Raw genomic sequence first — 144,179 nt, forward strand, 5'->3', positions numbered from 1 at the left:
TGAGCACTATGGGACTTAACTTCTGCGAACTTAGAACTACTTAAACCTAACTAACCTAAGGACATCACACACATCCATGCCCGAGGCAGGATTCGAACCTGCGACCGTGGCGGTCACGTGGTTCCAGACTGTAGCGCCTAGAACCCCTCGATCACCCAGGCCGGCAGACCTTATCAATGTTCGTAAATTCATTTATTATGTCAGAATCGCCTCATACTATAAATATTCGCATTATCGGTTTCATCATATATCACTATCTTCAGATGTGGTAATTAATTCACAAACCGTTTCGTCATGCTATTTATACTTCAGTTGTACACACACTGAACATAATGAAAATCGTATAAAATATGACAGTAATATACCCCACCATGTGGCGTTTCACCAAGAGACACGATGAGGCATATTTCATATTTATACCATTTTCGTGATGTTCAGTATGTGTATAAATAAAGTTTAAACACCATAACGAAACGGTTTGTCAATTAATTATCACATCTGAAAACGGCAATAGTACTCTGAAACTGGTTTAGTAATGAGATGGTATTGACTTTCAGAATTACTGTATTAATTAGAAAATTGTGCATGTTTATATATTACGCTAAAGGCAACAAAATAAGGCTGAAATCCCACATCACATAAAACACGAAAAACGCACTTAAGAACGGGAATCATTTCTCGAAACGCATCGTGCAAGAAATAAATAAAAAAGAGTTTTGACTCGCAGCAGCAAAAATTATTTTATAAGGAACCAAACCAGAATCTAAATAAATATATTCAGTGACGATCTAAATTACAAAGAACGGAAACTGATTTTTCGTCATTACTGACATTTTATACTTTGAATACAATTTTGTTCAGTCACAACAGAATTATGCACATTACATGAAATAAGGAATACAGCCGTTAGTAAATACAAAATAAAGGTTGACACCATCATTACAAAGGTACAGCTACATCACGCCTTATACAACTTACAACGTTGTGTTATATGTCCACACTTTTAACTAGCAAGCACAGTCAGAGTTATTGCACTGCTAAGCTTCAATATTCCTTAAGCTATCCACTCCTTCACAGAACTGTAGGTGTAGCGATTGGCACATTCTGTAGGCACAGAATACCGAAAGAATACTTTTCACCGAAAAATTGGTTTGTTTCGATTGCTTGATGACTATTTAAATGAAATGTTGTAGTTCTGTTTCATTATGAGAAGGGCAGTTGAGACATTTCTGACAATTGCTCTCAGAGAAACATCAAATATACAGTATTTTGTTACGTATGGCTGCTTCTGTAGATTCCAGAATAATCATTTGTAGGTGAACGCTTTAATTTCCTCTGTTCGCCAAATGCCACATGCTGTGTTATCCTCATTGGAGGTGGCTGAAGCGACAAAGAAACTGGAATAGGCATGCGTATTCAAATACAGATATGTAAACAGGCACAATACGGCGCTGTGGTCGGCGACGCCCACATAAGACAACAAGTGTCTGGCGCAGTTGTTAGATCGGTTACCGCTGCTACAACTGCAGGTTATCAAGATTTAAGTGAGTTTCAACGTGGTGTTATAGTCGACACACGGGCGATAGGACGCAACATCTCCGAGGTAGCGATAAAGTGGTGGTTTTCCCGTACGACCAGGAATCCGATGAAATATCTAACCTCCGACATCGCTGTGGTCGGAAACAGATCCTGCAAGAACGGGACCAACGACGACTGAAGAGAGCCATTCAACGGGACAGGATTATAACCCTTCCTCAAATTGCTGTAGATTTCAGTTCTGGGCCATCAACAAGTGTCAGTGTGCGAACGATTCACCAAAACATCATCGATATGGGCTTTCGGAGCCGAAGGCCTACTAGTGTAACCTTGACGACTGCACGACACAAAGCCTTACGCCTCTCCTGGTCCCAACAACACCGGCATTGGGCTGTTGATGACTGGAAACGAGTCTCGGTTCGAACTGTATCGAGCGGTTGGACGTGTACGGCTATGGAGACAACCTCATGAATCCCTGGATCCCCATATCAGCAGGGAACTGTTGAAGCTGGTGGAGGCTCTGTAATGGGGTGTGTGCTGTTGGTGTGATATGGGAACCCCGATACGTCTAGATACGACTCTGAGAGGTGACACTGTAAGTAGGCTGTTTAGGTTTTTATATTGGTAACGCTCTATGAAAGTAGGCTGTTTAGGTTTTCGTATTGGTAACGCCACGTAGCGCACTGTATTCTGTGGCTGGGTGGCATTATTGTAATATTCGCTATTGTAATGTTGCACAGTTGTCTGTTAACAGCGCGTAGCGTTGCGCAATTGGAGGTGAGACGCCAGCAGTGGTGGATGTGGGGAAGTGAGATGGCGGCTTTTTGAGAATGGATAATCTGGAGGTGTGTCCATCAGAAACAGTACATTTGTAAGAATGGATGTCATGAACTGCTATATATATTATGACTATTAAAGTAAATACATTGTTTGTTCTCTATTAAAATCTGTCATTTGCTAACTGTGCCTATCAGTAGTTAGTGCCCTCCGTAGTTTGAATCTTTTATTTAGCTGGAAGTAGTGGCGCTCGCTGTATTGCAGTAGTTCGAGTAACGAAGATTTCTGTGAGGTAAGTGATTTGTGAAAGGTATAGGTTAATGTTAGTCAGGGCCATTCTTTTGTAGGGATTATTGAAAGTCAGACTGCGTTGCACTAAAAAAATATTGTGTGTCAGTTTAAGCACAGTCATGTATAATTTTTCTAAGGGAACGTTTCAACACGTATGTAATCATCCTGTCTTATCACCTGCATCCATTCATGTCCATTGTGCATTCCGACGGACTTGGGCAATTCGAGCAGGACAATGCAATACCTCACACGTCCAGAATTGCTACAGAGTGGCTCCGGGAACACTCTCCTGAGTTTAAACACTTATGCTGGCCACCAGACTCCCCAGACATGAACATTATTGAGCATGTCTTGTATGCCTTGCAGCGTGCTGTTCAGAATAGATCTCCACCACTTCGTACCCTCACAGATTTACGGACGGCCGTGCAGGATTCATGGTGTTAGTTCCCTTCAGTACTGCTTCAGACATTAGTCGAGTCCATTCCACATCGTGTTGCGGCACTTTTGCGTTCTCGCGTGGGCCCTACACGATATTAGGCAAGTGTACCAGCTTTTTTGGCTCTTCAGTGTATTTTACGCTCAGAATATCACACTATCTCAATGTATACGTACCACCGATGCCTCTTCTGGAGTACACAAAATGAATCACGTTCTATGAAACAAAGGAAGTATAGATCAGTCACAAACAGTCGCAAGTTAGCGAGCTTTCATTGTCAAATTTTTCCGAAGGCTGCCCTCACTCCATGTGAGCATACTTAAATGTAGTTTCATATCAATAAGCTGTTATTTTTCGTGATCTTATACATCATAATACTTATTTTATAGCAGCACTTATTACTTCCTTGAAGCATTTGATATGCGTGCCTGTAACAAGTTCAACATCATAGAAACTGAAGAATACACAAAAGCTCACAGTCAAAGAGCTACAGATGTTGCTACTATGAGTAAGGCAAGAAAAGAAAGAAGCCTCAAATAAAGCGAGACAACTATTACGTAGAGAATCAAGCAAACGATAATATTATTATGATGTCATGTGGTGCATTAACCAAAGCTAATAAATTCTTGGGAAGGATGTGAGCAGATACAATGACAATTTGGTAGGACAAATATCCGATAATCATAAGAGAATGAAGAAACAAGGCATTGAAAATAATACTCGGTAGACATCACATTTCATCTGTTACGTCGGCAGCAGCAGAGAGTAAACTGAACCACCGTCCCGAGTTTCTTATATGTTTGTGGAGCACAGGAGATGAGACAGAAACACAGAAGGAAAACAATATAAATAATGCGATTGCCATAAGAAATACCAAACGAGGTGTATAATGCAATCAGAGATATCAAGATGGGAATGGCACTTTGATATGGCCTTTCACTACAAAATTAATGAAAAAAGTGCTTGCAAAATTGTTTACAGTGTTCCATAGAGCTAGACAATTCCCCAAAATTGTAAAAAGCCAGTAATTTTTCAAATTTGTGATAAAGAGGTAGATACCACGTAAAAACACCTGTAAACAAAACAGTTTACTTTAATTAGCTTAACTTTTTATCATTAAATGCAAAGAAAAAACATTGGATTTGAACATCAAAGAAACCACCTGACCATACAAGTGGGCGTGGCACAACTGGCCACATCCGAGTCAAGGACGAAATTACAGAACGGACGTATGAGTATTATTAGTCTGTCTGGGATTCATATATTTCGGGAAAGATTTGAATTCACTTGCAGCAAAATCTGTTTCAACCGTTTATGACAATCAAGACATACAGACAGCCTATGTTTCCATAGGGGGGTGAGTGTTGTATCTCGTAACTCTTTTCAGACTTTCGCCTCTAGTCAGCCGCATACGGGAAGGTTAATACATTCTGACATACTCCATTTTGAAACGATAGCATTGATGTGTACTGGAGTCTTTTTCTTAAATTACAAAATTTTCTCCAGAAAGGTAAAGTTCTTTCAGATGTGAGAAACGTTCAAGGTACACCATGATCATGTACCAAGAAACAAATAGTCTGTTCAAATTTGTAAGAGTTACAGTCAACTCTTGCCAGTACCATATTTAATAGTCTGTGCGTAACATTATTCATCTATTACACACAAAGAATCAGTAAGTGAAATCAAGTTAAAGAAATGTGTTATCAAGAACCAATTACGAGTTAAGAACATTTTGAAATAAAACATATAGGCAAGTAGAGCAGATTTCCATTTTAGAGACAGAGAAAACGGTTAAGACATTAAAGAAGCTCAGTTCAATTGCAAATATTATGTGTTCCATGGTAGAAGACCTCCATCCGTTTCAAGGTATGAGTTACGCACGACCGACAAAATATGGCTTAATTATCCACACGCTGTATACCTAGCATAAAAATACAGCTTTACTCACCATGAAACACTCTAACTGAAGAATTAACAGTATCCTCCAAATATCTGTAATATGTTACACAGCTCTTAATATGTAGAACTCGTAATATTTACAAACGCTGCTCAAAACTCAACCACATCTTTCACAACAACAAAACTAGTAGGACACCCCGTAAGTGCGGATTCCTTCGTCTTCTAAAATCAGTCACTAGATTCCAACATCGACCAGGAAACACCATGTCTTCCTAGCTACAATATTCTCGAGGTATAAAACTCTCCCCTAAGGGAAAATGAATATGTCATTTTCAAGAATGAGCGTCGTACAGTTGCACACGATATCAGTTAAGTTAACTGCAGGATAGGTGTGCCAGTACAAGCCCAATACCGCTTATAACCGTTTTATTACTCTTCATAAGAAACCGACATCCGGTATCAGTTTACACATGTCGTTGACTTATATTCAAGGTCACCCCACGCCCACTCCCCCAGGGAACCACCGGGAATTGCCCACACAATTGTGTAGCTTGAATTCAAAAACTTTATGTAACTCAATATTCGCCATAAAAATGACGGCAACCCTGTCTTTCTCCCCCCTCCCCTCCCCTCCTCTTTCCTATGGACCAATAAGGATCAAGCACCCCCTCCACTCCATCTTTTGTAACTGAGGCACTTGAGTGAGTGGGATCATTCTGCAGTTGGGCAGCACAGGGAGAGGATCAGTCTGCATTTATTTGTTTATAACAAATTACGTTAAGCCACGTCACTTGAATTCTGTTTGTTAATACCAATATTCCGTCACTCAAGGCACCAGCAGAGACCACGTTCAGGTATATACATAAGTACTCTCATTTTTTATGTATTTATCCATATTTTTCGTATTTTCCCCAATATTATGTATTATCACCAATTTTACCACGTTTTTCACAACTTTAGGTATTTTATACAATTACGCAAAATCCACTCCACTATTTATGACATGTCATGATGCTCTCAGGCAATCACAATGCAGCATGTGTCCAAATTAGTTATCACTTGTATTTAAGAACAGCCTCAGACCTCAATCATTTATAACTGAGACGCCGTGGAGCTGTCAGCAAAGGAAGAGGTTGTAGGCCGTGTCTACTTTTTAACAACAAATTACGTCGTTCGAGGCCTATTTATTAACAACAAATTAATATTTCATCATTCGAGACACCAACATAGGCCTCACCCAGACAAATATGTACGAGGGGTGATCAAGTAATGCAATACATTTTTTCTGACAACATGTTGGTTTTATTCAGTATTCCGATACACCATATTATTGCCCGCTCTTCTGGCTACTGTGTCCTGTGTTTGAACACAATCTCTGTTCAGTGCGACGGCCTTACGCCACCTTAGTGGGAAAGCCTGTATGTCCCCATGACACCACTCTACTCGTCGACGTCGGAGCCAAGAGCCAATGTCATGCTGCATCAATAAGTTCCCCATCATCCATGTACTGCTTCCCGCAGGGTACATCCTTCACAGAGCCAAGTAGACAGAGATAGGGGAAGTCTGAGATCCGGGCTGTAGGGTGGATGAGGAAGAACATTCCAATAGAATTTTGTAATCTCCTCTCGAATGAGCAGACTTGCATGAGGCCTTTTGTTGTCGTGGAGAACAAGTTAGTTTCTATTCTTGTGGCGATGAACAAGCTGAAGTCGTTTACTGAGTTTACTGAGGGTAGCACAATTCACCTCAAGTTGATCGTTATATCATGAAGGAGCCATCAAATACACTCCTGGAAATTGAAATAAGAACACCGTGAATTCATTGTCTCAGGAAGGGGAAACTTTATTGACACATTCCTGGGGTCAGATACATCACATGATCACACTGACAGAACCACAGGCACATAGACACAGGCAACAGAGCATGCACAATGTCAGCATTAGTACAGTGTATATCCACCTTTCGCAGCAATGCAGGCTGATATTCTCCCATGGAGACGATCGTAGAGATGCTGGATGTAGTCCTGTGGAACGGCTTGCCATGCCATTTCCACCTGGCGCCTCAGTTGGACCAGCGTTCGTGCTGGACGTGCAGACCGCGTGAGACGACGCTTCATCCAGTCCCAAACATGCTCAATGGGGGACAGATCCGGAGATCTTGGTGGCCAGGGTAGTTGACTTACACCTTCTAGAGCACGTTGGATGGCACGGGATACATGCGGACGTGCATTGTCCTGTTGGAACAGCAAGTTCCCTTGCCGGTCTAGGAATGGTAGAACAATGGGTTAGATGACGGTTTGGATGTACCGTGCACTATTCAGTGTCCCCTCGACGTTCACCAGAGGTGTACGGCCAGTGTGGAAGATCGCTCCCCACACCATGATGCCGGGTGTTGGCCCTGTGTGCCTCGGTCGTATGCAGTCCTGATTGTGGCGCTCACCTGCACGGCGCCAAAAACGCATACGACCATCATTGGCACCAAGGCAGAAGCGACTCTCTTCGCTGAAGACGACACGTCTCCATTCGTCCCTCCATTCACGCCTGTCGCGACACCACTGGAGGCGGGCTGCACGATGTTGGGGCGTGAGCGGAAGACGGCCTAACGGTGTGCGGGACCGTAGCCCAGCTTCATGGAGACGGTTGCGAATGGTCCTCGCCGATACCCCAGGAGCAACAGTGTCCCTAATTTGTTGGGAAGTTGCGGTGCGGTCCCCTACGGCACTGCGTAGGATCCTACCTTCTTGGCGGGCATCCGTGCGTCGCTCCGGTCCGGTCCCAGGTCGACGGGCACGTGCACCTTCCGCCGACCACTGGCGACAATATCGATGTACTGTGGAGACCTCACGCCCCACGTGTTGAGCAATTCGGCGGTACGTCCACCCGGCCTCCCGCATGCCCACTATACGCCCTCGCTCAAAGTCCGTCAACTGCACATACGGTTCACGTCCACGCTGTCGCGGCATGCTACCAGGGTTAAAGACTGCGATGGAGCTCCGTATGCCACGGCAAACTGGCTGACACTGACGGCGGCGGTGCACAAATGCTGCGCAGCTAGCGCCATTCGACGGCCAACACCGCGGTTCCTGGTGTGTCCGCTGTGCCGTGTGTGTGATCATTGCTTGTACAGCCCTCTCGCAGTGTCTGGAGCAAGTATGGTGGGTCTGACACACCTGTGTCAATGTGTCCTTTTTTCCATTTCCAGGAGTGTAGAATAACCCCTTCAGGCCTAGAAGGCCCTCGCCTTGATTTTACCGGCTTTTAACTTTTTTTTGGGTGGAGAAGTGGTGTGGTACCATTCCATGGACTGCCATTTTATATCCGGTTCGAAGTAATGAACCCAAGTTTCATCGCCTCTGACGGTGTTCGACAAGAAATTTTCACGATCAGCCTCATAATGCACAAGCAATTGCGTACAGATGGTCCTTCGGTGCTGTTTACGGTCTTCTGTTAGGTTGCAATGAACCCAGTGGACACACGCCTTTGAGTACCCCAACTGGTGGACGAGTGTATCAGCACTAACAATAAAGACGTCTAGGTGTGAAGCGACGTGTTTGATTAGGGTCCGCCGATCGCCTCAAATACGAGTGTTCGCACGTTCCAACACTGCACGAATCACAGCTGTGTGCGGTCGGCCGGCTCGCGAGAGATCAGTTTTGCGCGACCTTGTTGCGACGCTCCACCCAACGACTCACCGTGCTTTTGTTCACTTCTGGGTCGGCATAGACATTCCGCAAGCGCCTACGAATATCTACAATGCTCTGATTTTCTTCCAAAAGGAACTCAAGGACAGATCTCCTCTTGGAACATACCTCCGTTACAATCGCCGTATTGAAGGCCACGTATACCACCAACACTTATCGGAATTTCATGAAACAATAGGGGCTGAAGCGAGAATAGTCCACGATGTCCCACAACAAATTCTGCATTTTGTTCAACCGAAACTGACCGGGTAAAAAACGTGAGCGTTATTTATTGAACACTCCTCGTAATTAGTCTATAACTCATTCTTTCTACCAATGTGCTCGTTTCTAACACTATGAAGTGACACATACATTAGCAATGGTGTGGTAGCTTAGCAATGATACATAAATTGGGACAATGCTGCATTGTTATTGGTTGAGAGCATAATGACCCGACGCGATGCGACGTTGACGCGACGTCATAATGTGACACGACGTCTGTTGACGTTGACACATAACTCGCGTGCCCGCATCTCGTGGTCGTGCGGTAGCGTTCTCGCTTCCCACGCCCGGGTTGACGGGTTCGATTCCCGGCGGGGTCAGGGATTTTCTCTGCCTCGTGATAGCTGGATGTTGTGTGATGTCCTTAGGTTAGTTAGGTTTAAGTAGTTCTAAGTTCTAGGGGACTGATGTCCATAGCTGTTAAGTCCCATAGTGCTCAGAGCCATTTGAACCATAACTCGCGTAATTGGGTAAAATGTGTAAAATGCTGAAAAATATGGAAACAATTAGAGTAATTATTTAACTGTATGAGTGAGGCCACCCCTGGTATCTCGAATAACTAAATATTAATTTCTTGTTAATTAATAGGCCTCGAAAGAAGTAATTTGTTGTTAACAAATAGACACAGCCTACAACCTCTTCCTTTGCTCCCCAACTCCAGAGCGTCTCAGTGATAAACGACTGAGTTCAGCCGGCCGTTGTGGGCGAGCGGTTCTACGTGCTTCAATCCGGAACCGTGCTGCTGCTACGGTAGCAGGTTTGAATCCTGTATCGGGCATGGATGTGTGTGATGTCTTTAGGTTAGTTAGGTTTAAGTAATTCTAAGTCTCGCTGACGGCTGACCTCAGATGTTAAGTCTCATAGTGCTTAGAGCCATTTGAACCATTTGTTTGAGTTCTGAGGATGTTCTTCAGTATCAGCGATAACTAATTTGGCCACATGCTGCCTTGTGATTGCCTGAGAGCATCATGCCATGTCGGGAACCGTGGGGTGGATCAAGCGTGTTTGTCTAAAGTACGTAAAATTGTGGAAAACGCGATAAAAATAGGAAAATGGGTGAAAATACATAAGGCTGAGGAAAATATGAAAAATATGCATAAATACATTAAAATGAGAATACTTAACTATCTGCCTGGGTGTGGTCTGTGCAGGTGCCTTGAATGGGGTAATATTGGTATTATCACGCACAAGAAGGTGTAATTAGATGAATGACGAACACTAACTTCGATGAACGAAGGTTTATTCATCCCTTGCACACACAAGAGCGCAGAGCGAACTGCCTCCGGCCAGAACACAAACGATATATATACAGTTATAGAATATTCCAGTAAATGATTCTTGACATTTGTGGATACTTCTAGAATGTACTCGAACCGAATATGGAAATTAAAATTTTACAGTAGAGGTGAGTGCTGAAGTCACAACCCTCGATGCAACAGCCTAGTACCATAACCACAACACCACAGCTATTTCTGCAACGTTGCTGCCTCCTTAAGAGAATAGTTTGTCGATGTTAGGTCCTCCTAGTCCGGGAACGAGTCATTGGCCCTACATACTCCGACTCCCGATGACTGATGTTAGCCCTGGCGGTGATCTTCTTACAACTTCCTTTGCCGCTGCGCTCTACGTCACCTTTCCGCTTGTTGCCTGTCGCTGGAGATTCGAATTTACCCTGCGTTGTAGGATCCTTATAGGGCTTCAATCGAAGGAAGTGGACCGTATCTCTGATGTTTCGTCATCTTGTGTCGGGGTCGAAATTTCAACTTCATAAGTAACATCTGACAACTGTTTTACAACCCTATAAGGTCCAAAGTAGCGCCTGAGGAGCTTCTCAGAGATACCAAACTTCCGAACACGAGTGAAAGTTCAGACGAGGTCACCACGCTGGTAGATAACACGGCGGTGGCTCGTGTCATACCTTCGGTGATGGTTTTCTTGAGCCTGCAGCGTGCGGTGTCGAGCTAACTGCCGAGCTTCCTCAGCTCTGTTTAGGATGTAACAGAAACGCAGCGTCCAAGGTCGTCGCCGCCTCACGCCCATGCACCAGGAAAAATGGCGTAAATCCTGTGGTGTCTTGTTTGGCGGTGTTGTAGGCAAACGTCACCAACGGTAGCACCTCATCCCAGTTGCTCTGCTCAACATTGGCGAACATTGATAGAATGTCGGCCAAGGTCTTATTATGGCGTTCAGTAAGCCCGTTAGTTTGCGGATGGTAGGCAGTCGTCGTGTGATGAGTAATGTTGCACTGACAGTTTAACTCTGTCACAAGATTCGATTGAAAAACTTTCCCTCGATCCGTAATTAACGACTTTGGGCACCGTGTTTTAATACAATGTCTTCCACGATGAATTTCGCTACCTCGAATGCTTCTGCTCTTTTCACGGCTTTTGTAATGGCATAGCGTGTCAGATAATCAGTGAAAACAATAATCCATCTATTGCCACTATCAGACGTTGGAAATCGTCCGAGGAGGTCAATACCAACACGGGATTCGAAAGGCGTTTCCGCTGGTGGAATTGGTATGAGTCGGCCAGGTGGTTTCTGAAGAACTGCCTTTATCCTCTGGCACTCTCGACAGTGTGACACATAGTGATGGACACTCCTAATTTGACCTGGCCAGAAAAATCTCTTACGGACCCTATCGTATGTCTTAATAAATCCTAAATGTCTGGCCTCAGGTGTTTCATGGAATTTCTGTAGAACATGTAAGCGAATGTGTTTAGGAATCACTGGTAGCCACCTCATTCCTAAGGAATCAAAGTTTTTCTTTCAAAGTAATCAATTAACTTTTGTGTTAGCAGAAGAGCCAACACCATGTTACGAGTGGAGGCCAAAATGCACGCGTTTTAGCTTACGCAGGCTGACGTGAGGAGGGAAGAACTGTCGTGAGGTCTGGAATATGACAAGGAATGAGAATTCAGAAAGCGGACGTAATTTCTTTGATACTTAACTTTAATCCATTAATGATGAATTCACAATATTATCTGTTCAGAATACATTCTTGAAGATAGTAATTATTGTAACCGAATATGGCGCCTTGCTAGGTCGTAGCAAATGACGTAGCTGAAGGCTATGCTAAACTGTCGTCTCTGCAAATGAGAGGGTATGTAGACAGTGAACCATCGTTAGCAAAGTCGGCTGTATAACTGGGGCGAGTGCTAGGGAGTCTCTCTAGACCTGCCGTGTGGCGGTGCTCAGTCTGCAGTCACTGGTAGTGGCGACACGCGGGTCCGACGTATACTAACGGACCGCGGCCGATTTATAGGTTACCACCTGGCAAGTGTGGTGTCTGGCGGTGACACCACATTAACTACCTTAAATTGTCCTTTCACATCCTCTGACCGATTTAAGGCAAGCATAATTTGAGATACCTTGGCGTCCTTCTTATGCTCAGCAGAGAGATCTTGGAGTGCAGCGAGAGAGTCACTATCTTCATAAAAGTCTTTTTTTTCTTTTTTTTTCTTTTTTTTAGGAATATTCTTGACAGGATGGAAGACTACGAAAATCAAGAAGCTACATTCTTTATTCAATATTCATCTATTTAAAACGTCACAGCAGTGCTCCCCATTCACAAATGTTTGAATTTTGAAATATTGCCACTGTACAGATCTTCAAGAGAGTAGTTTGCAAACCATTCCCTTTTTAATGCAACCTGATTCGAATAATTACTGCTGTTAATGTTAATAATTATTCCTGTTAATAACTATTGGTGTTAATGAAAAAACGTTATCACCAACTAAAACCGCATCTTATAGCATGCCGAGTGTTCTTGATTCTCATGTATGCAACGTGATATGTAATTTCAGTTCTGGAGACAGTTTTTCATGCATTACAATATCTTTATTCCTTATCGCATGATTAACTCTATTCAGAAGTAACGTTAACAGTTCTGGTAACATTCTAAGAGAATGTAAAAGACTTCTTGGATCTTCCGTTACGAATTATTTCAGCAAGGATGCTGAGCAACCGAGCTGAAGTCTTTTCTTCATCCAGTCACGAATCCAAACTCGTTTCTTATTTTTTTCTTATGCAGCGATTCCACGCAACAAGCTTTTAACTCCATCACAACTCGTGCGATGAGCAGCTGCCAAAATTTTCATTTCAGACACAACTCAGGAACCCATAAAACGACGAAACTGAAGTATACACTGGTTTCGCCATGTCTACAGTCAAATATGAAACCATTTGCGTGCAACTCATTCCACGCAACGAGTGGCGCAGCACAATGTCGTCGTGTAAACTAGGCTTAAGAATTGCGCTAGTAATGAGTATGAGTAAGCACATCACGTTTGTCGTTAAATATACGGCGCAGCTGTCGTAAGCGCTACTTACCTTTGAGACTGGAAGTGGTGAGTTGAAAATGCCTTTAATGTGCCGAAGACGCCATTGTCAGCACTTCACTGAGTTTGAACGACGTCGTGTAATAGGGCTGTGAGGAGCTGGATGTTTCTTCTGCGACAATGCAGAAAGACTTCGCAGGAATGTAGCCACTATACATGAGTGCTGGCAGAGGTGGTCAGAAGAATGTACGGTAGCACTAAGGCCGGGCTCCGAACCGGACTGCCATGTCTCACTACCGAGAGGGAAGACTACCGTGTTGGGCGTATGGCTCCGGCACATCGTGCTACATCTGCAGCAGCAATATGAGCAGCAGCTGGCACCACAGCCACACAACGAACTGTTGCAGATCGGTTACTTCAAGGACAGCTCAGAGTCAGACACTCTAACCACAAACTACAGCCATTTGCGACTTCAATGGTTTCAAGGGAAAGCTCAGTGGAAGGCAGGGTAAAGATCTTTTGTGTTTTCTGATGAAATCTGGTTCTGCCTCGGTGCCAGTGATGGCTGTGTGTTGGTTAGGAGGAGGTCAGTTCAGGGCCTGCAACCAACCTGTCTGCGTGCTAGACGCACAGGACCTGTACGTGGTGTTATCCCTGCGGTGCGTCTCCGTATGACGGCAAGAGGACTCTTGTGGTTACACCACACACCTTGACTGTAAATTTATACTTCAATCTGGCGATTCTACCTGTTGTGCTGGCATTAACGAACGGCATTCCGGGGGTTCTGTTCCAACAGGATAACGCTCGCCCACATACCGCTCTTGTAACCCACCGTGCTCTACAGAGTGTCAATATGTTGCCTTGGCCTGTTCCATCACCAGATCTGTCTCCAATCGAGAATGCACGCGACATTGTTGGACGACAAGTTTAGTGTCATCTTCAAACCGCATTAACCGTCCCTGTATTGACCGACCAACTGCAAAAGGCATGGAACTTCATCCCTCAAACTGACGTTGGGCACCTGTAAGACATAATGCACGCACGTTTTCATGCTTGCATTCAACATTTTGGCGGCTACTCTGCATATTAATGTACCACCAATCCAGATCTGCAGTGCCTTTTTCGCACTTATATTAATTTGTGATATTAATCACTTAAATATGTTACCTAGTCAACTGCATTCCCGAAATTTTATTACTCTATATAAATTACTTTCGGTGTTACGATTTTTCTCTGTCAGTGTACATACCAAATTTATCATCCTGCATTATTGTTGTGTGACACCAGCTTAAAGGTTGTCTTAGAGGAGTATGACACTATAGGATTATAGTAGAGATGTAAATTACGATGGATGTGTGTACACATACACGCATTGCTGATTACACACTTCAAACAGCAACCCACCCCACAACAGGCAGAGGATAGGAATAATAGAGAAACGCACAATATTAAAACAAACTACAAAAATTATATGAGCAGGTTCGCATGAGTATCCAAACACCCGGCTCAGTGTCCACTGCCCCGCTGCTGCCCCGTATATATAGCCTCTATCGTTAACACCGTCTGGCCTGTGGAACCATTGCTACACGCCACCCACCCTTGACCGAAATCGGCATGACTTTACGCCTTAGCTGCCAGCAACAGGTGGAAACGTCCAACACACCTGCACACCTGGCGGCAGAGAGAGAGAGAGAGAGAGAGAGAGAGAGAGAGAGAGAGAGAGAGGGAGGGAGATGCCTCTCTCTTTGTCGCGCAATGGTAGTGAACAGTGATTAACTGACTACCTGGCGGTGTGTGTCTATGTATTTATTCCAAATATATTAGTCCATCTCCTCCTACCCCGTCTCTCTGACCATTTCCTCTGCCCTCCTCTCCGTCCATCTCCTTCCTCCTTTCCCTCTCGCTGTCTGTCACCTCCTCCCCATCTCTTTGTGCATCTCCTCCACCCTCTACTCTTGTCCATTTCCTCCCCCCTTCTTTCTCTCTCTGACTCTTCCAACCTGCGTCTCTTTCCATCTCCTTTTGTTTCCTTTCTCTGTCTGTCTGCTCATCCCCCTACGTTCAACTCCCCCTCTGTCCTCCATCAGCACTTCATTTTCTATACATCCATCGCCTCCTCCCCCTCTCTCTGTATATCTCCTTCTCCCCCCCCCCCCCTCGCAGTCCATCTCGTCCTTTCCCCTCTCAATGCTATCTCCTCCTAATTCTTTCCTCTGTCCTCTTCCCCCTCACCCTCTCTCTGTCCATTTCCTCCCACATCTTATCTCTGTCCATGTCCTCTTTCCCCCACTCTGTCGCTTCATCTCTTTCTCCTCTTCTCTATCCAAGTTATCGTCCCCATCCCAACTGGAGGTTGCTGGTTCTTATCCCCATAGTATTTCTTTCCATACAGTGAATAACATTGTACCAAGTTTGGTTGAAATCGATCCAGATACTTAGGAGGAGTTTTTCACCTGTAGCTTTTGCGACATACACACGTGTCACATGTATTTAATATATTTTACGCTTAACTGTACACATATTTAACCTGTTTCTCTAGCGAATTTCACCCTGCAGTTTCAATTTCTCGCAACTTAATGTTTATTACATCATATCACCTAAACAATGAAGTAAGAAATTAAAACGTAGTGCTTCACGCGGCGGTTTTACTGCACGATTAGCGAAAATGTAGTAACTGATATTTTTTTCCCTTTCGTCATTTTGTGAGAGATTGTCAGCGAGAAAAAGTTTCATAAAGGTCTGATGTCATGTGATAAGTTTATTCCTAGTCGCTAAGTTCTCTCATTCTCGAATACTGGATGAATAAATTATGGATATTCGCTGGTCGTGAGCTGCACTGCTTTTTCACACTAACTCCCGCCTCTTTGATAGATAGGTGGCCCCTATACTCACAGCGATTCTTAACAGACAGTAAGTGGTATGTCTACCAAGTTTGGTTGAAATCGACCAAGTGGTTTAGGAAGAGATGTGGAACGTGCATACATACACACGTACGAACATCTGTACATCCATTTTTATGATATGCATGGATAATATTTGTCATCCCTTAATGCACATTAATCCGTAAGGTCAGTACGCACATAGCAGGATTATAGGGGTGGTGGATGCTGAGTCATCATCAATGCCCACGGTAATCATGTTACCATAGAAATGGAAATGCCGTGTGGCTAGGGTCCCCCCGTCGGGTGGACCGTTCGCCTGGTGCAAGTCTTTCGAGTTGACGCCACTTCAGCGACTTGTGTGTTGATGGAGATGAAATGATGATGATAGGGAAAACACAACACCAAGTCCCTGAGCGGAGAAGATCTCCGACCCAGCCGGGAATCGAATCCGGGCCGTTAGGTATGAGCACTCAGCTCCCGGGCATGTTACCATAATACTTATAGACCCCCCCCCCCCCCCCAAGACATTGTGAAAATCTCAGACATACGGTAATTGACGTTTACAAGGAAGCAGTGGGGGCAACTACGAGCAATGATAAAACATAGCTCTTGTGGTTCAGTGAAAGAGCATCTCCCACACTATATTCTATTACCAAATACGTGGAAATGGAAGTGTTGGGTGTCAAACTAAGGGAAAAAATATAAACGACCTAACTGACGTCAGCTCCAAAGACATGGGTAAAAGAGTGAGAGGTGCATTGATAGCGAATAGTACAAGGGAATTGAATATAATCCAAACTACTGAACCCATCAACACACTGGCGCTGTCCAAAATGTGGTATATTTCAGCTAGGATAAGGCGAACATTCATTGTCTAACTTTATCCACCACCAACAAGAAATCTAACCCTATTCATGAGCCCACAGGTAAAACTTGCAAACCACAGGGGCCTGGTTGACAAAGCCATAACCTGAACAGTACATTGCTACAAAACTACGGGTCTGTGGAGATGGATAAAGTTTAAATGAACGAACGTCAACGAAATAAACACGTAGAAATTAATGTTTTTGACGGCAAAGCGTTTCGTTCATTCGCATGGTTTATACATTTGTCCCTCAGAAGGGTTGAGAATCAGTAGCGATTCTTCGCTATGATGCGGAATTATAGGAAGCCACCAGTTTCGTATTTGTGAATTGAGTTTAACTTACTTGCTTTACTTTACGCGACCAGGCCCAATGGACCGCGAGCAGCTTTGAGAGCTTGCCTCCACTTCAGCCTGTCTTTCGCTGCTTTCTGCCATCCTTCCAGCAGTTCCACTCTCTGAAGGGCTTTGGATACGCAGTCACTCCATCGGGTTCTAAGCCTTCCTACGGGTCTTCTGCCAGTTGGCTTGGTGTTGAGTACAGTTTTCGTCCATCGGTTGTCCTGCATTCGAGCATCATGCCCTGCCCATTGGAGTCGTCGTGTCGTCATTATAGCCACGATGTTCGGCTCTTTGTAAATATCATACAAATCTCTATTGTGACGACTCCTCCATTTTTCACTCTCATTATCGTAAACGGGTCCAAAAATCTTCCGACGAACTTTCCTTTCAAATATCATCTGTCGTTCAGATCTTCCTTGGTTATACTCCAGGTGGCAAATCCATATAGTACTACTGCCTGTAGGAGTGTTTTGTAGATGTTATTTTGAAATTTCTTGACAAACTTCTGGTTTTTAGGAGAGCATTAAGGCCGTGGCAACAGCGATTACCAGCCTGTAGTCTTGCCTGTATTTCCATTTTACTGGATGGTTCATCTCTTAATGCCAGCGGCCTCGCCGCAATGCTAGCCACGGTTCCCGTCAGATCAGCGAAGTTAAGCGCTCTCGGGCTGGTCTAGCACTTGGATGGGTGACCACCCGATCTGTCCAGCGCTGTTGGCAAGGGGGTGCACTCAGCCCTTGTGAGGCAAACTGAGGAGCTACTTGACTGAGAAGTACTGGGTCCGATCCCGGAAACTGACATACGGCCGGGAGAGCGGTATGCTGACCACATGCTCCTCCATATCCGCATCCATTGACGTCTATGGGCTGAGGATGACACGGCGGCCTGTCGGTACCGTTGGGCCTTCATGGCCTGTTCTGGAGGAGTTTAGTTTTAGTTTAGGTTCATCTCTGGATACTGCGCCCAGTCTCTTCGGACTCTCCCTGACTTGACGATAAGAACCTTCAGTTGTCTGTAACGGTGTAAGTGGTTCTAGAGTTTCATTATGTCTACGGCGTAGAATCATGTTTTCCGTCTTGACACGATTGATTTGAAGTCCAATTTTCCTCACTGTTGTCTCCAAAATGTCAGCCATTTCCCCTATTCTTCTTGTGACCAAGATAGTAGCACCATATCATCGGCATATCCGAGGTACTTTATGTTCACATCCCCGGTCTGAACTCCTATGAGTTCATTGGATGACATCTCTCGCATTACCTTCTCTAATGTGAGATTGAAAAGAACAGGTGGTAGTCCATCGCCCTGCCGTAGCCCAGTTTTTATTTTGAACGCTTCAGTCACCTTATTTCCAATTTATACGTTTGCTGTAGTATCCATCAGGCTTACTTGTTTCTTGGCTAAACCGAACTTTTCCAGACACCTCAGCATACTTTGCCGATGAACGCAGTCACATGCTTTTTCTGAAGTCGACAAACATCATGTGTAGTTCTCGGCCAAACTTCCACCTTTTTTCTACGATCTGGCGTAGGACAAAGATTTGGTCGATAGTAGATCTCCAGTGACGAATTCCTCCTTGATATTCTCCAATAATTGTGTCTACCAAGGGTTGGATTCGATCTAGGAGAAAGTTTGAGAAGATCTTATAATAAATATTGAGCAGAGTTATACCACGGTAGTTTTCACATGCCATTTGGTTATTCTTCTTGTGTATGGGACAGATTAGTGCATTCCTCCAGTCTTCTGGAACGTTTTCAGTGTTCCAAACAGTCTCTATTGAATTGTGAATCCTTGCAACAAGGTATTCACCCCCTTCCTGAATTATTTCAGCAAGTATGCTATCTTCTCCTGGGCTTTTGTCCTTTTTAAGCCGTTTTATCTCCTTCCTGATCTCTTCTACAGTTGACGGCAGGTATTCAGGGTTTGCTGTCTGTGGTAGGGGGAAGTTAAAGAGTGTCGTTGGGTCCTCACAATTCAACAAGTCACTGAAATATTCTTCCTATCTCTTTGCAATTTGATGTTCATTTGTCAGCATCTCTCCTTTGGGATTTTTTATGAATTTCTCCGTGAGTTTATAGATTTTCCTCGGATAGTTTACCTTTCTGAACATGTTCCTCATCCTCCTTCCCTGGAAGTCTTCTTCTGCTTCTGTAATAACCCCACTCGCGAACTTCCTCTTTTCTCTCCGCCACACTGCTTGTGTTTCTCTTCGAACTCTGTCAAATTCTGCCTTAGTGCTCTGATCAGTTGCTGACTTTATCCACTTGTCACGGGCTTCTTTTCTCCTGTTGACCTCCTCTTCACAGGCGCTCTGCATCGCGGTGTAGCTTGCTCGCCAGGTTTCGAGAGGGTGCGTTTCTGGATGAGGTATCAAATATATTGCTTCCCCCTGCTTATACCTCCCGAGGAGATCACGAATGTAAAATTAGAGCGCGCACGGAGGCTTTTAGACAGTCGTTCTTCCCGCGAACCATACGCGACTGGAACAGAAAAGGGAGGTAATGACAGTGGCACGCAAAGTGCCCTCCGTCACACACCGTTGAATGGCTTGCGGAGTATAAATGTAGATGTAGATGTAGAACCATTTCTTTTTCCTCGCTACTCTTTTTCCAATGACTGATCCTGCAGCCTTTGTAACCACATTTCTAATTTCTTCCCATTGTTGATTTACATCTGAGTCCTCTGTTTCCGGCAACACTGTAAACGACTGCTGATCTCAACGTGAAGTTCATTTCTGGTTTCTTCCTGTGCTACTTTTTCTATTTCTAAACGTGCCACTTTCTTTAGTTTACTTCTTTGGTCTGGTTTCAGGGTGGCTCTGAGTTGACTTTTATCCAAGAGATGGTCGGAACCACACTCAGCCCCACGGGAATATTTTACATGCACAATTCAATTCCTTGTTTCTGCGTTGATTGGTATGTGGTCTATTTGGTTGACTGTTTTTCCATCTGGGGATACCCATGTTCCTTTGTGCAGATGTCTATGTGGGTAGTTAGTGCTACTGATAAACATTTCCTTGAACGTAGCAAAGCTAGTTAGCCTTATTCCGTTTCTTTGCTATTTTCATGCAGACTATGAAGGCCTATTGTGAGAGTAAAGCTGGTCTCCTTTCCAATCGTGGCATTATAATCGCCGATGAGAATTCTGCAGCTGTTTTTAGGGATGGAATCCATAACAACTTCCAGCTCTGCATAGAATATATCTTTTACTTGATCTTCGCTTTCTTTTGTTGGTGCATGACAGTTCACAAAGGTAAGTTGGTGGTTTTTCACTGATAAGGTTGGAACTGAGATTCTTGAGTTCACTGCCGTAAAATTCTTTACCATCGGTACAATGTCTTTGTTAACACAGAAACCAGTTCCAAAATTGTGCTTGACTGCTTCCCCATAGAATATTGTGTAATTTTCTACGTCTGTTGTCCCTGTACCTTCCCATCGAACTTCCTGCAAGGCCACCGCCGACATTTTCTGCTTTTCCAATTCCCTAACTAAAGTTATCGTCGCCCCAGGTTTGTACAGAGACTGTACATTCCATGTTCCAAATCGTAGTCCTTTTCTATGCTTAGTTCGTTGTACTGGGTGTCTGTTCTGTATCCAGGACTTCTTTCTAGCTTTAGTAACACGACTGGTTTTACGAGGTGGATTTGTTAGCCCCACGCCCAACAGGTTGAGTTTAACACTATAGGAAAATAATGAAGAATTAATACACTGATGGAAGATTCCTCATTTGTGATTTAATGATTGTAATAACTACTCATTACTGGAACTTTTCTCAGGGGTTAGAGGCAGGTGTGAAAAACAGTAGATAGTTTTTTTTAAGACGAGTTACATTTTAGCGAGTTGCAGCTTATTGAAACTTGGCCCGCAGTCTCCAGCATGTGTTTTGTCTCGTGATCAAAGTGTCTCTGCCAACTACTTCCTGCTGGCCGCTATGTTGCCGAATTTTTGACAGTTTTTGCCTTGGGTTGCAGAGGTAGAGGTCATTCCCTTATCACTTGCTCTCTCTGCACCGTGTGTGCATTATTCTATCGCCATTACTCATATCAGATACGTGCCCCATTGTGCGACAAAGAGAGAGGCATTTCCCTGCTTCATTCTCTCTCTCTCTCTCGCCAGGTTTGTCGGATATTTCCACCTGTTGCTGGCAGCTAACGCGTGTGACGGCTGCACGTGAAGTCATGCCGACTTCGGTCAAGGGTTGGCGGCGTGTGGCAGTGCTTCCACAAGCCAGGCGGTGTTTACAACATAAGCTACATACACAGGGCAGCAACGATGCAGTGGGCAGTGAGCGACATATCTGGATATTTGCATGGTATATCTCATCGGATTGTTTAGAGAGTTTTAAAGTCTGTGCATTTTTTTTTCAATCATAGCCTATTCTTGTTGTGGGCTGAAGTAGTTGCTTAAAGCGTAAATTGAGCGATGCGTGTATATGCTCAAATTTTTCGATCATTATTTACAAGTCTACTAAACTGATAAGCCAAAGAAACTGGTACATCTGCCTAATATCGTGTAGGGCCCCCCCCCCCCCCCCCCGCCAACACTCAGAAGTGCCGCAACACGACATGGCATGGACTCAACTAATGTCTGAAGTAGTTCTGGAGGGAACTGACACCATGAATCCTGCACGGCTGTCCATAAATCCGTAAGTGTTCGAGGGGGTAGAGATCTCTTCTGAACAGTACGTTGCACCAGTTCATTGCTACTTCGGAGATGCTGTGTCCCATAACTCGTGCGCCACCTTCAAACTCGCTTAAATCTTGATAACCTGCCATTGCAGCAGCAGTAACCGATCTAACAACTGCGCCAGACACTTGTCGTCTTATACAGGCGTTGCCGACCGCAGCGCAGTATTCTACGGGTTTACATATCTCTGTATTTGAATTCGCATCAATTTCTTTGGCGCTTCATTGTATTAGTACAATACGTAGTTCTCGTAAAGTCTATTAGAAAAGTTTCGATAGTTATTTGTCCGGAAACCAATACCATTTGCGAAATAGGCCGTTCGTCTTGTGACGAGTAATATGTAGTATTTACACATGAGGCAGGATGAAAGGGATGGAACCGTAAATTCCCACAATATGCATGTACGGCCAGATGAAAATCCTCGAGAAATTAAGGAAGTGAGGCACCAGGATCGCTTCATTATAGACGACTAAGGTTTATATACGACAGGACACCACCCCGAATTACACAGAACGTGCGACAGTACCCCACCACACGTTTCATAGATGATGATTTAGTCGACGAGCATGGCCTCCTTCGTCACTGTGAAGAAGTGCTGGAGGATGTATCAGAATGCGTGGGGACCACGTTCAGCACTACCTGTAGCGTCTACTTCTACTTAACACAGAGGTGGGAATGTAAGCACAGATTGGCCCATATCTCAACAGGGACTGGTTTGCCGACATATCATTATACAAACTTTTCTTCTAGTGTTGAAAAATTTTATTTCCTGTAACAATATGTGACTCACCTCTGCAACAGGGGTACTAACGCACGCCATCGCGGCGGCGATAGACCCGGGAGAATGCTTGTAGTGGATGGAACTTTCACTTCCAGTATATGACCGGTAATGGGATGAGAGGTGGCGGCATAAAGTTTCTGATCGCTCGCCTTTGCGCCAATCTCCTGGATTAAATTTCTAACCTCTCGGCAGCGTCTCACGCAGTGAGGCCATGCAGCGCTATTGAAGGTGATCCGTCCGTTGTGAGGCTGGGCTTTACGAGAGGCAAACGCTATGTGCCAGCGCCGGATTTCACCCTCTACATTCCCTTCATCGAGAACAACACAAACTCAACAGTACACTGCATGAACACTCATCAGAGTCGTCCACACGACACAGGACCACTAGAACCTTACCAAGAGTGGTGGTCTAGGATTCTTGCATATGCTCCCTCTACGCTCTTTCCCTGGGTAAGGGACTATTTATTATTATAGGAATATGTGACACGGATATTTAGAGTGCTTGTGAAATGTTATTCTTGAACTACTGGCTGACAAAATTTCGACGATTACGTCAGATGATTATTTTTTATTTCTAATCTGACTTTTAAGATATAGGTAATTGATTATGAAAGTGGACAGCAAAACTTTTGGTCCTAGGAAAACGAGTAAGGGCTCAGCACAAGTATCAGTTTTACCGTGTAATATACGCTCCTGGAAATGGAAAAAAGAACACATTGACACCGGTGTGTCAGACCCACCATACTTGCTCCGGACACTGCGAGAGGGCTGTACAAGCAATGATCACACGCACGGCAAAGCGGACACACCAGGAACCGCGGTGTTGGCCGTCGAATGGCGCTAGCTGCGCAGCATTTGTGCACCGCCGCCGTCAGTGTCAGCCAGTTTACGGAGCTCCATCGCAGTCTTTAACACTGGTAGCATGCCGCGACAGCGTGGACGTGAACCGTATGTGCAGTTGACGGACTTTGAGCGAGGGCGTATAGTGGGCATGAGGGAGGCCGGGTGGACGTACCGCCGAATTGCTCAACACGTGGGGCCTGAGGTCTCCACAGTACATCGATGTTGTCGCCAGTGGTCGGCGGAAGGTGCACGTGCCCGTCGACCTGGGACCGGACCGCAGCGACACACGGATGCACACCAAGACCGTAGGATCCTGCGCAGTGCCGTAGGGGACCGCACCGCCACTTCCCAGCAAATTAGGGACACTGTTGCTCCTGGGGTATCGGCGAGGACCATTCGCAACCGTCTCCATGAATCTGGGCTACGGTCCCGCACACGGTTAGGCCGTCTTCCGCTCACGCCCCAACATCGTGCAGCCCGCCTCCAGTGGTGTCGCGACAGGCGTGAATGGAGGGACAAATGGAGACGTGTCGTCTTCAGCGATGAGAGTCGCTTCTGCCTTGGTGCCAATGATGGTCGTATGCGTGTTTGGCGCCGTGCAGGTGAGCACCACAATTAGGACTGCATACGACCGAGGCACACAGGGCCAACACCCGGCATCATGGTGTGGGGAGCGATCTCCTACACTGGCCGTACACCTCTGGTGATCGTCGAGGGGACACTGAATAGTGCACGGTACATCCAAACCGTCATCGAACCCATCGTTCTACAATTCCTAGACCGGCAAGGGAACTTGCTGTTCCAACAGGACAATGCACGTCCGCATGTATCCCGTGCCACCCAACGTGCTCTAGAACGTGTAAGTCAACTACCCTGGCCAGCAAGATCTCCGGATCTGTCCCCCATTGAGCATGTTTGGGATTGGATGAAGCGTCGTCTCACGCGGTCTGCACGTCCAGCACGAACGCTGGTCCAACTGAGGCACCAGGTGGAAATGGCATGGCAAGCCGTTCCACAGGACTACATCCAGCATCTCTACGATCGTCCCCATGGGAGAATAGCAGCCTGCATTGCTGCGAAAGGTGGATATACACTGTACTAGTGCCGACATTGTGCATGCTCTGTTGCCTGTGTCTATGTGCCTGTGGTTCTGTCAGTGTGATCATGTGATGTATCTGACCCCAGGAATGTGTCAATAAAGTTTCCCCTTCCTGGGACAACGAATTCACGGTGTTCTTATTTCAATTTCCAGGAGTGTATTTACAGCAAAAAAAAATGGTTCAAATGGCTCTAAGCATTATGGGACTTAACATCTGAGGTCATCAGTCCCCTAAACTTAGAGCTACTTAAACCTAACTAACCTAAGGACATCACACACATCCATACCCTTGCAGGATTCGAACCTGCGACCGTAGTAGCAGTGCAATTTCGGACTGAAGCGCCTAGAACCGCTCGGTCATAGAGGCCGGCTATTTACAGCAACATGTACGAAGTGATTCTACCCAAATTCAAGATTCTCCAGTATGCGAACGACCTCTACGCATTGCAGTTTAGCGCTGTTCAGTTCTCTGATCTTCTCGTGAGTCTAACATCACCTGCAGGCACTCGATCTGTATCTAATCGATTGATTCAGACAGAAGGCAATTTGTCCCTCATAACCTAAATTTTCGTGCGGTAAAATTTAGTTTTGACGCAACGTGAGGGACAATTTCGGCTACAACATAAAATTGCGCGAAATTATACTTTTCTTTTCATAGCAATCATTTCGTTTGTTCCTAGGAAAACTAAAAGTTCTGAGCTTCCACAGCTTTCATGCTGTTTTCAAGTTTTTTGATTTGGTTTCCTATTTAAATATTTAGCCGCAACATTCCTACAATTTAGTGGAAGTTAGAACCACCTCGTCTCCATAGTGACATTGTAGGTTTTTGGGAGATAACTTCCATGAGTTAAGCCCTACGAAGCCAGTTACAGGAGCACGCTCATCTTACTTTTTGACATTTCCTTTAAAAAGTATTCTAAAGCATTTGACATGTCAGTCGAAGAACGAGTTCAGAAACCTCGGTGAACGTAACTTCCTTCGTCTAAAAGACGATGTAATTACTATTAAGTAAGGAAGAAACGATAAAACTTACAGATAATTTTTTATCATATTGATTGGTATCCGTAGAAACACTGGAAGACGTGAGGCAATACTGACCTTACGACTTATCTTAGAAGAAAGGTTAAGGAAAGGCAAACCTACGTTTCCAGCATTTGTAGACTTAGAGAAAGCTTTTGACAATGTTGACTGGAATACTCTCTCTTTCAAATTCTAAAGGTGGCAGGGGTAAAATACAGGGAGCGAAAGGCTATTTTCAGTTTGTACAGAAACCAGATGGCAATTATAAAAGTCGAGGGACATGAAAGGGAAGCAGTGGTTGTGAAGGTAGTGAGACAGGGTTGTAGCCTCTCCCCAATGTTGTTCAATCTGTATCTTGAGCAAGCAGTAAAGGAAACAAAAGAAAAATTCGGAGTAGGTATTAAAATCCATGGAGAAGAAATAAAAACTTTAAATTTCGCCGATGACATTGTAATTCTGTCAGAGACAGCAAAGGACTTGCAAGAGCAGTTGAACGGAATGGATAGTGTCTTGAAAGGAGGATATAAGATGAACAACAACAAAAGCAAAACAAGGATAATGGAATGTAGTCGAATTAATTCGGGTGATGCTGAGGGAGTTACATTAGAAAATGAGACACTTAAAGCAGTAAAGGAGTTCTGCTATTTGGGGAGCAAAGTAACTGATGATGTTCGAAGTAGGGAGGATATAAAATGTAGACTGGCAATGGCAAGGAAAGCATTTCTGAAGAAGAGAAATTTGTTAACATCGAGTATAGATTTAAGTGTGAGGAAGTCGTTTCTGAAAGTATTTGTGTGGAGTGGAGCCATGTATGGAAGTGAAACATGGACGATAAATAGTTTGGACAAGAAGAGAATAGAAGCTTTCGAAATGTGGTGCTACAGAAGAATGCTGAAGATTAGATGGGTAGATCACATAACTAATGAGGAAGTATTGAATCCGATTGGGAAGAAGAGAAGTTTGTGGCACAACTTGACCAGAAGAAGGGATCGGTTGGTAGGACATGTTCTGAGGCATCAAGGGATCACCAATTTAGCATTGGAGGGCAGCGTGGAGGGTAAAAATCTTAGAGGGAGACCAAGAAATGAGTACAATAAGCAGATTCAGAAGGATGTAGGTTGCAGTAGGTACTGGGAGATGAAGAAGCTTGCACAGGATAGAGTAGCATTGAGAGCTGCATCAAACCAGTCTCAGGACTGAAGACCACAACAACAATATTGATTGGTAATCGACCGTCATTGTTTCAAAAATATGAAAATATTTCTCAGAGGCCGCTACCGGTCACAAAATTTGTTGATTAACTTAAATTATTTATGAAAGCAACATGTTCAGAGTACGAACCTCATCTTCACGCTAAAATGGCAATACGAAAACATTTAACAAAAAATTAAGTAGATATTAAAGTTGTTCTTTACAGTCTTACCATGTGCTGTGGCCATCCTGCGGAATATGAAAGTAGGTAACCTAATACGAGGGAATATTCATGTAGTTTTTTGTTCTGCTGTTCACAGAAAAACAGGAAAAAATTACATTTTTCGTATGAAATGGCGGTCTTCTTGCGGTGTGTTCAGTTAATTTCATTCCTGTGTCTCGTTGGATCTTGTTAACCACTGTTCGGTCTTGCAAAGGACACTGAAAAGTAACTGCCTTTTGTTGTACTCGGACTCGACAATGGTGGGTGTGCAAGCTGTCTACCACATTTACATACTCAACGTAGAAACGATATACAAGCTTTTGTGTACGCTTTGTATAACACTAAACCAATAAACTGATAGTTACAGTAATTGAAATTCTCTGTGATCTCAACACTAGTAAATACAAATGAAAACAACTCTCGTTAATCATTAGTAATGCAAATGAAGTACATTTCCTACCGCATATATTTAGTGTTCCAAGTAGGGGCGCCTGTTTTACAAAGGAACGCCACCACAGGGAGGCCACAACTCAGTTATGTAAAGAGAAACTGGTCATATTTATTTTTTATTTAACATCACCTCGTTGCGAAGAGAAAAAAATACAATCCTTGGATTGAACTTCTTAATTTATTTCCTCTTGTTTATGTCACAATTAGGTAATTTTACAAGTAAGTGTTGGTACAAAAAGTTAATATCAGTCCACGAAATTACGTCTGAAATGATTGCTTACTTGAAGCACAAAGAAAAATATATTTCCTTAAAATGAAATTCTAAAATTTTCTCATATTGGAGATGGCAAAACGATGGTGAGAGTGTGGTAATATGACGTTAAAAGCGACATTATAAAAGAATCTTAAAGAAAAACGAAGATATTGCTTCTGAAAAATAAATTTATTTATGTTCTTAAATTTTGCGGATTTCCTACACTTCCAAAAATTTTCTGTATTGTTTCACTTTTCCATGTCGTTAACTTTGCAGATCATTTTACTTGATAAAATCCGATTCCAGGTCTGTATTCTACCAATTAAAGTAAACATTTTGCTTGTTTCGTATCTCGGCAGTTTTTTGGTGATTTTAGTTTCTGATTGTTTTTAACCCTTCCATCCCCATGTTAGCCTGGTCCAATCAGTACATCATAAAGGTGCTTTACGTACGAACAAAACCAGCGATATCTGGGGCCCTTCAAAGTGTATTTTTACGCATAGGCATGCGGAAAATTGGTCTTCAATGTCATTTGAATTAAATTATTTGTGTAATTTTAATAGGTAATTCGTAATTCTGACGTTGAACTTGCCTGACGCGATTAGGATGATGTCAGAAACCATCATTATAAGAGTAGCTGTTTCAGTTTTGGATGGCATGACTAATAAAATAGTGACAAAACTGACGACGGCCATACGTAAGTGGAGCTATGTGTTTTCTTTTCTGCTGAAAAATAACAAACAAACATAACTTAAGTTATTCTTTGTCATTAACCATTTCAAATCAGCTCAGGTATCATATGAAGCCGAGGACAAAGCGATACAAACATGTAAGTCCTCGAGAGTTGTAGGTATAAAAAACTAACTTGCTCAACATTGACAGTGAGGTGCAGCTAATTGATTAGGTCCACAGGACAGCTAGGTACACTACCTGACCAAGAGAATCCGACACCACAAAGTAATGCGGAACTGACAATTACATGTCACGAGAAGCGGACCCGCCATTATAAATGGATACATGAAAAGTATTCCCAGTACGATAACTTAGAATCCTCAGCTGTATGATAGAATGACAATGAAATTTTGAAATTTTGTGCCGTAGCGGGAGCGTGTGCAGTGTTGTGAAGAAATCGTCCGCCAATCTGAAGTGGATGAAGACGGCCTTCTTGCAGGATATGTGACAATGAACGAAATGTGGGTTCACCACTTTAATCCTGAGACAATAACATTCACAACAATGGAAACATCCTTCATCACCTACCCCCCCAAAAAAAAAAAAAAATCCGGGAGCAAAAATCTGCCGGTAAGGTGATGGGATCGGTCTTCTGGATTACTTGAAAAAGGGCGTAACTATCAATGCATCATACTATTGCAACCTCCTAGGCGGTTTGAGAGAAGAGCTGAAGAAAAATGGCGCTGAAAATTGGCGCGGAGGCCTTTTGCATCAGGACAATGCACCGGCGCACAAAGCCCTCGCAACACTGGAAAAACTGCACGATTGCGCGTTCGAATTGTTACGTCATCCGCCATATTCTCCAGATTTGGCTCCATCAGACTTTTTCCTTTTCGCAGACTTAAAAAAGACCTCAGAGGACGACGATTTGACAATGATGATGCAGTGAATAATGCTGTGAGCACTTGGTTGGACACGAAATCGAAGATCTTTTATTTGAATGGTTTGCAGAGAATATCTGAGCATGCTCGCAAGTGTTTTAGTGTACACGAGTATTATACTGAAAAATAAATTGGTATTGTGAAATCTCTGTCATTCTTTATTTGTTAGGTTAGATACTTTTCGACCCCCCCCCCCCCCTCTCGTAGTTGGCTGGACAGATCACAGCGGCCAAGAAAATCGAAGATCTTTTATTTGAATGGTTTGCAGAGGTTATCTGAGCATGCTCGCAAGTGTTTTAGTGTACACGAGTATTATACTGAAAAATAAATTGGTATTGTGAAATCTCTGTCATTCTTTATTTCTTAGGTTAGAAACTTTTCGACCCCCCCCCCCCTCTCGTAGTTGGCTGGACAGATCACAGCGGCCAAGAAAATCCTCGAACTAAACCTTCAGAGCTTATATAGTACCATACTTGGTTGGTACCACGGAACGTTCCTATGAAGAGAGTGCCAGAATACCTGGTTCTTCCGATGTTCTTTGTCTTCGTATATACCTCGGCTTTGTTGTAGAGCTGACACTGAAGCTGAGGCGCGGTGCTTGTTCACTCTGCAGTTCCTGGTTGGATGCAACGCCGCTTTCTCTGATTTCTCGTCACAAGTGCACTCCCACTCACTCCTACTGAAGCTCCTCTGACAGTGCAAGGCGGCGAGGTCGCTACCACAGTCGACTCCCATTTGTTCCCCGTGATTTTCCTCTACATTATTTCACACAACTGTTGGAATGGTTACCCTCAAAAGGACAAGGCCGCTTCGTACACTAAAATGAAACTCTTCTAGTCTAATGGCAGCCGACCGAGGCCCTACTAAAAGGAGAGGATATCGGCCAACAGTCTGGATGACAGCTTTCAACAATGTTTGCGACATATCACTAAACTGATATGAGGTTCAATATTTGATTTTTGTACAGCTGCTCAAGCTCTTTGCTGGAAGATATGGGTTTCGCTTGCTGCTGCGACCTATGAGTTACTGCCGATTAGTGCTTGGTTGATCACACAGTGTGAGAGATCAGAACTGTTAACATAATAAATTTTCGAAACCACTAATTACAGAAACCACAATTTCGACATGTAGGACGATACTGCGCAGAAAGAGGGTGTCAAGCCCTGTCAAGGCTCGTAATTTTATTTATCTTCTAAGGTCTTTCATCAACTGGTTCTTTTCTGATCTCCAGAAAAGGCTAGTAACGTGGCTTGAGGTTTTAGTATTTTGCAGCGAATCTATACGCAAAAATAGCAGATATACCGCTGGAACTTCAGCTTGGTGAGGACACTCGCTCCCCCTCTGGCGAAAAGATTTATTGTAAACTATAACAAAAACCATATTACTACACAGCCCTTTGCAAGTGTCCTCAAACGCCGTTAAGAAAATTATAATACGTAATACCTCCTTCATGCATTGCATAAATCCTTGCGTATTGTAGAAGTTAAAAAAAAAAAAAACCTTTGTGTTCTGCATTACGGCAGGTCTTGTAATTTGGGAAGCCTCGTCAGCGAGGTCCACCGCATGATCGTCTAGGGAAGTGATTCCAGTGATGGTTTGTCGTTGGCTTCCACCGGAAATGATGAAATGATAATGAGAACAACACAACACCGTGTCCCTGAGCGGATAAAATCTCCGATCCAGCCGCGAATCGATCCCGGGCCCCTTGGCGTGAAGGACCGCCGCGCTAACCACTCAAATATCGGGGCGGACACTGTAGAAGTAACGCTGTCCTAAACACTATGGTTGTTTTGAAAACTGAAGGGCTCTATTGGAGGTCGTTTGCCGTTGGCCATCCTCGGACCTCCGAACTGAATTACTAATCCAGTTATGGGGAAATCTACAGTTTAAAGCAAACTCCAAACAACAGCCCAGCTTGAGATTTTTCACATTAACGAAACCACTGCCAGAGGTGAAAAAGCGAAATTGTGACAGAAAAAAATCCCAGAACCGACATAGGATTGAGATGAGGCACTGAGATTTGCAGTCTGCTACCTTCAAACCTATTTTTTCTTTTTACAAACAATTATTTTACAAATTATAAAATTTCACATAAATTCATCAAAATAACAGAAAACAAGCTCTGTTTCTAAATAATTTTATAAATTGTAGCACATTCACATTCCACTCTTCGATGTACAAATCTTTAGAGTTCACCTAGTTTTTATGCAGCTAGTTGTCTTCTTTGGGATTGGGACCTACAAAAAAGGATACTTCCTAGCATATGTATGTTCATTTCATTCGTCTCGTCGTGGCTGTTGCTGCATAATAACATTAATATGAAAAATCTTCTGAAATCTTATATATCAAAAGTTTCTGCATTTCATCATGTTTCGTAGTACTTAGCACCAGTAATCCTCCATCAACTGAGCTACCGGGCTATACTGAGCCAAAACATTACGACCACTCGTTAATTACTTGTTACTCCACATTTGAAATGCAGTGCAGTAGCGATTCTGCGTGGCATGAATTCGACAAGTCTTTGGTCGGTTTCTGGAGCTGTATCAGGTGTCTCTGCACACGTCAGACAGTTTCCGTCAGTTATCGGCAGGTGCTTTGTAAGCGCAGAGTTGGCGCACTATTGAGTCCCAGATGTGGCAAATTTGGTGGCCAAGACATCAAAAAGAGTTTACTGTCTTGTTCCTGAAACAATGGCAGCTGGATTCTGGCCTCGTGACACAGACAGTTATCATGCTGAAAGATGCCATCAGCGTAAGGGAAGATACCAAGCATGAAGGGATGCAGCTGGTCCGCAATAACGTTGACGTGGTCCACAGCTGTCATGTCGTGTTCGATTACTACGATAGATACCATGGATGCCCAGTTGGATGCTCCCCATAGAGTTTTATACGACACCGTATCGGTGTCAGAGACGAAGCACACAGTACATGCGGCACCCGACCTCAGATCACCATTCCGTCTACAGCAGTTATACAACCGAGTCACTCGATGTAAAACTCAGGTATGCCCACTCACTAACTGAGGACTTTCATAGAGCCGGTGCCCTGCGAAAAAATCTGAGAGGTCTACGAATAGGCAAATCCAAATTTGTAGCTGAAATTTGTAGCACGATATAAATGACTATTTCATCACGCCAACATTTTCACTTGACTAACTCAAAGATTGCAAACACTGGTTGGTACAAACAATAAATTTTTTTCTGGAACCAGTATGCCATAACATGGTCAGGAAGTTCATTGCACGAATTCGCATGGCAGCTGGGTTACACGATAATGTAACAGTTCAAATTATCAGTTTTCTCTTCTATACAGTTCTGCCCAAAATAACGGGCATTTTTAGCCATTCTCTGACCTCCAGCATTTTTCCAATAACCTGGAAACAGGCACTCATAAAATCATTAACCAAGAAGGAATCTGTCGAACAGACTTCCTAATACAGGACCATTGGCATTCTACCAGCATTACCCAAGGCTTTAGAATACATAGTCCACGAACAGCTTACTAATTAGTTAACATCAAATAACCTTTTAGATGAATGCCAGTCTGGTTTCCGGCAAAATTTCACCACGACAACTGCTCTTAGAAAATTGGCTAACGAACTAAAATAAGCTATGAACAAACAACAGGCGACTGTGCTTTCTGGATCTCAGAAAATCTTTCGACGCTATTGACGCTATTGACTTTGATATACTACACGCTAACCTCACAAGTCAAAATTTTTATTCAGGTGCTGTACGCTCAAATATTACATCCCGCCAACAGTGTGTGATGATTGAAAGGAGGGATGTAGAATCAGGTGTTCCACAAGGATCAGCATATGGATAATTACTTTTCTCATTGTTTGTTAACGATGTGTCAACTATTCTCTCCCATTGCAAATATCACCTGTTCAGTGACGACCTTCAGTTATATGTAAGTCCGATAAACCTGTGCGTAGCTCTCCAGCATGTGAGTACTGATTTACTTGCCTTATCAGAACATAGGTTTGAAACTTAACACTTCTGAAACGCAATCAATCTTAGTCACTCGCAAAAGACTTATTACCACGCAGTTCAGAGATTCTCTTCCGCTCTTCATCCTAAACGGCGCAGAAATAGCCTTTCCTTATTCAGCAAAGAACTTGTGGATAATTATGGACCATCACTCAGACTGAAAGGAACACACAACTGCAGTCTTTAAGGAACTGTCAGCGCCTTTTCACTCTCTACAGAAATGTAAAAAAGTATTTCCTCTCGAGGCTAAAACGAAGTTCGTAGAGTCACTAATACACCACATACTTGACTATGGTGATGTTATTCTCCAAGGACATCCGTTCCAAAGCTCACGAAGGCTAGAACTGGCGATGAATGTGTGTGTACGATACATCTGTGACGTACACTATTTCGACCATATCTACATCTACATTATACTCGGCAAGCCACCTAACGGTGGGTAGCGCAAGGCAATTCTGGTACAACTAATTGTTCGCCCATTCCCTGTTACACTCGCGAATGGTGCGTGGGAAGAAATACTGTCAGTAAGCCTCTGTATTAGGTCTAATTTCTCGAATTTTCTCATCGTCGTCATTTCGTCAGATGTATGTGGGAGGAAGTAATACGTTGTCCGACTCTTCCCAGAAAGTGTTCTCTCGAAATTTCAATAGTAAGCCCCTCTGTGATGCACAACACCTCTCTCGTAACATTTGCTAACAGAGTTTGTTCAACATGTCTGTAACGCTCTCGCATTGACCAAACGTTCCCGTGACGAAACGTGCAGTTCTTCGTTGGACTTTTTCTATCTCTTTCATCAGTCCTAACTGTTAATGATGCTATACTGATGAACAGTACTCAAGAATCGGTGGACCAAGCACCTTACAAGGCATTTTCTTGGGTTATGAGATACATTGTCTTAAGATTCTTCCTATGAATCAGTCTAGCACCTGCTTTCCCTACTATTAGTATTATGTGCTCATTCCAACTAAGGTCATTCTGCATTGTTATTCCTAGATATTTTGCGCTACATACTGTTTCCATCAATAGTGTACTTGTACGGTAGTGGATTTCTTTTCCAATGCATCCACCAATGTGTTACACTTTTTCATAAAATGGTTCAAATGGCTCTGAGCACTATGGGATTTAACATCTGAGTTCATCAGTCCCCATGAATTAGAACTACTTAAACCTAACTAACCTAAGGACATCACACATATTCATGCCCGAGGCAGGATTCGAACCTGCGACCATAGCAGCAGCGTGGTTCCGGACTGAAGCGCCTAGAAGCGCTCGGCTACATCGGTCGGCTACACTTATTCACGTTCAGGGTCAACTGGCACAGCCGCACCATTCATCTGTCCTCTTCATGTCATTCTGCAGATCGATACTGTCTTCTGGTGTTACTAATTTCCCCACATCACTCTTGGCTCTGAGCACTATGCGACTTAACTGCTGAGGCCATCAGTCCCCTAGAACTCAGAACTACTTAAACCTAACTAACCTAAGGACATCACACACATCCATGCCCGAGGCAGGATTCGAACCTGCGACCGTAGCGGTCGCTCGGTTCCAGACTGCAGCACCTAGAACCGCTCGGCCACTCCGGCCGGCCCACATCACTCTTGACTATGAACAATTATCACGACTACATGACAATAAGCGCAGAAGCTATCATACTCTACGTTTGCTCTACCGTCTTCTCAATCATTGCACTTCTGCACTCCTCCTTATTTATCTTCAACTCTTGCACTACTATATGAACAGCATAGTAGAACTAATTGTTATCACCAAAGTAAAACCCTCTCTGTACCACCACATAACACTGTCATGATCTCTAAATCATTTCCTGTATAAGGAATCCGACTTTCGAACAATCTTCCTCAGCAGATCAGACAACTTAAACTCCTTCCAAATTTCAGAAGACAGTTAGTATCTCACAAAAATACACATCCAAGTAGGAAAATCAAACTACATTATTTGATATTTAGGAAAATGCTATCCTCCGTCTACCCTCCCGCAGTGCAATGTCAGGCTACATTTAGCGTTACCCAGGAACAACGACGTGGACGCAGCAGTAATGTGTTCCCTTCGAGCGCTTGATTACTGTGAGTCTACATCAACATAGATACTCTGCAAATCACATTTCAGTGCCTGGCAGAGGGTTCATCGAACCACCTTCACAATTCTCTACTATTGCAATCTCGTATAGCGCGCGAAAAGAACGAACGCCTATATCTTTCCACAAAAGCTCTGATTTCCCTTATTTTACCGTGGTGATCGTTTCTCCCTATGTAGGACGGTCTCAACAAAATATTTTCGCATTCGGAGGAGCAAACTGGTGATTGGAATTTCTCGTATAGCGCGCGAAAAGAACGAACGCCTATATCTTTCCACACAAGTTCTGATTTCCCTTATTTTATCGTGGTGATCGTTTCTCCCTATGTAGGACGGTCTCAACAAAATATTTTCGCATTCGGAGGAGAAAACTGGTGATTGGAATTTCATGAGAAGATTCCGTCGCAACGAAAAACGCCTTTCTTTTAATGACGTCCAGCCCAAATCCTGTATCATTTCAGTGACACTCTCTCCCATATTTCGCGATAATACAAAATGTGCTGCCCTTGTTTGAACTTTTTCTATATGCTCCGTCAGTCCTATCTGGTAAGGATCCTACACCGCGCAGCAGTATTCTAGAAGAGGACGGACAAGCGTAGTGTAGGCACTCTCCTTAGTAAATATGCTACATTTTCTTAATGTTCTGCCAATAAAACGCAGTCTTTGGTTAGCCTTCCCCATAACATTTTCTGTGTGTTTCTTCCAATTTAAGTTGTTCGTATTTCTAATTCCTAGGCATTTAGTTGAATTTACGGTCTTTAGATTTGACTGATTTATCGTGTAACAGACGTTTAACGAATTCCTTTTAGCATTCATGTGGATGACCTCACACTTTTCGTTATTTAGGGTCAACTGCCAATTTTCGCACCATTCAGTTAGCTTTTCTAAATCGTTTTGCAATTTGTTTTGATCTTCTGATGACTTTATTAGTCGATAAACGACAGCGTCATCTGCAGACAACCTAAGACGGCTGTTCAGATCGTCTCCCAAATCGTTTATAAAGATAAGGAACAGGAAAAATCCCATAACACTACGTTGGGGAACGCCAAAAATCACTTCTGTTTTACTCGATGACTTTCCGTCAATTACTACCATCTATGACCTGTCTGACAGGAAATCACAAATCTAGTCACATAACTGAGACGATATTCCATAACCACGCAATTTCACTGGAAACCGCTTGTGTGGTGCAGCGTCAAAAGCCTTCCGGAAATCCAGAAATACGGAATCGATCTGAAATCCCTTGTCAGTAGCACTCAACACTTCATGCGAATAAAGAGTTAGTTGTGTTTCACAAGAACGATGTTTTGTAAACCTATGTTGACTGTGCGTCAATAGAGCGTTTTCTTCGAGGTAACTGATAATGTTCGAAGACAATGTATGTTCCAAAATCCTGCTGCATATCGACGTTAACGATATGGGCCTGTAATTATGTCGGCTACTCCTACTACCTTTCTTGAATATTGGTGTGACTTGCGCAACTTTCCAGTCTTTGGGGACGGATCTTTCGTCGAGCGAACGGTTGTATATGATTGGACCAGAAGACTTGCTTTTATTAAGTGATTTAAGTTGCTTCACTACTCCGAGAAGATTTACTTCTACGTTACTCATGCTGGCAGCTGTTATTGATCCGAATTGTGGAATATTTACTTCGTCTTCTTTTGTGAAGGTATTTCGGAAGGCTGTGTTTAGTAACTCAGCTTTGACAGCACTGTCTTCGTTAGAATCTCCAGTGATACCAGGCAGAGAAGGCATTGAGTGTTTCTTGCCGCTAACATACTTCACATACGACGAACCACCTAGCCTCTCACTCTGTCGAGGTGCTTCATTACTGTATGTCCACTTGCCTCTCACTATCTCGGAGTGCTTGATTACTGTGAATCCCCTTGCCTCTCACAATTGTTTCGGTGCAGCAAAATGATCGAAATGTTGTCCGTTGTTCATAACGCACATGGCAACTCTGTGTCTGAACGACAATTCGACATGTATTAATGACTCTACGCTAATGTTAGCACATTCATTGCGAATTCGCTGCCGCACATCTTCGGGGGCTATTGATGCATCCATGTAAACTCTATCTTTTAGCTATCCCCACAGGAAAAAATCGACAGAAGTCAAATCGGGCGAATGTGCGGGCCACGTCTGAGGATCTCCTCGTCAAATCCATCGACCCGAATAAGTTCGATTCAAAACTTCTTGAGCTAGTCGTAAATAATGCACTGGGCTTCCATCTTGTTGAAACCACATACCCAATCATGTTTGAAGTGGTTCAAATGGCTCTGAGAACTATGGGACTTAACATCTGAGGTCATCAGTACCCTAGAACTTCGAACTACTTAAACCTAACTGACCTAAGGACATCACACAAATCCATGCCCGAGGCAGGATTCGAACCTGCGTCCGTAGCTTGTTTGAAGTGGAACATTGTAATGTTGTTGCCTTAATTTGTTATGAAAGCGGTGCTGATAGACAATAAAAGCGGGTTAAAAGCTGTGAGCTGTCTGGGGAAGTTAACCTTGCATTACTGAGGAACTGTTTCACCAGGTATCCAGTCTAACTTACCAAATTCCAAACCAGACTAACATTAATTATAATCTTTTAATCGTCATACGACAACCGGTGATATAAAAGAGAATTTAAATAAAAAGAAATAAATCAGTTTATATTTGGAAATTTATTTTAACATTGATCATTGAAATTTCAGCATATTAAACTTGAATCATAACTAGGCTGGTGCCTTATTTAGGATTGTGAAAATGTGAGTTTGTAATCTTACGGAACACATCAAATATGGAGCCAAGATTGGGAGACTGCATACAACACTACATTCATAAAATAACACATGAAGAACATTGAAACATATGCAAGAGGAAGTTAACCACAACCAACCGATTCAATTTTCACCTAAAGAAGTAACATTCGTAGCGCAATCCTGTCTGTCATGTAATTACCACACACTGGTATACTAAATTCATACTAACTCTCTGTGAAATCTTCCCGAAAAGAATAGCTGAGGGCTACTTTGATGATTACACCACATGCTTCACGTGGTCAACTTGGTTTACACAAAGAGTGTACTCCACAATAATCATGATAATTAAAATAAATTAGATCGAAAAGCAATTTACAAAACAAAAACCTCGAACTGGTTACTATCGTCTTACTATTAACCTGATGGGTCAAACAATTGTATAAGCACGTGGTACTGGTCTCACAAAAAGACCCCACGTGGGTTGAACATAAAGAAAAGTTGCTATATTGAAAAATATTGTTAAGACGAGAAGTTATAATCTCACGCACATTCGCATTTAAGATTGATGATCTTAGTTAGAGTTTCTGATCAACACGTGGTTCCACTTTACTCACAAATTTGTGACAAAGCAACTACTGGAAGATATTCTGAAGTTGACACTCGACATACACTGCGTTGCAATTTAAGATAACATTATATATTTTAGAGCTAAACCTGAAATAAAGGTGATTAAATTTTCAGTTAGACTGAACTTAAGAAATCCATTGTCCTACGGACTTAGCAGACACGCGCTTAGCCGGAGATCTTACCACTTCAGACGCTCGCCGCGGACAGACTGACCTGCGCTGCTACCAAGGGTGTTTCCGTATACAAAACGGAAGTGATCAGAGGGGCAGCTTCCTATACCAACATGACAAAAGACGGACAGTACAGTTCTAAGGGTAGAAACCTCTTTGCTTCTAGAAAGCGTAGCTACCTGTTCCGACGTTGGTCCTACTGCTCTCTATCAGACGGGCTTGTCTGCTACCATCAAGCATGCAACTAGAAATACATTTGCTCATTCATTCTTTCACACAGAAGGGAAGGGCGATGACAGTACCTTAACATATACAGTATATAAAAGAAAGCGGATGTAGGTTCCGTATGAAACTGTTTGACATGAATTACATATGTGAATTAGATATAAACTGTGCTTTAAAGTGTAGTAGTGTGACAGATCGTTCTTGTTTATGTGTAAAAGTAACACGTTCCTCTGCTCAGTCTCCTCGCAGTTAGTCAGAAACGCCACAGTAAATTTAGAAGAGGAATTTATGCCGTAAATGACAACAGATTCAAGAAATTAACATGAAAGCAATCCAACAGAGACCTTTCAACATCGTCCATTTGTATGGGTAAAAATTATCCACAATGTCGCTGTATATTTGAATAGTCAGATTTCTTTCCGTGAAGTATGGGCCAATTACCTGCATACTTAGAATACCGCATGAAATGTTGACACTCCATGGGCTTTGATGTTCAACTTACCTTACCCAATGCGGTTTCTCCACTGACCAGTAATGCATATTATGTCGATTCAATTGACCACAATTCGTAAAATTTGATTCATCAGAGAAAAGTATCTGTAAAATGAAATTATCATTGACTGTCAGTTTATCGAGTTGCAGAAATTCAGGCTATTGTGAAAATCGTCACCATCGAGTTCCTGATGCAGCGATAAATGAAATGGATGCCACATGTGTGCATGCAGTATGCGCAGAACACTTCTTTTCGAAATTCCTGAACCTCATGCAATTTGCCGAGAACTAATCTGAGTATTTGCAGCAGCTGCAACTAAAACATTCACTGTGTTATTTTCGCTTATCACAGGCCCCTGTCGGACTTTTTCTCTAGATTTAACACTTCCCGTTTCAGTAAACAGGTGGACAATACTGAGAAACGTCGTTGCAGTCGGAACACCTCTATCAGGTAACACAGTAGCATACCTTTGACGAACTTCATCAACATTTCTGTGAGCCTCAAAGTACGTTGCAATGATGTTGACCCTTTTATGCAATCGTTAACAGCGTGGAACAATTGCGACGAAATGCGTATTTTTTTTTCCTTTATTGCATTTCGATTCCCCCCCCCCCCCCCACCTGGCAGCAGCGCAATATGCTGCTCTACAACCTACAAAAAATTAAAAAACGTAATGCGAATATAAACAAACAAGAAAAAAGGCGATAAAACGGTGACTGTATTAAAAACTGAAAATGGCGGAAAGTGGTGGAAAATATATGAACACTGCTGTTACGATGCGGATGAATACACACAATAAGTAGGCAGGCACAATAAAAAATACAAGGCGACAGTCTGGTTTCTGTTCGCACGAGATAAAACACAACTAGCGACAGTATGATGGCTGTTCGCAACACACTTAAAACAGCAATATACAGCCGATGACACGCCTGCAAATGGGGTGGGGGGGGGGGGGGGGGGGAGACCGATGGAGGGAGGGAACGAATCATTGAAATTATTGAAGTAACATGCACAGTCTGACCGCGGACTGAGCGCATATTCACAGTCTGTGCTTTATTCGATTGTGGGAGGTGGCACATGATAGCATTATCAAAAAAGTCCTTCGATTGCCCTAATCGGATTTGTTTCAAATAGTACCATTTTTCAACAATTGTCACCTCATTTCCATGTTTGCCAATCACAGCGCCATTTATCATGAAACGAAAGAAATGTTTTATACAAAAGGTACATACTTTTTCACGGAGAATCCAAATTTGCAGTAAAAAAACAGAGGTTCCTATTTAAGATTACCGAGTCACGCACCTCCCGCCCCCAGGGGTGGTACAGGGGCCCCTCCCGCCCCCAGGGGTGGTACAGGGAGGTCCAGCGTTATGTTAAAGGTGTAACGTCCCCGTAGAAAAATTAATGAATTACTGTGCTGATAAACATCTTATGTTATTTGATTTTCAAACAGCTGAGCAAAACTGAACGTGCTCAGACATTCACTAAAGTGACACACAATATTTTTAGCGCAACGGAATCTTTCAGTAATCCCTGCAAAAGAATGGCCCTGACTAACAATAATCTATACCTTTCATGAATTCTTACCTCACAAAAATCTTCGTTACTCGAACTACTGCAATACAGCGAGCGCCAATACTGCCAGCTAAATAAAAGATTCTAACTACTGAAGGCACTAACTACTGATAGGCATAGTTAGCAAATGAAAGATTTTGATAGAGAACAAACAATGTATTTACCTTAATAGTGTTCAAAAGTCATAATATATATATCAGTCAATGATATCCAATATTACAAATTTACTGTTTCTGCTGGACACACTCCCAGATCTTCCGCTCTCAAAATTCCGCCATCTCTCTCCCCACATCCACCACTGCTGGCGGCTCACCTCCAGCTGTTCAACTCTACGCACTGTTAACATCCAGCTGCCCAACACTACGATAGCAAACAACAATACAAACCAGCCACAGACTGCACACAGCACAGCCAGTGATTTTCATACAGAGCGCTACGTGGCGTTACCAATAAAAAAAACCTAAACAGCCTACTTACAAAGGATGTCCCTCTTCGAGGCGAACAACGTTTATTACCACTTTTTTTTTTAAATCCGATGTGTATTTCGCCAAATATTGCGACGAACAGTTTCTCCCCCCCCCCCCCCCCCCCCCGGATGATGAACTTCGCCGTGACATCTACCCTTCCTTCCAACTATAACCTATTATAGCCTTGTTCCACACCCCCCTCCCCCCTTTCCCCAGGGCCCTCTTTCTCCTCACCCCACCTTCTCCAAGAGCGGATTTCCCTCCTTCCCTCCCTGAGTCCCTGCACCCCCTCCTCGGCTGATTTCCTCTCCCGTCCCTTCCCTTACCAGCTCTCCTTTGGCGCGCCCCACACCTCATCCCCCTTTCTCTCCCCTCCTCTTCGCTTCCTTCGCCTTCTTCCCATTTCCCTTGTCCCCCCTTCTACGCATATCCTCCCAGGTTTTTATTCGCTGTCAGCGTTCTACGTTAGTGTTGTGTTTCGGTGCCGTTCTACAGTGTCATCTAGTGATGTGGGTTTTAATTGTGTGCTCGACCTAGGACAGTTCCTTATGTGGCTGTTTTACTGGTTGTATAGACTTTTATGCCTGGTGCCTTTTAATGTAGTGTGTGTTTTTTTGTGTAACATACTTTTTTAGATTTTTATCTCCGATTTACGGTCACCGCTTGTATGTATGTCTTATTTGCTTCTTTTCCGCCTTTTTTGTTTCTATATTCCGCTATGTTATCTCCTTTATATTGTTTTTAAATGTCTTCCTGTCTATTTATGTCTCTTGGGTGATGAGCAGCGGTTATGCTGCTGCCAGCCCGCCCTTGATGGGGAATGGAAATGTCAATAAAGGAAAAAAATACGAACAGCTTTAAATGCCTCACCCTGTATATGTACCGCGAACAAGCTAAACGAATTTAACAAATAGGTACAAGGGTTATTTTAATAAACGAATAAAATGATTCAGAGACTTACTGTTGACTATGTCTTGCGACAACAGGTATTCCTACTCTCTTGCAAAAACACATTTTTGGAGATTTACGTCGGTGAATATCTTTAGCATCGTGTACGCCCTGCAGTCACGAAAGTTATGTGCGAGGGTGACCATCGAATAAAAGTGGAGACAGTCAACAGTAAAAATCGGTTTGCTTCAGTCTTTGGTAAATGGTTCTCGAGATATGAGAACTGAATTCATAAGCATAGTTTGTGAGTTTACTCAGTTCTTTAGCACTGTTGTTTCTTCTGTGAGATGGAATCTGTTTACAGTCAAAGGGCTTTTTTTCTGAGATTTCATTTGACTCCTTTCTGACGCATAAATTAAAGTATGTTATGACTATCAGCGTACAAACGGTAGAACTGGGGATAATCTCGAAAGTCTTGTCCAGAGCGATTTTCAGCTACCAGTGGGATGTGAGTGACAGATAAATGCGTTCCATAACTTGATCCGACCTACTTCAGTAATTTATCGTCCTCCATTATGTCTGACTCGTAAATTGAAACCTGGCGCCGGTGGACTGCGACTGTTAATAACAAAGAAGGAGGAAAAAAAGCTGTGTCAGTATCTTTCAAGGCGTGTCCCTCTTCAAACCCTCAATTACACTCCGCAAATTACAGATGCGAATGCCAGTGCATACACGTCACTTTACTACTGCTGTCAGTCGTAGTTCCTTTTACGAAAGGGGCGTAGGAAGAAAGATTGTTTGTATGCATTCGCATGGCCCGTTACTAATACAATCTCGTTTTCACAACCCGAGCAGCGTGTGGGTGGCTGTAGAATGATCTTACATTCTCAGTAAGAACCGGTTTTCAGAAATATGAAAGCAACTTTGTATGCGAAAATAGGCCACTTACTGGCGGCGGTTACTAAGTGAGATTATTCCAACATGTGTTTAGCCACCTTACGTGATTGATGATAAATATCTCATTTGCAGTCTGGTGGAAAATTCCCAGCACTGGGCCAGTCAAATCGCGTGCCGCTTTCTGTCGCAGTTGTGCATTATATAGTTTATTCAACATAAAAATGTAGCTTTACCAGGGATAAGCCGGCCGGGGTGGATGAGCGGTTGTAGGTGCTTCAGTCTGGAACCGGGTGACCGCTACGGTCGCAGGTTCGAATCCTGCCTCGGGCATGGATGTGTCTGATGTCCTTAGGTTAGTTAGGTTTAAGTAGTTCTAAGTTCTAGGTGACTGATGACCACATATGTTAAGTCCCATAGTGTTCAGAGCCAGTTGAACCATTTGAACCAGGGATAATCTAGGCGTAATGACCGATTCTGACTGTCGCACCTCTTCAGTGATGAGTGATAGATATTAACCTCAGTGGTATTGAGAAACAGTTGAAAACGCTAAACTAGCCCAAAGTTACAGGGCTCGAGGTAATTCCTGTAAGAGTCTGCAGGGTGGTCAGAAACAGTCTGAAAAGCTTGTAAGGGTGTATTAGGATAGGTTGTACCGAAGAATAGTTGTTAAAAGATAAGTTGCGCCGTTTTCGAGTTAATTGGCACTGAAGTCAGCCAGTCAGGCAAATTCAAGCGGCTCCCCAGAGACGTTGTCGCCAGACGTGAACTTTGTTTTCTTTTCTAAAACTGAACAAGAGAGGCATAAAAAAATTGGTCAATGGACGGTAGTAAGGATCGAACCCGAGCAAAAGACTGGGCAGTCTCGTGCACTACCATCTCCGCTTGTACCTGGCAGGCAGCTTCAATTTGTTGTCTGCTTCGGTGCTAATTAAGTCGGAAACAGCTCAACGTATCGATTTTTTCCTCACCAATTACTTGTCACCACAACTTACCCTGCAACACATTCACAAGCTTTTCAGTTTTTCTGGCCACGCTGTGAACAGCATTGACAGCTGAATTACTCCCCCTTGTAACCATAATATACCGTAGATCCCTCTTACAAAAAGCTGTGTCCATTTGTTGTAAGAGAGCGCAGATCACACCCATCTACAAGAAGAGTAGCAGAAATGATCCACAAAACTATCGTCATAGCCGGCCGCGGTGGCCGTGCGCTTCTAGGCGCTGCCGTCCGGAACCGCGAGACTGTTACGGTCGCAGGTTCGAATCCCGCTTCGGGCATGGATGTGTGTGATGTCCTTAGGTTAGTTAGGTTTAAGTAGTTCTAAGTTCTAGGGGACTGATGACCTAAGATGTGAAGTCCCATAGTAGTCAGAGCCATTTGAGCCATTTTGAACTATCGTCACATATTTTTCCAGCTATTGTAGAATCTTAGAAAATGTTCTGGCCTCAAACGCAATGAATATCTCGAACAGAATGAACTCCATGCCACGCAACATGGGTTTCGTAACCGTCAGTCATATCTAACCCAAATCCTGCTTTTCTCTTGCGACATCCTGAAACCATAGATGAAGATACTCAGGTAGATGTGTTTCTTGAGTTCCGAAGAGCATTTGACTCAGTACCACATCTACGTTTGTTTCAAAAGTGTGGTCATATGGGGTATCAACAGAAATTTGTGACTGGAGTGAGGATTTATTGGTAAGGAGGGCATAGCATGTTATCTAGGAAGAAGAGCGATCGGCAGATGTAGAAGTAATTTCAGACGTCACTCAAGGAAGTGTGTTGTGGCGTTTGTTATTCATGTATGCCCTCGCAGATAATTAAAATAACAACCTCAGACCTTTCTCAGATAATGTAGTTACCTTTAGCAAAAAAGCTGCACAAATACCTAGACAGATCTTCATAAGATTTCAAAGCGGTTCAAATATTACTAACTTGATTTAAATATTCATAAAGAGTTCACACATTGGAAAAACGTAGTATCCTATGACTACAACATCAATAAGTCATAATTGGAATATGTTAACTCAAACAAAAACGTGTGTAGCCGTTTTGGAAAGGGATGTGAAATAGAACGATCATAGAGCTTGAGCTATACGTAAAATCAGGTGACATACTTCGTTTCATTGGTAGAATACTGGGAAAATTCACACAATCTGCTCAGAAAATTGATTTAAAAACACGCAGGGATCATCCTAGAATATTTCTCAAGAGTGTAGGAGCCACACTAAATAGGAGTGACAGGGCATATACAACATATACAAGGAAGGATAGCACGAATGCCCACAGTTTTGTTTGAATAGTAGGAGCGCCTCTCAGAGATATGGAAAGATCTGATTGGGTAGAAAAGTAGCAGCACACATGTTCACTACATAAAAAACAGACCGGTACAACCCCCAAGAGGTCTATCGAAAATGGTCAGTTAAACCCTTAATCGAAATCGAGCAACTTTGTCCTCAGGTAGCAAGACGGTCCGCCCCCAATTGATTAGCGGTCTGCGCAAGATTACTTAGTGTTTCGTTGTCTAAGTTAGCAATGAAGTCAGTTTAAAGCACCGGCTAGGAATATCCTACAACGCCCTACATATCGCTGCCATAGCGACCGCGAAGAAAAATTTAGAGGACCTACAGCAGTTAAGCGATCATTCGCTCCACACTCCATATGTGAATGGAACGTGAAGAACCTCTTATAAGCAGCACATCCAGAAGTGCCCTCTGCCATGCAGTTCACAGAACTTTGCGAAGCATAGTTGTAGAAAAATTTCTGTTACATGATGGGCCACGGAATTGAATTTACTGCAAAGCTTCAACGTCGACTCTGCTAGAATTAGTTCTCAGAGACGAGTTTTGAAGTTCGTATTGATTATTTACATACCCTACACGCTTTCGAGGAGACAATAATAGTCCCAGATCATTTAACAAGAAAAGAGAGCACTAGCACTGCATACTCTTCAATTTCATATAGTCTGAGTGTACCACTGGCGAAATGATACCGTTCCGAAAAAAATGAAGAAGTAGTTAGGACTGAAATGGTTGAGTATTGGCGCAAGCTAATTCAAGTATTTGGAAATAAAAAACGAAGATGATATTCACGCAAAGAAGCACAGAACAATCCGAATTCAATTGACAGCCGGGAGCAAATTCGTTGCCACCCAGTACAGGATTTAACCATGCGATAAAAGTATGGCGCTGGGATATTTGAACATCAGCAATCACTAAGAGCAGTTTCAGTTGTAGTAACACTGGCCTTCCGCTTCATCGACTGAACGCAAAACAGAGTTTTTAAATAAAAGTGCTTTTTGAACAAAAGTTATTTTTTTATCTGCTTTCCACAAACACGTCCAGGAATAGGCAATACGATATTTCCGCTGTCATTTAAATATCTTATGGACTGCAAAAGTTTGGTCTCTCAGTGGAAGGCTGCTGTTGCGTCGTCATTTACGAACAGCCGCGTTTCTTTGCTGTCTGTTAAATAATTAATATAAAGCGTGAATATCTGTGGTCACAATTTAATCCTTCACTTTAGATTGTATGTCGCTGCGAAACTGGTGACAGCTTAAAGCTAAGTGCCAAACAGGGACTTGACGCCAGACCCTTGCCTCAGATCAACCGACTGACATACCCAGCCAGCTTCTCCTAAAAACATGCTCAGCACGACGTAAAAGATCGCTTTGCTAAAGACATTATCTGTAGTGACTCAGAATTGTACAGACATAAGAAACATTAGCTAAAAATATGTACCAAATAGGAAGAATAGGGAATGTTTAACCCATACAAAGAGGACGGCACCAATGATCTGGGGTTTGTTTGACACATTGGAGACCCTCGTGGAAATGCTGAAAAAGCCTGAATTGGCAGGCACCAACTACGCTATATGATCAAAAAAAATCTGGACACCCCTATGTAATGTCGAACTGACTGCTAGATGAGAGGCAGGTGAAAGGCGGACCCTCCAGTATAAAAAATGTGTGTGAATTCGTAAGGGACCAAACTGCTGAGGTCATCGGTCCCTAGACTCACGCACTACTTAAGATCAACACACACACTCATACCCGAGGGAGGAATCGAACCTCCGGCGGGAGGGGCCGCGCAGTCCGCGATATGGTGCCTCAAACCGCACGGCCACTCCGAGCCACCCGGTATAAAAGAAGGCGAGGAGTATTGTGCTGTCAGTAGAGAAGCAGTGCCAGCAGATTTTCTAAGCCACGACCGTCGAGCATTGCGGAAGAGTGGTTGTGAAAAACAGGATGAAATCAGTGGAAGAACCACTTGTGAGTGCCAAAATGCTGCCAGCAGTCCAACAGTTACTGTGCTTAGGGGGTTAAAAGAATGGGGTACAGTGGTCGAGTAGATCTTCATGAGGCACAAGTTTCTGTAGTCAAAGCTGTGCGTCGCTTCTGGAGGTGTAAATAACGACACCAATGGGCAGCGGATGAATGGAAACGAGAGATTTGTGGTGATGACTCCTGCTATACCCTGTGGCATTTACGTAGAAGATTTTGGGTTTAACGAACGCCTGGAGAATTTTATATGCCACCAGATGTAGCGCCAACAATACGGCACGGAAGAAGCGGTGGTACAGTATGGGGCTGATTTTAGTGTTTAAAGCGTGGCCTCTTACTGGGCTCGAGAAAATGCAAAATGCGAAAAATCTGCATCTACATCCACATGGTTACTCAGCAATTCACACTTACGTGCCTGGCAGAGGTTTCATCGAACCATTTTCATACTACTTCCGTCCCACTTCCCTCTCGAATGGAGCGTGGGAAAAAGGAACACCTAAATCTTTCCGTTCGAGCTCTTATTTCTCTTATTTTATTATGATCATCACTTCTCCCTACGTAGGCGGTGTCAACAAAATATTTACGCACTCGGAAGAGAAAGTTGGTGATTGAAATTTCGTAAATAGATCTCGCCGCAAAGAAAACCGCCTTTGTTTCAGTGACTGCCACCCAAATCGTGTATCATATCAGTGACACTCTCACCCCTATTGCGTGATAACATGGAACGAGCTGCCCTTCTTTGCACTTTTTCGATGTCCTCCGTCAACCCTATCTGGTAAAGATTCCATACCGCGCAGCAATATTCCAGCAGAGGACGGACAAATGTAATGTAGGCTGTCTCTTTAGTGGGTTTGCCGCATCTTCTAAGTGTTTTGCCAACAAAGCGCAGTCTTTGTTTCACCTTCCCCACAATATTATCTATGTGGTCTTTCCAATTTAAGTTGCTCGTAATCGTAATTCCTAGATATTTAGTCGAATAGACAGCCCTTAGATTTGTGCGATTTATCGTATACACAAAATTTATCGGATTTCTTTTAGAACCCGTGTGAATGACCTCACACTTTTCTTTTTTTAGTGCTAATTGTCACTTTTCGCACCATATAGAAATTCTCTCTAGATCATTTTGTAACTGGAATTGATCGTCTGATGATTTTAGTAGACGGTAAATTACAGCGTCATCTGCAAACAATCTTAGGGGGCTGCTCAGATTATCACCTAGATCATTTATATAAATCAGGAAGAGCAGAAGGCCTATGACACTACCTTGCGGAAGGCCAGATATCACTTCTGTTCTTCTAAATGATGTACTGTCTATCACTACGAACTGTGACCTCTCGGAGAGGAAATCACGAATCGAGTCACACAACTGAGACGATACTTCATATGCACGCAATTTGATTCATAGTCGCTTGGGAGGGACGGTATCAAAAGACTTCTGGAAATGAAAACATTTTACAGCATTGTGTATTGCGTACAGCAGAGGAAAAGTCCAGAGACGATGTTTGTTTGTATCAGCATGACAGTGTTCCTATCATAAAGCAGCAACTGTGAGCAACGGCTTGGCCTGCCCAGAGTCCCGACCTGAATCCAATGAAACAACTTTGGGAAGAGTTAGACTGTCGATTTCACTCCAGACCCTAGCGTCCAAATTGCTACCTTCTCTGGTTTCGGTTATTGAGAAAGAATCAGCTGACATTCCTTCATAGACATACAGGCACCTCATTGAATGCGTCCCCAGCAGAGTTAAATGTGTCATGTAAGTGATGGGTGGACATAACATACACAGAAGCGCCAAAGAAACAGGTATAGGCACGTATATTCAGATACAGAGATACGTAAACATGTAGAATACGACAATGAGTTCGACAACGCCTATATAAGGCAACAAGTGTCTCGCACAGTTTTTAGATCGGTTACTGCTGCTAGAATGGCAACATTTCAGTGAGTTTTGTTCGCCTCCGGTAGCTAAGTGGTCCGGAGAGACGCGACGGGAGCTGGACCTCCAGCACAGGAACTGGGCCGACGAATCCGATACTGACCCACACACCGACGACGCACCCGCAATGGCGAGTGCTGTGTCCACCGGATGTTAACCGCGCAGAAGATGCAGACTGACGCACAGACAGCAGGTCACCGGGCAGCAGCACACAAATTAACATAAGCGTTCATGTGCGCTTTACGCACTGAGGAACAGCCTCTATTAATATTAATACGATCAGAGCGCCTGTAAAATTGCAATTATTACGAGACATGTTGCATGCGTCAGACGTCGACATCGTTCTGCTGCAGGAAGTATGTGTTGAGAGCTTCCCCGACCTCTATGAGTACGATACGTACATTACACCTACTACCGACGGCGGCAGCGGAACAGCGATACTTCTACGTAGCGGCATAGTAGCCGAGGACGTGGTGTACCTGCCGTCAGCGCGAGGACTGGGTCTCACAGTGCTGGGAGTACGGGTCGTTAACATTTACGCACCGTCGGGGTCCGACAGGCGGCGCGACCGATCCCGATTTTACGCAGAGGAGATTGCAACACTATTCTTAGGTCGGTATGAACATGTCTTATTTGGAGGCGACTTCAACTGCGTGCTCGCACCAAAAGATCAACACCCACGTTATACTTCATGCCCGGAGCTGCGACAACTCATACAGGACATGAATCTCAATGATACATGGGAGAATTACATGGCGACAGACGTGGCTACACCTACGTCACGAGTCACTCTGCAAGTCGTCTCGAGCGCATTTACGTAACACGTCGTCTCGAACCTGCGATCCTCGATGCGGAATTGTGGCCTGTCGCCTTTTCAGATCACATAGCATATATTTGCACGGTCTCCCCGAGTCGTCAAAAGTGTGGAGGAGTCGCAGTGTTTGGAAACTGAATACAGCACACCTCAGGGAACCTGAGTGCAGACGCATAGTCGAAGACGCTTGGCACGTGTGTGAACGACGCCTCCCGACATATCCGACAACGTTGCAGTGGTGGCTGGAATGCGTTAAGCGCCGAGCGTTAATTGCATACGGAAGAGAGCAGATGATGTGGAGGCGACACACGACGGAATTTTATTTCACGATGCTCCGCGAACTTTCTGTACAAGCACCTTCACAGGAGCGTCGAGCCGGTATAAAACGAGCACAGGCCCAAATAATTTCCATAACGCGCCGCCGTCTGGAGGGAGTCGCAATCCGTGCAAGGGCCTTTGAACGAGTCCGTGGAGAATCACCGTCGATGTATCACGTTATCAGAGAAAAACAACGTAGCCGCAGAACCTTAATACAGACGGTCGTACTGCCAGATGGACGCCGCATGACAACGCAAAAAGATATTGCCAACGCTCTCCTGGAACACTACGGTCATCTCTATGAAGAAGCGGAACACGATCAACCAGCCTTTCATGAGGTCCGACGAACGCTCTCCGCGTGTCTCGACGAATCGGCCAATCTGGACTTAACAAGTGAAATCACAGTTGATGACGTAATGGAAGCGATTGATGAGGGAGCGTTGCACAAATCGCCGGGGCCCGACGGGTTTCCATTAGAGTTCTATCGTACATTTAAAGATCTTATGATTCCACGATGGACTGCCATGTACTGCGAATTGATGTCTCCCAACGTGCCTCTTCCACCCGCCTTCGTGGAAGGAATGATCATCCCCATCCACAAACCATCTGGCGGCACAGGGATACAGACCTACCGGCCACTGACCCTTCTTAAGTGCGACTACAAGATCTACGCCAGGATACTTGCAGCACGCTTTAAACGCGTAATACTCCAAGTGATTTCACTAGACCAAACTCAGCTAGGAGGAGACAGCAATATACAAACGGGACTCAGTGACTACCGCGATGTTATCGCACTGGCATCAACATGTCGTCTCCGGGGTGTATTGGTATCGATAGACTTCGATCGCGCATTTGACAGACTGAGTCATGCTTATCTCACGGACGTGATGACAAAAATGAAGTTTCCGGAAAGTTTTGTCACCGTGGTTATGAGACTACTCCACGGAGCCGCATCCAAAGTGCTCATCAATGGACGTTTGGTGGGGCCCATCACCATCTCACGATCGGTCAGACAAGGGTGCCCGCTGTCAACGATATTGTATGCCATCGCTGTCGAGCCGCTGCTCTGCGGGCTCCGGAATCGACTCCAAGGAATGACGATAAGGCACAACAAGTTTATATGCCGAACATACGCAGATGACCTAGTGTTTTTAACACGGTCAGGCGACGAGGCAAGAGCGGCCTTGAATTGGATTAATTTGTATTGTATGGCTACGGGAAGTCGCCTGAACATGGCAAAGTCGGGAGCGATGAACATCGGGAGAGGACTCCCGACAGGAAGTGTAGCACCATTACAGCCGATCAACAAGATGAAATGCCTAGGAATTATCTTCACTACAGACGTTCGACGCACGGCGGCACTGAGTTACAGACATCTTTAGCAAACAATTCGTGCGAGTGTCCTAAGTCACAGGTTAAGGGCACTGGATATGTTGCAACGGGTCACCTTTGCCAACACTTATCTAGCCTCTCGCATCCCCCACCTGGCAGAAGTTCTTCCTATGCCGGTGGTGCTGGCCCGCCGAATCCTGGCGGCACTAGGATATTTTGTGAGCACAGGTCTGCTTTTTAAGGTAGGATACGAAACCCTCACCCTTCCTCATAGTCGTGGAGGTCTTGGACTAGTCCACGTACGCGACCGAGCAGTGGCTATTTATGTAACCACAATGATAAAGATGTGGACACGACACCAGACAAGTCTGACGGGCACCTTGATAGACGAACTCGCTTCACCTTCTCGTTCGGCTCCGGTAGCGGTGGCTCACATCTCACCATCGCTTACTCATATGCGAACCTTTTTTGTGGAACACAGTTATGTACATATGGAACTACCGACTACCAGGACGGCAACGGCACGTGATTTATATCACATCTTGACTCGACGACGGCCCAATAATGCCGTAGAGCGCCGACATCCAACAGTTACGTGGTTAGTGGTATGGCGTACAGTGCACCATCCACACCTTGATACGGGAACGCGCGCACTGTGGTATCAGGTGATAAATGGGAAATACGTGACTCGTTCCAGGTTGCATACAATTCATATGGCGGACGAGCCACTGTGTCCGCAGTGCAATGTTATAGACACAGAGGAGCATCGCCTGATATGCGGTCCTTCGGCGGACGTATGGTGTTTGGTCAAAAAAATGATCGCCTTCCTCCTTCGGGTGGGGCCGCAAACAGTAGAACCACGCACATTACTTCTCCCAGATAGGACATATTATCTCCGAACAAAGACAAACGCAGTGACTTGGATTCGAGGTTTGACTGTGCGTTATCTTTTCCGAGACGGCAGTAAGAATGTGCTTGACTTCTGGGCCTTATTACAGGAACATCACTCACAGCTTATGAGACATCCGAGATATCGAACATATTACGCAAATTTTTTAGGGAGTGCCTTGCTTGATCCCCCACCCAGTTGGGGTGTCCCGGGTAGGAGAATGTAATTATTGTCTATAAGTAGCAGAACAAGAAAGGACCAGGACAGTGAAGAGGATCCACAAACACACGTGAAGACGTACCCGACACCAACGCGAGCTATGACGGGATTAGCGAGGTACGCGCCTGGGAAAAAAAAAAAAAAAGTGGTCAGCGCGACAAACTGTCAATCCTAAGAGCCCGGGTTCGATTCCCAGCTAGGTCGGAGATTTTCTCCGCTCAGGGACTGGGTGTTGTGTTGTCCTCATCATCATTATTTCATCCCCATCGAAGAGCAAGTCGCCGAAGTGGCATCAGATCGAAAGACTTGCACCCTGCGAACGGTCTACCCGACTGGTCACACGACATTTTTTTAGTGAGTTTGAACATGGTGTTACAGTCGGCGCATGAATGATTGGGCACAGCATCTCCTAGGTAGTGAAGAAGTGGGGATTTCCCCGTACGATCATTTCACGGATGTACCGTGAATATCAAGTATCCGGTAAAACATCAGCTGTCCGACATCGCTGCGGCGGAAAAAAAATCCTGCAAGAACGGCTCCAACAACGACTGAAGCGTGACAGAAGTGCAACCTTTCCGCAAATTGCTACAGATTTAAATGCTGGTCACCAACAAGAGTCAGCGTGCGAACCATTCAACGAAACATCATCGATATGGACTTTCGGAGCCGAAGATCAATTCGTGTACCTTTGACGACTGCACGACACATTAGCTTTACGCCTCGCCCTGGGCCCGTCAACACCGACGTTGGACTGTTGATGACTGGAAACATGTTGCCTGGTTGCACGAGTCTCGTTTCAAATTGTATCGATCGGATGGACGTGTACGTGTATGGAGACAACCTCATGAATCCATGGACCCTGCGTGTCAGTAGGGAACTGTTCAAGCTGGTGGAGGCTCTGTAATGGTGTGTGGCATATTCAGTTGGAGTGATATGGAACCCCTGATACGTCTAGATACGAATCTGACAGGTGACACGTACGTAAGCGTCCTGTCTGATCACCTGCATCTATTCGTGTCCATTGTGCATTCCGACGGACTAGGGCAATTAATGCGACGTCCCACACGTCGAGAATTGCTACAGAGTGGCTCCAAGAACACACTTTTGAGTTTAAACAGTTCCGCTAGCCACCGAACTCCCCAGACGTGAACATTATTGGCCATATCTGGGGTGCCTTCCAACATGCTATTCACAAGAGATCTCTGCCTCTTTGTACTCTTACGGATTTATGGAGTTCCCTGCAGAATTCACGATATCAGTATCCTCCAACACTACTTCAGACATTAGTCGAGTACATGGCACGTCGTTACGACACTTTGGCGTGCCCGCCGTGGCCTACACGATATTAGGCAGATGTACCAATTTCTATGGCTCTTCAGTATATATTAATGTCCACTAATGGATGTCTAGACAGTTTTGATGAGATAATGTATACCGCAAATGCCTACTTACAAAACTTCAAGCACTAGTATTATGTGGCGAATCTAGGAATATACTACAATGAAGTTCTTTGCAAGTTTATGAACAATGGGCAGCAAGGTACAGGGAGTCATGGTAATGGAGGTAGCCACATACACCACAAGAAGATAGGCATTCAAAATGACCAAAGATGACCACAAAACATACCAAGACTGTACTGAACAACTTTAACATCTATATGTAATTTTGTAAAATGTTTTTGTAATGCTATCATAGCCCGAAGAAAAGCTTGTTACCTCGAAACATACTGCTTCATTAAATAATGCGAGTAGTCAACAAATTCCGTGAATGGTGGCCGTCTCTGAAAAAACCTTTTTCATGTTTTTGAAGCGGTCTCCTTCGATTAACAGTCAATAAGGCTTTAAAAACATCATTATAGTTATATTTTACGGTGACTTCTATTATCGTCTTCAGTAAAAATGTAACGAGCATGTTCCATAAAGAGAACGAATTTAAAGTGTACTTTCTCCATCACTTTAAATGTTTCTTATACGAACCTATGAGATAGCACACACAGTTTTCAGGAAAACGATATCCCATACGTCATATTTAGCCACTACCATATACAGACTGTTTCAGACAAAATGTTTTGTTTTTCTCTGTACCGGTAACGTACAACATAAAAAGTGAAAGGAATGTATATTTAGGTAGGTAAACGTAAAAGTCGTTATTCTTCGTGCTGAGTTATAAACATAGATTATTTAATTATATGTCAAAGAGTTGAAGCAGCGGATCATAATTTTTAAATAATAAATATTTTTTTGCATGATGTAGCTGACGTATTTAAACCGTCTGTGTACAGTTCAATTTACGTTAAACGTCTATCAATTTTGGTTAGAGAATTAGAAACATTAAACATTTGTCGGGGTGGCTACAACATGCTGTCCGTTATTGCCTGTGTTCAGATGTGTGTTCTGATGTTGGAATGTAAATTTAAGTGAGCTTTTGAAACGAGTGCTCATTTTCCTCATTGCGCAACTTAGAGCACCTTCTCAAGGGCGGCCGGCCGGGGAGCCGAGCGGTTCTAAGCGCTTCAGTCTGAAATAGCGCGACCGCTACGGTCGCAGGTTCGAATCCTGCCTCGGGCATGGATGTGTGTGATGTCCTTAGGTTAGTTAGGTTTAAGTAGTTCTACGTTCTAGGGGACTGATGACCTCAGATGTTAAGTCCCATAGTGCTCAGAGCCATTTGAACCATTTTTTTCTAAACGACATACTGACGAGGTGTAAAGTTGATGCTGTTGTGCTGAGCACATTGCTGTGTTAATCCTGTCCCATACATGTTATATCAGGGACAGATCTGAGGATACTGCTGGCCACGGGTGTACCTCAACATTACACAGATACATGCCTCAATGGAGAAGCATTGTCCCTTTGAAAAATGGCACCACGAAGCTGTCACATGAGAAGTAACACATGTGGCTGCAGGATGTCCTTGACGTACTGCTCTGCCGTCAGAGTTCCCTCAATCTCTTCCAGCCGTGAGCTGAATTCATACCCGACGGCTTCTCACATAATGACTACGGGATACCACCGCTGTGTCTGTCCAAAGCATTGGAAGAATGGGACATCTCCCCAGGCCATCACCACACTCGGCGAAGATTCTCATCTGGAGCAGTGCATAACCGCGATTCATCGCTGAACATAAGACACTGTCTTTCATCAGTAGTGCACGCTATCCGATCACGGCACCACTCCATACCCAGACGGTTGTATTGTGGCATTAATAGCAGCCTACTTTGGGGATGGTAATTTCATAGTCTCCTGCCAAATGTGTGGGACGACACAGACTGTTCCAGGGAGTCCATTACATGTTCTCGGATAGCAGACGCAAATGTGAAGAGGTTATGATGTGCTTCGTGCACAACACGGCAATCCTCATTTGTTGCGGTAAGACATGGTTGACCAGCACGTTGACGAGTGTGTCTGCCCACACGTTCCCATACAGTCCAACACCGGCCCACCGTCACATCTAAATGGCCCTTAAATCTGTATGTTGCATGATTCGACCCGCTGGTCAAATAAACACCCACAATGAGGCCGCTGTCAAGCTCTGTCAGGTGCTGAAAACGTTGTCTCTCAGGAGTATGAGGCATCTCTGCGTCCTTCACAGTGATCACTGAATATCTGCAGCTATTCACGATAGTTTCAGGCCTGGCAACAACACTAATGCATTCTAGTGAATGTTCTACGTCTCACAGAGAATTGCAACGCTAATCATTTACATACTCCCTAATGTTGTGTGCGTGTACGAAGTTATAATGACATCCGAGCATGTCCTCTGGGTTCTTTACTTGCTTTGTCAGGCAGTGTATTCGTTTAAAGAGATTGTAAAATTTGTTCTTGAGTGAGAAGTGCGCGGTGAATTGAAGGGTACGATGTTATTTGCGTAGCAAGATTTTTTTCAGCGGAGGTGAATAGAATAGAGAAGCTAGTGGGAAATATAGCGAGGCACTTTCCTGGAGCTTCAGGGCATGCTGTGTTTTTGTAGTCATCAGACTTCTGACTGATTCGATGCGGTTCAACGCGAATTACTATCTTGCATCAATCTTTTCATCTCAGAGTAACACTAACGCCCTACGTGCTTAATTATTTGTTGTTGGATGTATTCCAACGTGGAATGTTCGAGGGATTGGCCAACGAAGAAAGCGAGTTAAATCAAGTACTCACAGAGAACAAAATAGACATTACAATAATAACAGAAACAAAGAAAAAACTGAAAGGAACAAAAGGTTTGGCAGAATACTGGCTGGCTTACAGTGGCGTCCCACAAAGAAAACCAGATAGTGTTGGAGTAGCTATTTTAGTCAACGATAAATGGGGAGGAAAGGTTCGTGAATACAGCTAAATAAATGAAGGAATAATGACAGTCAGATTTCAGATTCCAAGAGGTCAACTAACAGTTAGAGATGTTTGCGGTCCAGAGGAGGGAAGGAAGGATTATACTGATACTTTTTATGATGATCTTCAGAGAGAAGTGAACAGCAAAACACATCATGTTATCATCGCTGGTGATATTAACGCAAGAGTTGGAAATCTACCTATACCCGGACTATTTGGAGAAAATACACTTAATAAATAATGGACAGGAACAACGCCAATCTGTCTCCTTCAATAATTTGAAATTTACTAACACATTTTACAGGAAGAAAGACATTTCGCAATTTTACATGCAGTGCACGAGGATTAAGTTCTGTTATTGATTACATGCTAATTAATGATAAAATGAAGAATCTTATGCGATATATACGTTTTTATAGAAGAAGAGACATAAGTAGCGACCACTTCCTTTTAGGCAGGAAGATAAGGTTTCTCTCAAAATAGAAGACAACAAAGAAACTCCAAAAGACGTACCAAGATGATTTGTTCAAAGTACATCTCTTGTCGGAATACAGTATTAGGAAATTTTATCGGTACGGACTCCAAGGAAACCTTATTTCACTACCAATCAATTAAGACATCAATATCGACTGGAATAAAAACGAAAGTTGCATCATCGAAGCAGCCCCAGAAACACTTGGTAAGAAGAAGAAAACAGGTGGGGAAAAAGACTCAGAATCTGAAACACAGAAACTAATGAAGCCAGTAAAGAAAAACAAATTGCTTATTTGAATTTTCTACATATAAAAGGATTAGTGAGCTCAGAAACATGCAAAATAAAAAGGAACGCTGCGAAACAAATAGTGCTCAAAGCACACCAAGAGTCATGAAACTCGATCATAAGCATCTTAGAACGCGACGTACACGGTAGACAGCGATGTGCATTCAAGGTCACGGAAGCCCATAAGAAGGACGAAAAACACACGGCCTCACTGAACATTATACCAGATGAACAATGGATACATAATTATACAGACTTGTGGTGTACACAGAATGCCGAAGATGACACTGGAGAAAGTATGTACAATGAAACAGAAAATCCACTTACTATGGAGGAATTACAAAAGGTTTTGAAAGGCGTGAAGAAATGAAAAGCTACTGAAATAGCTGGAATAAATGCAGAACTGATTAAATGTGAAGGGCTACTACCAGATAAAAGATTTTTACAATTAATTAATGGATGTTGGAAGAACTTCAAGATCCCAGACCCTTGATATACAGCACAAGTAATCTCTCTTTACAAGAGAGCGAAACGTAATGACTGTAAAAACTATCGTGGCATCAGTCTCTCTAAGCACTGGTCACAAACTGTACTCAAAGGTAATCAATAACCGCTTGAAGAATATCACAGAAGCTATTATTTCTGAAGAATAAAATGGTTTTAGATCACGTCGTTCACGAACAGACAATGTGTTTGCAATTAAAAACACATAGAAGCTAACACAGAAACCCATATGGTCTCTGTTGAGCTTGAGAAGGCTTTTGACCGTTTGAGCCGTGATAGCCTAGAGAAGATCATGTCCGAATGTGGATATCCTTATCATCTAACAGAGATAGTGAAAAGCCTTTATAAAACTACTCGCATTTTAATAAACACAGGTAGCAATCAATTAGAAGAAATAATCATTAAGCAAGGTGTTGGAAGAGGGTGTGGACTATCACCTAGGCTTTGTAATATTTATAGTGACTTTATTCTCCGCAAATTGAAACGTAAAATAAACAAAGGAATTAAGATAACAAATGAGGAATACCTGAATGTACTTTTGTTTGATGATGACATCGTTATTATTCAAAAGAATGAAGATTACCTCCAAAGATCATCATACCAGTTGAACGAAATATGCAAGAATTACAGCTTTAAAATTTCTAGTAATAAAACGAAAATAATGGCATTCTGATGAAAATATCCAATCAGATCAAAAACTGTTTTGAATAATTCAGTTTTAGAACAAGTGTCTCAAATCTCTTATTAAGTCTGTGCAGTAAGTTTTCATTTTGACTCTGATATTGAAAATAAAGTACACAAATTTCAAGGTGTCTGTTGTGCCATTAACAGAACAGTGGCCATAAAGTACAAAAAGAGACCAACACGAAATTCTATAAGGTGATGGCAGTTTCTGTGTTATCCTATGGAAGAGAAAACTAGGTTACCACAAAAAACAGCACTTCTCATTTCTTATCATATCACTCTATCTAATTTTCAGCATGCTTATATAGTACCAAATCTCAAACCCTTCGATTCTTTTCTATTCCGGTTTTTCCACAGTTCATGATTCACTTTCATACACTGCTCTGTTCCAAACGTGTACTCTCAGAAATTTCATTCTCGGAATAAGGCCGATGTTAGATACTAGCAAACCTGACTTGGGCAGGAATACCCTCTTTACTTGTTCTGATATGGTTTTTATGCGTCCCTACTTTCGTCTGTCCTGTGTTATTTTGCTTCCAAGACAGCAGAATTTCTTCACGCCATCTATGTCGTGGTCCTCAATTTCATTCATCGCTTATCTCATTTCTCTTTCTCTTCATTACTTTCAACATTCCTCGGTTTTCTTTCAATCCATATTCTGTGGCCAGTAGACTGTGTTCAACAGTTCTTCCTCATTTTCACACAGGATTGTAGTGTCTTTAAGAGGCGCCTTGCCACGGCTCGCGCGGCTTCCCCCGTCGGAGGTTCGAATCTTCCTTCGGGCATGGGTGTGTGTGCTGTCCTTAGCGTAAGTTAGTTTATGTTAGATTAAGTAGTGTGTAAGCCTAGGGACTGATGACCTCAGCAGTTTGGTCCCACAGGAACTTACCACAAATTTCTAGTGTCTTTAACGAATCTTATCCTTGGTATCCTTTCACCCTGAATATTAATCTCACTCTTGAAACTCCTTTTTATTTCCGTCATTGTTTCTTCAATGTATAGACTGAACAGTAGGGACAAAAGATCACATCCTTGTCTTAAACTCTGCTTTAATTATAACGCTTCTTTCTTGGTCTCCCATTCTTATTGTTTCCTCTTGTTTCTTGTAGATATTGTATATCTTCGATCTTTTCCTATAACCTACTACAGTTTTCTCAGAATTTCAATTGTCCTCACTTATTTTCAGATGTCGAAATGCTTTTCAGGAACAGAAAGAGGGATGAACTTATCTTGATTTTTCTTAGTTATTTTTAATTATTATTAATTGTTAATTATAACCCGCAACTTCAGAACTGACCCTCTGGTACACTTGCGTTTCCGAAAGCCAAATTCTTCGTCATCTAATAGATGCTCAGTTTTCTTTTCCATTATTTTGCGTATTAGCCTTGTAAACGACTTGGATGCGTGGGCCATTAAGCTGTTTGTGCAGTAAGTCTCGCAAATATCTGCTCTTGCCACCTTCTGCATTCTGTGTATCATATTTTTCCGAAAGTCTTTTGGTATGTCTCCACACTCATAGATTCTACATAGCTACTACATTAGCCGCCTGGTTACCACTTCCCCGCATTGATTTCAGAAACTGCGAAGAAATGTTATCTCTCCTTTCTACCTAATTCATTGCAGGCCTTCTTGCATCCCATATGTCTTCCATATCTACTCCCATTTATTCGTACTCTTTATTTTCGAAGCTCATGCTCTCGTAATTTCACCGAAGGTTGTTTTGAGTTTTTTACGTGCGGAATCAGTCCTTCGGAGAGCCTTTTTCATGATTTCTTCCCATTTTTCCTGCAGCCATTTCGTTTTGTCTTCTCTACTGTTCTTATTTATTTCATTAATATTTAAGATTCATCGGATAGTCTAACGGTAAGGCGACCGCTCACGATAAGTGGGCAATCCGGGTTCGAGTCCTGGTCCGGCACAAATTTTCATTGCCGTTATTCCATTATACAGCTGATGGTTGCCCATATTCGCAATTGCGACTACATTTATTGTATTTCATAACGGCTTTAGAGGGACTGCGGTATCTTACTTATCCGCCGACATCGGGCGAGCGACTTTCAAGTAAAATGTATCCCATGTACGGGAATATACATTGAAGCGCAAAAGAAACTGGTATAGGCATGCGTATTCAAATACAGAGGCAGAGGCAGAATACGGCCCTGCGGTCGGCAGTGTCTATATAAGACAAGTGTCTGGCACAGTTGTTAGATCGGTTACTGCTGCTACAACGGCAGGTTATCAACATTTGAGTGAGTTTGAACGTGCTGTTATTGTCGGCGCACGAATGATTGGACACAGCATCTCCGAGGTAGCGTACGACCATCTTACGAGTGTACCGTGAATATCAGAAATTCGGTAAATCATCAAATCTCCGACATCGCTGCGGCCGGAAAAAGACCCTGCAAGAACAGAACCAATGACGACTGAAGGGAATCGTTCAACGTGAAGGAAGTGTGACCCTTCCTCAAACTGCTGCAGATTTCAATGCTGGACTATAAGCAAGTGTAAGTGTGCGAACCATTCAACGAAATGTCATCGGTATGGGATTTCGGAGCCGAAAGCTCACTCATGTGACCTTGATGACTGCACCACACAAAGCTTTATGCCTCGCCTGGACCCGTCAACACCGACATTGGACTGTTGGTGACTGGAAACTTGTTGCCTGGTTGCACGAGTTTCGTTTCAATTTGTATCTAGCGGGTGGACGTGTGCGGATATGGAGACGACCTCGTAAACCCATGGACACTGCATGTTAGCAGGGGACTGTTCAAGGTGGTGGAGGCTATGTAACGGTGCGGAGCGTGTGCAGTTAGAGTGATATGGGACCCCTGATGTGTCTAGATAAGACTCTGATAGGTGGGAAGTACGTATGAATCCTGTCTGATCACCTGCATCCATTCATGTCCGTTGTGCATTCCGACGGACTTGGGCAATTCCAGCAGGGAAATGTGACACCCACACGTCCAGAATTGCTACATAGTGGCTCCAGAAACGCTTTTCTGAGTTTAACCGCTTTCGCTGGCCAAACTTCCCAGATATGAACATTATTGAGCATATCTGGTATGCCTTGCAACGTGCTGCTCAGAAGATATCTCCAGCCGTTCATATTCTTACGGATTTGTGGACAGCGCTGCGGGATTCATGGTGTCAGTTCCCTTCAGTACTGCTTCAGACATTAGTCGAGTCCTTGCCACGTCTTATGCAGGTGTATCAGTTTCTTTGGCTCTTCAGTGTACAGAATGGATGTTCGAATACAGATTGTAGACACTTGGTTGACGACTCGTGGACGTTTGGGTCTGGCCGTGAGACGCGCTCAGATGGCCTAATTGTAAGGCGACCGCTCGTAGTAAGCGGGAAATCTGGGTTCGAGTTCTGGTGCAGCACAAATTTTCATTGTCACTATTCCCTTATACAGCTGATGGTAGTCTATATTCACAGCTGCGAATACGCTTCATGTATTGTTGTTGATGTTGGTTTGCTGTTTATTCTGTTGAATGCAGCAGTATCACTGAACTGTTTGCAGTAACTCACTCTGTGTCCTACTTTCCTATACACAAAGAATCTAACTTCCGTTATAACATATTTTGCTGTTATCGATATTACCCTATATTCACCAGAACAGATAACGTTACCACCTTTTCATTTGATTTATCCCTCCCCTGCTATACCTAGAATGAGCTTCTGCATTTCCCTTTTTCAGATTTTCTGACGTCCCTATCAAGTTGACAGTTCTGACATTCCACGCTCCGACTCGTAGTACGTTACTGTTTAAATGGTTCTTCAACCTTTTTCGCGTGGTTACCTCCAGCTTGCCAATCCCCTCCAGGAGATTAGAATGGGCGACTACTCCGGATGTCCTGCGGATACACACAGCGTGTCTTTAACACAGTGCCATTGCCTTCTGCATCCTAATGCTGGTGATCATTATTGATGCTTTCACCATTCAGGAGCAGCTTCACACCTCAAGGGTAAGAGGTTGCTCTGAAACTGTGTCCGCTCTTTCATAGCGAAACCAGATTGATAGACCAACAGTGATGTACATACCTACAACAATAGCGGGAAAGTGACCTTAAATTCCCATTGTCAAAGCTTTCAGTGGGTCAGACAGGAGTTCAACATGCAGCAAAAAAGTTTTTGATCATTTGCCCAACAATATGAGAGGTAGCAAATCTAATTTTAAATGATGTTCTCCAGGGAACTCTTTCTATTCCATTGACGGATTTCTGCTTAAAACTGGTAGCCATTAAAAAATGTGGCTCCATGAGTGGGACTCCATGAGTGGGACTAAAAAAATTATATTTTCATTAATGTTAACACCAATCATGTGTATATATCCTGTAAACTGAGTCGTTCAATATCATTTCGATAAAAGAATCGTTCCAATGGTATATGGAATCCACAACTAAGTAACTAGTACAGGAGGAAGTGAGAATATGTGCCTCTCAGGCACAATTAGAGCAAGCTAGAGGAGGACTGGAGAATCTATGGACAGAGAGAGTGGCCCAGTGGGAACCGGCAGTTGGCTGTAAGGCCATTAGGGAGAGAGCGCGCTCCGGTGTTCCACTTTAAATGACGGCAACGGCATTAGCCAGCTGTCAGAGCGTAGTGGAGAGAAGTCGCGAGCAGTTGTAGGAGTAGATAATATGCAACATACACACACCATTGTTAGAAAAGTGAAGTTAGATAGTAAAAGTAAGAAGAAGATGTTTCTGCTGCTAGGTAGCAGTCATGGGCTAGAGCAATTTGGAAGGAATACCAAGTCAGTTTTTGAATCGGGTGCTGGGCTCAGTAAGGTGACAGAAGTTTAGGGGCTTTTGTAAGGATTTTACTAAAGATGATCAGTTAGTGATAGTGAGAGGGAATAGGTATAGTATTGATAGGGACTGTACTCTTGACATAGGCGATGATTTGGTTACATTTGCTACTTACTTTCGGACCACTAATGTTCCGTTTGTACAGCTGTACTGAGGTTACGATCAACCCCATGTTGACAGTCCTGTGAGATGAGTTAATATACGACTAGAAAGGGCACTGATGACTGTTGAAAAGGCACACATTTCGCTAGTGCCAGCTGGGGGCATCTATAACTGCGGCTACACTAGACAGAGCCTATAACTAAATAGGTTTAGCAAGGAAGGTTATAAGTGGCAGTATATTAGGTGGCTCTGGGGTCACTCAACGCTGAATTCCGATGAATAAATTTAGTGATAAAACACAAGTATACAAATCCAAGTTGAAATGTTTCCTTGCGACACACTCCTTCTATTATTTACAGTAGTTCCTTACAGTGACTGAGATCTTTCCCTTGTAATGGATTATTTACACTAATCAGCTAGAACATTATGACCACCTACCTAACAGCCGGTAAGTCCAACTACGGCACGAATAACAGCGGCAATTCGTAGCGCCATGGGAGCAATGAGGCATTGGTGGGTCTCAGAAGGGAGTTAGCTGCACGTCTGTACACACAGTTCACCTAATTTCCGCAAATTGCGGGGAGGGAAGGGATGAGCTCTGACGCCACGTTCAGTCACCTCCCAGATGTGTTTGATGGGGTTCAGATCTGGTGAGCTGGGGCGACTATCAAATCAATTGGAACTCGCCACTGCGCACCGTGTTCCTCGAACCTGCCCATTACACTCCTGGCATTGTGACATGGCGCACTATCTTGTTGAAAAATGCCACTGCCGCCGTGTAACATGATCGTCATAAATGAGTATACGTCATCTGCTGTCATGGTGCGTTGCACAAGCTCCACTGGACCCACGTATGCCCACGTGAATGTCCGCCAGAGCATAATGGAGCCGCCGCCAGCTTGTCTCGGTCCCACGGTAGAGGTGTTAAGGAGCTGTTTCCCTGGAAGGTGAGGGATTCGCGCCATCCCATTGGCAAGATGAAACTATCGGGATTCATCAGACCATATAACGCTCTGTCACTGCACCAACGTACAGTGCCAATGGTCACTTGCTCATTTCAGGTGTAGATGCCGATGTCATGGTGTTAACATCTGCATATGTTTGGGTCGTCGCCTGCGGAGGCCCGTCGTTAAGGGTGTTCACATACACTTGCACTCTGCGCAGCATTGAAGTCTGATGTTAGTTCTGCCACAATTCGCCGCCTGTCCTCTTTTTACCAGTCTTCCCAGCCTACGACGTCCGATATCTGTAATGCAGGGCGACCGCCCAACCCCACGACATCTATTCGTGCTGAAGACACTCACCACAGCACTCCTCGAACACCCAACATGTCGCGCAGCTTCCGAAATGCTCGTGCCGAGCCTCCAGGCCATCACAATCTGCCATCGGTCAAACTCAGACAGATCGCTCGCCTCCCTCATGCTACATATAGACAGCACGCTCACTGATACTACATGCACCGTGCGAGCGTTTGACTAGCAGTCATTCCTCGCCAGGTAAAGCAACTTTCGCCTGGGCAGATTTATATGGACAATAAGTCGGTGGTCATAATGTTCTGGCTGATCAGTGTACTTTCATACTCTGTGTTTTATCGTATTGTAATGAGTTCTTTAACTCTTTGTTTATAAATTTTCTAACTAAAGTTCTGTAAACTATGATCTGTCTGACTGCATAACCGAATATCTATGGGCCACATGGTCCCAGGGAACCTGATAAATAAGTAAATATAACTAAATATATGCTGTAAATCCCTTTCATATTCCAAATAAAAAAGTACACTGCTGACCATTAAAATTGCTACACCAAGAAGAAATGCAGATGATAAACAGGTATTCATTGGACAAATATATTATACTAGAACTGACCTGTGATTACATTTTCACGCAATTTGGGTGCATAGCTCCTGAGAAATCAGTACCCACAACAACCACCTCATGGGCGTAATAACGGCCTTGATACGCCTGGGCATTGAGTCAAACAGAGCTTGGATGTCGTGTACAGTTACAGCTGCCCATGCAGCTTCAACATGATACCACAGTTCGTCAAGAGTAGTGACTGGCGTATTGTGACGAGCCAGTTGCTCGGCCACCACTGGCCAAACGTTTTCATTTGGTGAGAGATCTGGAGAATGAGCTGGCCAGGGCAGCAGTAGAGCATTTTTTGTATTCAGAAAGGCCCGTACAGCACCTGCAACATGCGGTCGTGCATTATCCTGCTGAAATGTATGGTTTCGCAGGGATCGAATGAAGGGTAGAGCCACGGGTCGTAACACATCTTAAATGTAACGTCCACTGTTCAAAGTGCTGTCAGTGCGAACAAGAGGTGACCGAGACGTGTAACCAACCCCATACCATCACGCCGGGCGATGACAAATTCCAATGTGCGTTCACCGCTATGTCGCCAAACACGGATGCGCCCATCATGATGCTGTAAACAGAACCTGGATTCATCCGAAAAACGACGTTTTGCCATTCGTGCACCCAGGTTCGTCCGTGAGTACACTATCGCAGCCGCTCCTGTCTGTGATGCAGCGTCAAGGGTAACTGCAGCCTTGGTCTCCAAGCTCATAGTCCGTGCTGCTGCAAACGTCGTCGATATGTTCGTGCAGATGGTTGTTATCTTGCAAACATCCCTATCTGTTGACTCAGGGATAGAGACGTGGCTGCACCCAAGATGCCTATCATCTCGACTGCTAGTGATACGAGGCCGTTGGGATCCAGTACGGCATTCCGTATTACCCTCCTGAACCCACCGATTCCATATTCTGCTAACAGTCGTTGAATCTCGACCAACGCGAGCAGCAATGTCGCGATACAATAAATCGCAATCGCAATAGGCTACAATCCGACCTTTGTCAAAGTCGGAAACATGATGGTAGGCATGACAACAACGTTTCCCCAGGCAACGCCGGTCAACTGCTGTTTGTGTATGAGAAACCGGTTGGAAACTTTGCTCATGTCAGCACGTAGTAGGTGTTGCCATCGGCACCAATCTTGTGTGAATGCTCTGAAAAGCTAATCATTTGCATATCACAGCATCGTCTTCCTGTTGGTTAAATTTCGCGTCTGTAGCACGTCATCTTCGCGGTATAGCAATTTTAATGGCCAGTAGTGTATATTGAGCACACACAAGCATTAGCAACCGAAAACGAATGCCACGTTTAAAACCATTTTTCATTTTTAGGGTTAAATATCCCGGTTGGTAAAAATGGAGCGCTTATAGCATCACTTTGTTACTCGTCTGTCTGTATGTTTAGACTGTCCGGTTGTAGCAGGTACTAATGTCCATGGTCCTTGGTGGTGTAAGTAATTTAAGCTTCTAAGTCAATGCAATCAAAAGATAAGTTCATATATGTCACATATTTTGATACTCGCAAACTCAGTCATCAAAACCTATTGTTGACCTACGTACACACCTATCTTGTCTGGTGATCAAGCATGAGTTCCGTATCGTGAGCCGAAGTGGAAGGTTGCCAGTTTTCCGCATTACCCCAGTTTCTCATGCACCTGGACAGCTTTTCCTCAGTGTTGTGTTTGTGTCTGTGTGTGTCACATCGTCGTTTGGTCCGTGAAGTTGGTTACTGTGTGTGTCCGTTGGTTGTGGCGTAGTCCGTTCATAATGTCGAACGTGGTTACCAAGCGTGTTCCAAGAACAGGTACAGCATTTCGCCAAACCCATGTGCTCCGTTTCTGTTTGGGTCATTGGAGATTCGTGACTGATTCCTTGATAGCATTTACTTACCGTCTTATCAGATTCATACCGCCTACTTTGACTGTGATAACTACGTCTTTTTCTTTAAGCTTTGTATCCCCTACAAACAGATAGGTTGCTTTGCGTCATGGTTCTAAAGGTCACTTTTAGCACCATGGTTGTTCTCTTAGTATGGTGCTTCTTGCTAGTGCGGAAAAAGATTATATAAATTTCCGTGTGTTCAGCCTTCTAATAGTGGTTGATGAGAGTTTACTTAAGGAGGTTTTGAACCCTTATGGTGATGTGAGGGGTGTACGACGAGAGCTCTGTTCCACTTAACACCGGTCAATCGTAACAGTCCTTCACATCTACAGTTCCGTGGTTACCGCATTCATGTCACGTATGGTGGACAAGTGGGGCGTAGTTTCTCTGCAGTGAAAGTAGTCGTCGTAGAATTGCCCACGGCAGGCATTTGCATTTATTTGAAAAGAGTTGAAAACTGACGTTAGCTGATTTCGTTTCTCCTGGTCACGAGATTTGTGCCACTGATGAAATGGAACAACAAAGGGAAGCGCAGCTTGCTGCTCCCGAATTTCCGCCATTATCCTCATCTCCTGTAGCTTCACTGGCCAATGCGCAGTGACTGTTAGTTTACATCACGCGCAGCAGTCGGTGAAATTGCTACGATCGCCTTGGATGTTGAATGTAGCGCACTAGCAGGATCCCTCTGTACTTTAGGTGATCCTGGAAGAGTGGGACCGTAGTCTCCGTACTGTTGCGTAATGCGTCTCCGTTTTGGAGTGGATGGTTCAACAAGCAAAGACGAGGATCCGATGAACGTTGATCCGATTCTGCTCTGATAGAGCGCAGGAGTTTCGGAGGACGCAGGAATTTTACTGCTTTCTCTTACGTGACCTTTATGAAGGTGCTCATCAGGCTGCTCTACGGATTGCGGATGTCGGGCGTGTAAAACTTCGATTGATACGGAAGGTTTAAGGATGCTATCCAAACAACGTTCCTTGGTCGTAGGGAATGAATTGATATCATCTGATGCGACATCAGACCTTTCGTCGACGTGCGCGTATCGCAACCCTCTAGACCGAGGACGGTGATGTTGCGAGGTAGAGGAGGATACACTCCATGCTCTAGGTCAGTTCTGTGTTCGGCATTATGAGATACACGTTTTGTACGTAACACTGCGTTTTAGATGCTTTTCAATGTAACGACGTCTATGACGTTATTTTCAGGTGGCCTTCTCGTTAGTCGCCGGGGTTGGATCGTCTGTCAAAGGATTTTTATGTGCGTATTTGGCCTTTGTTGAGTGCCACTCTTACTTTGCTCTTGAACGGTCTACATCTACATCTACATCCATACTCCACAAGCCAGCCGGCCGCGGTGGTCTCGCGGTTCTAGGCGCGCAGTCCGGAACCGTGCGACTGTTACGGTCGCAGGTTCGAATCCTGCCTCGGGCATGGATGTGTGTGATGACCTTAGGTTAGTTAGGTTTAAGTAGTTCTAAGTTCTAGGGGACTGATGACCACAGCAGTTGAGTCCCATAGTGCTCAGAGCCATTTGAGCCACAAGCCACCTGACGGTGTGTGGCGGAGAGTTCACTGTGGCAACTGAAAGCTCTCTCTTCGATGTAGAAGTTATCTAAGTCAGTTGACTATGGGTTTACACTGTGATTCCCTTCCTCAGGAGACACCGCCTTAACGTAGCACTATCCGTACGGGTGAGGAGTTTTGCGTGCTCTGGATCCGGAGGGCTACGCCAGCGGTAGCATCGCTACCAGCAGGTTCACCTATGTCGGACACACCAAAGGGGATGAGCCAGACAAAGTGTGTCCCACAACGACCTATCATTAGCCTGTCTCCTATCCTATCCCATCTTAAACCTCTCCTTTTTCCTTATTATTATCAACCGCTGCCAAACCTCTCCTTTTTCCTTATCATTATCAACCACTGTCAGAGATATGGCGAAGTCCTTAACAGCAGCTACGGCAGAGAACATCTTTGGGACGGCACAGCTGGTGGAGTAGGCACCCTTTCCCTCCCAAGGGCAAATGAGGAATGGAACCACAGCCTTGTGGAGATGAGGGATCTTCAAACGCTGAGGGAGTAAATCCTTAAAGAAAATCCTCAGATGTGTTAGGCTTTGCACGCCAGCAGACGAGAAAAAATTGGTACTGCTTCCAATCAAAGAGCGAGCCTTGGATTAAAAATACCTAATGTAGACAGGCCTTCTTGTTCCCCTGGAATGAATGATAGCTCTTCACAGCCTGAAGAAAAACACAAGAACACGAGAAGATACACTAAACAAGAACAGAACGATGCGTTGAGATGGAGGTTTGTGCCCGAATCGTTTAAAGTTCGTAAAATTATGTTAATTCCTCAGTTCGGGCCAGACAGCAACTGATAAATTTCGCCAGATTACCTCATTAAATTTTGACTATAATACTGTGGCGAGGGCGATGAATAGCCGGCTGTCTGTGTTGCTAGAGAATGTCACTGACCCTCGACGTTGTATTCTTGATTGTACTATTATGACCCCAGTAGCTGAATGTCGTGATATCATATCGGTGACCGCTGTTTCTTCTATTCCTGATGCTCTGGCTTTCTTGGATTTTGACGGAGTGTTCAACCAGTTCAGCCATTGGTTCCTGTTGCGAGTACTGGAAGCCGCTGGGTTCACAATATACGAGCGCAAGGTCTTGTCTCATTTGTCTGTTGGTATCCAAGCTTCGGGCGGCTGTCAGTGACCAGCTGACAAGCCCGATCATCATCCCTAGGGGTTTTCCTCGGGGAAGTCCGTGTTCAATGTCGTTTGTTGTATCACTTCAGCTACTTCTTTGCAGGTGAAAGCTGTTGTATTAGTTTCACACATACATCAGTACAATTAACTTAATTTCTCCATGGAATGTTTGACTTTGTTGATGGAGCCACAACCACACCTCTGCTTGCACCGATTCATCACTGTCAAAGTGAAGTCTTCGAAGGTATTCTTTAAGTCTTGGAAACAGATTAAAATCGGATGGGCCCAAGTCGGGACATTATGGAGAATGTACGAGGACAGTGAAACCAAGGCGTCAGATTGTTGCAGATGTCACGGCACTTGTGTGTGGCCTGACATTGTCATGCCACAGGAGAGGATTCTCCATGAGTGGACGAACTCTTCGAATTCGAAACTCAATTACAGCAAGCTGTTTCTCACGTGCCGACATAGTTATGTCACACACTGCTATGTTACACACTACAATTCGGAGCTCTCTAGCGGCCGAGAGCTGCAAATACGTAGACACGAAGAAAGAAGAAAGATGTAGAATCTAAATAACGTTTGTTTCATTTAAAAAGCTTTAAGCATTTGTTTTATTCAAAAGGCTTTAGGCGTTGCAACATAAACAATTCGGAGGCATTACTTTTCAGCATGCCCTCGTATATTTGAAAACATTTATTATACAAAACTCTTGTAGTTCGTTAGACATTAACATTCTGTCGTTTCAAAATCTTAGTTTTAGATTTAAGGACCAAAGTATTAATACAAGATAGATACAAGATGTTCGTAATATGTACACACAAATAAATAATCTCATATAGAAGACCATTGATATCTAGCTGGTAATGGTATCACTCCTTACTTCAGTGTGTAAATTCGTGGTCTTTATGTCGCAATATGTGTTCACAATTTTTTTTCCTCTTTATACTTTAGAAATAAATTTATCTATGAAACTAAATATTAATGTGTCTCCTTTCACGTATCTTTCGGTGTAGCCAAATGCTGCACAACATTTCACCATTTTAGTGGAGACTTCTTTACTGAAAATGCTGTAGTTGAGAGAACCTGAACAGTACTCCAGAAGTTGTCGGCAAATGGATGCTGCCAGTAGTCAGCTGATCGAGATGTTGTTTTCAGAATAATGACGTCGTGCGCGGACCTTATCATGTATGGTGTAAGCGTTCTCCCTCACATCAGACCATCAGCGGCTGTGGCGTTGGTAACGCAGGGTACAGAGCGCAGACCAGGCAGAGAATGCAACGGGCGCTCGGCGCGTTAGCTTTTTTACGACTCCGGCCTCCTTTCTGCGGAGCGCAACACGTGCTCCCGTGCTGCGGCAAACACTGCAACCAGTCGTAAATATTACGACCCTCAAATAATGAACAACTCGTTCCTCTGCAGCCAGCAGAATTTCCGCTGCAAACAACGTTAATAGGCATGAAGCACACGGCCTAATGGGAAATTCGCGTCCCGCTTTTGTGGTACCGACTCACAATTTTACGGCCTCTCTTGCTGTGAAAACATGTTACCCACCTGGCTCGGCCGTAAATTTTACTTCCCTTAAGCAAATAAGAAGCTGACCTATTGATTGCATGCTGCCCTCATACACCGATAATACATTTCTTACGACGACTCACTGCTTAGCAGCCGATTTGATTTTCACCAAACTGTGCATTAGTATTTACAGTATTAGGCTCGCATTTGCGGAGACAGAGGACCAAATGCTCGGCCAGCCATCCACAATAAGATCTTTTGTGGTTTTCCCAAAACTAATTCGAACAGTTGCTGGGATGCTTTCTTTGAATACACCACGGAGATCTTTGCAAATCGTGAGCTGATGTAATTAATGAAATATGCAATAGAATATCTGCCAAAAATTATACATGTAGATTCGAGAGATGGTTACGTCATAATGGCCAAATGTAGGGAACTAGCAACCCTTTTGTTGGCGTATCAAGTGGTGGCTGCTACTGTCCCGTCTGAATGAAACTTCATAATCTTTTTAAATTTCACTTCTTTCCCAAGTTTGCAGTCTGTAGGTTAAATACTTAGTGGTAGAGAATTTCGGTTAATTATTAATAGTTGCTTTTCATTAACGGACTTGTGTCTGACACCCAAAGACAGTGAACTGTTAGTGCTTATAAATGAGAGCATCGTGAAGCTATTATCAGAAAGTATTTAATTAACATCACGCATGATAGTATGAAATCAGTATTAGCATCACAATTAACGTTTTTGTGAAATCATGAATTTTATTATATGATCAGTGCTAACCACCTATAATTTAACAGTAATACCAGTGGAACTAAATAGTGAATCTAAAATAAAACCTGTGCTGACATGATAAATGAAGCTATCTGTGTAAGTAACATTACATTGTCTTTACAGTTATTCTCTGAGACAACTAAGAATTAAAGGATTTTTTAAATGGGCATTAATGTGGAGAAATACAGCTAGGAGAAAAATCTACTTCAAAAATATTATAAAGCTATAATCACACAAATCAAAAAAATTTTTCATCACCCCGATTCCCAAAACTCCTGAAGACAGATGTTGACTGTGGAAATTGCATGACAGACACAGTCCATTTGACTGTTCAGAGATGTCACTAAACCCGTCAAAAGATGTAAACAACCATGCATGAGCAGCGCCTATTAGACGGAGGGGGTCTGACAGCCGATCAGTTCCAGTCATTCCACCAGGAAGGAGGTACACGGCTCGTGTTGTCTGTAATTCAACCATGTCTAGACGCTCAATAGCGCGGTTCGTTCGCGCCCGCATTGTTACTTTGTGCCAGGAAGGCTCTCAACAAGGGAAGTGTCCAGGCCTCTCGGAGTGAACCAAAGCGATGTTGTTCGGACATGGAGGAGATTCAGAGAGACAGGAACTGCCGATGACATGCCTCGCTCAAGCCGCCCAAGGGCTACTACTGCAATGAATGACTGCTACCTACGGATTACGACTCGAAGGAACACTGACGGCAACGCCACCAGGTTGAATAATGCTTTTCATGCACCCACATGACGTCGTGTTACGACTCGATCTGTGCGCAATAGGCTGCATGATGCGCAACTTCACACCCGACGTCCTTGGCGAGGTCCATCTTTGCAACCACGACACTAAGGAGCGCGGTACAGATGGGCCCAACGACATGCCGAATGGACCGCTCAGGATTGGCATCACGTTCTCTTCACCGATGAGTGTCGCATATACCTTCGACCAGACAATCGTCGGAGACGTATTTGGAGGCAACCCGGTCAGGCTGAACGCTTTAGACACACTGTCCAGCGAGTGCAGGAAGGTGGAGGTTCCCTGCTGTTTTGGGGTGGCATTATGTGGGGCTGCCGTATGCCGCTGATGGTCATGGAAGGCGCCATAATGGCTGTACGATAGGTGAATGCCATCCACCGACCGATAGTGCAACCATATCGGCAGCATAGTGGCGAGGCATTCGTCTTCATGGACGACAATTCGCGCCCCCCATCGTGCAAAATGCTTCAGATGCTTCTAGACAACATGGGATCTGAGGTCATCAGTCCCCTACACTTAACTACTTAAACCCAACTAAACTAAGGACATCACACACAGCCATGCCTGAGGCAGGATTCGAACCTGCGACCGTAGGAGCAGCGCGGTTCCAGACTGAAGCGCTTAGAACCGCTCGGCAAAAGCGGCCGGCTCCATCTTGTGAATGACTTCCTTTAGGGTAATGACATCGCTCGACTAGAGTGGCCAGCATGTTCTCGAGACACGAACCCTGTCGAACATGCATTGGATAGATTGAAAAGGGTTCTACATGGACGACGTGACCCATTAACCACTCTGAGGGATCTACGCCGAATCGCCGTTAAGGAGTGGGACAATGTGGACCAACAGTGCCCTGATGAACTTGTGGATAGTATGCCACGACGAACGCAGGCATGTGTCAGTGCAAGAGGACGTGTTACTGAGTATTAGAGGTACCGGTGTGTACAGCTATCTGGACCACCACCTCTATGAAGTCAATAAAGCACTTGTTTAGCTCTGGACCTTATGCGAGCAGTTATTCGGCTTGGCATTCATTGACCGAGTTGTTGGATGTCCTGAGGGACGTCGTGCCAAATTCTCTCCAGTTGGCAGTTAAGGTCGTCAAAATGCCGAGCTGTTGGAGGGACCTGCCCATAATGCTCCAAACATTCTCAGTCTGGAGAGATCCGGCGAACTTGATGGCCAAAGACGGGTTTGGAAAGCACGAACACAAGCAGTGAAAACTCTCGCCGTATGCGGACGGGCAGTATCTTGATGAAATGAAAGCCCAGGATGGCTTGCCATGAAGGGCAACAAAACGCGGACTAAAATGTTTTCGACGTACTGCTGTGGTGAATGGTGTCACGGATGACAACCAAAGGGTCCTGCTATGAAAAGAAATATCACGACTAGTTGTTGAGACATATGGCGGGCTAACGTCAGATTGGCATCCCATCTCTGTCCAGGCGTCTCCAGATACGTCATCGCTGGTCATTGAGGCTCAGTTCGAAGCAGGACTCATCACTGAAAACTACCACCACAGCCAATGAGATTCCAGCCGAAGTCGTGTCAGCGGTGGGATACATGACTGTCTCACGCCGGCAATCAGGAGCTGTGGTCTGGGGTGCCATCTCTTTTCATAACAGTACTCCCTTGGTTGTCATCCGCGACACTCTTAGAGCACAGCTGTACGTGGACGACATTTTACGCTCCGTTTTGTTGCCCTTCATAGCAAGTCATCCTAGGCCTACATTTCAGTAAAATATTGCCCGCCAGCACACAGTCAGGCTTTCTATTGCTTATCTTCGAGCTTGGAAAATCCTAGCTCGACCAGGAAAGTCTGTGGATTTCTCATCAGCTGCAAACGTTTGGAGCATTATAGACAAGACTCTCCAATCATCTCGGGATGTTGACGATCTTATGCGTAAATTGGAGAAAATTTGGCACTATATTCTTCATGAGGACATCCGATAACTCTATCAATCAATGCCAAGCCGAATAACTGTTTGTGTAAGGGGCAGAGGTGGAGCGGCGCGTTATTGACTAGATCAGTTTACGAAGCTTTTTCTCTTCAATCAATCACCCAATTTTTCTGAAATTGTATTCACTTGTTTGTCTTTACATATACATAACATCTAATGATTTCCGTTATGATAATTCTTTCGTTGTTTGTCGTTTTTTCATCTGTGTATGTAGATAATATTACATTTTTCCTGTTATAGGTATGGGTATAGGTATATTATTGATGCATCAGACTTTCGATCACGTAATGTACGATGTGCGAGCATCTCACAATTTCACTGCTCCCTTTTCTTGGTGTACGTGGCATGGATTCTACTTGTCGCCTGGCCATCCAAATTTAGGTTCTGCTTGCTTTCCTCAAATTGCTAACGGTAAATGTCGGCTGGTTCTTTTGGAAAGGAAACGGCCGATTTACTTCCTCGTCCTTCCCCCTCTGACGTAGTGCACAATCTCTATCGATTTCGATGTTCAAATGGCTCTGAGCACTATGGGACTTAACATCTGAGGTCATCAGTCCCCTAGAACTTAGAACTACTTAAACCTAACTAACCTAAGGACATCACACACATCCACTCCCGAGGTAGGATTCGAACCTGCGACCGTAGCAATCGCGCGGTTCCAGACTGAAGCGCCTAGAATCGCTCGGCCACCACGGCCGGCACGATTTCACTGTAGATGGGACGTTAACCGCTAATATTCCTTACAACTTTCCACCCAGGACAGTATTAAACCTTCTCTTCTTCATAACGCATTGGAAATGGCTTTATTTTTGGAAAACTACGAACCATTTCAACTCCACGTCTTATTTCGAATGAAGCGCACTATTGAAATTACTCGCCAGTGGAAAGGGCGGTCGTCTTTAATTGAAATATCAGAAAGGGAAAATAAACAGTAGTCATAGTGTTTTCATGGCCTTCCTGCCGCCCATCGCAACTGAATCGATATCTGGCCTTCGTAATTGGAGGGGAATCTGCTAGGTGTTTGAGGGCGTCGCAAACGTGACGGAACCGAAATTATGGAGCTTAATGCAGCAGAACACAGGGAGGCGACTGTCACATACCGCCCTCTGCACTGCTTACACAGAAAAATTCAGCAATTCACGACAAACGACATGATGACCAACTTGTTACATACTAATGCAAACGGAGCTTGTAGACGTCGCCTGTGAAACAGAACGGATACAATATACAGGGTGAATCACTAACTATTGCTACCTAGAATAACTCCGAAAGTATTATAGGAGCTGAAAAGTTTGTGGAACAAATGTTGTAGGGGACAACGGAGGCCATATTATGATGTTGGGTTTTTGTTGCTAGGTGGGATCAACTTTGTTTCTTTTAAATGAAATGCTATAGTTTGATACTTATTTTCTAATAGTGGCTATCGAGACGAATCCAATGATGTGTAACAGTAAGATCTTTGATGGTCAACGAAGGTCACAAAGTTAGCATGAACGTCCATTTACAGAAGGTGTTCGAAATGATGACCATTGGTATCAATGCAGTGCTGCAATCTTCTTATCATGGATTGTGTGATATTCCTTATCACTTCGGCACTCATCGACGATGCTCTGACGATTCTCTCTTGTATATCGTGCAAATAATAAGTATTCGTCAAATACGGCGTATCCATCTAACGTGCCACTGACATGTAAACACCATTCGACGGTTTCAATGGTTCAAATGGCTCTGAGCACTATGAGACTTAACTTCTGAGGTCATCAGTCGCCTAGAACTTAGAACTAATTAAACCTAACTAACCTAAGGGCATCACACACACCCATGCCCGAGGCAGGATGCGAACCTGCGACCGTAGCGGTCGCTCGGCTCCAGACTGTAGCGCCTAGAACCGCACGGCCACTCCGGCCGGCTCGACGGTTTCGCAATACAACACAAATAGGAACGATAAGACTAGTATCGTCGAATCAAGCGAATGCGAATGATGTATTCTTTCGAAGAACAAGTCGATATGCAACTCATCTACAGAGAATGCCAACGAAATTCAGTGAGAGCTAGAGACATATACGCTGAAAGATATCCTCAACATACACTACACGTCGTACATTAAAATATGTGTGTGATAAATTGAGAACAAATGGATCTTTAACGCATCGGAAACATATCCGGCAAAGGAAAGTTAATAACGAGGAAACGGAAATTGATACTCTCGTCAGTATGGGCCAAGATCCTTGAGTTAGTTCGCATCAAATTGTAAGAGAATCTGGCAAGAGCTAGAGTAGTGTTGTTCGTGTTCTGCATCGCCATAAATATCATTCTTACTACATCAGCCTCCACCAAGAATTACCTGATACGGATTGTATGCGTCGCACTGAATTCTGCCGATGGGCTCAACTTCAGATCCAGAGGGATGACACATTTATTAATTTTATTTTATTTACTGACGAGGCTGCATTCACGAAACATAGAAATGTTAATCTGAATAACATGTGTTATTGGGCAACTGAAAATCAATGTTGGCTGGGGCAAGTTGCACACCAAAAACCGTGGTTGGTGAATGTATGGTGTGGGATTCTCGACCACAGAATTATAGGCCCCTATTTCATCGAAGGAAATCTTAATGGTATGAAGTACACCACATTCCTGCAAGAAATATTAAGTCTGTTATTGGAAGAAATACCTTTAGGAACAAGGAACAGAATGTGGTATCAACACGATGGGTATCCGGCACATTTTTCGCTGATTTCTAGAAAAAGAGTTGCAGAGACAAATCCCAAATCATTGAATTGGACGCGGAGGAAACGTGTCGTGGCCGGCTCGTTCGCCAGACTTGACGCGTCTGGATTTTGTCTTGTGGGGATTCGTAGAATACATTGTTTGTAAAGACGTCCCAACTACACCTGAAGATGTGTGAGAGAGAATTGTCAGAGCATGTACTTCGATAAGTGCAGGTGTGACAAGGAATACCACTCAATCCATGATAAGAAGATTGCAGCACTGCATTGATACCAATGGACATCACTTCGAACACCTTCTGTAAATGGACGTCCATACCACCTTTGTGACTTCCCAATCTACATCTACATCTACATCTACATCCGTACTCCGCAAGCCACCTGACGGTGTGTGGCGGAGGGTACCCTGAGTACCTCTATCGGTTCTCCCTTCTATTCCAGTCTCGTATTGTACGTGGAAAGAAGGATTGTCGGTATGCTTCTGTGTGGGCTCTAATCTCTCTGATTTTATCCTCATGGTCTCTTCGCGAGATATACGTAGGAGGGAGCAATATACTGCTTGACTCTTCGGCGAAGGTATGTTCTCGAAACTTCAACAAAAGCCCGTACCGAGCTACTGAGCGTCTCTCCTGCAGAGTCTTCCACTGGAGTTTATCTATCATCTCCGTAACGCTTTCGCAATTACTGAATGATCCTGTAACGAAGCGCGCTGCTCTCCGTTGGATCTTCTCTATCTCTTCTATCAACCCTACCTGGTGCGGATCCCACACTGCTGAGCAGTATTCAAGCATTGGGCGAACAAGCGTACTGTAACCTACTTCCTTTGTTGTCGGATTGCATTTCCTTAGGATTCTTCCAATGAATCTCAGTCTGGCATCTGCTTTACCGACGATCAACTTTATATGATCATTCCATTTTAAATCACTCCTAATGCGTACTCCCAGATAATTTATGGAATTAACTGCTTCCAGTTGCTGACCTGCTATTTTGTAGCTAAATGATAAGGGACCTATCTTTCTATGTATTCGCATCACATTACACTTCGCTACATTGAGATTCAATTGCCATTCCGTGCACCATGCGTCAATTCGCTGCAGATCCTCCTGCATTTCAGTACAATTTTCCATTGTTGCAACCTCTCGATACACCACAGCATCATCTGCAAAAAGCCTCAGTGAACTTCCGATGTCATCCACCAGGTCATTTATGTATATTGTGAATAGCAACGGTCCTATGACACTCCCCTGCGGCACACCTGAAATCACTCTTACTTCGGAAGACTTCTCTCCATTGAGAATGACGTGCTGCGTTCTGTTATCTAGGAACTCCTCAATCCAATCACACAATTGATCTGATAGTCCGTATGCTCTTACTTTGTTCATTAAACGACTATGGGGAACTGTGTCAAACGCCTTGCGGAAGTCAAGAAACACGGCATCTACCTGTGAACCCGTGTCTAAGGCCCTCTGAGTCTCGTGGACGAATAGCGCGAGCTGGGTTTCACACGATCGTCTTTTTCGAAACCCATGCTGATTCCTACAGAGTAGATTTCTAGTCTCCAGAAAAGACATTATACTCGAACATAATACGTGTTCCAAAATTCTACAACTGATCGACGTTAGAGATATAGGTCTATAGTTCTGCACATCTGTTCGACGTCCCTTCTTGAGAACGGGGATGACCTGTGCCCTTTTCCAATCCTTTGGAACGCTTCGCTCTTCTAGAGACCTACGGTACACCGCTGCAAGAAGGGGGGCAAGTTCCTTCGCGTACTCTGTGTAAAATCGAACTGGTATCCCATCAGGACCAGCGGCCTTTCCTCTTTTGAGCGATTTTAATTGTTTCTCTATCCCTCTGTCGTCTACTTCGATATCTACCATTTTGTCAACTGTGCGACAATCTAGAGAAGGAAGCACAGTGCAGTCTTCCTCTGTGAAACAGCTTTGGAAGAAGACATTTAGTAATTCGGCCTTTAGTCTGTCATCCTCTGTTTCAGTACCATTTTGGTCACAGAGTGTCTGGACATTTTGTTTTGATCCACCTACCGCTTTGACATAGGACCAAAATTTCTTAGGATTTTCTGCCAAGTCAGTACATAGAACGTTACTTTCGAATTCATTGAAAGCCTCTCGCATAGCCCTCCTCACACTACATTTCGCTTCGCGTAATTTTTGTTTGTCTGCAAGGCTTTGGCTATGTTTATGTTTGCTGTGAAGTTCCCTTTGCTTCCGCAGCAGTTTTCTAACTCTGTTGTTGTACCACGGTGGCTCTTTTCCATCTCTTACGATCTTGCTTGGCACATACTCATCTAACGCATATTGTACCATGGTTTTGAACTTTGTCCACTGATCCTCAACACTATCTGCACTTGAGACAAAACTTTTGTGTTGAGCCGTCAGGTACTCTGTAATCTGCTTTTTGTCACTTTTGCTAAACAGAAAAATCTTCCTACCTTTTTTAATATTTCTATTTACGGCTGAAATCATCGACGCAGTAACCGCTTTATGATCGCTGATTCCCTGTTCTGCATTAACTGATTCAAATAGTTCGGGTCTGTTTGTCACCAGAAGGTCTAATATATTATCGCCACGAGTCGGTTTTCTGTTTAACTGCTCAAGGTAGTTTTCAGATAAAGCACTTAAAAATATTTCACTGGATTCTTTGTCCCTGCCACCCGTTATGAACGTTTGAGTCTCCCAGTCTATATCCGGCAAATTAAAATCTCCACCCAGAACTATAACATGGTGGGGAAATCTACTCGAAATATTTTCCAAATTATTCTTCAGGTGCTGAGCCACAACAGCTGCTGAGCCCGGGGGCCTATAGAGACATCCAATTACCATGTCTGAGCCTGCTTTAACCGTGACCTTCACCCAAATCATTTCACAATTCGAATCTCCGTCAATTTCCTTCGATACTATTGCACTTCTTATCGCTATAAACACGCCTCCCCCTTCACTGTCCAGCCTATCTCTACGGTATACATTCCAATCAGAGTTTAGGATTTCATTACTGTTTACGTCTGGTTTCAGCCAACTTTCTGTTCCTAGTACTATATGGGCGTTGTGACCGTTTATTAATGAGAGCAGTTCTGGGACCTTTCTATAGACGCTTCTGCAGTTTACTATTAGCACATTAAAGCCTTATCGAGTGTCACGTGCTGTGACGTACGCGCCACGGCCTGTATTACTCGTGGGTTCGGAGTGCCTCACGGCCGGCTAAAGACCTTACTGTTACACATCATTGGATTCGTCTCCATAGCCGCTATTAGAAAATAAGTACCAAACAATAGTATCCCTTAAAAAAAAAAGCCTGCGCGCTCTTGATGGCGTCAGCTTTGTAGTGCTACAGGTGAAACACAGCCCTGTACTGACCCAGTTCAGCATGAACAGACTCCTGCATATTTGCCATTTCTGCTTCGCAAAATTACAGATGAAATTACTGTTCATTGGTTATTATTGACTATTGATACTAAAAGAGTATTACCCTCAGTAATGCTATTATCTTTAAATTACCCCAGACCCTTGGCCTCAAAAGAATTTGATTAATACAGTTTAACAACACACTGTACTGTTTTGACTTTTTATAAAAAGAAATGTGTAACACTCACTCACAATGATACACATAAATAACTGTTTTATACTTCACTACAGTATTTTGTTTATCAGATTGTTACGTTCAGTCTCGCCAATAAATTTCTTGACACATGAAGACCTTTGCAAACAATGTTTACTACAGCATGTTTTAAATCAACCATTGTACAGTACTTCAACTTCAGCCTCTCTCTCTCTCTCTCTCTCTCTCTCTCTCTCTCTCTCTCTTTTCATACACACACAAACACACTACGTCTAAATCAATGTGGTGTATTGTACTTCAGATTGTGCATCACCACTAAATACCACAACATACACAGATCTCTCATCTCAAAAACATTAACTGAACAACTGCCAAAAAGTTTACAACTCAAACATACACCCGAATCCTAAAGTAAATCTTCTGTCTTTCCTTAGCAGATGTTTCAAAATTTACAGCTAAAACTTGTCATAAAAGGCGCTAGGATTTGCAAATTCATTTCTCTGTCTCTCTCTCTCCCTCTCTCTCTCTCTCTCTCCCTCTCTCTCATGCACACAACAACACACACACACACACACACACACACACACACACACACACACACACACACAACAAACAAACAAACAAACAAACAAACACCACACACACAGGCAGACTTACGGAAGGGTGGATGGAGAAAGAGAGAGAACATGTTACATAATCAGATAACAGTGCAAAACATTTTGTCATATATATGTTCATAAAAGTTTTTTTGTTTTATATCTCACTATAGCATGTTTAACATGAAACATTGTACTTCACATTTTGTCTCACCACTAAATTTCGCTCATACATTGAAGAACTGGAGTGTTCAGCTCCAAATATTAAACGAACTACCCCCAAAAACTGTACAAGTCAACCATCCAATCCTTAAAGTGGAATTTTCTTTCCTTCCTTGGCAGACACTTCAACACAATTTGAGTTAAAAACTTATCATGAAGGACAAGGGGAAATGATTTTTTTTAAAGAAGTGTATTTACTATTTACATAGTAATTTATTGAAAAACTACACATTCCATGATTTTCAAAGTAGTGTAACAGATGTCCACTCATTATTTTTAAAGTATTGTAATACATTATTTACACCTGTCATTTACATTTTTCCACTTTGCGAATTCTGCATTACCTTCACAGCTATAAAATTCATTTCGTGGTGGAAAGTATAGTAACTATGTTAGAAAACTGTATTTATTTTGCCACACATTAACAGTAGACACTTCTTCACTGATACAGTGGTTGGTTGGTTGTTTTGGGGAAGGAGACCAGACAGCGAGGTCATCGGTCTCATCGGATTAGGGAAAGATGGGGAAGGAAGTCGGCCGTGCCCTTTGAAAGGAACCATCCCGGCATTTGCCTGGAGCGATTTAGGGAAATTACGGAAAACCTAAATCAGCATGGCCGGACGCGGGATGGAACTGTTGTCCTCCCGAATGCGAGTCCAGTGCCTAACCACTGCGCCACCTCGCTCGGTCTGATACGGTGGGTTAACAAATTAAAAGAAAACTCTATATAAAGATATTCCATGTCGCCCTCAGTTTCTTTAACTGCCTGCAACATTTATTGCTACTTACAGAATCACTGACATTTTACATCTACATTTACATCTACAGCCATACTCCGCAAGCCACCTGACGGTGTGTGGCGGAGGTTACCTTGAGTACCTCTATCGGTTTTCCCTTCTTTAGTGAGATTGTTTATCATTACCTTACAGGATCAAAGGTTAATATTTTGCAGTATGTCCTTCAAAGTTCTCTGACATTTGCAAACATATCTTAAGTCAGCCTCAGTAAGAACACAGGTCTCCAACTTTAAGCAACATATTTTGTGCAAAACAAAGTTGATGTGAACCACCTATGAAACTATCTGAATACAAATCTAATTTTGCTTTCAGCATGAACCAAGCAAGGTCAGTCACCGTAACAGTAGTTTCAGTGAGAATTGTCAACATTCCAACTTTCCACAGTTATGAAATAATTTAGGATGGATATTTCAACTTAAGATAGTAACCAAGAGGTGCAAGTCTCACAATCTTTTAGAAAAAGCTACCTCTTTACAGCATAAACAGAAATGTACATCAGCACTGGCAGGAAATTTTCTGGTATCTGTGACGTTTCAAAATTCTCCTGTAACATTGCAGAATATTTGTGAACATTCACACAGTTATTAAACATTCCAGAGCAAGAAAGCAATGTACGAAGAGGAATATTTATATTTAAAAAATTTTGTAGCACCATATCTTTGAATCTTGATTTCTTTTCACTCTCAAGTATCTGATTGTAACTTATACAATAATTTCCTCCATTCATTTGACAGTAACAACTAAATCTAGCTTCCAGTAATATATTATCTGGCTTATAATATTCAAATACATATGGAATCAGAAGTAAAAACGCACCAAGAGTATTGAATAGTGCCTGAAAAGTTCGAGAGCTCAAAGTATGGCATTTATGAATATTATGCCTCAAATTTTTGAACCATAAAGACATTTTTCTTACAAAAACCTAATTGTAAAAATCTGTTTACCCTAACAGGCTGCTTATATTGATCATTTAACCTTTCACCTTCATACGCACCTTTCACATTTACAATATGACAGCAGTTACAAGTAATTTGTATGAAAGATGAAGTATGTTCAGAGGCTCCAAAATCTCTCTCTCTTGAAGCTAGAGCCTTCAAAGTAGCAACATTTCTATCATCAAATACCTTGAGAGCAAGGTTAACATTTTGCTTCAGAATATTGGAAGGAAATAAGGCCTTAAATGACAATAAATGGCTGTATTTCACCAATGAAACTTTTTCCTTCTTGTACATCAATTCTAAATACTGAAAGACTGCAGTAACTACATCTTCAAAATTGTCAAAATCTGGAAACTTCAAGACTCTGTCAGGTATAGTAATCTAGTTATTATGGATACATTGCAGTATATGTACTGTGTCAAAAATTAGGAACAAATTTCTAGTACTGTCATTAGGATGTTGAAAACAAGCCTGCAAAAAATCATGAGGGGTAAAAGTAACACATAAGCTTTTCGATTTACTGCATTATTAAATGAAACCTAAACCAACACAGTAAACCCAACTTTTCCTACTCCAGTAGTTATATGCAATAACATATTTCTCAGCTGCTGAGCAGTTAAATTATTAACTGGTATGATAGTCATAAGATCTTTAAATTTTGAAAATGCACTGAATATCATGAAAAACATAGCTGTTTTGGCAAGATCATTGCTATCGGAATTAACGGTGCCATAAATTGTACCTCCTTTAAGGATCTAGGAGCACATTTAACACACGTTCATGATCTTTCAAGAAACTTTTTATTAACTTTCATATACTCTACACTGCCATCTACATTTATACTGCTAAAACTGAACTACCTGTTAGCTTTCTGGGAGTACATGCTTGTGGCATATGTAGGTAACCACTACTGTGCACAGCTGTGTATGCTGACAGTGAATGAACATACAGAGAAGTTGCCAGTAATAATGTATTCCCACAATATCTATGACTGTTGTTAGTTTTTGAAAGGCACTGAATTTGCTCAATTATCAGCTGCAGCTGTGAACATGTATCACATGCAAATTTACCTTCTAACAATCTCACTATATTTTCAACCACCAAACACTTGTTTAAATTGTCTCCTTCAGACACTATTGACTCAACATATTTCAGTATTCTGTCAAATACCTGCTTGGTTTTTACTGACTTTCAGTGGGCACTTTATGCTGGGGAATTCTGTATCTGTTGACAGAAAGTAGGACACTTAAACCAGTATTAATAGTTATATAACCTAAAATAGCTGGTAATTCATTAGTGACATAAATAAAACACAGCACTATCTTCTGTTCACACTAGATACAACAAAAAATGGTTCAAATGGCTCTAAGGACTATGGGACTTCACATCTGAGGTCATCAGTCCTCTAGACTTAGAACTACTTAAACCTTACTAACCTAAGGACATCACACACATACATGCCCCAGGCAGGATTCGAACCTGTGACCCTAGCAGCAGCGCGGTTCCGGACTGAAGCGCCTAGAACAGCTCGGCCACAGCGGCCGGCATTTGTCTAAATCATTTTGTATCGTTTTACGGTCACCCAATTCCGACACCTTCCCGATAGTGTACAGGAGCGGGGAGAGGGAGTTCTTGGATCTCACTTCTGAAGACAATGTACATGAAGCGGAAACGTAATAAAGTTGCATCTGGCTTCTGCTGACAATGCACGAGTACGGGGAGGGGGGAGTTGGTTGTTGCATCCCACTTACGACGACACTGAACAGGAGGTCGAGCGGTCAGGATTTGTGAATGGCCGTCCAGAGCTGACGTTAAATCATAAAACAGGATATTAGATCAAATAAAGAAAACATATTTCATCGTACCCTATACAAAGGCCGCTCTCAGGGAGTAAGTGAACACGGTTAGGTCAGTCGGGGAGGTAGAAAGTGGGCAACGGAGAGAGGCGGTTCATGTTAAGATCTCTTGGTGGCCGGTGATGGCGCGCAGAGCTAGATGCTCTGCCAGCAAAGAAAGACGTCTGTTCTAGTCAAGGTCTGGATGAAAAGGGAGAGAAGCAACTGCTATCTGCCCTGCAGAACGCTCCAGAGTCCACACATGAATCGTAGCCCACTCGCGCGCCATTGGCTAAAACCGATGGCGTAAATTCCTTAGCAGTTTCAGCAGGGGGCTCAAGACGTCTCTTGCCAGCAGCTTTAACTGGACACTCCTGACTCGGTGCTGAAAGGCAGGCGTCTTGTATCACATAGGAATAGCGGAACTTTCTCTGAGTTAAAACTTGTAACTATTTGTCTCTGGCCTTTGAAATACAGTGTTTTGAACCAGATACCTAAAATACTCCTTGACTGGCTGTCACCTTTCCAGAGGAGTGGTAACTCACACTGCTTCCCAAATGATGTCAGCCACTCCCCAGAAAGACGGTTTGCCCAAGTAGAGACCTTAAAAATTGTGGAAGGAATCTGTCACAATTGTTTCCATTTAGTGTACGTGGGAGGGGACGTACGTGTAGTCTATTTCATCAGAAAAGTAAATAGTAAAATATTACATGTTCAAATTTCGTGTAAGAATGTAATATGCCTAGTAACACTCATACTCATATTTGTAAAAGTATAAATACAGTAAAATAATGGAATGATTTTTGATGAATCACACCAAATTCTTTTGATAGTTTCGTGTTACAGCGCTAAACTTGGTGCAGTAAATGAGTGAATGCTAGCCGCACATAATCAGCACTCATCTTTTAAAGGTTTAGAGGCGACCCTAGAAATGTGTATGTTTTTGCGTTGTCTGTTAAATATTAATCTCGTTCCTACGTAGTGGAAGGAATACCGGAATATAAATTGTATCATCAACATAACAAAATACTTAATTCTCGGAAAATAAATATATTTGAGTGATAAACCTTAACACCCGACTTCGGTAGTACAAAATCTTTTCTGATATTATGTAGCTCATCTCCATTCAGACTAACGGAAAAATTTCTAGATGCTGGATACCAGCAGGCTGTTGATTTCCTTAAAATTCCAGGAATTTATACTCAGTAGTGGTGAATTATAGTACCAATACTCATGAAGTATAAATATATTGTTGCAAGGGGTAATTCTGCTACTAAAGAAGGATGCAAAATGGATCCCAATGTAAACAAAATTCAAAACGGTAAGTATAGCTGCTTAAGGCAGCCGAGTAAAGGTAAAATATTCGTAACTAAATATTCATAAAAGCTATCACTGAATTATGTAAGCTTTAGGTAGATTCCGTTACTCGGGTTCGCCTTAAAAGACATTGTACTGAACAAATGTTAGAGTTATGGATAAAATTAGGGGATAGAAAAGTATACACAACGAAATGCACAAATTTCTAATAATATATTTCTACCTATTCAGACACTTTCAATTACCTCAAATAGTAACAGTCCTCCTAAACATGTCATATTATGGCATACTTAGGAACACACAGCAATGGACAGTGAAATACACTACTGGCTATTAAAATTGCTACACCACGAAGGTGACGTGCTACAGAGGCGAAATTTAACCGACAGCAAGAAGATGCTGTGATATGCAAATGATTTGCTTTTCAGAGCATTCACACAAGATTGGCGCCGGTGGCGGCACCTAAAACGTTCTGACATAAGGAAAGTTACCAACCGATTTCTCATACTCAAACAGCAGTTGACCGGCGTTGCCTGGGGAAACGTTGTTGTGCTGCATCGTGTAAGGAGGAGAAATGAGTACCACCACGTTTCCGACTTTGATAAAGGTCGGATTGTAGCCTATCTCGAGTGCGGTTTATCGTATGGCGACATTGCTGCTCGTGTTGGTCGACATCCAATGACTGTTAGCAAAATATGGAATCGGTGGGTTCAGGAGGGTAATACGGTACGCCGTGCTGGATCCCAACGGCCTCGTATCACTAACAGGCATCTTTCCGCATGGCTGCAACGGATCGTGCAGCCACGTCTCGATCCCTGAGTCAACTGATGGGGACGTGGGGAAGACAACAACCATCTGCACGAACAGTTCGACGACGTTTGCAGCAGCATCGACTATCAGCTCGGAGACCACGGCTGCGGTTACCCTTGACGCTGCATCACAGACAGGAGAGCCTGCGATGGTGTACTCAACGACGAATCTGGGTGCACGAATGGCAAAACGTCATTTTTTTCCGGATGAATACTGGTTCTGTTTACAGCATCATGATGGTCGCATCCGTGTTTGGCGACATTGTGGTGAATGCACATTGGAAGCATGTATTCGTCATCGCCATTCTGGCGTATCACCCGGCATGATGGCATGGGGTGCCATTGATTACACTTCCCGGTCACCTCTTGTTCGCATTGACGGCACTTTGAACAGTGGACGTTACATTTCAGGTGTGTTTCGACCCGTGGCTCCACCCTTCAAATGATCCCTTTGAAACCATTCATTTCAGCAGGATAATGCACGACCGCATTTTGCAGGTCCTGTACGGGCCTTTCTGGATACCGAAAATGTTCGACTGCTGCCCTGGCCTGCACATTCTCCAGATCTCTCACCAATTGAAAACGTCTGCTCAGTGGTGGGCGAGCAACTGGCTCATCACAATACTCCAGTCACTACTCTTGATGAACTGTGGTATCGTGTTGAAGCTGCATGGGCAGCTGTCCCTGTACACGCCATCCAAGCTCTGTTTGACTTAATGCCCAGGCGTATCAAGGCCAGAGGTGGTTGTTCTGGGTACTGATTTCCCAGGATCTATGCACCCAAACTGCGAGAAAATTTAATCACAGGTCAGTTCTAGTATAATATATTTGTCCAATGAATGCCCGTTTATCATCTGCATTTCTTCTTGGTGTAGCAATTTTAATGGCCAGTAGTGTATTACACGCAGATCGAAGTTACTCAGTAGTTTCAACTGGTAAAATAATAACACAAATTAATCAAAGAATCTGATAAACTGTCACTGTCTTGACCTGGGTACATCATAGGGGAAAGGCAGTACAGCCAAATAATAGTGAATATCTCAGAAAAACGATAGAAAAGGTATAGCTATTCACTTGAAACTATTTTAAATAACCTCCGAGGGTAAGATTCCTCCATGCACATCACTTGGTTAAATGTATGCAGACACTTTGACAGGTAGATTAATTAGACACAATTGAGGCAAATGAAAATTAACAAGGCTGGTAAGTGACTAAGTTGTGGTTACTGGTTTACACGACAAATAATATGGATTTCGTAAGTAGATAACTGTAATCAGTATCTTCTGTAAGCTACTTCTCAAGATTCGATATAATATTGTACAACTACAAACTGAGAATCTAGTTTGACCTTAAGCGTTTGTGGAGACTGCACTTAGTGTAAAAACTTCACATACATAATACAGTCTCGACTTACACTTATTAACTTTAGAAAACACATACTCTTTGAAACGCTCATTGAATTCCGAGAACCATGAAATAAAATCATCAGCACCTGTCACCTCATCACATCAGAGTTAGAAAAGAACATAAAGCAGAAATACTTGAGGGCAAAGATCCGTGGTAAATCGTTAATATCCATTCCCTTACGTAAGTATACTGCTCGTTACCTCATCAATCAGCATTAGCGAAAACCACGACCCACTAATTCAATACAACTCTAAGTCCCTTTGGCAGGAAAACGTTTGAAAAATTACTAATGCCTTTTAAACTAAGGAGGTAAAAATGTGAAACTAAATCAAGAAAATACAAAATTTAAACGCACGGAGAAACACAAGGCAAAATATCTAGAATTTGTAACTTAAGTATGTGTCCACAATAACAAAACCATTAAAGATATTCTCGTGCTGTTCATGAAACTTCACATAAAAGAATGGAAAGAATGCATTGCTTTCTCAATCAGTTCATAAAATAAAAAATAAAAATGTATTTGAGGCTGGAATGTGTATGGGCGTGACAGAATCGCATGCTTGAAAACAGCTTCCTACTGACGGTTAAAGAGCACTGCGGGAAAGGAGAGGTGGACGTGTGTGACGGCGACAGTCCCTAGTGTGGCGGTTCTCTCTACTATGGCGATGGATAGCGGGTGGGGGTGGGGGGGGGGGGAGGAGTGGAGTAGTGGTGCAAGGGCAATGGAAGGGCGAGAGGTGTAAGGGGTAAGTGGCACTTCCAGCACTCGGCACAGCTAAAGCGATCTTGAAGAAAATCTGGTGGCATGTACCGGCGTATGACACTAAGTACGCGAAAACAAAGCAACACAATGCTGTCTGACCGCAGATTAAACATCAACAACAATCAGCACAGAGCGACACCAAATTTGTACGTATGACAAAAAACAAGGTTTAAGAAGACTCAGTTGCGATAGTTAGTACAGCTCTTGTAAGGATTTTGCAACAGAAATAAGATGACAGAGTGCATCTCTGCGTTGAATTTCAGCAAACACAAAATTCAGAAAACGCTGGCCATTCGTTTGAGGAATTTTCTGTCCACACAGATTCGGCTCAAAATGATGAAAATATCGATAGAGAAGAACCGTGGTGAGATACGGAGTACTGCAGTTAAAGTTTCCCACGAAAATTACGCTGGTGAAGACATGAGCATTATTTTTAACCCTTTGTGAGTCGCGCTTTGTGAGAAAACAACGAAAATAATTGCTTCTGAACCGACAATGGAATTAGCTCGTCTGCAGAACAATAGAACATTAATGACAAAAGTTAGATGAAAATTCGAAGAATAACGGTCCGTTGAACAATAAAAGACAAACAGGATAGGCACCGCAAACGATGCTGCACATTCTAGATATGACAACAAACTGATACGCTCAACAAAGCAGACTTGTAAAAAGTAGCATTGCAGGAAAACTTTAATAAGGTAAACTTATGCTTTCTTTCGAAAGACGAAACAAAATCCTTATCAACAAAGGAGGTCTGTAGTACATCCAAATTCTACATCAAAACTGAATAATGCAAATTGCCTGATATCATCAAACGACAAAGACCTACACGTAGATGAGAGGGTACCTTTAAACACCTCGAAATCTTGAGAAATGCTTAAAATATCCATAGAATACAAATAGGTATGCAATTGGACCATCTTCCTCACAAAAACTATTAACGTGTACAATCACTTAACATTTATACCCTTTACAATAGTCAACTGAGCTAGTACTTCGTCCCAAATAAATTCTCTGTTAAAGAAAAATTGCAACTTAAAAGACAGACAGGACACAAAAGATCTTTCAAGAGATGATGAAATAGTCTCCCACAAAGTTCATAATAGTTGATGCTCACTCTAAACCTATACAACAAATGATTTACAAATTATGTAAAAATTATACTTCAATATGAGACACAAGACGAACAAGGGTAAAAGAAGCAGCAGCGTCTTTACGTGGCTGTTTTATCGGAAGGTGACAACTAAGGCTAGGGTTGCCTGCTATTATTCACGGTTATGCTGGAAACCAACAATTTGTGCGCGGGCATCGACAAAACAAGCAGGACTTGCCTCTTAATGTAGAGAAACAAGTTAAAAACAGCTGTTAGTATTTTTAACCGTTTTATTTAAAATTTGAAACCAAACTAAGAAAATAAACTCTTTGTTAATACAAAGTATTCGTCACAAAAAATGTAACACAAATCAGTAAATGAAGCACTTAGTTCAATCAGTTAGTTTTTATTTTTGGATTACTTGCCTTGTGATTTGCACATTTGAGTAATTTTTTACTCTTCAAAACATAATTATAAAAATCTTTGCAATTGTACTGAAAGTTAATTTTTGCTTTCAGTTCCGCTTTAGGTGGTTCAACACTTAATCTATTTCTTGAATCCGTCCAGGCGTTTTTATAAAGTGAAAAAGCCGTCTCAGCAGCGGTGTTAGAACATGGAACGGACACAATAAACTGAAAAATCTTCAATAATTTGGGTATATTCGAATGCTGAAAGAGAACATGCCATTTCATAGATTTTTTTTTCCATATGACAGTGGTGTTTGTTTACGCTCCTCAGTAATTTTATTTACAATTTTCTTAACACTCCAGAACCCATTTTAAAATTCGCCATATCTGTGAGTTTCGCGACAAATAGACAGATACTTGTGATTAAACATTTTTCCCAAAACAGATATTCGCATTATTGCCAAATTAATATCTTCCGAAAAATCAAAGTGCTGTGCAGGTATTTCAGTGCAGTTTTGTACCATGTAATCAGAACAATTTTGATAGGCTGCTGTTCATCAATCGTGAAACTGGCGAGGGCATTTGAGCAAGTAAATCCGAAGAATTGTCGTTAATTCTTTGCTCAATTTTTAGGAGTAAATCTGTTAGGATGTTGTAGGTTTCACAAGATAAGGCATTATCTTTTTCCAAAAACATGATGGCGTTCAGAAATATTTGTAAAGCATTATCTAGAAAACCAAGAAAGCATTCTGTTTTCTTTGCGTTATTGCCATCAAAAGATTTTCCTGCTACAACTGGACAGTTATTTCCAAGAGTTATAAATTATAACTTAAACGCTGGAAACCTGCGTGGAATTTTCCCAATACCAGGATTAAATGACAACCATCCTTTTCTGACGCGTCTTATAATATTTTGGTATTGTATTTCAGCATCAGCAAAGCGTTCTTTTAAGGTTTGGACTCTCTGGGTACGATAGGATAAGTGCCCATATACTTTAAGTACCAAATTCTCCACGTCAAACTCGCACTTTTCGATAACATGACTGACGAAAGCAAGATATCAGTAGTGAAGCAGTTGAAACTGTTGTTAATAGTGAAAATTTATTGTCTGCTTGAGAAATAAAAAGTAAGTTTTATTTCCATTTCACTGTTTTTATCCACCTTTCATGTTTTTGGTACTTAATATTGATGTCTTCTTTTTTGTGTTGAAGCACTTACAATCGCAAGACATAGGAATTTTTGTAAAGAAATTAATGGTCAGTATTGAAGTTTCCTGGGCAATTACTGAGAAATTACAGTCCCGAAACATAGTTGTAACAAATTTTAAAATTCTTCATTAACTAACACTGTGATAAAGATTTCTTAATTGAACTTCTTTAATTGCTGATTATTCTCTTAATAATAGATTTTTTTTCTCGATTGACTCAGCAGCTTGTAAGACGTGAAAGTGTGACATTGTTCAGGAATATCTGTAGTCCAATTTAGCTGCTACAATTTTTATTTAGCTTATGACAGTTATTAAAACTACAAGCTTGTTTCGGCTTACTGTCAGTTTCAAGTGTTGCGTCCAGTTCTTATGACGCACAAAACGTCCTAGAGCTTTTATGTGTTGATAGAAATCAATTTAAGTGTGTCAGTTTGCAAGTCTATTGTAGACGTTTGCACCTGACAGTTGCTGCTCAAGACAACATAATAGGAGCAGCGACCGTCGGAAGCAAACGCCGAAAATACACTTGTAAACTGACACACTTATATTGATTTCTATCAACATATAAAATCTCCAGGATGTTTTGTGCGTCATAAGAACTAGACGCAACACTTGAAACTGACAGTAAGTCGCAACAAACTTGTAGTTTAAATAACTGAAGCTAAATAAGATCGTTGCAGCTAAATTGAACTACAAATATTCCTGAATAATAAGTTTGTCACTGCTGTATTGCTATGTGCTATAGCAGTGTTTCAATTGTTGTATTCTGGTGTTAGTCAAAATAATTACGTAGCACTCCCAAAAAACTGAGATAAGAAACCAAAAAAAAAAAAAAAACTACAAAGTACATAAGCTAGGAGGGATGCAACCCGCAATGTTATTCTTTTTTAGTACATCTCCATACCACTAAAGGCGCTGCAATCGGTCTGTGTTTCCTCTTTTAACACGGGAGTTGCGCTTCTCTTTTCTTGTTGATCTGTGGTTCAGTGAATATCTCATTCAGCAGTCTCGGAGGACAGTTATGTTGTCCGCCGCGGTATCAGTTAAGACTTAATTTTCAATCTCTAGCCTGTAACTGTGAGAGCTGGTTGGGAAGCCTCGGAGGTGTTAATTAAAGACTTTATTAGGAATGTATGGCTATTTGGAACATATAGTTGAGGACAGTGTGACAGTAATTACGGAACTACGCAGTTCATTAATTTCTTGTAGAATATAAATCATTTGTGACTCTAAAGTGGAACGTAATTGTGCAGTTTCTCGCGTTCTGCCAATAAACAGCGAGTGACATCCTGCATAAAAATCTGATTGGAAATTTAATTATTTCTAAAATAACAGTTCCTCGCTAAGAGTTTCTTACGGCGTCAAGATAACAGATTCACGACCTGCGTGCTATTTTCTGCGCAGGGGACAACAACTGCAGAAGACTGCAGATTGATGAACATTTATTAGAACTTCTGAATTCCACTCAGGTCGGTGGACGCAAATAGGCGCTTCCCGTGTATTGCAATCTTAGTACAAATGAGGTTAGTGACACGTCATCTGTGGTAACACAGAGGAGGTATGAAAGACAAAAATATTTTTGAGGGAAGAGATATATCACACGCACGTATATACCACCCTCTCTCTCCCTAACTCTCTTTCCTCAACTCACCGTGGTTGCAAAAAGCTTTATGCATATTTGTATCAACGTTGTTTCAAAAAAGGATATGAATTCTCCCATTCTTGCCGATAGGTACACATCCGTTTACACTTTTTGTATTTTACTTTTTCACTGTCGATATCAGTTGTTTCTGAAACAGATATGATTCTAGTACAAACATACCGTTCAGAAATAACAATAGCAAAGTATCAACAACACACTAAACTCTATTTATTTTACGAATCGAATAAAAACACTGGAACTGTGTGACAAGTAGTGAGTACTACCGGCACGTCACCGACGTAACGCGAGGCAGCGAAGCAGCGGGAGAGGGCAGCGAGCGGCCGAACGCGTGCGACACTCGTTTGTTTGTTTCGAGGGGCGGCATGGTCAGGAGCTGCTGCTGTCCCTGTCTACGCGCCCGACGCCGTAACATACACGCAATGCGCCACCCATACTTCATTTGAATGGGGTTTCTTTCTAACCTAGTCCATAAAGCGGGACAATTAGCGCCCCGCAGACACACACCGCGGGACGCATTATTTGAGCCGTGACAACGGGAGGGTTGTCAACCCTAGCTATGGCGGACCACGTGTTTGTATCAGGCGGTCTCTGCTTACAGTAAACGTTCACAGGCGACATAAGTTACAATTTATATGATTTCAAAACAAATGCCGCCCGCGGTGGTCTAGCGGTTCTAGGCGCTCAGTCCGGTCCCGCGCGACTGCTACGGTCGCAGTTTCGAATCCTGCCTCGGGCATGGATGTGTGTGATGTCCTTAGGTTAGTTAGGTTTAAGTAGTTCTAAGTTCTACGGGACTGATGACCACAGATGTTAAGTCCCACAGTGCTCAGAGCCATTTGAACCCTTTTTTTTTTTCAAAACAATTTTTTGCCCCAACTAGAAATTCTCTGTATGTTAAAATGAATCATGGTTAACGGTTGTGCTCTGACCTTTGGGGAGTGACATCATAAAACTCGCCGTTTAAAATCAATCATCTGCTCATTATCGGAAAAAGTATCCGCCTCAACTTTCACCACAAAAAATTATCTACACAACAGTAACGGACTCAGGAACTCTTACTTCACATTAACCACAGGACCTCTTGATTGTTCACAAATAATCCCAATGAAACAACCTCATACATATCTATATATCAACAAAGCTTCGCTGTCCTCTGGCGGGGGGCGGGGGGCGGGGGGCGGGGGGGGGGGGGGGGCAGACGAAAGTCATCATATCCTCACTTAACAACTTACAGGGGTGCAACAGACCAATTCTCCTTCATCATTATAACTCCTAGCACAGTTCTCCATACAATACATCGTAGCTTCGTGCATTGAGTTAACCAGTTACAATTAACTACCACTTGATTAAAACAGAAGTAATGGACAGAAAGCCGGCCGTTGTGGCGGAGCGGTTCTAGGCGCTTCAGTCTGGAACTGCGTGTTCGCTACGGTTGCAGGTTTGAATCCTGCCTCGGGCATGGATGTTTGTGTTGTCATTAGGTTAGTTACGATTAAGTAGTTTTAAGTTCTAGGGGACTGATGACCTGATGACCTCAGATATTAAGTCCCATAGTGCTCAGAGCCATTTGAACAATTTGGACAGAAAAGAATAAATGGTGGGGAGAGAGAATGTAGCGAGATGTAGAAAGAAGAGAAAGAGAAGACAGACAAAATTAAAACCTTGCGTTCCACAATCCGGCATGCCGCACAGCATCCCAGTGGTTTCGGCAACACAAGTGCTAATCGTGTAATTACGGCTATGTATGCGCTTGGGATCTCAGGTCGCCTAGTAACATTAGTAATCTGGTATATAATACCAGGATGGTCAGAATCTAATGGTTTGCCGCTTATCTTACAAGGCCTAGACGCTGATTTCGCATTTGTTCCTCTTCTTGCTGTAAAAACAGACTCTCATCAACGTACGAAGGTCTAGTGCGCAAACGATTTGGGAAACCTTGAAGATGCGGTTTGGAGGCGCAGGAAATTATAGAGCTCTTAAGCTGCCGAAGTGGTGACCACTTCGAATACTTACACTCGGCTATTAAATCACACGCAATTGTTTTTCAAGTGTATCTTATTTTTCCTTCTGTTGTTGACTAAATGAATGTTGGTGCTTGTTCTGAATGAGTCAGTAATGTCAAAAACAGCGTATGTACATTCTTCGTTGGGAAAAATTTGTCGGACTGAAGCTGAATATGTAGAGAAAAACTACCACAATTAGTGCGTTTCATGATCGCAGCTTGATTTTTTTCGAGGTTACAATTACAACTTTATGAGAGACTCTCATAATTCATTAATTTCGACTCTAGGGTGGTAACCACAAGCCAATTAAAATATGCTATAGTATTCATATATTCTTGAAAGATACTTTGGGAGTATGATGCGGAAATATGAAGTATTAACGTTTACAAGTACGGATATTGAACAATTGCTAAAAGGTGTAGACCCGAGCACAATAACGTTTATTCATCAGCTGCTCGCAAGAGAAAGATTCACCCAGGCCAATTTTACTGCCCAACAGTAGAGACGTTGAGAACTTGTGGAAGAGAAAATGGTACTCGCGGTGTTATAGAGTCTAGCCCTATTCCAAGAACACGCAAAATCTTTTCTGATATTCAATACACTGCTGTTAGATGCAGATACAGAAAATAGGTCCTTTACAGGAAAATGTGGGCTGATCTTTTCAGTATCTGCAAGGTGAAGGTCGTCTTTTTTCTTGTAAAAGGGACAACGGCAAGCTGCGCTCGAGTTTTCAAAAGATCTGACACGTCACTTCTCTGCGAGGCAGCATGCGGAAAGAAAACTATATTGGGTGGTTATAATTAAACTTTCACTGTTGGAGCCAGTGTAGACAGAAAACTATTTATAGAATGGATTGTATTGTATTGTACGTTAACCGGGGGCCTAGAAACGACGGAGAGGCTCCGTCCCCGCCGCAGCCGCAGTGGTCCACAACCCCACGACGACTACCGCACTCCACTTCACCCCTCCGCCGCTTCACACCGAAACACTCTTTCAGTGTTATTGTGCGGATCGGCCCCCAGTGGACCCCCCCCCCCCCCCCCTCCACCCTCTCTAGGGAACGTCTCACACCACAAGTGTGTAACCTCTGTGTTTGCGTCCGCGGAGAACTTGTTTGCGCAGCAGTCGCCGACATAGTATAGCTGAGGCGGAGTAAGAGGAACCAGCACGCATTCGGCGAGGCAGATGCAAAATCGCCTAAAAATCAGCCACACACTGGCTGGCTCACCGGACCTCGACACAAGTCCACCGGGCGGATTCGTGCCGGGGACTAGGCGCTCCTTCCCAATCCGAAAAGCCGTGAGTTAGATCGCACGGCTAACCGGGCGGTCTTATGGTATTGATACCCAACTCTATAGGAATGATGTTCAGACTGTGCTCTGCAGGATTGTTTTGTTAGAGGTGTTAGCGTCATGACTTGTCGTTCGGTTTCGATACTGGTACGACGACGTGGAGCTGAAACACAAGCATCAGGGTGCATTTCAGATGCAGACATTCAGCATGGGTCTGGACAAGGTGAGCATGGCTTTACTAGTCAAGCTGCTTTATCAAGACAACAGCACTAGTTCTGCTGCTCTTCGCTAGTACTAATGCACTGAAGAAGTGCGGAGAGATCCGCTTTCCGCACCGGGATTGAAGAACATGATTCGGAAGTTCGAATTAACTGGCGATTTGGGAATTACTCCTGGGAGAGGTCGACGGCTAATTGAGCCACAAATTGTTGAAGAAGTTACCGTTTGCAAGGCTGAGAATGCTGGACGCTATGTGCGATGTTTAAGCAGTGCACGAGTGTCACGATGGCTGAACATACAAGGCCCACCGTTGTTTCGGACAGCAGTGGAGCAATCTCTCGTGCGGTACTAGGATGTCGTGGATGCAGATGGTCGTTACAGTGACAACGATTGTAGCGTGGAACGTAAACGTGGTCGGCAATTGACGAGTGTTACCCTCTCATGTCGGAATTAAAATATGTTTATTCCAATGGTTTATTCGTTATTTCTCTTCCTTAAAAAGGTTTCCACAAAGTTTCGTAGTTCTACGATCACTCATGTTTCATTGCGATCCTCACAAGTAATGAGAATTTAATTATAATTAATCTGGTTTTCAGTGAGTTACGAACCAGTGTTTAAATAGGAGCTTCGAAAAAGCTGCAGCCCCCTTGGAGATGTCCTCCGCAGATGGGACGGTACGTTGGGATTAAACAAGAAATTCATCCGACCATGGAGTAACAGTCCGTCATATATTAATATGTGTGAAATTTCTGACTGTGAAAGTTTGCTTTTTAAAAAAGGGCAGAGGCCCGACTCCCTCTAAAATTGCAACATTTGTCTTCTTCTTCTTCCTTGCCATCAGAGACACGTACTATGTATAAAACATCACTCTGCTCTTAGAATGTGCAGTTAATTTTCTACAGAAGGTATGATAGTTTTTAGGCTGCCACCGAGGGTCACTTGTCATTGAGAATGTAAGAAAAATGGCTGCCCACAAATACTGAATGGCTCTGACTTCTGTAAATAACAGTAAAAACAAAAACAACAACAATAATAATAGTACAGCCAATCTGAAATTTCTATCATACATAAAAAGAACGTTAAAACACTTCTTGGTGACTTCAATGCGCAAATTGGGAGGGAAAAGAAATTTAGGACTATTGTAGGTGAATATCCAGCACACTCAAGATCAAACAGAAATGGAGAAAGACTGATAATATGTCTAAAATGTTCCAGTTAAAACTGGATGTCCATACATTTCCGGAAACTACCAAGAAAAACCAAAACTTGGAGACATCCAAATCCAAACCTAGGAGAATACCTGAAAGGTATATCAAGGAAATTATGAATGTTAAAATAGTTAGAAATGGGGAATTCGATTCAGATCATTATCTCTCTAAGATTCAAATAAAATTTCTCCCATCTAAAACAAAAAGGCGACCAAGAAAGTGATCAGATACAACACCAATACAGCTAATATTACAAAAGAAAATATAGAAAAAATTAGAGAAGAAATTGGGACAAGTAAAGCTGATTGGCGTGAACTCCAGATGAAAATAACAAAAGCAGCAGAGAAAACTATAGGATTGGTCAAGAATAGAAACAAGACATGGTGGAATGACGAGTGTGAAGAAGCAGCACTACTACAAAGATCTCAAAAATGGAGAAAATGGAGATGTTCAAAAAAAAGAGGAAGACCTTGAACAATTCATACAACAAGAAAAGAAACTTCAAAATTAATCCGTAAAATCAATAGAAACTTTTAAAATTCTCAGATTATTGTAACAGAAGAAAATTTCAACAAAAATAATATCGGTTGCGCATTGGAATATTGACCAAGTTTCGCTGCCATACGACAATTACAGCCAACTCTAGGCCTCTGTGAGCAGCTGTACTTTAATTATAACCACTAGGTACAAGAAATTTGCAATTACGTTCTTCGTGTGCTTTGCTCATTTAAGACCACGCACCACAGTTATCTCTCAGCATTGGCTTGATATGTCAAAATATTCAGCTTCAGGGTCGTAAAATATCTGCATAATTTTGACCCTAATGGTTTGGGACACACTGTGTACAGAGGTATCATCCTCTAATCCAAACAAATGGGCCGTACAGATGTAGGTTTTCCGTGCTTACTGTAAATCGCTTAAAACGAATTCCGGAATGATTCCTTTGAAAAGGACACTGCCGATATCCTACCCCATCGTTTCCTAACCTAACCTTCCTTCTTATAACTCAGACAGGCTAGTCTCTGTGGAAAACGTCTGCAACACGCCTCGAAAAGTGGGTTGTTTTTAGTTTGTGAATAATTTACAACGCGACAATACTACTAGAAGGATTTTTAATGAAAATGGTCATGACTGATTCTCTCACTTCTGTGTCTGTGCGACAGAAGTCATCTTCCCCCTTTAATGACGTTGCTGTCGGAGGGACTTGTAACTATAATCTTCCTTCTTTCGTGTCTAACACACAGCAATTCGTTGGGACTTAACCGCAGATGCTAAGTATTTGATTAAATGGGCGCGTTTCAGAGGGAAGTTTTAGAATAATTGCTAAGTCGTTGAGGCCCGATGATGGTCGGTAAATGCAGTGATTATGCGGCAAAGCGCATCGCGTTGTTGTGCTGCGAAAATGGCTAATTTCACACAAAGCCATCGCAGGTGGCGGTGTTACAGAGAGCCGGGAGCGAGGAAGACACTGCCGCCTGTGGATGAATACTACACGCTGTTGTTTCTGTTATAAAGGTGCTTCACACTCTCGTATAGCTACTAGGACATGTAGCCCCAAGCAACATCCTTGGAAGATTTAACATCTTTGTTTTTACACATCAGTACCTGCACTGAATGTTTTGAACATTATATTGGACAAACTGGATGTAACATGCATACCTAGTTCAAGAACGATAGAAACGCATTCCGAAGTGACACACCAGAAAAATCTGTCATAGTCGCACAAATCAGAGATCTAGGTCACATCTTTGAGAACATAAATGATGACCTCATGATACTGCACGCCTTAAATAAAGGTCACAAAATGGGTTTTTATTAGCAACTTGAGATTTACATCCATATAAAGAGAGCTGGCCAGAATTTCTCAATGACTTTCTGAAAGCAAATAAAGCTATTTCTTTAAACGTTTCGGCACAATATTCGATAAATTTTTAGATATTTAACGTATTTCCAAGTGCTTATCACGAGTACAGCTATTTTCTTACATACACTGTCGAAAAAAATAACGCAACGCCAAAAGATAATTAATGTGCAGTAATGAAATAAAGGGAATACATTCGTTCAGAGAGACTGACATTGCAAGATCAAAGGTTAATGTAAGTGTGAGGTAAGCCATTGAAAATGTGAAATGCTGGTAGATTAATAACAGATGTAACCGCAGGATGCTCATTGCAAGCATGCAAACGTGCATGAATTGTATTGTACAGTTTCCGGGTGTCAGTTTTTGGGATGGGAATCCATGCCCGCTGCACTTGGGCGGCCGATATAGGAACGATTAATGCTGGTTGTGGATGCCGCTGAAGTTGTCATCCTATGATGTCCCATATGTGCTCAAGTGGAGACAGATCTGGTGATCGAGCAGGCCAAACCAACATGTCGACATTCTGTAGAGCAGTCAGTGTGCCTGGGATAACCAGGAAAGTGCTCCTGCTGTCATATGAAATAGCATCCCAGACCATGCTCCAGGCGTAGGGCCGGCCGGAGTGGCTGTGCGGTTCTAGGCGCTACAGTCTGGAACTGAGCGACCGCTACGGTCGCAGGTTCGAATCCCGCCTCGGACATGGCTGTGTGTGATGTCCTTAGGTTAGTTAGGTTTAATTAGTTCCAAGTTCCAGGCGACTGATGACCTGAGAAGTTAAGTTCCATAGTGCTCAGAGCCATTTGAACCAGGCGTAGGCCCAATGTGCCTAGCGCGCAGACAGGTTGGCTGGAAGCCCTCAACTGGGCTTCTTCTAACCAACACACGACCATCACTGGCACCGAGGCAGAACCAGCTTTCATTAGGAAACGAAACAGGCCTCTGCCCTGCCCTCCAATTAGTTCTCGCTTGATACTTCTGAAGTCGCAAATTGGCAGTAGTTTGGAGTCAGTGGAATGGACGCTAGACGACGTGTGGCTTGGAGCTGTACTTTACGTAACCGATTTGTAACAGTTCATTTTGTCACTGTGGTGCCCACTGCTGCTCAAATTGTTGCTGCAGATACAGAACGATGCGCCAGAACCTTACACCGAACACTATGATCTTACCTCACGGTAGTACCACGTGGTCGTCCGGAAATGGATTGGAAGGTCTCTGTTGGATTCCTTTCATGTTAATTTCTTAAATCTGTTGTCATTTAAGGCATAAATTCCTCTTCTAAATTTACTGTGGCGTTTCTGACTATCTGCGAGGAGACTGAGCAGTGGAACGTGTTACTTTTACACATAAACAAGAACGATCTGTCACACTACTACACTTTAAAACACAGTTTATATGCAATTCATGTCACACAGTCTCATACGGAACCTACATCCGCTTTCTTTTATGTACTGTATATGATAAGATACTGTCATCCCCCTTCCCTTCTGTGTGAGAGGATGAATGAGCAAATGTATTTCTAGTTGCATGCTTGAGGGTAGCAGACAAGCCTGTCTGCTAGAGAACAGTAGGACCAACGTCGGAACAGGTAGCTATGCCTTCTAAAAGCAAAGAGGTTTCTATCCTTAGTATGGTTCTGTCCGTCCCTTGTCATGTTGGTATAAGAAGCTCCCTCTCTGGTCACTTCCGTTTGTATCTGGAAAGCACGCTCAGTAGGGGGCCAGGTCAGTCTGTCCGCGGCGAGCGTCTGAAGTGGTAAGATCTCCGGCTAAGCGCGTGTCTGGTAAGTCCGCAGGACAATGGATTTCTCAAGTTCAGCCTAACTGAAAATTTAATCACATTTATTCCAGGTTTAGCTCTAAAATATCTAATGTTACCTTAAATTGCAACGCAGTGTGTTTCGAGTGTCAACTTCAGAATAACTTCCAGTAATTGCTTTGTCACTACTTTGTGAGTAAAGTGGAACCACGTGTTGATCAGAAACTCTAACTAAGATCATCAATCTTAAATACGAATGTGCGTGAGATTATAACGTCTCGTCTTAACAATATTTTTCAATATAGCAACTTTTCTTTATGTTCAACCCACGTGGGGTGTACTTTGTGAGACCAGTACCACGTGCTTATACAATTGTTTGACCCATCAGGTTAGTAGTAATACGATAGTAACCAGTTCCCGGTTTTTCTTTTGTAAACTGCTTTTCGATCTAATTTATTTTAATTATCAAAATTATTGTGGAGTTGACCACGTGAAGCATGTGGCGTAATGATCAAAGTAGCTCTCAGCTATTCTTTTCGGGAAGATTTTACAGAGAGTTAGTATGAATTTAGTATACCAGTGTGTGGTAATTACATGACGGACAGGATTGCGCTACAAACGTTACTTCTTTGGGTGAAAATTGAATCGGTTGGTTGTGGTTAATTTCCTCTTACATATGTTTCAATGCTCTTCGTGTGTTATTTTATGAATGTAGTGTTGTATGCAGTCTCCCAATCTTGGCTCCCTATTTGATGTGTTCCGTAATATTACAAACTCACATTTTCACAATCCAAAATAAGGCACCAGCTTAGTTATGACTCAAGTTTAATATGCTGAAATTTCAAGGATCAATGTTAAAATAAATTTCCAAATATAAACTGATTTATTTATTTTTATTTAAATTCTCTTTTTTATATATGTATCACCGGTTTTCGTATGACTATTAAAAGATTATAATTAATGTTAGTCTGGTTGGAAATTTGGTAAGCTAGATTGGATACCTGGTGAAACAGTTGCTCAGTAACGCACGTTAACTTCCTCAGATAGCTCACAGCTTTTAACCCTCTTTTATTGTCTATCAGCACCGCTTTCACATAACAAATTAAAGCAACAACGTTACAGGATCTTAGCGGTAATGCACATTGACTACATTCCTGCTAAGTCTTTCTGCATTGTCGCAGAAGGAACATCCAGCTTCACGTAGCCCTTTTACACGTCCTCATTCAAACTCAATGAGGTGTTGATAAGGGAGTCTTCGCGAACTTTACAGCGTGTATTTAAAACAAACCTGATTTGCGTCAACGTAATGGCGCTGCTAGTGGCACTCTTACGCGACTGGCGTGAAATCTGAATAGACGTCATATTTCAGATTTGGAAACATGGCTACCAACTTTCGTTCATGTTGGAAAACTCCTTCTTGCTGCTGCGGTTTTTTTCCGTCAGTATACGAGGTGTGATTGGAAAGTTTTAAGAATGGGCTTGTAATTGTACAATGGTGGTACTCACTGTGATGCATATCCTTCAAAAGTCCCCTTCTGACTGAACACACCGACTCCAACAGTGTTTCCACTTTTGGAAACATTCCTGGAATTTTTTTTCCTGAAGTATGTATAGGACTCCCTCACTATTTGCCTGAATGCCTTCAGTCGAGTCAAATCGCTCCCCTTTCAGTGAAATTTTCAGCTTAGGAAACTGTTAGAAGCCGCAGGGGCCAAATCAGGGGAATATGGTGGTCGTGGAAGCACAGGAATTTAGAATTTGGTCAAAAATTCAACGATGGAGAAGCCACGATGAGCCGGAGCATTGTCACGGTGTAACACCCAGCTCCTGTCTTTCCGCAGTGCAGGCATTTTCTTCCGCATTTTCAGCGTAAACGCTCAAGGAAACATTTTTAGTTTTCCTGGTTAATTGTCTGTCCTCCAGGGGTAACTTCAAGATGCACAATACCGGTAGAACAAAAAAAAATCACCAACTTTGTCTCCACCTTCGACCGACTTTGCCGTGCTTATCTCGGTAGTGGTGAACCTGGAATATTCCACTGCAAAGACTGCACTTTTGTTTCAGGATCATATCCAAATACCCACGATTATTCACGTGCAAATTGCCCTATTTAACTAATCTGGGTCATTTTTAGTCCGATTATTCAGTTCTTGGCACACTTCAAGTTGATATTGTCTCTGGTCACTTGACAACACTTTTGGAATGAATTTTACAGACATTCGATGCATGTTCTGATCTTCAGTTAAAAATTGACTGAACTGCATAGAAACTTAAATTAAATTCATCAGCCATCTCCCTAATTGTAAGTCTACGATCAGTGCGCACTAAGTCACGAACTTTCACAAAATTTTCATTCGTTTTTGAGGTGGAAGAACGGCCAGACCGTCGTTCATCTTCAAATGATTCAAGGCCATTTTTAAATCTGTTCAACCAGACAAAAGCATTTTACTGGCTCATACAATTATCTCCAAAAGCTGTTTTCAGTATTTAGCAAGTCTCATTAGATGATTTCCCGGTTTTAAAACAAAATTTCACACAAACTCTTTGCTCCGTTTTTACGTCCATTTTCACGCAGACAGAATCCGGCAACAAGCCCTAACAGACCCACACTCAACCAGCTGCCACAATAAACTGAACAAAGGAAACGCAGTTTCCTGTCAGGGGACATTCAAGCAGAGGGCAATGACTCACTCCCTACCCTCTGTGTACCTGCACGCCAAGCCAGTAAGCAGAAGCGGATCCATTCTTAAAACTTTCCAATCACACCTCGTATATCTTAGTTCCCTGTGTAGTCACCAATGTTACCAGAAAATCAGCTCCATAGCTCTGTACTTTTCAAAAAAAAGTAGCTATTTTGTCATATATACTTTATCTCCCATTATATTCTACTGATAAATATTATGTTGTAGACAATATATACTGCCTGACAAAAACGTGAAGCCACCTGGGAGACATAATTGGATATCGATACAACTTCCTACACCTACGCAATAAGGGTGCTTATGTAAATGATAAGGGCTGCAATTATCTGTGACAAGCAGAAGACAGTCAGAGTGTGCCAGTATTTTTCACGTTCAGTGTTCTTATCAGACCTGGTAAGGCGCACAGAATGCTTCCGTTAAGATGTTACAAACTTTCAAGGATGACGGAAAAGGGTAAATGTACACTACTGGCCATTAAAGTTGCTACACCAAGAAGAAATGCAGATGATAAACGGGTATTCATTGGACAAATATATTGTACTAGAACTGACATGTGATTACATTTTCATGCAATTTGAGTGTACAGATCCTGATAAATCAGTACCGAGAACAACCACATCTGGCCGTAATAACGGCCTTGATACGCCTGGGCATTGAGTCAAACAGAGCTTGGATGGCGTGCACAGGTACAGCTGCCCATGCAGCTTCAACACGGTACCACAGTTTGTCAAGAGTAGTGACTGGCGGATTGTGACGAGCCAGTTTCTCGGCCACCATTGACCAGATGTTTTCAATTGCTGAGAAATCTACAGAATGTGCTGGCCAGGGCAGCAGTCGAACATTTTCTGTATCCAGAAAGGCCCGTACACAACCTGCAACATGCGGTCGTGCATTATCCTGCTCAAATGCAGGGTTTCGCAAGGATCGAATGGAGGGTAGAGCCGCGGGTCGTATCACATCTGAAATGTAACGTCCACTGTTCAAAGTGCCGTCAATGCGAACAAGAGGTGACCGAGACGTGTAACCAATGGCACCCCATACCATCACGCCGGGTGATACGCCAGTATGGGGATGACGAATCCACGCTTCCAATGTGCGTTAACCGCTATGTCGCCAAACACGGATGTGACCATCATGATGCTGTAAACAGAGCCTGGATGCATCCGAAAGACTGACGTTTTGCCATTCGTGCAACCAGGTTCGTCGTTGAGTACACCATCGCAGGCGCTCCTGTCTATGACGCAGCGTCAAGGGTAAACTCAGCCATGGTCTCCGAGCTGATAGTCCATGCTGCTGCAAACGTCGTCGAACTGTTCGTGCAGATGGTTGTTGTCTTGCAAACGTCCCCATATGTTGACTCAGGGATCGAGACGTGGCTGCACGGTCCGTTACAGCCAAGCGGATGAGATGCCTGTCATCTCGACTTCTAGTGATACGAGGCCGTTGGGATCCAGCACGGCGTTCCGTATTACCCTCCTGAAACCACCGATTCCATATTCTGCTGACAGTCATTGGATCTCGACCAACGCGAGCGGCAATGTTGCGATACGATAAACCGCAATCGGGATAGGCTACAATCCGACCTTTATCAAAGTCGGAAATGTGATGGTACGCGTTTATCCTCCTTACACGAGGCATCACAATAACATTTCACCAAGCAACGCCGGTCAACAGCTGTTTGTGTATGAGAAATCGGTTGGAAACTTTCCTCATGTCAGCACGTTGTAGGTGTCACCTCCGGCGCCAACCTGTGTGAATGCTCTGAAAAGCTGACAATTTGCATATCACAGCATTTTCTTCCTGCCGGTTAAATTTCGCGTCTGTAGCACCTCATCTTTGTGGTGTACCAATTTTAATGGCCAGTAATGTATAAGTTTGAAGTAAGGGACCCTTGTCCGGAAACGACTGTGTCGAAACTTATAATCAATAATCGTTCTGATACTGGTGACAGTGGAATACATGTACCATGTAGCGGTGCTGCTGTTCCTGGGCTGTACGGTAGGCAACTAACGGAGAACTGTGAAACATGCCTCTTCTACTAAACAGGTGCTCATAGCTCTTAAGGTATGCATTTTCGAGCCCATGTTTACTACGCATTTTTTTCTTATTTTAGTCCACATTACCTCCTCCAAGAATATGAAAATCAAAGGGAATGCAGTAAAAGAGATGCGTTTCACAGTATCGAAGATGAACAAATGATCATAGCTCGTAATATATACGTTTTACAGACAGTCTTTTTCTTGTTTTGGTCCGTACTGCCACAATCGAGTTTCCTACCCTACAATCTTAGCGACAACAGTACCGGTACACATATTCCAGTGTTAGAGGTATAAGAAAGAACCTTGCTTATAACTTTCGTTTCGGCTGTCTCCAGACTAGGATCCCATACCTGAAATTGATGCAGTGGATATATATATATATATATATATATATATATATATAAAGTTGCACTGGTCATTTATTTGGGGGTAGTTTCAGAATGAGTGGAAATTTCATTTTACGAGAGCGGAACAGTTGCGTGTTACATCGGTGGAATAGTCGACTCACAGCAGTGGCGGTAGTATCTCTGAATTTTTATAGGCTGGTGTACAGCTGCAGAGCGTAGGAGAGTCGAGTATTGGACATGGAGGAGGATGGCAGTACTTTTAGCCATTCTGCATATTTCAGGAGGATTTTGCTGAAGAAAACTCTTAGAAACTATTAATCTGATGAAAGGACTTACATACGGAGCATTAATGGAGCAGAGAGAATGGATCTGCATTATGAATGTGTTTCTAATGCAATAATTTTTACTGACACGTACTGATAATGTTAGCAATTCTTGCAACGGAACAGGTCACCTCCCCATCTCGGTTTAGGTCATTTCAGTTTCATTCATTTCAGTTTTCATAATTGTAAAAACACTGCCTTGTAAGACTTGTATAAAGAGAATCAAGTTTTTGGTTTTCTATGAGTTTCATGTACTTGTGAAATAAGGGTTTAGAATACAGGATTGGCATTATAATGAAGGGATTGGTATTTTCATTTTCATTAAGAAATTTTTTTAGTACGAGAAAATAATCCCAGTATTTCTCCTAGTGGTTTACTTTTACTTTAGCGTATTTAGGCAGGCGCGATTTTTTTCATGCTATGCTGTTGCTGCTGATTACGCTTTAATTTTTCAGGTGAAATTCTTTTCACATTTTCTTGGTTCTTTCGTTTCCCAACTCAAGTTTCCACATTCTAAGCATTTTCTTTGTAATTCAGATTTTTAATGGGCCAGTGAACAGTGTGTGTTTCACAGTGTTGCGGCTTTTTTGGGCAGTGCGCAGTTTGATTTTTGGTAGTGGTACTTGAGTAACAGTTCTGATTTAATTTCCTGCACTGTGAACGCCAGTGAGTGTTGTCTTTATGTAAATGTGTGCACTGAGAGACGCTGTTCGCAATATTAATTTCAGTTCAACATTTTTTCCAACAGAGGACAGGATATTTAGTTTTGAGTAAAAAGCGGGCAAGCATTTTAATGCTCATTAACGAACGAATGATCGAATCAGAGCAAATGACTTTCAGCATTTTCCCTTCCCCATCATCCCGGGGAGACCGGGGCAGAACGGACCGCCAAACGCTTGGAGCAAATTTTTTAAGGTCTCAAGTATGGAAAAAAAATTAGATAAATCCCGGACCATTTATTCCAACATTTTTGTAATAAATTTGCAACTGACGGTAACATAAAATAATACACTGATCTACCAGAACATTATGACCACCTACTTAATAACAAGTGTGTCCACCTTTGGCAAGGATAACATTGGCGACGCATCGTGGCATGGAAGCAATGAGGCTATGGCAGGCCGCTCGGTGGAGTTGGTACCACATCTGCACACACAATGTAATTAGGCTGTTTAGGTTTTTATGTTGGTAGCGCTCTGTATGAAAATCACTGACTGTGCTGTGTGCAGTCTGTGGCTGGTTGGCATTGTTGGAATATTCGGTATTGTAGTGTTCGGCAGTTGGATGGGAATAGCACGTAGCATTGCACAGTTGGAGGTGAGCCGCCAGCAGTGGTGGATGTGGGGAGAGAGGTGGCGGAATTTTGAGAGGTCACTCACTATAAGCGGACGACCTTGACGTGTGTCCTCCAGAAAAAGGAAATTTGTAAAGATGGATCATATATATATATATATATATGATGACGTTTGAACATTATTAATGTAAATACATCGTTTGTTCTCTATCAAAGTCTTTCGTTTGCTAACATTCCTGTCAGTAGTTAGTGCCTTCAGTAGTTAGAATCTTTTATTTAACTGGCAGTATTGGCGCTCGCTGTATTCCAGTAGTTCGAGTAACGAAAATTTTTGTGAGGTAAGTGATTCATGAAAGGTATAGGTTATTGTTAGTCAGGGTCATTCTTTTGTGGGGATGATTGAAAGTCAGATTGCGATGCGCTAAAAATATTGTGTGTCAGTTTAGTGATGATCAGAATAAGTAAAGAGAGAAATGTCTGAGTACGTTCGGTTTTGCTCAGCTATTTGAAAAACAAATAACGTAGAAGTTTACCAGCACAATCATTCATTAATTTTTCAAAGGGGACGTTTCAACGAGTCTCCTAATTTCCGTAAATTCTGGAGGGGGGAGTGATTAGCTCTGACGCTACACTCAGTCCCATCTCAGATGTGTCCGATCGAGTTCAGACATGGTGAGTTGGGAGCCCAGCACATCATTTTGAAATCGACAGTGTGCTCCTCGAACCACTGCACCACCTTCCTGGTATTGTGACATGGCGCATTATCTTGTTGAAAAATACTACTGCCGCCGGGAAACAGGATCGTCATGAAGGGGTGTACGTGGTCTGCAACCAGTGTACTATAGTCCTTGGCCGTCACGGTACCTTGCACGAGCTCCACTGAACATATGGATGTCCACGTGAATATTCCCCAAAGCATAATGGAGCCGCCGCCAGCTTCTCTCCACCCTGAAGTACAGGTGTCAAGGTGCTGTTCTCCTGGATGACGGCCAGCTGTTGTGGCCGAGCGGTTCTAGGCGCTTCAGTCCGGAACCGCGCCTCTTGCTACGGTTGCAGGTTCGAATCCTGCCTAGGGCATGAATGTGTGTGATGTCCTTAGGTAGTTAGGTTTAAGTAGTTCTAAGTGTAGGGGACTGATGACCTCAGATGTTAAGTCCCATAGCGCTTAGAGCCATTTGAACCCTGGAGGACGACGGATTCGCGCCCTCCCATCGGTATGGCGAAGAAGGTATCGGGATTCATACAAACCATGCAATTCTCTGGTGCTATGCCAAGGTCCAGTGCAAATGGTAATGTGCCCACTTCAGTCGTAGTTTGCGATGTTGTGGTGTTAACATTGCCACATGCATGGGTCGTCAGCTGCGGAGGCCCATCGTCAGGAGTGTTCCGTGCACGGTGTGTTCACACTTATACTCTGCCTAGCATCAATGTCTGATGTTAGTTCAGCCATAGTTCGCCACCTGTCTTCTTTTCCCAGTCTGTCCAGCCTACGACGTCCGACATCTGTAATGAGGGGTAGTCGCTAAACCCTACAACATCTGGACATGATTTCACACTGGTTTCAGCACAGTTTGAAGACACTCACCACATGACTCCTCGAACATCGGGAAAGTCGTGCAGTTACCCAAATGATCGTGCAGAGCCTCCGGGCCATCACAATCTGCCCTCGGTCAGATTGCACGCCTTCCGCATTCTACACACGGACACCACGCTCACTGGTACTAAATGTACAGTGCGTGTGTCTGACTACCAGTCAATTCCTCGCCAGGCTAGGCTACTATTGCTTGGACAGTAGGTCATAATGTTCTGGCTGATCACTATATATTTCGTTTGCTATATCAACAAGCTAAGAAAGTGCCTTTAAGTCTGTTCCGCTCTGTACAAGCGGCGGAGTGGACTTTGTTTCTTTCTTTTTTTTTATTTATTTGATGGCACATCTTACAAATAAGCTGGGTTTCATCGCCCGAGTTATGACACCACTGCTACACTTCAGACATACAATTCAACCCTCAGCTGAAGAGTAGATCCAATTTCTTTTTCTTTTGTCTTCGTCTTGTTTTACTGAAGACCTCGTTTCGCTTTTTTCTTCCCTTCTCCAGCTAGCAGCCTGAACTTTGTTGTATTCTGTTCAGCTGTTTCAGCTTCCAGGAATTTCTTGTAGCTCATTCTTGTAGGAAAACGACGTAAGAGTAGCAGTTTTAGCTCTCCTTCTTATCGCTCTTTTGTGCCCTGGTGTGGCTCTGGGAACTGGTGTAACATTTTCCGGGCTAAAATTAGGGAAGCTTGACCCAGTGGAGTTATTGATGGATGCAAGTTTTTAGTGGACCAATTTTGTCTCATAAGACAGCATCCCTGCTCTTTGAATACGCCAACCAATGTCTATCTCCTTCTTCTAGGTTCTTCAGAGAATAGTTGTAACGCACAGGGTTGAAGCTCCGGTCGTCCACTTTTTTAGGACATTCTTCACCTTCTTTAATATGCAAAGGAGGATCCCGCATTACCACAATCGTTCGAACGCAGTCGTTAATAATTTCTGACCATCTACCGGGATATGAGTCAATTGATCTTCGTTGATCCATTATGTATCGTGGGACGATGGCTGGTATGAACTTCTTGATGCAATAATTTACAATGAGTCAATTGCGTCTTTAGTTTTAGGCCCGCCTTCAATTCCATCTGTCGTAGTGACTAGGGCAGCTGATGTCCCTCCGGTATCTACCGAGTCGGTTCACCTATTTTCAATTCTGCCTGAAATGTTGTTCTCTGCTTCCCTCATAAACCAGGTCGGAAGCCTGTTGAATATCTTGTGGATGGGCCACTGTCACCATTGTTTCTGTCTTCGGTGGTCACTGGGATGATCTCCCGCCGGACATGTCTCAAACCGCCCTGTAAGGAACGATTACGTGAAACTAGTTGTTGACTTTTTTTAATATTTATCTTTATTGCGCTTTACTCGTCTCCGATTTGCCCATTTCTTATACTAAAAAAATAAAGGAAAGTGGACAGGAAGCGGCCCTGGTCGAAGTAAAGGAATGATTCAGGCACTGGTCTTGTGGAGGTAAGAAATCCTTTCCTTGCCCTGCAATTCGTTGAGATTATTTCACATTTCATTGACCTACTGAATTTTCTTTCCAAATTACACTATTAGGCATTCGAAATTTTATGTAGATTGGTGTGTGACACTTTTCAGAAATTACATTAATAAATCACATCAGAGTATTAAAGAACTTCATATCGTCAATTATTAATAACGTAACAAGTCAAAATTTATACAAGGAGCGAGCTGGAGTAAGTCAACAAAATAAATAACTTGTTGATACAACAATTTAAATTTAAATTTCTACGCAAATAACTGGGTTGTTCAGTCAGATTCTAACATTTTTTGTTGTAAAAAATAGACGCATACACGCAGGGATCCATGTTTTACAAGCAAACCCCTTAAAAGAAACATTAACGATCTAACAACTTATATTCTTGTTTGATTGGAAACAACCGAAACTAAGATATAATTTACTGTTGGGGAGGTTTTAAAAATTCCACAAAAACGGCTGGATCCTTCAGCGCCGTTCACAACATACTTATTTATCTTGATTTATATAAATAAAAATTTATTGGCGCGTTTATGAAACATCATCAGTTAAGAACGGCACCCCAGAGGTGTTTGATTTCTGTCTTTGTTGTGTTCATAATTATCAGGACAAGGTTTCTACGAAAGAAAATTTTTTGGAAGATCCAGATCCACCGAAAAGTCAGAAACTAAAATCAGTTGTGGAAGATCATCACTTGAGAACGGATCGGCCGATTTGGTATTTGTTTCTTAATTCGTAATTCTAGACAGTAATGGTATTTTTGGTATGAAAAAGGAAACAAAAATTTGGTTCAGCTTAACAGTTCTGCTATCACATGTTTCCACAATAAAAAAATCAATTTCACTGTTAGCACACACACTCCTGGAAATGGAAAAAAGAACACATTGACACCGGTGTGTCAGACCCACCATACTTGCTTCGGACACTGCGAGAGAGCTGTACAAGCAATGATCACACGCACGGCACAGCGGACACACCAGGAACCGCGGTGTTGGCCGTCGAATGGCGCTAGCTGCGCAGCATTTGTGCACCGCCGCCGTCAGTGTCAGCCAGTTTGCCGTGGCATACGGAGCTCCATCGCAGTCTTTAACGCTGGTAGCATGCCGCGACAGCGTGGACGTGAACCGTATGTGCAGTTGACGGACTTTGAGCGAGGGCGTATAGTGGGCATGCGGGAGGCCGGGTGGACGTACCACCGAATTGCTCAACACGTGGGGCGTGAGGTCTCCACAGTACATCATGTTGTCGCCAGTGGTCGGCGGAAGGTGCACGTACCCGTCGACCTGGGACCGGACCGCAGCGACGCACGGATGCACGCCAAGACCGTAGGATCCTACGCACTGCCGTAGGGGACAGCACCGCCACTTCCCAGCAAATTAGGGACACTGTTGCTCCTGGGGTATCGGCGAGGACCATTCGCAACCGTCTCCATGTAGCTGGGCTACGGTCCCGCACACCGTTAGGCCGCCTTCCGCTCACGCCCCAAAATCGTGCAGTCCGCCTCCAGTGGTGTCGCGACAGACGTGAATGGAGGGACGAATGGAGACATGTCGTCTTCAGCGATGAGAGTCGCTGCTGCCTTGGTGCCAATGATGGTCGTATGCGTGTTTGGCGCCGTGCAGGTGAGCGCCACAATCAGGACTGCATACGACCGAGGCACACAGGGCCAACACCCCGCATCATGGTGTGGGGAGCGATCTCCTACACTGGCCGTACACCTCTGGTGGGACACTGAATAGTGCACGGTACATCCAAACCGTCATCGAACCCATCATTCTACCATTCCTAGACCGGCAAGGGAACTTGCTGTTCCAACAGGACAATGCACGTCCGCATGTATCCCGTGCCACCCAACGTGCTCTAGAAGGTGTAAGTCAACTACCCTGGCCACCAAGATCTCCGGATCTGTTCCCCATTGAGCTTGTTGGGGACTGGATGAAGCGTCGTCTCACGCGGTCTGCACGTCCAGCACGAACGCTGGTCCAACTGAGGCGCCAGGTGGAAATGGCATGGCAAGCCGTTCCACAGGACTACATCCAGCATCTCTACGATCGTCTCCATGGGAGAATAGCAGCCTGCATTGCTGCGAAAGGTGGATATACACTGTACTAGTGCCGACATTGTGCATGCTCTGTTGCCTGTGTCTATGTGCCTGTGGTTCTGTCAGTGTGATCATGTGATGTATCTGACCCCAGGAATGAGTCAATAAAGTTTCCCCTTCCTGGGACAATGAATTCACGGTGTTCTTATTTCAATTTCCAGGAGTGTATAATGTATTAATAGATATGTAATACATAATGTGGAAACTTTGTTACGGAAAATCTCGGAAAGTTCTTGACCGATTTACTAAGAAATTTTGCACGATACTCTAATGAACATTCGGACGGACATAACCTATATATTTTTGTAGTGCCGCGCGGGATTAGCCGAGCGGTCTCAGGCGCTGCAATCATGGACTGTGCGGCTGGTTCCGGGGAGGTTCGAGTCCTCCCTCGGGCATGGGTGTGTGGTTTTGAACATTTTTTATTTTATTTTTGTGGTATATTACATATACAAATATATATGTACTATACACAAGGGAGACGTTATTACCCAAAATCTTGGAAAGATCTTGACAGATTTACTTCAAATTTTTACACGACACTGTACTGAACATTCAGACGAAAACGGACATAAAGAGGGGGAGGAGGAAATGGACAGAGAGAGAGAGAGAGAGGGCAGGAGAAGAGATATACAGAGACAGGGAGGAGGTGAACATAGACAGAGAGAGAGAGACAGACGGGAAAGGAATTTAGGATGTATATTCAATTTCTGTACATATTTAGCAGTTGCAAAGTATTGCTGTGTTCGCTAGTAATCTCTATAAATATACAAAATTGCGTGTTTTACAATCAAATGCCTTAGGAGGAATAACTGCATGAAGTTTTCACTCTGACAAGCTAAATTCTTCGTTGACTGTGCATGAAATAAAGTTTGATTTCTGCAAACCAAAATAGCTAATATTACTACGACAAAATCAAATTTAATCCGTCTCTATAGTTGCGCTTTTGTCCAGCCTGTGAAACGTAGTCGTTCCCTACCCGTTCCTACTATTTTCGTTTTAAACTTATCCTACAATAGAGAAGCAAGCGTTACAGAAAAGTGCAGCCCGCTGAGAGTTTCTGGCTTCATGCGTGTTTAAGGAACAATTTCGTAAATTTTGATCACTTTCTTCTAAATTCGCTGTTTCAGATGTAGCACGTAGCAGAGACTATGCTATTCATAGTAGCGTCTATGGGGATAAGGAACTGATTTCTCGTGACGGCAAGCAAATGGGATGACGTTCTCTTCGTTCCTCTTAACTTTTTGCTTTATAATTCTGAAATTAAAAAAGTAAATAGAAAAATATTAACGCCCTGCGCCACGGTCACTCATTAGAAAGAACAGTCACTGGGCGTATGTTCTCCTTATCATTTATTAGCTCTTTCGTGTCAGTTTATTCAACAAAGGGTAACAGACTAGTCTTTGCCGCCGTATCAGTTCACATTTCTTCCCTTTATTTTCATTCTAGCTATTCGGACGACGCGTGGCTATTTGCAGCTCTGCCAATTTTTCAAGTAAAAAGAGTAGATAGTAAGAAAACTAATTTTCCTTTCTGCACCCTTGATGAAGAAAAAGTCTAACATATGAGCAACATGCATGCATAATAGTAGCTGTACTGTACTTTCCTCTTACATGAATGTCCAGTATACACTGAAGTGCCAAAGAAACTGGTATATGCATGCGTATTCTAATACAGAGATGCATGCGTATTCTAATACAGAGACATGTGAACAGCCAGAATACGCCTCTGCGGTCGACAACGCTTATGTAAGACAAGTGTCTGGTGCAGTTGTTAGATCGGTTACTGCTGCTACAATGGCAGGTTATCAAGATTTAAGTAAGTTTGAACGTGGTGTTACAGCCGGCGCACGAGCAATGGGACACAGCATCTCCGAGGTAGAGATGAAAGGGGATGTTCCCGTACGATCATTTCGCAAGTTAACGTGAATATCAGGAATCCGATAAAACATCAAATCTCCGACATCGCTGCGGCCGGAAAAAGATCGTGAAGAACGGGATCACCGACGATTGACGAAAATCGTTCAACGTGACAGAAATGCAACTCCTCCGCAAATTGCTGCAGATTTCAATTGTGGGCCATCAGCAAGTGTCAGCGTGCGAACCTTTCAATTAAAAATCGCCGATATTGGCTTTCGGAGCCGAAGGCCCACTCTTGTACCCTTAATAAATACATGATACAGAGCTTTACGCCTCACCTGGGCCTGTCAACACCGAAAGTGGACTGTTGATGACTGGAAACATCTTGCCTGGTCGGATGAGTCTCGTTTAAAATTGTATCGAGCGGATGGTCCATTACTGGTATGGAGACAACCTCATGAGTCCCTGGATCCTGCAATTCATCAGGGAACTGTCCAAGCTGGTGGAGGCTCTGTAACGGTGTGGGGCGTGTGCGGTTGGAATGATATGGGACCCCTGATACGTCTAGATACGACTCTGAGAGGTGGCACGTACGTAAGCATCCTGTCAGGTTACCCGCATCCTTTCATGTCCATTGCGCATTTCGCCGGACTTGGCAATTCCAGCTGCACAGTGCGACACCCTACACGTCCAGTATTGCTACAGAGTGGCTCCAGGAACACTCTTCTGAGTTCAAACACTTCCGCCGGCCACCAGACTAGGCAGACATGAACATTATTGAGGATATCTGCGATGCCTTGCAACGTGCTGTTCAGAGGAGATGTCGACCTACATCTACATCTACATCTACATCCGTACTCCGCAAGCCACCTGACGGTGTGTGGCGGAGGGTACCCTGAGTACCTCTATCGGTTCTCCCTTCTATTCCAGTCTCGTATTGTACGTGGAAAGAAGGATTGTCGGTATGCTTCTGTGTGGGCTCTAATCTCTCTGATTTTATCCTCATGGTCTCTTCGCGAGATATACGTAGGAGGGAGCAATATACTGCTTGACTCTTCGGTAAAGGTATGTTCTCGAAACTTTAACAAAAGCCCGTACCGAGCTACTGAGCGTCTCTCCTGCAGAGTCTTCCACTGGAGTTTATCTATCATCTCCGTAACGCTTTCGCAATTACTAAATGATCCTGTAACGAAGCGCGCTGCTCTCCGTTGGATCTTCTCTATCTCTTCTATCAACCCTACCTGGTGCGGATCCCACACTGCTGAGCAGTATTCAAGCATTGGGCGAACAAGCGTACTGTAACCTACTTCCTTTGTTGTCGGATTGCATTTCCTTAGGATTCTTCCAATGAATCTCAGTCTGGCATCTGCTTTACCGACGATCAACTTTATATGATCATTCCATTTTAAATCACTCCTAATGCGTACTCCCAGATAATTTATGGAATTAACTGCTTCCAGTTGCTGACCTGCTATTTTGTAGCTAAATGATAAGGGACCTATCTTTCTATGTATTCGCATCACATTACACTTCGCTACATTGAGATTCAATTGCCATTCCGTGCACCATGCGTCAATTCGCTGCAGATCCTCCTGCATTTCAGTACAATTTTCCATTGTTGCAACCTCTCGATACACCACAGCATCATCTGCAAAAAGCCTCAGTGAACTTCCGATGTCATCCACCAGGTCATTTATGTATATTGTGAATAGCAACGGTCCTATGACACTCCCCTGCGGCACACCTGAAATCACTCTTACTTCGGAAGACTTCTCTCCATTGAGAATGACGTGCTGCGTTCTGTTATCTAGGAACTCCTCAATCCAATCACACAATTGATCTGATAGTCCGTATGCTCTTACTTTGTTTTTCGGCGGTTGGCGAAAGCATTAGAAGTTCGTCTGATCAATATTGAGTCCTCGGTCGATTGACATAACGAATTCTGTTTTTTTTCTGTCGCAAGGAACGTAACAATAGCTAAAAATGTTCTAAAAATAAAGACAACAGTGGACATTCTAAAAGTAAAGACAACAACTGACAGAAATAGCTTTCACAATCAGCGGCCACATGAACAATGAAAGGCACTCCGTCACCAGGCCACAAGCGAACCATCGGGACCATCCGACCGCCCTGTCATCCTCAGCTGAGGAGGCGGATAGGAGGGACGTGTGGTCATCACACCGCTCTCCCCGTCGTTATGATGGTTTTCTTTGACCGAAGGCGCTACTATTCGGTCGAGTAGCTCCTTAATCGGCATCACGAGGCTGAGTGCACCCCGAAAAATGGCAACAGCGCATGACGGCCCGGATGGTCATCCATCCCAGTGCGTCCACGCCCGGCAGCGCTTAACTTCGGTGATCTGACGGGAACCGGTGTATCTACTGCGGCAAGGCCGTTGCCAAACACAACAATGGCTACTGTCAAAATAAAACAAGGAAGAAATAAGTTCTCACAAGATATCCCCCCCCCTTCTCTTCCTCGCCTTGGCCAACAGGGCCAGAAAACGTGTTACTCTGTCGCCGCCCCGCAGATGGCGGCCCCGTGCGGCCGTATATTTCACACGTGCCTTTCACCCGCCATGATTTATGTATAATGATAAAAATATTTCCATCCATTGCACTGCTTTAGTTACCATACTGTATTCTTTAACCACACGTACGAAACCATTCGGCATTAAGATACTGGAACCATATATGGAAAAGAAACGTTAAAATATCATCCTGATTTACATTTTCATGGTTTTCTTAAGGCGCATGAAGTGAATGCCACGGCCGAATACTTCTATCATTCTCCGTCAGCTAAGACAGAACTCCGTCTTCTATGACCTGGGTGTCTATCAGTCGTTAAAATCTGACACCTCCTTGTCCTTCCCGGGTTCGATTCCCGGCGGGGTCAGGGATTTTCTCTGCCTCGTGATGACTGGGTGTTGTGTGATGTCCTTAGGTTAGTTAGGTTTAAGTAGTTCTAAGTTCTAGGGGACTGATGACCATAGATGTTAAGTCCCATGGTGCTCAGAGCCATTTGAACCAACCTTCTTCACATCTAGTATTAAAAACAGCGAGGTTCCCTAACTACAATCGCTATTGTACTGAAATTAAATATTGATGTTCTAAATTTTCATGTTCCTGCAGTTACATCCGTTGGATTTTCTGCGATACGCCCGCAAATTTCTGTGATTTTATGAACTTTAGGACGTTCTTCGTCCTCGGAAATCTCGAGTCCTGTTTTCATCTGACAAGGTGCTCTTCTCGCAAATCTCCTCCCACTCCCTTCAAACAAGGTTTTCAAATTGGTAACTCGTTTCATTACACTTATTTCGAAACGGTCGCATCCATTTTCCCACTGGAATTACCCTTAATTTACCCCTTCATCATTTATTGTCCGTTAATGAAGCCTTGCTGTGTGATTAACTTTTTAATGGGAACATGGTGTCATCATAATCAACCACGGAGATCGGAAAGCAGATTGACTTCATTAATCGCAAGTTATTCATCACGATGCCGTCTTTCTGCACGTGTGCTGCGCGGGGTAGCTGCGTTGTCTTGGGCGCCTTGTCAAGGTCCGTGCGGCTCCCCCGTCGGAAGTTCGAGTCCTCCCTGGGGCCTGGGTCTGCGTTTTGTCTATAGCGTAAGTTAGTTTAAGTTAGATTAAGTCGTATGTAGGTTTAGGGACCGATGATCTAAGTAGTTTGGCTCCGTAAGACCTTACCACAAATTTCTAAATTTCTGCACATGCCAAAGTGGAAATCCTTCTATTTCTAGTTATTAGAGTGACTACTAATATCTAGCGGGGTGCGTCCGTTTCTTTGTCGTTTTTAAAGATTACTACGAACTAGAATCCATTCATCCTTGTAAAACTAACTGAGTACTGTTTAATACCTTACACTGATGTTGGTATGCAGATAGCCGAATGTGTTTCAAACTGAAAGGCTCGTAGAGGAAAATTAACCACACCGTCAAGGAACTCAGAGGTCATCTCTTTTCAACCTAGTACTTTCACCTCCTTATGGAAGCCGAGAATCCGCGATACCACCTCAACTACGAGAGTGAGTCAAATGAAAACTTAAATTTGTAATAACAAATCGAAATTTCGCGCCGTTATCCTGTAAGTTGGTAAGCGTGCTACAAACAGCGCGCAGAATGGCCTGTAGGTGGCAGCGTAGTTCAGATGCACACGCACCGACGCAGTGTCAGTATAAAGTTGGCCGCCCCACTTGCGACTTGCACCAGGGAAGAACAGCGTTCTGTTATTCGGTGTTTGCGTAGTGAAGGTGTGAAACCAATTGAAATTTATCGACGAATGAAGGATTAGTACGGTGATGTATGTTTGTCACAGCAGCAAGTCTACGAATGGAATAGGAAGTTCGCAAATGGTGTGACTTCAGTGGAAGATGCTCCTCGTCGAGTTTAGGCACAACGAGTTGTGACTCCACAGAACATTGCAGCAGTTGAAGCCATAGTGAAGGAAAACAGCCGAGTGACACTGAATGACATTGCAGCATGTTTACAGATTAGTCATGTGTGAGCACACCACGTTGTGATGCATCATGTGCTCCAGTTTCACAAAGTGTCTGCAAGATGGATGCCACGACAGGTGACTCCTGAAATGAGAGAACGACGTGTTGATGCTTGTGAAGAACTTCTACGGCGCTTTGAACGAGAAGGTGATGGCTTACTTGCAAGAATCGTTCCTGGGGACTAAACCTGGGTTCACTTTCACCAACCGGAAACGAAGAGAGCGAGCAAGGAATGGCGCCATTCCTCATCACCAAAACCAAACAAGTTTCGAACAGAACCATCAGCACGGAAGGTTATGCTGACTCTCTTTTGGGACGAAAAAGGCGTCATTTTGGAGCATTACAAGCCTACGAAGACCACTGTCAATAGTGCATCATACACAGATCTCCTAAAATAAAAGCGATGTGGATTGCTGTCAGCAGGTGTCCTTTTGCAGCATGACAATGCAAGGCCCCCCACTGTCTGTACGACAGTTGCAACAATCACAGACCTGCATTTTGAGTCGGTTCCTCATCCACCATACTCACGAGACCTTGCCCCAAGTGATTTCCATATGTCTGTACCACTCAAAGACGCAATGGGAGGAAAGAAGTTCCGTTCTGATGAAGAGGTACGCCACGCGGAGCATGAGTGGTTGCGCGGACTACCAAAAGAATTTTTTTGAAAGGGAATTTATGCACTTTGTAAGCTCTGGAGGACTTGCATCGAGCGTGGGGGAGATTATGTTGAAAAGTGATACAGCTTTGCACCACTTCTGCGCAATAAATAATATTTTAAAAAATATTTAAGGTTTTCATTTGACTCACCCTCGTAGAAGAGGTTTCGGCAGCATATCATGCAGTGTAGAAAGGGATTGGAGCCAGTGACCTACAGAGGTAGTGCAACAAGCAAAGAGTGAGACAATAAATGCTTGCTGTAAGGACGTGTTCCTAATACTTGTAATCAAATTCGGTTAGTGAAAATTAAAAACGGCTCATGCCATAACACCACACCAGCCGAATCCTACCAGTTTCCCTGCAAAAGGACCCTCACAATCGATATTTCAATTTGTTTACCAATCAGATGGAAGTCGGTGTTGGTGGTAGTTCATTTCGAGGTGATGTCTCATTGCTTCATGTATGCGGTGGTATTGCTCTCTTACTGTTTGTGTGCAGTCTTCGCTGATCTCGTCTCTCTCAGGGATGGAGAAGTTTACTGTTCGGCAAATCTAGTAGGGAAAATATACGGTACATTCTCTTTTTATTAAGGCATAAGTAACTTCACAAGGCTGTCTAAAAGTGAGATCTCGCTTCGACGGCCTCATCTAGCAACACCGATGCAAAATTAAGCATTTCCGTCGGTCAGAATGACAGTAAAGCGGTACTGCGGGTGTTGAAACGGCTCGTACCAAATGTACGTACACTTGCCACTCACCCAGACGAGGATGCAGTCAATACGCCTTCTATCCTCGCCACTGCACATCATCCCATCAACACTTTTGAATGAGATACCCTGCACACTGTTCACGATTCAAATTAAAAAGAAGCTACAGAACTTCCTTCCGTCGCCCTCACACCGTTTCCCCATAAATTATATGGCCAGTTTCCCGTCTGTCAACAGCAAAGCAAATGCTCCTAATTTCTACCATTTCCACTGGTTTGTCTTTCTATTTTTCAATCAGTGACATCACTTTCTTTTCACATTACTGTTTCTCTCCCTCCTCCCACGTCCATGGCTGCTAGTGCTCGTAGTACGAATATAAATTGTGTTTTCTCTACACTACTTGTGTCATAATGACTACCAAATTTCGAACAACGTATTAGGTATATGTTATAACACGACAGTTGTGTTGAACGTTATTCAAAATATGTAGAAAAAAATGGCTCTGAGCACTATTGGACTTAACATCTATGGTCATCAGTCCCCTAGAACTTAGAACTACTTAAACCTAACTAACCTACGGACAGCACGCAACACCCAGTCATCACGAGGCAGAGAAAATCCCTGACCCCGCCGGGAATCGAGAACGCTACTGCACGACTACGAGCTGCGGACAAAATATGTAGAATGTCTCGATAGATGTATGAGAGCCCAAGATGGTCCTAATCCTGCTACGATAAATAAATAAAGAAATTAATACATCCTTAACCAAAAAAACTATGTACATGTGGTTGACTAATCGCTTCTACATTAAACATCGGAGTTCCTTCTCTTTCTCACGAAAGTATATATGAAGGGTCCAGGGAGAAACCAGGTAAGTTACTTTGCTTCTCGAAATGAGTTTGAGGCGCTATTAGATTCTACATCGAAAGGGCTATTTGTTAGCAGCATAAAACAGAAATTTAAATAGCTAAGTCACGGGTTTGCCCTTAAATTTTTTGCATATAGGAAAAGCATGTAAGTGAACTGTTCCAGTGAAAAAAACCAGGCAAGTCAGCTGTTCCAGTGAGAGAACCAGGTAAGTCAGCTGCAGCTCAACCAATGGCAGCGCGATCATCGAAATTTCGTGCTATTATATGTTTGAAGTTTTATTGTTGCTGCTGGGTTTTTTTACATGGTGTTTCGTAGTGCAAGTTGTTATCTCAGTATTGTGTAATAAATTGTTCTGTGCTTCGGATGATGACAAAGATGAAATTCCACAAAATGAGGCTAAGAAATGGAGACGAACTGACTGAATTGCTGATGATGGTAAGAAGAGGACGCGAAGTTAAGAGATGCTGCATTTGGGTACAGAGTTAGAGATCCTGTAGGATCTGAAGGTAAATGTGATGTACTAGTTTGTACAAAAGCACTTTGTGCATTACACTGTATCAAAAAACCAAAATTACAACATATATATATATGTACCGAAATGCCTGAAAGCGGTTTGTTCTGGAGCGCAAGACAAGAGGGTAAGCATTTATTTGTGTCTTCACAGGACGCTTGAAAAATCTGCCAGATCGTAGATATGCTGTCACCTAAGCTGTTTTAAAGGTAGACAAAGTCATTATAGGATAAAATATTCAAGAAAGACATATTTGCCTGAAGATTGGAAAGTAAACAAAATGTTTCTACTATTTAAAGAACTGTTTCCTTAGAAACCTACAGGTGAGTTACAAACATAAATTTTAACATATACTTCCGATATCCACTTAGTGACTCGTGCACTCATTGCGATGAATTCTCAGTCAAATTAAAAGCACTGTACTCAAAAAAAGATAAAGAAGAAATTAAAAAGTTAACAACGACGATTGTACTTCACAATAGAAAAGTTGTAACATTTTACCAACGCAAAAGAGATGCAAGACACAAAGCTATGAAAACCAAGAAGATGGAAGAAATTTGTATGGATTCTGCTACAAATGTCGCAATACCAAATATTACTACGAACGATGTGTACTATAAACAACAGCTATCAATGTACTCGTTCAAAATCCACATTCTCTCCACGGGGCAGTCAGTTCTTTGTGGACCATGAGGGTATCATCAAGAAAGATCCTAATGAGATACAGTCATTTCTTTTTCAGTTCATTCTGAACTGTCTAGAAAACAACGTTGAAAATTTCAAGTGTTTTGCAATTCTGCCGGACAGCAAAAAAAGAATTTAACAATTTTCCACTTCATGCAATATGTCGTTCATAATAGTATCCATGATTTGACAAACATCAAGATCACATTTCCAGAATGAGGTCATTCGACATAGATTATGGGAAGGACATTTGTCTGAGGAATTTTAAAACAAAAGATGGAGACAAAAAATGGCTCCATAAGAATGACTGAAAATTCGAGAACGAAATCATCACCTTTCACTGTGGAGAGAGTCTCAAGGAACGGTGTAGGACTGGAAAGACTTTTTGCATCAGAAACATTTACTGAAACGTCCATTTAAAACCCAATCCGTGAAGGAGATTGAGGCCTACATCCATTCACCCTCATCTGATGAACTGGAGAGACTCGCGTAATGTAACTATGGTACCCTGCATCACAAGGAAGCCTTACTACATTTACTACATCAAAACATCACCTTTCACTGTGGAGAGAGTGTGCCAGGAAACGGTGTACGACTGGAAAGACATTTTACATTTGAAACATTTACTGAAACGTCCATTTCAAACCCAACCCGTGAAGGAAATGGAGGCCTCCATCCATTCACTTTCGTCTGATGAGCTGGAGAGACACGTGTAATGTACCCATGATATCCAGCACCACAAGAAAGCCTGATAACATCAAAAATAAAATAGGAGCATTCGAGCTACCTTCTTTGTCCTACACAGGTAATTTTAAGTTGACGTATTAACGCTATCCTTCTAATTCTCCCTTACAATTGGGCATGTGTTAAAATACGTAAGAAAAGTCACTGCTGTCTGCAGGTTGACTACGTATTTCCAGATAAAAGTACGAGGATTAAATGAGTTATTTCGGAGTACAAAGGGTCTCGGTTGCGAAATTATTTAATGTCAACGGTGCGTTTCAGCCTTTTGGAGCGTCATCAGATTATCCAGTCATTTACTAACAAGTGGAGGGAGCGGAATGTTCCTATATTGCACGACTACGCAGGTAAAATGAACTGAAAGTAATAGAAACTTACGTAAAACTAGCTGGGTATGAAACCATTCTGGCATATAGCCATTTAAAATGGAAAATGGACGCAACAGTGACAATATGTAACCCATCAGTCATAAAAACTTATAAAATGTAAGATGGGCGTAGTTAAAAGGAAAGAAAACCGCCAGTTTATCATCAATAAGGTACAGAAAGGTGACGGAAAAACTTCAGCGAATACCGCAAGTTACCTTGAGTACACCAGCTCACATCGCCATAGTAGTACGAAATAGGGCCACGCTTACAAAATAAACGCGGTATGAGCCGCACGCAGCACAAGTCCCTTTGACGTGCACACAAATAATACTGAGACGGAAAAAAATGCAAACACAGCGTTTAGTGTGGCAAGAGGAGCCCAGGTGGCGCGCATCACCAGCCTAAGGTACATTTACGAAATGTAAAAACTACGTAGACCTAATAAATTAAGATACATACAGTAGCGGCAATAAGTATTTTGACAAACACATTTTCGCCGCTAGCGTGTGCATCGTGGGCTTCCCTCCGAACCCATCCTGTCTTGGATCACTGCGCAGCGACACGAGTTCATATAAAACACATGCATCAGGATTCAACGCAGTGGCGGTAAGTACAAAACTGAAAATGGCTTTGTGGTTGGTCCAAAAGTAGTTCGACACTGCGGTTTACTGTCGGAAAAGTAATGCTTACGCCAGTAGTACGTCGAATACTTTCGATTTACGTAAGCATTTGTTTTGTTTTCACACTGTTAGCAACATGCCGTAGGCCAAAATGGTTCAAATGGCTCTAAGCACTATGGGACTTAACATCATAGGTCATCAGTCCCCTAGAACTTAGAACTACTGCGACCGTAGCAGCAACGCGGTTCGTGACTGAAGCGCCTAGAACCGCTTGGCCACAGGGCCGGCTCCGAAGGCCAGAAGAGTGTTTGGCAGACCTCAAAAATGCGGTAATCGATGCCCTACAGCGAGGGAAGTGTCAGGTAGATGTTTCTCGGGATTATGGTTTGTCCCGACAAACTGTGTGTGTTTGGAATAAGAAGAAACTATTAACAACGATCACAGATAGTAAGCAAAGAATTGGTAGGCCCAGCAAAGTCACACTCCGAACGAAGAATTTCATAAGGGGAATGTCAAAAGGCGATCCAAAGAAGACTGCTGTTGACATAAACAGTGAGCTCCGTGAATTTCACAACGTGGAAGTATCGGACAGTACCGTAAAACGTATCCTCGGAGAGTCTAAACTTCATAGTCGGCGTCCTAGCAAAGGGTGATAATATCGGCAAAGAATAGGAAAGTCCAACTTGAGTTTGCCAGAGCGCTTAAGCACTGGACACTTCAAGAGTGGCCGCGTCTGCTCGGGAGCGATGAAAGTAAAATTAATTTGTTTTCTTCTGATGGGGTTCGATACGTTCGAAGACCTGTCAATGCAAGAAACAATGTCCATTACCAAGTACCCACTGTTAAGCATGGTGGTGGGGATGTTTCTTTCGTGCAGATATCAGTCTTCTGCTGCCTGTCGAAGGCATTATGGATCGTATCAAATGTTGTAAAATTTTCAAAACACACATGTTGCCCCACGCTAAAGATAAAATGGGACGAGACTGAGAATTTCAGGATGACAATGATCCTAAGCACACATGTGCTCATATCACAGACTTTTAGAGAAGGATGCTTAAGTGGCCTAGCCAAAGCCCAGACCTGAATCCGTTTGAACACCTGTGGGAGGAACTCGACTAACGGCTAACGCGATGAAAAGGCTCCAGCTGCGACCAATTATTGCAATCTTTGGTTAAAGAATGGTAGAAAATCCCCCTGCATCGTTTGGCTGCCCGCGTTGTCTCCATGCCATCACCGTGTGTCTGTAATTAAGGCGAAAGGATATGCAGCCAAGTACTAATGGCTATGTACACTGATTTGAATTCCACAATTCTTTTAAACTGTAACATAACTTTCGTCAGACAAAGGAACTTTGTGAAACTATCTGTGATATTGCCAGTTACGGAACACAACGTTCCTTGTTTTTTGGTATTAGTGCAATTAGCGCCATTGATCAACTGACGTAAGATTTTTCCTTTGAATAAATTGTTTTTCTTATGAAATTGTGTTTGTCAAAATACTTTTTGTCGCTACTGTATAAGCGAACGACTGAAACCGCATGAAATCAAATGTACATTTAGGCACCCCTGTATAAGGCGGAACAATTAGGTAAAATGATTACACAAAATAGCAAGTCAAACTATGTCATTAAAACTGTCATTCAGAGTAATATAGCTAAATTTTAGAGTACTTGCGCAGGGTATGCATACAAAACCAACAACCACACGCCAAGGCATCAGGAACAGCGGCAGTCTTAAGCATTGACAAACACGTATTTCTAGTCATTAGAATAAAAATATGAGCTACAGAATGACAGTTTTAATGACGTATTTTGACTTTATATTTCATGTCATCATTTTACCTAACCATCCAGTTTTATACAGGGGTGCCTTAAAATACTTTCTGTTTCATGTGGCCGGCCGCGGTGGTCTCGCGGTTCTAGGCGCGCAGTCCGGAACCGTGTGACTGCTACGGTCGCAGGTTCGAATCCTGCCTCGGGCATGGATGTGTGTGATGTCCTTAGGTTAGTTAGGTTTAAGTAGTTCTAAGTTCTAGGGGACTGATGACCACAGCAGTTGAGTCCCATAGTGCTCAGAGCCATTTGAACCATTTGTTTCATGTGGATGCAATGGTTTGCTTATGTATATCTTAATTTATTAGGTTTATGTAGTGTTTATATTTGGTAAATGTGCCTTATGCAGGTCACGCACGCCGTGTGGGCATCTCTTGCCACACCAAGCGCAGTGTTTGCTTTTTGTTCTGGCACAGTCGTATTCGTGTGCACGCCAAAGGGACATGCTGCTGCCTGCGACTCATACCGTCCTCATGTTGTAAGCGTGGCCCTATTTCGTACTACTGTGGCGGTGTCTGCTTGTGTATTCAAGGTAACATGCGATATTCGGTGAAATTTTTCCTCTACCTTTGTGCACCTTACTGGTGACAAACTGGCGGTTTTCTTTTCTTTTAACTAGGTCCTTCTCGCATTTTATAAGTTTTTATGTCGGATGGATTACATATCCAGTTACTGTTGCGATCATTTTCCATTACAAATGGCCGTATGCCGGATGGGTTTCATACCGAGCTACTTTTACGTAAGTTCCTATTACTTTCAGTTCATTTTACCTACGTACTCGTGCCAATTAGTACCATGCCCCTTCCTCTGTTTGTTACTAATTGATTAGTTTCTTTTACGGACAATTTGATGATGTGCCAGAAGGGTGAAACGCATCACTGACATTAAATAATTTCGCAATAGAGGCTATTTATTCTGAAATAATTCGAAACTGGTTGCTGTAGCACCCTGCCACAATAGACTGGCATAATTTTAGATTCTTATGATGTTCTGTGGCCAGGCAGCAGCTATATATTTCCATGAATTGTCATATGATCGATTACTTGGAAGGTAACTGCAAGTTTCCAGACATAAAATAGCTATATTTGAACTGATAATAATATTAGAAATGATCTTTATAATACCAGAAACGATAGTATTGTTAGATATTATAAAAGTATTTGAAATGGTAGCAAAACACTCGTACATACGAAGAAAACCAAGAGTAGCTGACTCACATGCTACATTCTTTTCCCGTTACACGAGACACACCTGGTTTCTTTCATGAAATATTGATAGTGTGAGTGAATTTTTGATGTAATTCCGTATCATTGATGGTACACAATTTAAGAACCATCTCATTTTGTTAATTAAACACAAGACTTCAGTATTTCCATTTGTTTGAAAAAATTATTTTGTACGGAAAGTACTTACTGCGCTTTGAAATTAAAAATTCGTTTTCTGAGTTTCACTGAAGATTTGACTTACCTGGCTCTTTCCCTGGACCCATAATATTAACACCTCTGCATTCTGCTCCTCCTTCCACACCAAAAACTTCCGTTCGTTTTACATAAGAAATAAGCTCTTTAAGGTTGCTGATAAATTGAATTCAATTTTGTTCTGCCGAAGTTGGCTCCACTAGCTCGAAACTCTCTTCGCTGCTCTGTATGGGAGGCCGAACGTGCGGATCCTTTTGTCCTGGACATCAGCATTTTCATGGTTTAATATCAAAACTATTGCTCCCGCTACAAAACTAAGTAATTTTCTGCAAGCGGTCATAACGTCATTTCCGCTTCTTTTCCTTGTCGTGTACTCTTTCTTAAAGCAAAGAAGGTTTTTCTCATTTTCTGCTAATAAGTCCTCCCCTATGCAGTGAGCCCGCCATACCCCTAGTATCCGAGATGACTACCTGAAGAATCCAGCGATCGGGGTCTTGTTAATCATCAAAGGAGACGGATCCACAGTGTGAGCCTACTGTGGGGGTTCGGTATTAGGCCAGCAGAATATGTTCATCACTCTCACATGGTTATTCTAGCGGAAGCGTTGCTTGTGTTCCCTTGCCGCATGTTTGCGCTCTTCTTCTCATCGCTGGCGCCGCAGGCGTTTCTATTCCCACGTACTTTGCTCGTTTTTTTGTGCTCGGTCTGGTTGACCCATAAGCAGTTCCAATGAGTGATCGATACGAGGGAAAGGGCAATAGGCAAATTCCACGAGTTCTTGCTGACCCGTCGATGAGTCTACATGTCTGGCTGCTGACGCCATCAACAAAACAACTCCCCGAATATCCCAAATTTGGGAACATGTGGCGCCCCCTTCGTTATTTTCCCTTTTAGTCGTGGTTGTTGTGGAATTATACCTTGAAGTTGTGGAATGTTCATCTCTGGCAGAATATTACGACTACGTAGTTAATAACGCATTTTCTAAACAAAATATCTCACATCAGTTCAGTCAAATGTCTCTGTACTTTGGCCATACAGTTACATTAAATAACTTGTTGATGTACAAACACCAGCCACAAACTCATTTTAAGTTACTTTATTCAGAAAGTACCGTCACCGGTTTCGAATTTTTCACAATTCATCATAGGACGGTTTTTTCATGCTTTCACAAAACTGATTATGTATCGGTTTCCTGTAAGTTGGCCTAGGACAAACAATAATTCACCATTACAAATAACCGCGCGACTGCTACGGTCGCAGGTTCGAATCCTGCCACGGTCATGGATGTGTGTGATGTCTTTAGGTTAGTTAGGTTTAAGTAGTTCTAAGTTATAGGGGACTGATGACCACAGATGTTAAGTCCCATAGTGCTCAGAGCCATTTGAACCATTTTTTTGAACCATTACAAATGTATACCCAAAATGGTTGGGCTACATGGTGTTCGAATGCACCATACGTGAAGTATCCATCTGCCGCATTTGTTTGTGCAGTTTTCTTGCATTGGAATACGTCCTCAAGTCTGTTTGTACTTTCACAGTCACAAACCACTGCATTGTAAACCACTTTTGTTCGATCACAAAACGAATTTTCAATGTGCACCATATGTTTTGATTTACAACGTACGAAAACAAATACACAGTTTACAAAGTACATGGGTGTCACAGATGCTGCAACGCAATGATACGAAAATAGGTCATTTTTTGGGAAAGGAAGCGTAAATTACTGTTAGGTTGAACACGTGGTTTACATGAAATGTAGGGCATTAAGTGCAGACAGAAACGATAAATACATGGAATTTTCTGAATTATAACACTACAAAGTTATTTTATGTAACGTTAGAGATACAAATGTGGGCAAGAAGTGTGTGAAATTCTTAGGAGCTATTTGAACATAGATGATGTTAATACATTAAAATTTATTAGTATTTAGTGACATAAATAATATTGACTATTGTAGGTACAAGATTATTTACTTGATCTGCAGATACGTGTTGAGCTATTATTTATATTGGAGCATAGAAAAAACTTTCTGGACGTTTTTCAGGAAAGGAGTGTTAGACAATTCAGTCTGGTCATTATAGATATTATCAGGGGAAGTGTTTTTATGTGTATGTATTTCCATTTCCTCTAATACATTCATTGTGGCTGCCACATGTATTATTTTCATGTTGCTTTCAGTGTTTCTCATTGAATGGCTTTCTTCTGTAATGTCGATTGCAAATGTACATTTCTTCAGTTTTCCAAGCCTTAAGGGTATCGAGGTGTTCTTTGTACCTAAACTCAAAAGTTCTGCCTGTATCTCTATCGTTGCACAAAATAAGTTTTTATTGCTATAATTCACAAAATTCCACGTGTTTATCGTTTCTGTCGTCATTTAATGCCCTACTTTTAATGTAAAACACTTGTACCTAACATAACAGTAATTTACGCTTCCTTTCCCAAAAAATGACCTATATTCGTATCACTGCGCTGCAGCATCTGTGACATTCATGTACTTTGTAAACTGTGTATTTGTTTTCGTAAATTGTAAATTAAAACATATGGTGCACATTGAAAATTCGTCTTGTGATTGAACAAAAGTGGTTTACAATGCAGTGCAACGTTTGAGACTGTGAAAATACGAGCATACTTGAGAATGTATTTCACTGCATCAAGCAAGTTGCATTCCAACACAAATATGTAGCGCAAACGTTTGTGTTACACATTTGTAATGGTGAATTATTTTTTATCCTATGGGAACTCACAGATTACGAATACATAATTTGTTTTGATGTAAGCATGAAAAAACCGCCTGCCGATCAATTGTGAATAATTCGGAACCGGTTGGCTGATTGCTGTATACATTATAAATTTATTTCATATAACAGCCACTGTCTTCAACCATATCTTTATTTGACAAAACTGCATGAAGTTAGTTTAAAGTCTGCGCCTTCTGTGAGTTTTTACTGCTCTTTTACTGGTCGTAAGACTCGACAATCAAGTGCTGTTTATCAAAATGCTGTAAGGACAAGGCCTGGCATTCTAGGAAAACTACCAGATGGAACCTACGTTCTGCTGGACAGGCCCGGAATAAGCCAAGGTGCCGGCGGTCCTAGGCGCTTCAGTCTGGAACCGCGTGATCGCTACGGTAGCAGCTTCGAATCCTGCGTCAGGCATGGATGTGTGTGATGTCCTTAGGTTAGTTAAGTATAAGTAGTTCTATGTCTAGGGGGCTGATGACCTCAGATGTTAAGTCCCATAGTGCTTAGAGCCATTCTTGAACCGAGTCACCAGTTTCTTGCTGCCCAACTCCCAACCAGCCGCCAAATTCTCAAATAACGTGCGAGCTCACTGCTTCTAGCTACTACCATTTTCTGATTCTACAGAAGTTCAAAAACTCAATTTTTCATTTGTCAATCCATTATAGCATTCAGAATCAGTTGGTGAACTAGGAAGATATGAACGAAAGAATTGTGTGCAAAGGCAAGGTTAGGATTTAACATCCCTTCGGAAACGTGGTCATTAGAAGCAGAACACAAGCTCGGTTTTATGGAAGGAAATCGATCGTGTCGTTCTGAAAGGAACTATCCCGGAACCCGAGTTCTGCAATTTAGAAAAACCACGTGAAACCTAAATCTGGATAGCTGGACAGGGATCTGAACGGGCGCCTTCGCAAAAGTAACTCTAGTGGGGCAGAACATTGTACCTGAAGGATAGTGCATCTAGGAACACTTCATGTTTTCTGGTTGGTGTTTCAATCTAGTGGCCGATTTTAAGATCAGGCGAAGGCGCGCTCACCAAACACAGCAATAAGCAGTTTCTGTTGTTTTTGTTGTTGTGATACATGTGGTTGTGTTTTGTGCAGCATTCGTAAACGTATTTAGTTATACATATGCAAGTACTGAATAACACAGTAAAGCTTTTCGAAGATTTTTTAATTCTTCAGTTACAGAATTACATGCTGAGTAAAATTCTGCATATTTTTGTAATTAGTTATGTAATCTGTGGACTATGAAGCTGTACTTCGTCAATCGTGCACCATTTTGTATCTTGAAACGGAAGATCTACAATGAAACAGGTCATATTTGCAAATGACCTGACTTTATTTAATGTCTTATCAATTTCATCTGTCTTCATTATGGAAATTTGTGTTATTTTTCATATCTTCTATTTCAGGATATATTAAACTTGTAACTAGTTTTTGATAACACTTCTACGACATTTGATTTCAGTTACTGATTATTGCGATGTCGTAAAGTAATAACGTAAGAGATAGACTATTAAATACGGTATTGTCAAGAATTTGTCGACTGCAACAACTTTTAATTGCAATAGATTATTTGTTCGTAGGAACATGAACATGTTGCGCCTTGAAACACATTTAGAGAATCCTTACTTTCCCGGAGTAAGTTTTTGTAATTTCCGAAAAGGCTGCACCACGTTAAAAGTAGATGTTATCTACTGATGAAGAAGGAAATATATTAAAGTTATATTACAAAGCTGGTTAGAGGCGAAAGTCTAAAAGGCACAACACAGGTGCCCTGTCAACACCACATGGACTACAGCAATACAACCTGGACTCTATGCTACTCACTGTGTAGTCTCACAAGATAAGACAAATGTCCTTCGCTCTTTTCACGCTATTGTGCGGAAATATGCCCAAAGATCGGTGGAAATGCTTGTTTTACGACTGTGGGCCATATATGAAATATCTCTCTACTAAATAAGTTTTGTCTCGAAAACTCACACGTTGCAGAGATCTCTTCTCGCCGGGCAAGGCTCTGGAACTCCAAAAACACCAGCGATCTTGATATAACCTCACAGCTATATTCGGATAGACCCCTCAGGCTTCCCAGGTAAATTGCTTACTGTATCTTTTTTGTTTTACTCTGCTTGAGCGCTTGTGTTAAGACATCCAAGTGTACCGAAGAAATTACATCCCCACCTATCCTTCGCAACCCATTAAAGGTAGGTATCTGATATCCTTATTTGCCGCTCCCGTACCCGTGAGTGGACTCAGTGGAAATTGATTGTGTACTTGCGCTCTCCCATTAATCTCGCTTATCTGATCTCCATAGTCCTTACGCGAAGTGTGTGGCAGAGGTAGTGGACGTGCTTTATGTTCTTAAATACTGGTTCTCCAAATTTACTTCAGAGCAGGTCACGAAACGAATGTCGCAGTTTTCTCGGAATGGAGCACATGGGCTCTACACTCTACTCTCCCGGCCATTATAAGCCTTCAGGAAGGCTGCTATTTCTCGTTCAAGTAGCTCCTCGACTGGCATCACAAGGATGAGTGGAACCCGTTCCATTCCTCCCACCAAGGAAAAATCCCTGGCAGCACCGGGAAATGAACCCGGGTCGTCCGCATGAACATTCAGCTACGAAGGCGGGCCACAGTTACTTCTATGGTCCTTGTTTAAATGAAAGCAAACCATCATCGTTTGGGCCATACTGCGTGTACATATATGTACTACCTTGTGTCCATGGCGAGTGCTGCTTCGTAGCGTTATTAATCGCTTCCTTTCTTACGACATTCCAGAGCGTGGAGAGGACCAGGGAGATATTTTGTCCGTTTGCCATCCCATGTGCCATCATTTGTTTCATATCTCCCTCTCTATTAATATTTAACATACACAGGGGAAACAATAAGATGTGTTAGATGGTCAGCGTCAAATACTGACTTTCTAAATTAACTCAAAGACCAAAAATTTCCGGTCAAGTCCCACAGTCATCTAAGTAATGCTCTCTTCGCACTGAACTTCCAGAAGACTACATCGCTGATAGCACAACTGTGAATTCTTTCAGTTATTCATTCAGGTCAGCATTGCGAGGACGCAGAACACTCCAGAATTACCGAAGAACAGATTGCATCAGAATGATTTTTACACATAAGCGACGATTTTCCAGGAATTCCCACATGAAAGTTTCATACATACTTGAAAAATTTGTCATTCATGTACCAGACCTAGTTTGTACATTATGTGATCAAAAGTAACCGGACACCCACAAAAACATACATTTCTCATATTAGGTGCATTGTGCTGCCACTTACAGCCAGGTGCTCCATATCAGCGACCTCTGTAGTCATTGGACATCGTCAGAGATGAGAATGTGGCGCTCCGCGGAACTCGCGGACTTCGAACGTGGTCAGGTGATTGGGTGTCACTTGTGTCACACGTCTGTACGCGAGAGTTCCACACTCCTAAACATCCCTACGTCCACTGTTTACAATGTGATAGTGAAGTGGAAACGTCAAGGGACACGTACAGCTTAAAAGTGTACAGGCCGACCTCGTCTGTTGACTGACAGAGACCGCCGACAGCTGAAGACGGTCGTAATGTGTAATAGGCACACATCTATCCAGACCATTACACAGGAACTCCAAACTGCATCAGGATCCACTGTAAGTACTATGACAGTTAGGCAGGACGTGCTGTAACTTGGATTTCATGGTCGAGCGGCTGCTCATAAGCCACACATCACGCCGGTAAATGCCAAACGACGCCTCGCTTAGTGTAAGGAGCGTAAATATTGGACGATTGAACAGTGGAAAAACGTTATGTGGAGTGCCGAATTGCTGTAGACAAAGTGGCGATCCGATCGCAGGGCGTGGGTATGGCGAATGCCCGGTGAACGTCATCTGCCAGCGTGTGAAGTGCCAACAGTAAAATTCGGAGGTGGTGGTGTTACGGTGTGGTCGTGTTTTTCATGGAGGGGGATTGCACCTCTTGTTGTTATACGTAGCACTACCACAGCACAGGCCTACATTGATGTTTTAAGCACCTTCTTCCTCCCCACTCTTGAAGAGCAATTCGGTGATGGCGATTGCATCTTTCAACGCGATCAAGCACCTGTTCACAATACAAAGCCTGTGGCGGAGTGGTTACACGGCAATAATATCCGTATAATGGACTGGCCTGCACGGAGTCCTCACCTGAATCCTATAAAACACCTTTGGGACGTTTTTGAACGCCATTCCCCAAGAATCCTTCCAACAGCTAACTGAACGTATGCCTCCGAGAGTGGAAGCTGTCATTGAGGCTAAGGGTATGCCAACATCATATTGAATTCCAGCATTACCGAAGGAAGGCGCCACGAACTTGTAATTCATTTTCAGCCAGGTGTCCGAATACTTTCGATCACATAGTGTATCTACAGTATGGAACATTCCAGACTTCGCACAGAAGACAGCTGTTAGTGAGCAGACTGAAAAAAATATCTGGTGAGGCTTGCAACAGGAAAATTTTTTTAAGGACCGTGGTCTAAGCTTCAGCACGGGTTGCTCCTACTTCCGTGACGTTGTCATTCGTAAAAATTTTGAAAAGTTCCAAGTCTGCACAAAAATAAGGCACTGAGGGAATGGGGTGCTAGCATATCAATTAAAGTTACACAATTCTGGTAATAACTACTCTATTCTAAAAAAAATTCTTTTACAGTGCTGAACTATTCACACTCTATTCTCGTACATATATTGTGATCACCTTCGCAACCAAACCACATAAGATGATGTTATTCATACTGTGATAGTCACTTAATTCTTTTCTAAACATTGCAATGATACGTTCATGGTCAGTGTATAATACGCATTACGGTATTTTCGAAGTTAATTGTTATGATACAATTCACTGTTCAAACACGTGGCTCATTCAGTTTGACACGGCAGATACATACCAATATAACATCTAGGAGATGTCTCAAAATCTGCACTGAATTTTAGCGTTTGCACTATTACGCGCCGTATACGTACACGCATTACGAAATAATTTCCCTTTTACGACTTACGTAGAACTTTGAACATCACGTTCCTCGCCGTGCTCCGACGAGGGATCCAAGCTTCTCCATGTGTCTACAGGATGTTTATAACGAATCACTGTAGTGAAGGTGAAGTCGAGCCGAACAATTTGATGTATGGGATTTGGGGTCTATCAAGCCGTGAAACGGACACTAATTGGCGTACAAAGGCCACCTAATGTACAGCGCACGGTCACCGCGTGACATTCGTGCTTGACTCTTAAAAACTCTCTGTTCTTGAGCTTAATTAATGTAAAACTCAATTTTGTTTAAATTTTACCTCGAAATATTTTGGCATCTGGTGATCTGTTGACATCTTGAGGCGTCAGGTGCTCTGCTGGATTTCAGAATCATCCAGGCACAATATTTCGACAACGTGGCTCGTTGTCTTCATGAGGCGCTACCTGAGACTGCTAATCGAGTGGGAAGTGTCCAGTACTGATATCTACTGCCATCACCTCGGTGTTCGATGGGCGACAGGTGGGAAAACCTAATGCACCCAGGAACATTGTCGAACGTGATCGTTTTGGTGGTTCAGATTTTATGGTGTGGGGAGGAATAATATTGCGTAGCCTTACTGACCTCCAAAAGTATTGACGCCGTACACTCACTGAAAACGTTATTGTGACACTGTATTTCTTCCCGATGTGCCTGTTTTTAGTGGTGCATTGGAACCTGATTTCATTTTTATGGATGACTATGCGCGACCGCATAGAACAGCACAGGTGGTAGGGGTCTTGGAACGAGTGGATATTCGGCGAATAAACTGGTGTGTCCGGAACCCCAGCTTAAAGCCCACCGAGCTCTTGTGGGACGCCCTGGGGCCACATACTGCTCCACGTCTGTATGCACCAACCAGTATCCAGCAACTGTCAACAGCGCTGGTGGAGGAATGGAACGCCCCGCCACCAGAACTCAAAAACAAAATTGGTTCAATTGGCTCTAAGCACTATGGCACTTAACATCTGAGGTCATCAGTCCCCTACTTAAACCTAATTAGCCTAAGGACATAACACACATCCATGCCCGAGGCAGGATTCGAACCTGTGACCGTAGCAGCAGCGCGGTTCAGGACTGAAGCGCCTAGAACCGCTCGGCCACAGCGGCCGGCCACCAGTCTTGTGGCCATCAAGAGAGCACATCGCAAAGAATGCACTGCCGTCCGTTGTGATAACGTACGATATGTCGAACCATGGCCCGCCTTTTGTAACGTTCAAGGCACTATTCATGAATAGCAGTGACTTCAGTTTAATTATTGTCTTTGAATAAAAGTGTCACTTTCTTCGTCTCTCTGCGTATTTCTTTCATTTGCCTTCTGTACTGTGCTATAGCGCTTCTTTATATGTATGGCCCAAGTTTATCGTGCTCTGTTGCTTGCCAGTGACACATCAAACGAAAGTTACTTTCTTCCTTAAGTTCTGTATACCAGAATATACACTGAAGAGCCAAAGAAACTGATACACCTGCCAAATATCGAAATTAGAATTGTATTAATACCTTCAGCTGCTAATGGGCGTTGATGTATATCAACGGGGACAGGTGAAAATGTGTGCCCAGACCGGGAGTCGAACGCCGGATCTCCTGCGTACATTTCAGACGCTCTATCCATATGAGCCACCGGGGGCACAAAAGAAAGGGCCCCTGCACGGACTATCTCGGGCATGCCTCCCGCGAGACCCACATTCTCACCCTGTATGTCCACACACTACATTCGTGGTGTCCCACCCCAACACACTCATTACTCATAGAAGACATTCTTACTAAGTCCCGTAAGAGTACGGGGAATATGTGTGCATCCGCGCAGAAGAAGAAGGTCATGGCCCGTGTTGTCAGGACTACATACTTATATGGGTACGGTGTCTGTTCTTTCGGATATGTCCATATAGGTATATATGCCCAATATCGTGTAGGACCCCCGCGAACACGCAGGAGTGCCGCAACACGACGTCGCATGGACTCGAGTATTGTCTGAAGTAGTGCTCGAGGGAACAGATACCATGAATACTGCAGGGCTGTCCGTAAATCCACAAGAGTACGAGGGGGTGGAGATCTCTTCTGAAGAGCACGTTGAAAGGCATCATACATATTCACAATAATGTTCATGTCTGGGGACTGTGGTGGCCAGCGGAAGTGTTTAAACTCAGAAGAGTGTTGCTGGAACCACTCTGTAGCCATTTTGGACATGTAAGGTGTCGCATTGTCCTGCTGGAGTTACCAAGTCCGTCGGTATGCACAATGGACATGAATGGATACAGGTTGTCAGGCAGGACGCTTACGTACGTCTACGTGTCAGAGTCGTATCTAGACGTATAAGGGTCCCTTATCACTCCAACTGTACACGCTCCACACCATTTCAGAGCCTCTACCAGCTTGAACAGTCCTCTGCTGACATTCAGAGTCCTTGCATTTATGAGGTTGTCTCCATACCCATACACGTCCATCCTCTCGATACACTTAGAAACGAGACTCGTCCGATCAGGCAACATGTTTTCAGACATCAACAGTCCAATGTCGGTGCTGACGGGCCCAGGCGAGGCGTAAAGCTTTGTGTTGTGCAATCATCAAGGACACACGAGTGGGCCTTCGGCTCCGAGAGCCTATATCGATGATGTTCCGTCGCATGGTTCGCACGCTGACACTTGGTGGCCCAACATTGCGATCTGCATCAGTTTGCAGAAGGGTTGCTCTTCCGTCAGGTTGAACGATTCTCTTCAGTCGTTGTAGATCCCGTTCTTGCATGATCCTTTTCCGGCCGCAGCGATGTGGAATATTTGATGTTTTACCGGATTCCTGATATTCACGGTACATTCGTAAAATGGTCGTACGGGAAAATCACCACTTCATCGCTACCTCGGAAATGCTGTGTCCCATCGCTCGTGGTCCGACTATAACACCACGTTCAAACGTACTTAAATCTTGATAACTTGTCATTGTAGCGGCAGTAGCCTATCTAACAACTGCGCCAGAGTGGTGTCTTACGCAGGCGTTGTCGACCGCAGCGCTGTATTCTGCCTGTTTACATATCTGTGTAATTGAATACGCATGCCTATACCAGTTTCTTTGGCACCTCAGTGTATTTTTTGCTTGGACTTTAAAGTGTCCACACTCATTCAGCCTCCAGAGATTAAGAAACGCTTGGTCAAAACCTAAACACGGACAGAATTGGAGTGTTTTAAGCGCCTTTCTTTCCGAACAACCTGCTTTTCCTCAAAACTTTTATAATGAATCCCACTGCACCATTTTGCTTACTCAGTGCATACTTTACATGTACCGGAAGGCTCTAATTAAAGTGCAGCTCTCAGAGGTCCAATGTGGGCTGGAATCATGGTATGTCAGTGAAACTTAGTAGATGTTCCAGTACGTAAGTGCGGAACCGATTTACGCTAAAAAAAAAAAATAGTTTCACTTTTGGCTACCAGGTGCAAATATGGCACTGTGAATGTAAGTAAGATGGATAGAAAAGTTTCTGTATGTAATGGATTGGGAACTGGATGTGGGTAGAAAAGGTCAGACAGGTGAGAACGGGGTAATATTGACTTTATTATTAACCACCACTTAGACAATTTTGTGTACCACTTCGTACAGGATGGCAAGGAAAGGTAGGTTACATAGTGGTGCAGCAGCTGTTGTCGTAGGGAAGCTGGACATGAGCAGAAATGATTAGCGAACATGCAAATACAGTAAACAGAAGTTTTACTTGACTTATAGCTTTCTCCAAGTGTTGCGTAGAACTTTATCGAAGAACAAACAGCAATACAGTCGTCCTACTGCAAGAAGGAAACTAAATAGTGTTCAAATGGCTCTGAGCACTATGGGACTTAACATCTGAGGTCATTAGTCCCCTAGGACTTAGAACTACTTAAACCCAACTAACCTAAGGACATCACACACATCCATGCCCGAGGCAGGATTCGAACCTGCAACGGTAGCAGTCGCGCGGTTCCGGTGTGAAGCGCCTAGAACCGCTTGGCCACTGAGGCCGGCCTAAAGAGTATCAAGCAGGGTTCAATGCACGAGCAAATTGCCGAAGGATGACGAAGCCTGACGGTTACAACGGAGACTGGGTGTGTAGCTGCAGACGGTCATCCTATATTGCGGCAGCAGATGGCGCTTGTTGCCGGAGCCGCTGAAGGCGTGGGCGGTGGGTGCGCATCACCGGATGTGCTGGGTCCCCACGCGACCATTATCAGAGTCTGTCGGGAACGTGCGTTTCCGTTGGCAAATGTGAGACACCGGTGAGTGTGGTATCGATCTATGACATCAATCACAACATTTGTTCAATATGAGCACCGGAGACGTCGACGAGATGCTGCATCCGTAAAACGACTTCATCAACAGTTGCTCGCAGCAGTTCGGAGCAACGTGTTGCTGTAGACAGATCTGGTATAGCCCGATCGTATCCTCGGTAAATGAATTCTTTTAGCTATGCCCAGAGCCAAAAGTCACGTATATTTAGATCAAATGATCTTGCAGACCATGTGTCTGGAAAACCTCTGGAAATAGCACATTTGTGGAAGGTTGCATTAACCAGATCTTTCACTGGGCGAGCGACATGATGTGTTGCCACATCTTTCATGAAAGTAGTGGTTTCCGCACCGTTACACTCTTCCAATGCAGGAATAACACACTGTGCACGGAGGTCTCGATAACTCGCAGACGTCACAGTACACCTGACAGGCCCTCTGGGTGTATCCTTTTCAAAGAAGAACGGACCGAGAATGAAGGTGCTTGTGAATCCACACCACACAGTCACATACGGTAAGTGCAATGAGTCTTCGTGCACAACACGCAGTTTTTTCATTACACCAAATTCGGCAGTTCTGTGTATCCACAGCTGGAACTGTGACTCGTCACTCCGTAGAATACTGCCAACAGCTGGTCATCAGCTCCGATCTGTGCCAGAAACTGAAGAACAAATTCAGAACTTTGCTGCGGATTGTAAGTACAGTCTGGGCCTTGTATGGGTACCAGTGTAAAACAGACTGCCTAACTTTCCGTACTGCTCACCTTAGTATGGAAAACTCTCATAACAGTGCATGAGCACTAGCACTACCTGGGGGATGTGTTGCATGGTCAGGAACAGCAACTCGCCAATAACTCCCACTGGGGTAGCTCACCCGTGTTTTCGAATTTCATTATCATCTTCTTTAAAGCGTTTAATGACATTGGGCCTCTTCTCAGACTTTCCAGTCGGGGTTACTCTCTCAGTGCAGCACTCTTATTGCTGCCGTTCGTATCAAACAGTTTTACTAACAGCCATGGTCTCTCTTCTCTTTAGCCATACTGTTCACTCACGAATGACAGCGGCGATGTTATACTGCCATACAAACACCGTACAGCCCCAGATTTGCACATGGTGGTCACAGCTGGAACTAATGTTTATTCCAGGGTAAATCGGTTCCATCGGTCAAGAATACCATCAAAACGACCGGGAGAGCGGTGTGCTCACCCCATGCCCCTCCTACCCGCATCCTCAATGAGGATGACACGGCGGTCGGATGGTCCCGGTAGGCCATTCGTCGTCTGAAGACGGGGTACTTGTTTTTTTTAATCGGTTCCACGTAACGCATTGCAAATCTACCAAGTTTCGCTGCCATACAATAATTACAGCCCACATTGAACCTCCGTCAGGAGCTGCACTTAAATCATAACCACCCAGTATATTCCACTATCCCTCATCTCTGGCTCGCTGTATGTATGAGCTGATGGGCGTAAGAAATGTTATCTGTTCATTGTAGAGATAAACAACAGATGTCAACATTTTAGGTTAGACCTAACCAAGTCTGTTATGAATTTAAATTAAAATAAACAAACAATTGCAAACAGACACTTTTATTGACATTACCGTTAAGCGTTTTCGACGATAATGGTTCCATCATCTGGTGAATTAATTCAAACGAACAAGACATAATGAATTGAAGGGGCTCCGCTTTCTTGCAAGAACACTTTTTTTTGTTTAATCGGCAAACACGTTCCAACACAGTTGTGGCGTCTTAAGCGTTGTTCTTCT

General features: G+C 43.1%; 1 pseudogene; it reads right to left on the reverse strand.

The window, feature by feature from the left end:
- Positions 1–119,758: 119,758 nt before the first annotated feature.
- Positions 119,759–119,875, reverse strand: LOC126299855 (5S ribosomal RNA; annotated as a pseudogene).
- Positions 119,876–144,179: the final 24,304 nt, after the last annotated feature.

Source organism: Schistocerca gregaria, chromosome X (assembly GCF_023897955.1).
Source record: "Schistocerca gregaria isolate iqSchGreg1 chromosome X, iqSchGreg1.2, whole genome shotgun sequence".
NCBI classification, from domain to species: Eukaryota; Metazoa; Arthropoda; class Insecta; order Orthoptera; family Acrididae; genus Schistocerca; species Schistocerca gregaria.